The sequence below is a fragment of the Centruroides vittatus genome, unplaced genomic scaffold, assembly GCF_030686945.1.
Source record: "Centruroides vittatus isolate TY-2023 unplaced genomic scaffold, ASM3068694v2 contig_601, whole genome shotgun sequence".
In the NCBI taxonomy this organism is placed as follows: domain Eukaryota; kingdom Metazoa; phylum Arthropoda; class Arachnida; order Scorpiones; family Buthidae; genus Centruroides; species Centruroides vittatus.
The window spans coordinates 32,513-170,952 of record NW_027122367.1 but is presented as its reverse complement, the minus strand read 5'-3'; the positions used below and the strand labels follow the sequence as shown (position 1 = coordinate 170,952).

General features: G+C 31.7%; 5 protein-coding genes across 5 annotated transcripts; 3 read left to right on the top strand and 2 right to left on the bottom strand.

Annotated features, from left to right (window-relative positions):
• Positions 1-17,122: 17,122 nt before the first annotated feature.
• LOC136979274 (uncharacterized) lies at positions 17,123-31,697 on the top strand. The gene is made up of 2 exons (XM_067275217.1): positions 17,123-19,309; positions 31,548-31,697. The coding sequence occupies exons 1-2, from the start codon at positions 17,123-17,125 to the stop codon at positions 31,695-31,697; spliced, it is 2,337 nt and encodes a 778-aa protein (XP_067131318.1).
• Positions 31,698-37,311: 5,614 nt separating this feature from the next.
• LOC136979277 (uncharacterized) lies at positions 37,312-40,912 on the top strand. The gene is made up of 5 exons (XM_067275220.1): positions 37,312-37,637; positions 37,706-37,773; positions 40,457-40,564; positions 40,653-40,682; positions 40,761-40,912. Exons 1-5 carry the CDS (start codon positions 37,550-37,552, stop codon positions 40,860-40,862), a joined length of 396 nt encoding a protein of 131 aa, XP_067131321.1. The 5' UTR covers positions 37,312-37,549; the 3' UTR covers positions 40,863-40,912.
• Positions 40,913-43,371: 2,459 nt separating this feature from the next.
• Positions 43,372-110,707, bottom strand: LOC136979279 (uncharacterized). Its single transcript, XM_067275223.1, is given in 24 exon segments — positions 43,372-43,611; positions 46,105-46,186; positions 46,189-46,220; positions 48,787-48,911; positions 50,220-50,462; positions 50,542-50,728; positions 58,603-58,644; positions 60,424-60,470; positions 60,764-60,959; positions 63,293-63,439; positions 65,196-65,254; positions 66,152-66,202; positions 67,128-67,202; positions 72,490-72,594; positions 75,037-75,221; positions 78,771-78,930; positions 81,323-81,465; positions 82,900-82,991; positions 91,038-91,173; positions 92,665-92,795; positions 95,263-95,417; positions 96,277-96,365; positions 110,380-110,492; positions 110,602-110,707. Coding segments are annotated over 23 exon segments (2,763 nt in total). The 5' UTR covers positions 110,471-110,492; positions 110,602-110,707; the 3' UTR covers positions 43,372-43,421.
• Positions 110,708-111,840: 1,133 nt separating this feature from the next.
• Nup205 (nuclear pore complex protein Nup205) lies at positions 111,841-117,952 on the top strand. The gene is given in 2 exon segments (XM_067275221.1): positions 111,841-112,190; positions 112,192-117,952. Coding segments are annotated over 2 exon segments (5,958 nt in total). The 5' UTR covers positions 111,841-111,881; the 3' UTR covers positions 117,841-117,952.
• An 818-nt stretch (positions 117,953-118,770) lies between these two features.
• Positions 118,771-123,887, bottom strand: LOC136979276 (protein CEBPZOS). Its single transcript, XM_067275219.1, has 3 exons — positions 123,748-123,887; positions 122,108-122,152; positions 118,771-118,949 (listed from the first exon to the last, which is right to left on the bottom strand). Exons 1-3 carry the CDS (start codon positions 123,869-123,871, stop codon positions 118,852-118,854), a joined length of 267 nt encoding a protein of 88 aa, XP_067131320.1. The 5' UTR covers positions 123,872-123,887; the 3' UTR covers positions 118,771-118,851.
• Between the last annotated feature and the right edge of the window lie 14,553 nt (positions 123,888-138,440).

Here is a 138,440-nt window from a genome sequence, read left to right as displayed (position 1 = left end):
AAACAGGCTTATTTAGAAAAATTCAATCGCGAATAACTGACTTTAAATATACAGAGGATACAGTATGCTTGTTATGTGATAGTATCTGCGTTTACAAATTAACAGAATTTTCCATTTTTTTTTTTTACACATTATAATCTAGGAAACTATGTTTAATAATAAGACATACTACAAAAAGGGTAAGAAAAGAACGTCAGTCATTGTATCTAATGTATTATTGAAAGTTTCATTCATATAGATAATTAATTTTATCAAGATACATTTCTCCAAAAGAAAATTATCGATATTTATCGTAAATATAAGTAAATTTTATTATAATTTAGATAAAAACTCATTTTTTCCCCACGCATGGCTTCTTTCCCCTCCCTCTTACTCCTATACTTGGAACATTCCATTTCATAATTTGATGTAATAATAACGTTTAAAATGATTCTAAATAAAATATTGACACTTAAAGTAGGTTAATATAGGCCTATATTGTCACGAGTCTCAGGTGTATTCATAAAAATATAATAATCTATACAATAATACTTTCTCACATGCTCCATGTGTTAAAGTTTGCAGCTGTAATTGAAGTAATATATAAAGAAACAAAATGTTTATATTATCAATAGTTATAAAAGATATCTTATTTTCACGTAGAAAAACAAAATAAGACAGAAGAAACAGACAATCACACGATATCTCTATCCAGGACATTCTATAATTGATTTTAAATTTCTAATGTCGACATACATAAATATTTTTGTGTGTGTGAATATTATATTTCGATACTTTTATGTTTCTTCACTAAGAACATCTTAAAACATTAACTTTTTACCAACATAAAACAGTCGAAGTAGGAACAGGCTGAAATTGACAACAAATTATAAGCTCTGTTCTGGGGATGTAAGCTTGTTTGTCCCCATCTTTGATATAATTTGTTTTTTTCTGTATTTTCACTCAATTTACGTAAAAATTATTCTATTGTCCTGTTTATAATTAATAGCTTGTCTTTGTTTCTGTTTACTAAATGGAATTTCACAGTAAAATATTCGGAAACTAAATTATAAAAGCCAAACAAATTAAATAGCTTAATTTTTACAATATCCACTTAAAATGGATAAAAGCATTATTGTATATTTATTATTTATTCGTGCATATCGACGTCTTTCGAAGAAATAATCATTTATTGTAGAGTTTTTATGAGCTGAAAATTATTCTGTTGTCTTTGATGAAATTTGTTACAATTTACTAATTTTTACAGAAACATTAAATTTTAAACGATGACATTAGTTAAAATGTATTAATTTGTACACAAACATTAAATTTAAGGCGTATTTCTTGGTGATCACGTGACCGAAAGCTATTTTTATCTTGGCGGAAATTTTCCCACAGTGATCTTTGTCATATCTAATTTGCATATTAATGATAGTACATTACTAATCTTTATTAAACAGATCTAGACATTTTATATTATTTAAATTTGGCTGGATTAGTAAAATAATTATATAAAAATTTTCACTATTTTGCAGGAAACTTCAATCCAGATGACGTAAGAGTCATCCATGGTTCGCGGGAGAATTTGCGCGATGATCTTTTTTATATCTAATTTGCATAATTATAATGGAAAATTATTAATCTTTATTAAACAGATTTAGTTATTGTGTATTAATTAAATTCATCGGATTTTATGAAAGAATTTTTAAAAACTTTTAGCTTTTATTCAAAAACTTTTCGTCATGTGATGAAATTATTCACAGGTGCATTAAAATATGAATCAGTTCGTGGCAAAATTTTGTACAGTGCAGTCTGGTGTATCTGTGTTTCTGGTTTTTTCGAAGTTCACTGCGATAATTTTTTATTACGTGGATCCATACATTTTGCGTTGTTTTTAACGGATAAAAGGTGGAAATTTTACGCTGAATATAGAACTTGTTTTTCAGAATATGCTACTTTACAAAAAGAAAAGTTGAAAATAATTTATTTTTCGACAATTTGGGAGAACTGACTTTTGGATATAACATATGGATATAAATGAAAGTATGTATTATTGAGCTACTAATTTATTTGTGTTTATGTGTATTGTTGTACTGCAACTTACTTTGTTTTACTACGTTAGAGAAAGTAGGTCACACATTGGATCGCTGACATTTATACAGAAAAATTTATACTTGAAGAATTTTGTTTTGATAATTATTGCCTAGGGTTTATGTCGAAAATATTTTTCATTTATATTTGTAATTACAGTTAATTCGAATAGTAATGGCGCTTAAATATTTATAGGATTAATTGAAGTTTTCGAATTTTGTTTGAGGAAACTGAGGAAGGCAAGAGTATCGACAGTTGTATAATGAACTGAATTTAAGTAAATTAGGTGACTTTGTATGTTTCGATGTAGTTTTTTATAATATTACGATATACGAACTTTCGATTTTGTAAATTGTATTATACTAAAAAATAAAGTTTTTCGTTATTCTCCTACTTAATGATGTATTTATAATGTTTCTGAATTAAATAATACTTATTAAATTGAAATCCAAGCTTTACAAAGTACTATGAATATTAGAGAAGACCGTTTTACTATAAACTACTACGTTTTACTACAGCTTACTCTAATGTTGATTCTACGAAAAGTAGGTCAGACAAGGACCGTTAGACTAATGACGTAGGCTGTTTACTTTTTCCGGTTGCATCGGTGCTCTCCCGATAGCGTCATTTACAGAAGTCACACCTACTTTTTTCTGACGCGAGCCAATTAGGAATATTAATTTTTTTAACCAATCAGATGACGGCGGGAAATTTAAATTCGATTTATGTCGATAGATGGCCGTCTAAAATTTCATATTTATTTTAATTTTCTCTCTTTTATTGTAATTTCTCGAGAACTAAAGGATATTCCAAAACAAAGTTGGAGAACCCAACTACTCGTGAAAATTCTACGACTTCACGAAATGGTCCAGGTATTTTATAAGAATTTTTTAACGACTATAGTCGTCCTTCACCACTGCCACTCGATCGTCTTGGACGACTATTCTCGTCCTTCACTGTTAAGAGGTTAATGAGGATTCTGTTTGTGATATATGCTGATTTTGAATGTCTAACTAAGAAAATGGAAACATGTCAACCAGATCCCTCGAAGTCTTATACAATAAAATATCAACATCATAAACCAATGAGCTTTTCTTATTATATAAAGTATGAACATGAAGATTATAAGGAACCAGTTGTATATAGAGGGCCTGATGCAGTAAAAAAGTTTGTAGAGATGTTAAAAAAACGATGTTGAGGAAATCGAAAAGATATATGAATACAAAAAAAAACGGTTATAACTGAAGAAGAAGAAGAACACTTTTAAAATACAAATATCTGTCATATATGTGGTTGGAAGGTATTTAATGATGAAGAACAAAAAGAAAGACAAAAAGTTAGAGATCATGATCATTTGACTAAAAGGTATAGAAGTCCAGCTCATAGAGAATGTAATTTAAGATATCAAAACCCTAAGTTTATACCAGTATTCATTCATAATCTAACTGGATATGACGCTCATTTATTTGTTAAAGAACTTGGATATGATAAAAAGGAAATTGATTTGATACCAAACAATGAGGAGAGATATATATCATTTAGTAAGAAAATTGGAGAAATGAAACTTAGGTTTATAGATTCATTTAGATTTATGCCAAGTAGTATTGATAAACTCTCTAGTAATTTGAAAAAAGAACAGTTTAGAGAAACATCTAAGTTTTTTCCTAATCATCTATTGGATTTAGTTATAAGAAAAGTTGTTTATCCTTATGACTATGTGGATTCGTGGGAGAAATGTGAAATGAATAAACTTCCTCCAAAAGAAGAGTTATATAATATATTAAATGAATGTGGTATAACGGATAAAGATTATGAACATGCTCAAAACGTTTGGAAAACATTTAAGATTAGGAATATGGGTGAATATTCTGATTTATATGTGAAAACAGACGTTTTAATATTGTCTGATATATTTGAGAATTTTAGACGATGTTTGCATGAAAACTTATAAATTAGATCCAGCATGGTATTACACAGCACCAGGATTATCATGGGATGCGATGTTAAAAATAACAAAAGTTGAATTAAAAATATTATTTGATTATGATATGATTTCGATGATAGAAAAAGGAATAAGAGGTGGAATCTCCCAATGCTGTAACAGATATGGAAAGGCAAATAACAAGTATATGAAAGATTATGTTAAAAACAAAGAATCTAATTATTTGATGTATTTAGATGCTAATAACTTATATGGATGGGCTATGAGTCAATATTTGCCATATGATGGATTTAAATGGTCTGATACAAATATAGATGTAACACAAATACCTGATAACTCAAAGACTGGTTACATTTTAGAAGTTGATCTGGAATATCCTAAAGAATTACATGATTTTCATTCTGATCTACCTTTAGCTTCAGAGAACAGAATACCAGATGGATCAAAACAATCTAAATTATTAACCACATTATATGATAAAAAGAAGTATGTGCTTCATTATAGAAATCTTAAACAATATTTAAAAATGGGGATGAAACTCGAAAAAATACATAGAGTATTAAAATTCAGACCAATCAGATTGGTTAAAGAAATACATTGATCTGAATACTGAAATGAGAACTAAAGCAACTGATGATTTTGAAAAGGACTTTTTTAAGCTAATGAACAACTCTGTGTTTGGAAAGACAATGGAAAATATAAGAAATCGTGTTAACATAAAATTATGTTGTGAGGCTAAAAAAGTAGAAAAATTAATTGCTAAGCCAAACTTTAAACATCGAACCATTTTTGCTGAAAACCTATGTGCTATTCACATGTATAAGAAAAAAATATGTTTTGATAAACCCATCTATGTGGGAATGAGTATATTAGATCTTTCAAAACATTTGATGTATGATTTTCATTATATCTAATGAAACCAAAATATGGTGATAATATAAAACTGTTATATCAAGACACTGATTCTTACATTTATGATATAAAAACTGATGATTTCTATCAGGATATGAAAGGAATGATTAATCACTTTGATACATCCGATTATCCTGAGAATAATCAATATGGTATACCAAGAGTTAATAAGTAGGTGTTAGGAAAAATGAAGGATGAAAATAATGGAAAAATAATGAGAGAATTTGTTGGTTTAAGAGCAAAAATGTATGCATTAAAAGTAGAAGATCAGGTTTTGAAGAAATCAAAAGGAGTAAAAAAATGTGTTGTTAAAAATAGGATATCATTTGATGATTATAAAGACTGTTTGTTTAATAAAAGAGAGCATTCCCGAACAATGAATCTAATTAGAAGCAAGAAACATGAACTTTATTCAATAAAAGTAAATAAGAAGGCGTTATCACCACATGATGATAAGAGATATATATTGGAGGATGGAATTAACACATTAGCATTAGGACATAAATTTTTTCTTATATAAATGGACTTAAGAATAAAGAGGGCCATTGATTGGGATAATTTTTCAAAACGAGAAGAATTTAACAGAAGATTTAATAAGAGATTTTAAAGATGAAATAAATGAAGAAACTAAACAATATTCCAACAAAGAAATTAAATTATGATGATCTTAAGTTGGTAATAACTTCAAATGGTAAGTCATTTTATATTTATAAGAATAGATATATAATGGATTATGTTGATACACCTCATAAAATATTTTTATGTACACCTCATAAAATATTTTTATGTACACCTCATAATAGATTTTTACATATTGATAGATGAGTGTTTTTAAATTGATTATTCTTTTTCCTGTGTAAATGGAGATGTTAAAAAAACTAAACAATATTGGAAAACTTCAAAATATTCCAACAAAGAAATTATATGAGCTGGAAATTGATTACGAATATCAAATTGATTATATTAAAACAATACTCACTCGATTTGGTGAAAAAAATTTAGTAGTTCTTAGGAATAAAGAATTGAATAAATTTCAAGTTTTTCTTCCTGATCGTTTTAATAAAAAATTAGAGAATAAAGATTTTTAAAAAAATGAATAATTTTAAATTTGTATATGGGAGTATGAGAGATTGTGGGAATAAGTATAAAGCTCATATTATTGAGTTTGTTTGACTTTTTTTATATTTTCTTTTGAAATAAACAAATTAATGAGATTTCATTGGATTTAATTTTGTTTTACATTCATTGATTTTGATTAAATTCATTAAATTTTAAAGATTTTAAATTCAATGAATTTGATTAATTTTAGATTTAATTAAGATTTGAGATTCATTTAATTTTAAGATTTAAATTATTTGACTTTTTTATATTTTCTTTTTATAAAAAATAAATCAATGAGATTATATCAGTTTTAATTTTTGTTTAAATTCAGTGAATTATACTATTGATTTTAATTAAATTCATTTAATTTAAAAGACTAAATTTTTGGGGCAGAACCTACATTTTTTTACTACTTATGATTATTCTTGAAATAGGTTTTACGTTATACTTTAGTTATAATTTTTGTCGTCGAGTTAACTGTTTGTGAAATTACTTATATTTCAATACGTTGTTTACAAAAACATTACTTCAGAATAATAAAAATAATATCATCCAAATACATGCATGCACGGTTATATAATTATTTCCGATTTATACCTTCGGTAAATTATGCCTACCGCGAAAATAGCGCCTTCCATATCTCTGATAACGTCTTCTTCCGACATTAAACCTTGTTTGACATGAAGATCCAACAGTGAATCGATAATACGTTGTTTTGTTTTCGTCTTTGGTTCCTCTTCATATCGTGTTTCTTTGTTTAAGGAATCTTGCTCTCGCATTTCTTTTACAAAATTCTCCTTTCTTCTCTCGAACACCTACGCATTGAATTAAATCATTAATTACTTAAATCAAAAAACACAAAATTCCATTGTCAAGTTGAGTTTACCTTTTTGTCAAAACGATGAATTATTTCAATGTCTTTGTTGTAATTTTTCCCATTTTACTCATGAAGGAAATTGGGGAAAGCCAGTACATTGGATTTGCTATCCACTCAGTATAATATTTCATAATTCTAAATTTTAATATAAATTATTAGTATATCAAAAAATAATTTATGCAAATTTAAAGCTTGGATAAGAAATAAAGTACCGTCAACTATTAAATCTACATAAATTTTAACACAGTATGTTTCGTGTATAATAATTGAAATGTATTAAATTGAAATACTTTAAAATATATAAAATTTACTTTAAGTCATAAATTTGTGTAAGTTATTTTCTTATTTTCGTGTTCAAAAAGTGCAAGGAAACTTTGCAGTTATTTCGTATTGTAATTAATTTATTTTTGAGGATTATTAGAAATAAGATGCTCGATTGTATATTTTCATATTTTGATTGGATATTTCAACGTTAAGTGTTTGCTGTCATAAAGACTTCTCCTATAGTATTGAGGCAACAGGAGAAAAACAAAGAGATTGGATAAATACTAGTTATAGTTATTATTACAACGGTATGCATTTCAAAAAGTTGATTTGTCACACTTTAGTCGTTCATGTTACAAATTGTCTCCCGTGTGAACGAAATATGGAAAGTTTACTTTTAAATCATTATAGCTGTAATTAAGTTGATTTTAAAATCTTTAATACATATTTGTTTAACACGTTTTATTTGTTAGAAACGTAATTTCCTTTATGCTTCTTTCTACACATTGTTCTAACATCTCATTATTATAATCAGAACGTATCGCAATAACACTTCGTTTATAAGTTACATACTTTTAATATTCGGTTAGATTGATCAACAATCAAAATTTAGAATTGTGAAGATCTAGAAAAGTTAGAGTTAATTAGCTTGTTAACTTAATTATAATGTTGAAGTAAGAACAACCCACACATCCTTTTTCTCTCGATATTCCGATAGATAAAACCGATCAAATATCCCTTCGAGTCAACGATTATTACGATGTTTGGACTTCTGTTACAACCTTAGTCAAAACATTCGATTATTAATTATGAAAAACTGTCAAACTCACGGAATTATGCGGTAAGACAAGCCACGATAACGGATAGAAAATATCCACAATTCGTCGGTCGTTCGGTTCTTGACAGCTCATATCGGCAAAACCAGTCAAACTTAGAACACATTAAATTAAAGTCAACGGAGTCAATTCTTACGCGCAACGCGTATAAAAAGGGCTCGCACCCGATCGCCGAAGAAGAAAGACTCCCTGCTAGACCTCACACTTGTCTCCACGGAACGTCAACCGATTGTCCCGAAGGCATCGCTATCCGACAAACACCTAACGGGATATTCTGTTTGCTAATATTATGTAAACTCTCCCACTCTCTCTCTCTCAACTTAGATTTTAAGTTAGACATAGATGTAAGGCTTAAATGTCTATCTGATACTGTTGTATAGACTGAATACAAATAATACCGAAACATCATGTCACTGATAAAAGGTAGACTAACTCGTAGTGTATTAGATTACTGTATCGTATGTATTATGTTAGTTTATTAAATCTTTGTTTAATTAATATAAAAAATATATATACGACTTTACAAAGATAAATCTTTGAATTTTGTCCTTTTTGTTCGCCGTTCACTTTACCTGTTTTACATGTTTTTGTGGAGACAGTAGCCTCAAAAGAAAGGTTGCCTCCGAGACATTGTGAATGTTTTAAGGACTGCTGATGGTGTGAACGGCGAACAGGAATAACAAAATGCAAAAGTTTATCTTTGTAAAGTTGGATATTTATATTTTTTATATTTATTAAATGTGAATAACGCCAGCCATGTACTTGTATTAGTTTTTTATTTAAATATTTGTTCTTTGTTAACCTGTCGACCTGTCTTATTTCGGAGAACAAACCCTATTGGATTATCCGCTATCTCGTCGCTGGGTCCAGCCATTCAAAGACGCTGAGCGAGGACCTACGCTCCTCGATGCCGGACGAAGGGATTAGGACATTTACCCCCCGAGCCCTCGGCTTCTCACAAGAATGTTTCATATACTTTCTACTGAAGTTCCATTGTACATTTTAAAAATTTCATCAGATAAAAAGTAACATTATATTATTTAAAATAGATATTACATTTGTAAATATTATTTGAAAAATAAAAAAATATATCTGGAACTGAATTTCCTTACCTGTGCATTGCAGACACATATTCTTGATCGTTCTTAGTCTGAGAATGCAGGGAAACTCCAATTGCTATGTCTACATAGAAATAAATTGGTATTTATACTTTTTAAGTAAATAAATATACGTCGTTTGAAAATGATACTCAGTTTCGGGAAAACACCGCAAGGGAGAGTAATTCAACATGAAAGAAAAACAGTACTGTTTCCTTTTAGGCTATAATCAGCTTTAGTTCTAACTACTGTCGCCAGACAGGGACAGTTAATAAAAATGGCGGCTACACCAGAAGAAAAGTCGTCCTGTGTGTCAGAATATCACGCGACTAAGTCCGTATTTATCGTGCAACGTGTATGTGTTAAAAAACTGTTTGAATTCTTGACTTCCGTCTGTTGTTGGTTTCGTTCAGGGAAGTTCAGTAGCTTACTTTTCTAGCAGTGACATATATATATATGTATATATAATTTTTTTAAATTCATTTCATACTTGTTCTACGTGATGAGCAACAAGTGAACAAAATAAATATTTTATTTAATATTTACGTATGAACAAATTGATATTTATGATTCTTAATTAAATATTTTACATTAGACAATAATACCTGCAATTATATCGAGAGTGCAAGATTTCATCCATTCCAGGACATCGAATATTTCATTTTCCTGCAATTGTTTCAGTTTTTCCACTAAGACGTTTGAATGCTCCATAAATACATTTTGATCATCTTTCACATTCCGAAGCTGAAAATGTGGAGCTAAATATCTCCTTCTTCTTCTCCAATTATCGCCAGGACTTAATTAAATTCAGAAAACTGTAAACAACGATATTTAAACTCAATACCAAATAACGCATTACCTGTACAGAAGACTGTTGTCTCCAAGAAGTGGCTTTAAATAGTCATAAAAAAAATCCTTATTGATTAAACTGTTGCTTCTTAACACTTCCTACAAAACGTAATACTGTATATTTCCATTTGTAATGAATATATTACATAACTAGGCATGTTTTATTACCTTTGCAGATTCTGGATGTAAGAAAAAAATTACTTTATGTACAATAATGTTTAAGCAGGCAACTTTCTCGTTTGGAAATAGCATAGAGAGTCCAGCTATTAAATTTAAAAAACTGTAAAGATACGAAAAATATTTAGATATTTATAAACAGTCAAATTACCCAATAAAATATTGATGACATACATATGCCCATGTCAGAATTGTGGTATTGTTTGTTACGTTGACAGAGTAAAATGTTCCACAAAATTGGTAAAAAGGACATAGAGGGAAGATTCATTTTCAGCTCCTGACCATTGTCTTCACATTCTGCAAGAATAATATTTGTTATAAAAATTTTTTAAAATTATAACTAGCAATTATTTATTGTGACGTAATCAGAATGCCGGTCTGCAATTTTTAATCATATTTTTAATTTATGTAATTTGAAATATACGCTACACGACACAAATAAGTAGTGGGTTTCCCTCGTACATCATACTTTTCATTGAACATTAGAGTCGGACCGGTTATCAACTTAACACCTTTTCGAGAAAAAATATTTGAATTGAAGTAACACGACTTTTGATTTTGAACGAATATTTGTATATAGTTATTCAGGGTCGCCCGACGGTTTCCATTTCTGGTATCCTCTTTCAAGTATTTCACCCTCTTCTCGAAATCAAGGATGACAGACAGAAAATGAGAAGACAATGGGAATTTATAGCTTTCTGTTTTTTAAAATTTCAGCTCAATATCTACGTATCGTATTTCATAAATTTTGTTTTCTTATTGTTATGTTCGATTTATTCAAATAAGTTTCATTCACCATGTTAGAATATGCATAATAAATATTTTCGAATAATTACTGGATATTTTATAAGTTCACTGCTAAATTGTGTTTGCTTGTATTGTAGACACTTCAGTAAACTAGAAGCACTTTGTTTTTGATTGAAGCGAAGCAACGGCTCGCGAACTCGTTTTACATTATAACGGATGGGAAAAGTTTAAGCGACTTGTCACTCTGCATGAGTAGCATTTTTTACCTTTCTTCCGAAACCGCTTTAAATTACATAATAAATGTTGTGCTGGAGATAATACGTTAAGCTGTTATAGGTTAATTAATATATACATGATTATCTTTTCGAAAAAATGAAAAAAAAATTTGTGTTCAAAAAAATTTGCACGAGTTTCACCGTTTTCCGAACACGGGTCAACGCCTGATATTTCTTTTGCGTTATTACGAAGCGAAATTTTCTCTTTCACTTAACTGGGGAATGGCATTCAACTTCTTATATGTACCGGTCGACGTCGAATTTGAAACTTCGGCCTCCGTCACAACCCGTCACTTTATTATTTCTATTAATATGAAAAATTTCGTTAAAATCGGCAGAATCGTCACTTATCACAACGTGTTACTTTGAGTGGCTGCCACAAGAATGATTGTCCGTTTCATTCTCGTACGAATATGATATCCCATATAAATAATATATTACTGTGGAGCTGGGCAACTTGTTAAGACTAATAGTAAACATATTGTTATAAAAACACTGTAATGTAAATACAACAAAAAGATTAAGAATAATAAAAGTTTTAAAAAATTGGCAGATTGCGCTAGAATTTCGTAGTAATTTAAATGCTCGGATTGTACGAGTTAAAATCTCTATAATTTATTACTATTTGATTTACGTCGAATGAGCATGATAGTAACATTAGAAAATAAAGAAATAAAAACCAGTTAACTGACAAGTCAGTTACACGATTTATTAAAGTGCATCCACGTGTTCGGTATTCGGCAAATTATTTGGCTAAGTGCTTATTACTTGTCCAGCATTCACGCGGCATACGAGTATCTGCCAATCATTTGCTTATGGTGAGATGATTTATAAAATGAACAATTCTCGAACAATAATTTGTGCTGCTGCTTTCCCACTTTTTCATACGTGTTAACAAAAAAAAACGAGTTTGTTGGAAGAGAATAATGGCAGATAACATTAAACAATGCTGAAAATTAGCTGGAAACGAACGTCTAAATACAGTATCACAAAAATAACTAATTCCGGAAAATACTACATAAAGAAACTCGACTACATAGTTAAATCATTAATCTAATATAAAAAAATTAACTAGATTGAAAAATAACATACGGCTTGTAGTTGTCGGAACGAAGTGACGACTAATACTTAACTTCGTGCATTCTTTGTCAACAAAATAACTCTATAAGGAGTTGTCCAATTTTGATGAAATTTTCTTGGACAACTCGCCATCACTCAGTGATAAACTGATTAAAATTTCAACTCTCAAAAATAATCCATTTTTGTAGAACTGGAGAGAGAGGTCAAAACGAAGATCGCGTTTTTCGTCAGTATGGATCATCTTTGACAGTTGAAATTTTACTCAGTTCATCATTGAGTGATGCGCGTGCGGACAAAATCGAAGGGAACCGCCGGATAATCGACGAAATTTTGTCGACTAACGAGGACCGACCCGGATCACGAGGTATGACCCAAATTTATGTAAACTCTCCCTCTGCGAATCCAGAAAGAGGCGACCGTCACGCGCCCCTTTTGTAATTATCCTGCTAGCTTGAATAAATTCTAGTTGTTATTATCCGTTGTAATGTCCTTTATTCGAATGTCGTCACCGCCGCTCTACCGTCAAACCGATTAACTTCCTCCACTCGCGTAAACGCGTAACTCCTCCGAACCGCCATCTTGACGTGGGCAGGTCTCACAGACCTGTTAGCCGACAAAAAGGAGGAACGAGACTTTGGCCGCCTCCCGGCACCCACAAATTAGTTTTTCAGGAATGGGGTTCGACTCCTTCGAAATATCGATAGAGCAAAAAGGATCATATTCGAATAAAAAAGACCATTCCAGTCGAAGTAGGGACCTAGATTATAGGAAGAAAGATTAGGAGTAGTATCGGAGGTAATTCTAGGCTAATTAGACCTATTGCGAAAAATAAAGGGCAATCCGCAACCCGCGGTAGGACCAGCTCCCGCGAATCCGAATCCAAACCCCCTCACCTTAGGAGGGTTGGGCGGAATCATTCCACTCCTGCTCGTATTTTCCGGAGAAACGGGAGGTCTCCGAGTTACGGATTTTTTTGACTCATTAGCGGACGTAACGAAAGTCGCGACATGGTCAAAGGCCCAAATGCTGGCCGTAGCCAAGCTCAAACTCACCGGGATAGCTCGAGAATTCGTACGGAAGGATCGAAGAATCAAAGAGGTCGACGAATTTGACGAGTTCAAGCGCTTAATGATCGCGCGGTTCGAACGGGAACCTTATTCGTTTAGGCTTAGTAAATTCTATACCTGCGTCCAAAAACGGGACGAGGACGTACAAACGTACGCCGCCCGACTTCAAGCGCTCGCGATGGAAATCGAGATCACACCAGAGCCAGGAGCAGATGCCGCAGAAGCCGCTATTATTCAGCGCATTCAAAGAAAGGAGTTAGATGAACGGTTAAAGGCGCAATTTCTTAACGGAATAGATATAAGGATCCGTAGAAGAGTAATGATTCGCTAGGCTGAGACCTTCGATGAGGCGCTCAAAGCCGCAATCAGTGAGGAGACGATCGAACAGCTTACCTCCCATCCGCGGGGAATATTACGAACAGTCCAGGACAGCAAGCAGGTGATAGACTCCCTCTCACAGGATCAGATAGCTCAATTAATGTCGGCTATGCAAGAACTGCAAGCCAGAGTGGAAGGGTTAACCCTCCGCGACCGGTAATGCTAGAATCCCTCCAGAGAGGCGAAATAATTGAGGAGATAATCGAGGAAATCAGAATAATCCGCCTTCCCGACGAGGAGGCTACTGCGCCAGTAACCCTAGCCGTATGCCCAATCGACCGAATAATCAACCCTATCGGAACCGGAATCCCTCCGATCGCCGAAAGAACAACTCTAGCGATGCTCCTACGCGTACGCGAAGCGACGTCAAGCATTCGAAAGCCCCAAGAAGGCGCGAGAGCGGCGAGAGCTATAGGGGTCGTGCTAGAGAGGAGAAACCCAAGAGATGGAGAGGGAAGGTACGAAGCGTCCAGGGCCAGCGATCCCCGTATAGTAAGCGGTGACGACCCTCGCGTGCCGAGATACACTCCCGTAAAGGCCAAAAAGCCAAAACCACACACCGGGAGACCACAGGCTCAATCGGTAACTGCTATTACTTATCCCAATATTCGAAGCAAAGCTACCTTTGAATGTTATATAGGAGGAAGCCCGGCCATTGTGCAGATAGACACTGGAGCTAAGGTATCCCTCTTGTCTAAAGCTTTTGCCAAAACAATGAAGGAAAAAATACACATCGACCACCATAAAGAGACCGATTTACGAAGCGCTACCGGTCATATCATTCAAACTTACGGTATTGCGAACCCTACCTTCGAAATCGGCGACCTGCAGTTCCCCTTCGCGTGTTGTCTAGTAGATATCGACGTTACATATCCTTGCGACAGCATTATTGGGAGAGATATGATCACTGATAAGGGCTTTCTTATCAACTTAAAAAAAGGAAAATTGATTATACCTCCTGTTACGGTAGTAACGTTATTAAACTCCACGATGTTCAAGAGACGAGTCGGGGACGGAACTACCCGACGAAACGACAACGCGTAACCGACAGGTCCAGGGAAGTTGGAATAAATCGAGGGAAAAGGCCCAGGTAACTGCGGCTATAAGATCTAAAAAGGGATCACACGGACAGGTAAACGGAGAAGAAGGAAAGGAGGTAGTTTTAATAGAACCGTGCCGACTTCCCCCCATGACAGATAATATCGTAAGCGCGACCATCCGAGGACGTCGCCTTCCAAGTAATAAAATGGGAGTAATTGAGACACTTCTCCTTGCCCAGGAAGGAATATTCGGAGCCGATGTATTGGTCACCCCCAACAAAAAGGGACAAGTACCCATCCGTCTCCGTAATTCGACCCACCAAACGATAACTTTAAAGAAAGGAGAAAAAATAGGCATGTATTTCGAGGCGGTCCAGGAAACAGACCCGGTCGGGTCTATCCGAGAAAGAGAAACAGCACAATTATCAGAGGCCGAATTTAACCAATTATTTGATTGGACCGATATCCCGGAAGATGAACACCAAGAGCTTTTAGCCCGCGCATACACTAAAGTGTCTACACACAAATAACAAACCGGAATGTTTATGCATTTCTCTATGTTTCAATGTGCTGCGAGTCGAAAAATGTAAAAGCTTTATGGGATCACTTTTTAGCATTTTATAGATTCCCTCTGTTAAATATAATACTGCCGGGAAAGTGAAAGTAAATTTTGATTATACGCAAAAGATGTGTATAACTAAAATTCGTCCTTATCTTTTTAATATTGTCGATTGTTAACGAAAATAATAACGAAAACTTTCAAACATTTACTTACTTCCAGACACAGATGAAGACTTTCCATACGATATTAAACTCGAATCGTTTTCCCGTTGTTTCCCGCTTCTCCATTTCTTCACTAGTGTAGAAATCAACACAAGAGAAATAACAACTAAACTTAAAAGAATTTGAAAAGTTGACAGAAACATGATTAATACTCGTTTTGCCCAGCACTTTTCAAAGTGGTACGTAATAATGCTCTATCTGTGTGTATATTACTATTAAAAGAATAGGCACGGAGAAATTCCAATAAGCATCAGAGTTACACAACACGTGATCTATAGTCTGCCAATCTTACGAGATAAACATCACACTACTGCAGGCCTGCACTACAGCAACCGGGAACTGCTGCTATTATTTTCCTCGATTTTGCAAGATTTATTCGAGAATTATAAGTACTTACAGTAAATTAATGTAATTTATATTTGAATTCTGTTTGCAAGAAATAAATATTCATAAAAATCCTTACGAATTAAAATGTTTTAATAAAAGAAGAAATTATTTTCAATAAACGACGTGTTTATGAGCTAAACGAATATTTAAAATAGGAAATTTATAGGATATAAAAAGTTTTACATTTTAAAAACTAATCACTTTTTTGAGTAAACATTCTTTTCATCTTAAATAGTTATCAGTATAACATTAAATAAAACTTGCTCAGCAAAAATTATATAAACAAAATCTAACACCTTATCTTCGCTGAGAAAAGTTTAATTTTAAACAAACGTTTTCGGCCTATTCTATAGGCCATCATCAGGCTAAAAAATCGAATAGTATCGTTCCATAAGAACGAATACAAATATTTAAACTTTAAATTAACAACGGATTAATACAAATATTTAAATTTAAAAATTAACAACGGATTAAAAGATGATACATAATAAACTAATATCGTATAGAATTAAAAAACAAAATAAAAATCAAAAATAAACTCAGAAAAACTTCTAAACACAAGCATAGAACCATAAAATAAACATGTAAATTAAGAGTTCCTTGCAGAGTTCTTAACCATATACTTCCAGGCCGATGGAAGGCCCTCAGCGTCCCTCGCATTTATACACGCCCCTACCAGCTTGCTCTTGTAAATCTCTATTTTCTCAGCGGTCCTCGCCAACGTTGGGGAGCTCACGGATTTTATAATGTCCGCTTCATCCCATTTAACTATGGAGCTTTCGGTCTGAGCCATTTGGGATAGTACCGTGGCGTTGGAGCTTTTTCTGATGTTATACTTGTGCTTCCTTGAGTCTTACACTCAAACTCCTTGTCGTAACATTAATTTACATGTTTATTTTATGGTTCTATGCTTGTGTTTAGAAGTTTTTCTGAGTTTATTTTTGATTTTTATTTTGTTTTTTATTTTGTTTTTAATTCTATACGATATTAGTTTATTATGTATCATCTTTTAATCCGTTGTTAATTTTTAAATTTAAATATTTGTATTAATCCGTTGTTAATTTAAAGTTTAAATATTTGTATTCGTTCTTATGGAACGATACTATTCGATTTTTTAGCCTGATGATGGCCTATAGAATAGGCCGAAAACGTTTGTTTAAAATTAAACTTTCTCAGCGAAGATAAGGTGTTAGATTTTGTTTATATAATTTTTGCTGGGCACGTTTTATTTAATGTTATTATGGCGGCACCGGTGCAACATTACAGAAGATACAGGAAGTTAACGATTAAGCTGATCAAAGCTAACTGTAAATTGGAGTTTTTAAGGGAATGTTTGAAAAACAATGTTTTTCCCATGTCAATTTTTAGAATCAGCGTCCCAAAAGAATGCCTTTCACTGAAGGTGAGGTTTTGTCTAGCATGCCTTCGAAAGTCTATCAGGGTAGCAAAAAACAGGAAATATGGACTTTTGCGTGAGATTATCGACTTTGAAAATAGTTTATATAATGATGATCCGGAAGAGTTAATAGAAATTAACAAAGGAGTTGTTGGACTAACGGACAAGATTCATAAGAATTTGACGAGGAAATATATTAAGAAAATGAAATGGATTATCGCTAAGCAAGCAGTAAGAAAGAATAAGAAAAATCTTGCAACTTTTGTTGTGTGGGACCAGGTGGAGGTACCAGACAAGATTAGGGAAGTTCTAGAAAAAGGCCCGAACTTCGTCCCTGAGAATCCAAGAAATTGGGAAACATCGATTCAAGAGATTGAAAGAGGAATCGTTGGGCTAGATTCGATAGAAAAAGATTATTTTAGGTGGAAAACGGTCATTAAAAACCAAGAACGTTGGAAACTAGGAGGGCTTAAGAATAACGATATTCGGGTTACTAAGCGTTGGCTGGATGTAAACGATTTACTGGTAACAAGAGCGGACAAAACTAAACATTTGGTGATCATGAAAAGAGAAACTTACAAAAAGGCGATAGAAGATTACATCGAAAAAACGGAATGTGAAAAGGTTAACGTTAATATTATTGAGAGCATTGATAGACGGGTCAAGAAGCTAGAAGGGACAAAGCTTTCTACTGTTTTACCTTTTATTAAGAAGTGCCGGAACCCAAGGCCTGCTATTCCAAGGTTGTTTGCATTCGCTAAAACCCACAAGGAGGGTAAACAAATTAGGCCGATAGTAGAAAAGTGCAGAGGACCGACTTTTGTCTTAGAAAAAAGATTACACAAGTTTATCTCCTCCCAGCTTGAAAGCAACGCACTAGTGGCAGAGGATCCTGGAACTGTGGTTAAGGAAATTCAACACATATCGTTAATGGAAAATGAAGTAGGAACGGTATTAGATTATGAAAGCTTATATCCGTCCATAAGAATTCTATCATGCAAGGAAGCACTACTCGAATTATTGTTCAGCAGAATCCCTGAATTGTTACATTACAACAACGAAGTAGTAGAACTGGCTAACCTGATATGCTACGAATCTATCTTCAGCTATGATGGACAAGCATATAGACAGAAAAGAGGGGTTCCAATGGGAAGTCCGATCTCAGGAATTCTATGTGAGTTGGTTGTGAGAAAGCTGGAGAAAAGAGTTTTGTTTGACTTCCGTAAGGATATAGTATATTTTAAAAGATATGTAGACGACATCTTTATATTATGGAAGAATAACCGTAAGATTAATGAGTTCATTGAAGGCATCAATCGTAATAACGACGGCCTAAAACTGAAATTAGAACAGAAAAGTTCCGTAACAATTCATTTTTTAGACATCAACATCCAGTTCAAGAACGGGCATTTATCTACCAGTGTTTACGTTAAACCAACGCACAGTCCGCTTTATATCCCTTCGCAATCAAATGATCCGTATCATTATAAGATGGCGGCATTCCGGGCTCTAATCCGAAGGGCCTTTCTATATTGTGATAACGTTATGGACAGAGCAAAGGAAATTAACAGAATTCTACTGGTAGCCGAAACCTTAGGATACAGGAAAAGCGCAATAACAGGAATGGTTAAAAGGTACGAGAAGAACGTAGCAAGAGGCTCTAAACAACGTCCCGCTAAGATCACTAAATTCACTTATAACAGATATGCCAAAAGCATTATGAAAGAAATTGCGAACCGCAATGAGACATCAATAATTCTGAAAAGAGCCCCGAACCTTTATAAGATTTTAAGGAATGACAAGGATAGCATTAGGAAGGAAGAAAAAGCGGGTGTGTATAGGATACCATACGAGAACGCACAGCTGGGAATTAAGAAAGATTATATCGGCGTTACGACAAGGAGTTTGAGTGTAAGACTCAAGGAGCACAAGTATAACATCAGAAAAAGCTCCAACGCCACGGTACTATCCCAAATGGCTCAGACCGAAAGCTCGATAGTTAAATGGGATGAAGCGGACATTATAAAACCCGTGAGCTCCCCAACGTTGGCGAGGACCGCTGAGAAAATAGAGATTTACAAGAGCAAGCTGGAAGGGGCGTGTATAAATGCGAGGGACGCTGAGGGCCTTCCATCGGCCTGGAAGTATATGGTTAAGAACTCTGCAAGGAACTCTTAATTTACATGTTTATTTTATGGTTCTATGCTTGTGTTTAGAAGTTTTTCTGAGTTTATTTTTGATTTTTATTTTGTTTTTTATTTTGTTTTTAATTCTATACGATATTAGTTTATTATGTATCATCTTTTAATCCGTTGTTAATTTTTAAATTTAAATATTTGTATTAATCCGTTGTTAATTTAAAGTTTAAATATTTGTATTCGTTCTTATGGAACGATACTATTCGATTTTTTAGCCTGATGATGGCCTATAGAATAGGCCGAAAACGTTTGTTTAAAATTAAACTTTCTCAGCGAAGATAAGGTGTTAGATTTTGTTTATCAGTATAACAGTAATTGAAGGTAATATTTAATGAATATTAAGCTGTATGAAAACACTGGCTTAACGTGACGATTTATAACGCACCCTTAAATATGCTAGAAAATAAGAAAATTTGTAAATATATAAAGTAAAACATTGAGAATGATAATTATAACTCAGTGGAATTTTCCTTTATTACTGATTGTTCTTTGTCTTCAGTAAAGTACAATTTTAAATGTAAAAAGCGTGAATAAATTCGTGGAAATGATAATAAATCAAAGAAAGATAAAAAACCGATAAGGAATCAATTATTTTCAGTTTTCATATCTTTCTTTAATCGTATTTATATATTGTTATTTCATAAACAACTACGTATTAAAATGAAAAACCTTGATGTTAGCTTTGCTTCTAGGAAAACAAAACTTAGATACTGAAATTTTTATCACGATAAGTTCGAATTTTACTTTTAAACAATAGAGCAATTTCGATAAATATTCCAACTCAATCGGATACAAACAGAATTTTTAAAAACTTAGATTAGAAAAAAATCCAAATATAAACAATTATTCGGTTTGAACATTCGAATAATAAAATCTTTAAACCTCAGAACATTCTTCGTTTATTTGTATTTCAGTAATAAACAGCTTTCTTTAATTAGTTTAACCAATCGACTTATTCTGAAAACTCTTTATAGAAGAATTTCTTTCCAAAAATTGCCGACGAATGTACACATTAAATACGATTAAATATATTTTCACCAAATTTGGCATGAATAATTTTTAACATCCTAATACAATATTACAGGATACCCATTTTAATAATCTCTTAACTTCAGCTAGAGCATTGTTCTCTGTGTTGTGGTTTCATTATTGTAAATACTCAGGCCAACTCGTGACATTCACTGGTATGTTTTACGACAGTTTTATATAGTTGACAGGGATAAAAAAAATGTATGAAAATATTTCATATTTTCGTTAATTTTAATGTTATGTAAATCAAGTTGCTCTGTGGATATCAAGCGCCTTCGTTCAAAGTTCTTAGCACCACCGCAAAGTGAAATTTGCAAACTAGAATGAAATTAATTTAAAGATATTTTTTATTTAGTACATAAATACAATACATGTGTGTATATGAAAATTAATTTAGATTTGAATATTTATATTAATAATGTCCGTGCGCATTTTTTTAAGATATAAATTTCCTTTGGGTTTCATTCACAGTTAAAACGATATTGTAAGTATCGCCTTAGGATTAATGGTACGGAATAAAGGCCCATTCACGATGAGTTACGTAACTGTAACTTTAAACTTAATCCTATGACGCTAACATAAATAATAATTAGTTTTTTTATGCATAAACTGCACAAAATTTTACATTTATGAAAGTCAAGCTGAAATGAACGTATTCGATTCAATAGACCATTTGTTCGCGAATTAGTAATTTGTCATAAAGCAAAAATGGAAAGGTGAAAGATATGGGAATTTTATGCAATGCCGTCTGTAAGGTTTCCGGTTTACTCTAGGGTATCTCGAAAAAAAAGGTGCCCACTAATCAAGATTTTCTTGGTTCCTAAATCCGTCGAGCACCTGGATGCCATTTATGAGCAGAACAGCCGGGTTTCCGAGTTATATTCCAATTACGCATTTTTGCAGAAGATTTGGGTGCTCTTTCCAATTGAACAGCGTAGTACTATTCTCGTTTCTTGAGTCGCAGAGCAGTGGCGTAGCGTGGGTGTCAGCCGCCCGGAGCAGAGGAAAATTTCGCCGCCCCCTTATTTAGGTATTTTTACAAGATATTAGTAATTATAGTGAAATTTTCCCGTCCCCTATAAGTGCCGGCCCCCACTACGCTACGCCACTGTCGCAGAGGTCTCTCCCGACCTCGGGTGTTTTCTCCTCAAAGAGGTGAAGGTGAACTTACAGTGGACTTGGTGTAGAATCTTAGACTTCCTTCCATCGAATCAATGTTTCAAATGCCTAAAATTTAAGCATTTCGCCCAGAATTGCGGTGCAGAATATCATACATGCCATCAAACATTGAGAGAAGAAAACAGAAAATCCAAAATGTATGAACTTTATTAGAGAGAATAATAAGAAAATAGATCATCCTGCTGGTTTACAGAAAGGAGAGATGCTTTAGTTTAATAAGATTTTGTCTTTCCTTCAAGTTATAAAATATTGCTATGAGCCTAAATTAATTATATAATTTTATTTAAATTTTAGAATATTCTTAGTTCTCACAGTAGTTATATATATATCGCAGGGATTGATAAAGTGGGGATTTGATCAATTCACTGAACGTGTTAAAATGACAATTCTATAGTGTCATTTCCCTAAAAAATAAGTGATTTGATCAAATCTCTAAACTGGTTTCGTGAAATGACAAAAAACGAATCAACAAAGTAAGAAGTACTTATAAGAAAAGATAGAGATTTATTTACGCCAAGTATATTTATTTTTATTGAAACACGTTGTAGATTTGTGGCACCTGGAGTTACAGAGGACGACATTTTTTTTACAGGCACATCTATTTGTTTTGCACTCAGTGATAAACAAATAGATGTGCCTGTAAAAAAATAACGTCCTCTGTAACTCCAGGTGCCACAAATCTACAACGCGTTTCAATAAAAATAAATATTAATTATTTGAAGACAAAGTCCTTCCCAAAATAAGGAACCACCATTTATTGTGTTCTGGACATTACATTTTTGGCGACTGACCTTTCTTTTGAGGCTACTGGCCGCCAAACATTCCTTTAAAAACACAGATATAAAGTAATTAAAAATATAAACATTTTTAAAAAACAGTTACTGGTGATATACGGACGTCTTCTATTCTTCCATCATACCTTCTTGGGGTCGTTTCGGCTTTTATCTACAACGAAATAGGCGCTGGTAAAATGTAGATGAGAAAAGCTACCCCCTGGTGACGATACTTTAGAAATATTTTTGTAAATCTTCGTCCGATGGCGAAGATTTACAAAAATAAATATACTTGGCGTAAATAAATCTCTATATTTTCTTATAAGTACTTCTTACTTTGTTGATTCGTTTTTTGTCATTTCACGAAACCAGTTTAGAGATTTGATCAAATCACTTATTTTTTAGGAAAATGACTATAGAATTGTCATTTTAACATCTTTACTGAATTGATTAAATCCCCACTTTTATCATATCCATGCGACATATATATATATTACAGTCGGCATATTCTGCATATCTGGATCCGGATAGTTTTCCTCTTTCCGCATGCTTGTTATTAATCGTTTTGATAAATTTTTAATCGCCGAACGAACCCCACTAAATTCAAAACCTTCATTTTAGTTTTTCTAAAAGTAAAGCTGAAGTTAGATTCGTAACTTTCCTCATTTTACTCACAAACAATACAGAAATTTCTATAAATGTCCCATCCCAATCATATACAAAGCAAATTCAAATAAGTTTAGTAGATAATCGAGACATAATCAGTTAGTTAGGTTGAACATATTTGATTTTAAAAATTATTTCACTGTTATTAAATTTGTTCAACTTTGTACAATTTCTTTAATTTTATTTACTGAATTCTTTAAATATGAAAAATAACATTTATAGTAATCATAGTAAGACTCTATGAAGGTATTTGGGCAAGACTCGTGCAGAAATAGGAGTTTCTGTAACAATCGAAAACAATTCATATGTAATAATTCATACATTTTATACAAAAATTCAAAGAAATAATACGTAACAACACCTGGAAAAATGATATGTTGTTTCGTGATAATGCGCATCCACACATCGACAACACTGTCGATACGCCATAAAAACTCCCTTTTGAATTGTCTGGAGTTCCCCTACGCTCCCGTTCTCGTCCAATCCGACTATCACGTGTTTGTTCTTTTCAATAAAGCTCTACGAGGAAAGAGATTCACGTCTGACGAACAGATGAAGACGGTGGTTCATTCTTGGCTCGCAGCTCGACCGAAAACATTTGTAATGAGAGAGGAGGGAAGTTTGTTGAGTAGGGATGTTCGAAGTGTATCGAACAGCTGAGCGATTTTGTCAAACAATGGTATATTCTGACTTCTCCGAAAGTTGAATAAAATTAATTTCAGAGTGTGAACACATACAATTTCGGACTAAGCATCCTTGAATTTCTGAATACTCGCAGTTTTGTCTGTGTATTCTGAATCAGTTAAAATGTTTAACTTTTAGCATTTATAGCAAAATTCCTCCGAAACTACCAAACTGAAAATATGTGATAAAGTTCACTATTCGAAATTTATATATATAGGCCTATATATTTATTTGAACATTTTAACCAGTAATTAAAAAAATACAGATAATTGTGAAATTTCCTTTGCAGTGAATGCAAATTATCGAGTTGGAGTTAATGGTTGATTGTTCGGTTTTAACAAAGCAGAATTAAATGCCAACAAGAAGGATTAAATTCCAGTCATTTCCTTACCGTCCAAGTCCAAGTCATTAATTTCCTGTCATTTTCTTATTTTGTTTCGAGATTGTACTGATAAGTTTTGTCACGGTGGAAGTCACGGTTGTGATTTCAGCTTTACTTTAAAAAAACACTTTGTTTTCATAACTTTCCTTACAATTGTTCTGAAATTTATTTATGACAGCTAATTTTCAAAACAAAAATTCGACATTTGACAAAAACATGACAATCGAAGGGAGAAACTTTAAAACGAAATCGAATTATAATTGGTTTAATTACTTTAAGCACATTTTATTTTAAATCTTAATGTACTCGAATTAATGAAAAACTTCGCTCAATTATCAATCAATCAATGCTTTATTGTACTAAGGAAAAAGTCCTTGTTACAGAAGGGTTACTTTATGCACGAAAAAATCTGTAATAGCTTGTTATACATCTTATGTTATTTTAATATAACGTGTAATTTTAACAAAGATAGAAAGAATAACAAAAAAGTTATTGTTGAATATCATTAACTGAATATTAATTAATAACATTATTATTAAATATATTGGTAATCTGGGTGAAAAAGCTATTTAGTTTATACACATCATTTTTTGATAAATCTCCAATTTTTAACATATAATTTAAAAGAAATACTTGGTTCATGAACCAAGTATTTCTGTTATTTGGTCTTTCTGACGATATTTTTTAATAGCTGTACAGTCTTTCAACTGATGAAATATGGAAAAATTTTCTGATTTACACCAATAGCACTTTCGATTGGAATCATTTATATACGTATTATTAACCGATAAGGAATATTTATTGAGACGAAGTTATAAGAGTAACCGTTTAATATTCGTATTTATATCAGTTAAAATGAATCTGGAATCAGAAGGAATTTTTAAAATCTGAGAATACCAGGAATGACAAGCCGATCTCAATATTGAGTTTTGATCCCGAGTTATCGACTGCGATATGGCCGATTCCATCAGTAGTGTGTAAGCGTTGTTCCAATTTATGTCAGATTTATCTAATAGAGCACTCGATATTCCGTACGTTCGAAGTATATTGTTTAATTCATATTGCCAAGTATCTTTGATGGGATTTAGAACGTTGGTTTGATACATATTTTGATGTAAAAATTTTATATTCTCATCATCTGTATTTATAAGTCGGTAATATAATCTTATTAATCTTTTTAAAAACCACGGAAATAGTCGAATTGTATTCATTTCTGCTCTAATAGAATAACCCGGTACAGTTCTCTCGAGCTTGAATAATTAACGTAGATAATTAATATGAAATTTTTCAAATTTGTAAAGAAGATCGAGAGCCCATACCGGGCTGGCGTAGAAAAAAGAAGGAAGAATTATAGCATTAAAAATTTTACTACGAAGTTTCGACTCAGATATTTTTAACGTTGAGCATAAATATATAGTATTATCCATGAGCGAGTTAATTTTTGCAGTAAGAACTTTAAAGTGCTGTTGAAAAGATCCATCCCAGCTAAAGATAATTCCCAGATATTTTATGTTACCGATCATTTCTAGAGGTTTGCCGTCCAAATAAAAGATTTTTTCTTAATTAGTTAATTTAATATTTTTTCTGAAGATAATTATTTTTGTTTTTGAGGCGTTAATCGATGAATATAACGATGATAAGTATTTATTTACTCTATCGATTTTATGTTGTAATGTTATGCGAGTAGGTGCTGATAATACAAAGTCGTCTGCGTATAAAATATAGTGGAAAATACGACCATTAATATATATTCTTTCCTTGTCCTTATCAAATAAATTATGTATATCATTGATGTATTGAAAAGGTACGGAGACAGAGTTTCACCTCGAAGTATTCCACGTTTTGTGATTATTTCCGGACTAAGTAAATTGCTGTTTACAATATGTAGTTTATAAGAAGAAAAAAAGATGCATAATCGTATTTGAAAAACTGTTACCTGCACCATATTGTTTTAATTTATTAACCGAAGAAGATAATAAAAAATAGCAAATTCTGTACCCCTGGATTTGGTGAAAGCGTATTGGAATTCAGAGTTATGATTTATTTCTCGGGTCCATCGTCGAAAACGGTTTACTAAATGGATGCGAAACATTTCCTTGATACCGGGAGAAGAGCAATCGGTCTATAATTTTCGGGTTCTCAATGGTGTCCTGTTTTGTACGTCATGACTAATTTAGCTGTATTCCAAATTTCTGGGTATTTAGACGTTTTACAAAAGAAATTGAATGAATCAAGAAAAATCTGTTTGCCCGATGGAGGCAAAGATTTGATAAAGATTCGGAAGTTATTAGATCAATACCAGGGGCAGACTTTAGTTTCGTTCTTCGGATTGAACCCTCGAGTCGTCAAAGGTAAACGGTAAATCAAATAAATCATCATTCGGATTAAAGGATGTTAGAGTTAGTGGATTATCGATATTTGGAAATCTGTTTAAAAATTCATTCCAAGTTGATGTTTCTATATTTATCCGATGATCTAGTTTTTTCCTCCTCTGTTTCTGTATTGTAGTCCAGAAGAAATCCGTGTTCTTTGTAGAAATCGACTGATGTTGCAAATTTTTAAAGTAACTGATCTTTTTTGCTTTTAATAAATTAAAAGAAATTGTTTTTAATTTTTTATAATTCATAAATGTTTCAATTGAATAATTTTGTCTAAATTGGTGCCAGGCTTTATTCTTCTTTCTTTTCGCTGTGTACCAATGGAAGTCATACCAGGGTTTCTTGAATGTAGAATTTTCTTGTCGTTTTAAAGTTCGAATTTTTATAAATTGATTAATTATATTTACCAGTTGTAAATATTTTTCATTTTCATTATATAATTCGTTATTTAATGTAGTTTTGATACAATAGCTAATTTGTGAAAACAATCTTGATAATTATAATGAACTGTTTGATAAAGTCTAATTTTTTCCTCGCAGGCAGTTTTAGTTGAGATCTCAAAAGAGGTACAAATCGGAAAATAATCAGACATATCACAATTCAAAACCTGAACAGATACACGCAGATCCGACACGAGTTCTGCACAGATAGTTAAATCTATTACCGAACATCCATTGTAATTTATACATGTAAATTCGGAAGGATAATCAAATCTTAGCCTTCCATTCATAATATATAATTGTAATTGATGAGTATATTTAAGCAATTGCATTCAGAGTTTATTATATTTTTTATCTTTGGATTCACGGGTATTGTAGATTAATGAGTTCGGTCCGAAATATAATGTATCCATTTGTTCTAGCATTCGTATCGCCTATGATTATAATACCTGTATAAGGAGAAATACGTTTCCATTCTTCACATTGATCGTTCTTTGTAAGTACACAGTTTAGTCAAATCTAATTCAATTTTTTTGTATTTTTCATTCACCAGTTGTAGTTGTTTTTTGTATTCTATAATTTCGGTGTGAATATTATTAATTTCATCGCGAATAAGCGTAAATTGATTATCTAACTTTTGGTTACTAGCAGTAATAAGTTCAACTATCTTTAACCATAACTCTGCAGTTGAGATGTCAAATGTCTCTGGATTAGTTGACTCGGTTAGACTGTTAGATTTAGAGTTCTCACCTGATGTATTTGGAGAGGCTGTTCTTCGTGTTTCTTTATAGTCGGTTATAGGATTTGTTTCCGATCTAGATGATTTTGCATAGTTAGACAGTTGATTTTGGACGATTAGTAGATGGTCTTCCTCTTTTTGTAGGTGTTTTTTGCTGAGGTCCAGGGTTAGATTCTACGCCAGAAATTACCAATGGTAGCGAAATTAGTTTATAACTAATCATTATGGCAAACAAAAAGTATATTTGAGGTAATTATCAAGAAAAGAATGCCTTTGGTAAAGCAGAGAGAAAAAATCGCTAACAGACTTGGCGATCCGAGCACCCACCCTCCCACTTCGCTCAATTATTTCTTCTTTTTATTTTTATTTATAAAAAAAAACACTGTGGCCATTAGGTCTTTTTCAAGTATCTACAGACAAACCAAAAAAAAAAAAAAATGTGGACTAACAAAGCCACCACGAGACAAAATTGTTGACATTATTTTTTAAAATGTACTATTAAAAAATTACATTCAATTAAAACATTTAAATTATTTAATTATAAATGGTATGTCGAACACACACAAAAAATATGTACAGGTACAGTCGAGTCCGCATAAGTCGACATAAATATAACTGGACACCATCGGTTAAGTAGTCACTTTTCTGTGGTCCCGGTCGACTTACTTAGGCATTAATGTTAAAAATCCGGTTTGCTCGACACCGTTTACGGGGTGTTTCACACTATGACCTACTGGACCGATCGGTCCGACTCCGAGTCGTGTTGTCATGGCAACAGCAGTCGGCCGACCCACTCGTCGTTCCAGTCGGACAGATTTAAAAAGTTAAATATTTGAAGTCGGGTCGGAGCAGTCGGTGAGCTACAGCCAATGAGAGCTTCGAAACTACAACCAATCAGACTTTGGATATACGAAAACTATCGAATCAATCAAACACGACTTCACATTATATATATTTCTGATTTATATGGGAGCACATATGACTTTAATATATATATTAAAAAACATTATCGACGTAATGATAAAACATGTTATTATTTAGACTTTTCGTAAGAATTTATAAACGAAGTAAGATCATATCCGCAAAGTTTAATCAGATGGATTACAAAAATATTTTTAAAAAACTAGAAAAAACGATTTCTAACACCCGTTCCGATTGGTCTTTACGACTCGGCCACCGACGTATAATCGTAGTCGGTGCGAATGCTTCTACTACTAATCGGTCCGATTATAGGATCGGTCGGGTCGGACCAGTCGGTTCATTCGGTCATAGTGTGAAACAGCCCTTACGCGGACTCGACTGTTTATATATATACCGGGCAGGAACCGAACTCTGGCCATTCAATGCTGGGATGTAGTCACGTCAGGCGCCAATTCCCACACTTAAGATTTTCCGTCCCCTAACCTACACCGTACCACACTTTAAAACCTAGCAATTTAGTTTTTTTTAACCAAGAGGCCAACCCATTGCTCTATTTCCTACTGTAAATTCTTGCTGTTTTGGTTCAAATTACAGGCTGATTTAGAGACCTTCTACATTATTTTTAACATTAATTTGTTTAAACGCTTACAACATACATTTAGACAAAAATATTGAATTAAGAATTACTTTTATTTTCGAACTAAACTATATTAATTTCTTAAAATCTGTTCTATAAAACCATGTATTAGTAAAATAACCGTCTGTATTTTACAACAATAAACACGGGCTTCCGAAATTTAAATGTCTTTGGAAGTTCTGTAATTTCGATAGCCGGGTGGACACTAGCCATTGTATAATCCATACCTAGCTAGCATCGAGAGGAAAAGATTTCCTATTAAGAATACAAATGAAATGAGAGATTAGTAAATTGCAATTGTCGAAACACAGTCTAAAAACGTGAGGGATAGAAGAATAATCACGACAATCAATCTATAAGTCATATTATAATAAAAAATATATATAACACTAGCAGACAAGCCCTGCGTTGCTCGGCCAAAAAATAACAACAAACTTTAATTACCAACACCAATTGTCACGCATTTTAAAAATTCTTTAAATTTTGTATAATAGAGGAATAAAGAATTTTAAAAATGTTAGGCAAGTATTTATCATACCAAGTGAACAATATAAGATAGCCTTTGTAGTTACACAAATCAAATACTATAGAATAATAAAAATTAAAACGAAAACCATATAAAGAGTTTAATTATTTAATCCTACCATTGTCTCATTTATCGCGATACTCAAACAGCACTAAATGACACAATATTTATAATACCAGTTGAAAATGCGGTATCATAAATATTTTCAGATATCAAATTTTCCTCTATTTCTAACAATGTTATCTCTAAGAAATCTGTTCCATTCACAGCCGAATATCAAACGGTAATCTGACAACGATTCAAATTTCCCGAAAAAGGTCCTAATATTTAAACTCGGCACCCTCGAAAACCCCTTACGTCATATTTTGTGCAGGCCGGTAGCCTGGTATTTTGGATTTTCCAATTCCAATGCCACCGTACTCCTGGTCCGATGGAAATTCGGGATAGTGACGGAAAACAGTTGGAGTAATTCGAGCAGAAGTGGTCGTTGACCTCTTCCCGGAAGACAGGATGATCGACCACTACTAATTAATACTGATCTACTATTAATTAATACTTGAAAAGACAGGTTGCGATGGCTCTGCCTGTGATCGAGTTGCTAACCATAACGTCCGAAAGACTTCGTATGACTTGTTTAAATGAAAATATCTTGTAAAACTGCGAGAATAATTGCTTTTATGTTATATTTTATCTCACTGAGAGTTATTTATTAACCGTTACGGTTAATAAACTCAACTTTTAACCAACGAACTTTTAACCAACCAATGAACGTTCTCAACTTTTAACCAACGTTGTTTATCAATTTTAAATTGCATATATTATATATAATATATATATTAACTGCAATTTACTCTTTGTATTCAAATAGCTCAGCATTCCAAAGAATTTTGTATTTTGAACTGTGTTTTTAACAATTGTTCCGTTAGAACAATTGGTTTAACTGACCCTCCGACTTTATGAAATTTCGCCACACGAGCAGTTATTTCTTCCCTTTCGTGTTTGTTTGCAAAGGACATTTCAAAACAATAGAATCAAATTGATTAACGTTTATTGTGATATCGTATGAAAAATTTTACCATATACAGTTATAAGTAAAAAAATAAATGAGTCTCTAACAATGTTGCAAATGATATAGGCTATTTGTCTCAAAATAAGAGGAGCATCTCTGCTTCACCTGTTATATTCTAAATAATATGCAAAATAAAACACAGCATTGTGTAAATTAGAAAACAATTGTAGATTAGGGGTGAATTTGAGAGAATATAGTTCCGAAATACATAATAAATTTAAAATTTTATCAAGGGAAGAGCAAAATCACTTTTTCAGTTCGTACAAAGTCAAATAACTAAACTGCACAAATTAAAATTTTCAATTAGAGGAATTTCTAGAAGAATGAGTCGTTTTCGATATGCTCAGGCAAAATACGTCAATTCTAGAGGAAAATAACGAACAAAAAACATCCGGAATACCTGACTGGAATTGCAGTGCAGGAAACTCATTAACGAATTGCTAACTTTCTTGAAATTAGTAATCCGCAAGAAATTTATCAATTTTACAAAAATACTGCTTTTCATCTTGCCATATATGTGTCAAAATCAGATTTATTAAATCATCTACAAAACAAGGAAATTAAATAAAAATAAATCAAATTTTGAATAAAAACCACAAATAGAAGTCTTTGGCATAAGCTAAATATCATATGTTTTGAATTAATAAGTGGCAACAAGTTATGTGGAGCAATAAGAAGAATTCAGCAGGGATGGACCAGATGGCTGTAGTAGCTATTGAAACCATATTAAGAAAAAATAGACCACAGCATGATGGAAATGTAATGAAGTGTGGTGTGCATTTCGATTGGGTGGTATGAGAAATGTCGCTTTTATCTGTGTTCGTCTTATTGCTGTTGAGTTATTACAAGTACTAAATATCCAAGTACCTATTTCCATTTGCAGAGAAAATTGAGGAACGTTTTCCCAATTTCAATAAAATAATGCGCCCACTCGTAATGAAAAATTATCTTGAAAGTGATTTCTTGAAAAACGTGTTTGTTATTGACTAGTTCTCGTGTTTTCCTTATGTTAATCCTACAGAAAACAGTTGTATTTCTTAGCAAAGAAATCATATATTAATGGAGAGTGATTACTGTACATCAGTGGAATCGTGAAAAAGGTAAAAACTGATGCTTGTCACGAAAGCACAAATCACAAGAGAAAAATTTTATTAAAACCATACCAGATAGAATTTTCAAAGTAAATAATAAAAAAGAGTGGCCGTATTGTTTATTAATAACGAATAAAATTACTTCTTATTATTTATGTTGAACTGACTGTCCTTCTTGGGATAAGTATATCTTGCGCAACGTTCTTATATTTCATTCAAATCCTTGTTTTGTTACTTTTTTCGATAACATTATTATTATATGATATCACAATAAACCAATAAGTCACAATTGTGTGTGGCGCCGTGTGTTCGCTGTTTTATTAAAATGATTTTCATATTATTAATTATTATAAAATGGCAAAAACCTTAATTGTAAGAGTGAAGACAAGCTTTAGAATAAATTGCAGATGCTGATGACCAGCAAACTCTTCACGAAACCCGACTCCCCTCGAGATATTGATAGTAACACCCTTTATCTCCCTATTTCCTCGACCTTTAACCCCCAAAATATAACAGCACCAATAAACATAAAATTTGTTTTTTTTACATTTAAAATCCGGCCATCTTAGTTTCGTCTACAGGAACAGGCCGTTATAAAGTATATAATTTTCGACAACTTCAATAAAACAATTTTTATCAAAGTCTCGCTACGAATAACGGCAAATCTGTAGTTTTAAAGACAAAATAATATTTTAATCTTATTATCGCCGTATTTATTTTTATAGGTGATTTTCGTAGTATTTGAATTTACTTTAAGTATATAAAACTAGAGTGTCTAAAACTATTGGAATTTATATAAAAGTGTAATTTTTATATAAGAATAAAATACGGCTTTAAACAAATTTCAACTCTTAAAAGGAGATTTTAGCTTTGCATTGTAGAATGGAGAAGTTTCCATCTTTTGTCTTTAAAGATTATATTTTACTTATGATCTGATGCTTACTCTCATCGGTTTTGAAGATTCTCTTTAACGATATTTTACTCTTTTGACACATTTCTCCAAAAGAAGAACGAAAAGAGTTTTTATAAAAGAGATATAATTTTTTATTAAAAAGTAAAATTTTCTTTTCTTTGTGTACAAAATTTTATATCTGAACTTAATAAAAAAAAAAAAAAAATAAATTTCTTATTAAGTCCGAACCTACTGGAGATATACACGACCCCTTTTATCTCCCCACTCCCTCGACCTTTAACCTCCAAAATTTTATAGCATCAGTCGCTGTAATATACAAACCTCCGTGCAAAGTTTCAAGAATTTTCGACAAAACACACAGGAGTTATTGAGCTTTAAACAGGGTAAACAAAATCCTGCCTCCCACACACACTAACATCCATACAAACAGAAATTACTTCCGAATCTTTTGCATTTCCCACGCTTTAAGGTGTTCTTACTTCAAAAATGCAAAATTACAGTTTATTAGTTCTTTTATCGTCAACAAGAAACTACTTGAATCATTTACTAGTACAGAGATTTGTTCGTTGAATTTAGAGAAATTCTCTAATTCAAAGCAATCAATTCGTTTTTCCAAATAAGATGCAACGTTGCTGAAACACTTGACATACTTCATTTGTTTTCGTCTATAATAATTGCTACCATTATTTTTATTCTTCGGGAGATATTTAAAAGGCGGGGCCATATCTTCCGAACCAACGGTGCGATTTTCCAGAAAATTTCTAATAAAATTTCGCTCTAACACTCGCAAACTTTCTGAAGTTTTCGATAAAAGGTACAGCAGTTATTACGATTCAAAATGGGTTTAAAAAATCATGCCCAAATACACACAAACATCTATTAATACGGAAAACACTCCCTAACGTTTTGTAGTTTTTGACGTTTCAACTCTTCCTGACTCTCCGAAATTGCAAAAATGTTGGTAGATGATTTTTCGACTAATGGCCATACATTCCCTCTGTCATATAACAGCCGGGAAAGTAAAAAAAATGAAGAAATCAGTATAATTGCTTGCAACGTGATAAAGAGTTTAATAATTAAAAGACCAAGAAATATTTTACTAGTTAATGTTACCTATGGTTCCAAAATGGCGGCTCGTCTTTGATTCCAGTAAATAGAAGAAAGGAAATAGTGGGGGAGCACGTTCTAACCTAACCTAACGTATTCTAATAATTTTGTTAGTAATCGCGCCGAGTATTGGAATTGCCAGATGAATTAATATTATTTTTCCAGGATAAACAAACGCCATTCTCATTGTTTTTACAGAATAATGAGTGCATGTTGTTGTTGGCTCATTTAGCTGTTGTATTTTCGCATTTAAACGACTCGAATGTGCATTTACAAGGACGTGATAAAGACATTTTATTAATGACATACAAACTTCATGCGTTCGTTAAGATGCTTCGTATCTTGATTATTCGCCTTTAAAGCAAAAATATTTGGATATGTTCCCACTCACTTCGAATTATTTTCAGAAAAATTTGATTGAACGAGACACTATTATTCACCACAGTTTGGATTGCACGAAGATGCATTTGCGTGTGCTAAAAACTCAGTTGAAGGAGTATTTCCCGGAAGATAAAAACGATTTCTCCAAGAGACGGGTACGGGTACCGGATGGCCGGATGGCCGAGCGGTAAAGGTGGCAGCCTACCGCTCTGGGGGACCCGGGATCGAATCCGAACGGGTCGAATAATCCCCAGGAATTTTTCGGGGGGTGGTCCGTTCGGATATGTCGGGCCCCGTCCCTCACCACCCGGTCGCACCATTGTGGGCCTGGCCGAACCCATAATGGGCCTACTAAAAGAGGCCCTCTTAGTGCCCACAGGGCGGAAAGAGTTAAAAAAAAAAAAAGAGAGACGGGTACCGGATCCGTTTAGTGAAAATGTTGCCGCTGCCGAGTTACCAGTTGAGATTCACGACCAGCTCATCGAAAAGCTACAACTGCAATTTACATCTGAAGATTTAAATACGTTTTTGGCTCGCTCGTCGACACGAATATGGAAATTTAGTCACGGAAGCATCGAAAATATTAATCCCTTTCGCCACGTCTTATCACTGTGAAAAGGGTTTATCGTCTACGGTTGCGCTAAAAACTAAATACAGCAATCGTCTTTTATCACTCGAAAACCATTTGCTTTTGTGTGTTTCCAACGTAGATCCACGTATGAAGAAAATTTTACATGAAAAGCAAATGCAACCATCGCATTAATTTCTTTTTTTTTACGTGTGTACTTGTTGTAAGTAAAAGGTTTATAAGCTTATAATAAATGATTTCTTCTCATAAAATGATTTTATTATCGTTTCGCGACCCCCAGGTTGAGGAACGCTGCTCTAGACAAAACAGTAAATGTTCAAAACGTATAAGTATAAATATTACCTGTTTGAGGTTTTCAAGCGTATGTCGATCAGCAATTAGAGAATAGATATTCAGCGCCATGTATATCTTTTGATGCTCTTTATAATTTTTAATTTAACTTGCGCTACTTTTCTGGATTGAAATACAACTCTTGAATTTCGCCACGAAGTTTGCAGGCGACAATTAAAGTATCGATATTTTTTTAGTTAAATATCATTTATAACAGCAACAGGTCTCAAGATTACTCTTTTAATATTACTTCGACAGTTTTAGGGTTATTACATTTATTTGAAAATATGTATTTCACACGCTGTTAGGCCATATTTTTGCTTTTCCTTAGGATTTATAATTAATCAGTTCATTAAAATTTCGTAAATATAAACGTATTAATAATATAAAATAAAGAATTTACAAATTTTTTATGTAAAATATTGATATTTACGTACGTATATGCGCAATATTACAGATATACAAAGAATTATAAGTACGTTACATGAGATATTACACGAAATTTGGTTTCTGTAATTTATGTAATGTTTATTAAAATCTATTTATTGTTAAAACGTTATTTAAGTTTAGAAAATTTATATAAAAATTAAATAGTGTAAACTGTGAAAAATCGATCGATGCCAATTAAACGTATAACCCCTTTCGTATAGACGGCCGGATGGCTGAGCGGTAAAGGTGGCAGCCTACCGCTCTGGGGGACCCGGGATCGAATCCGAACGGGTCGAATAATCTCCAGGAATTTTTCGGGGGTGGTCCGTTCGGATATGTCGGGCCCCGTCCCTCACCACCCGGTCGCCCCATTGTGGGCCTGGCCGAACCCATAATGGGCCTACTAAAAGAGGCCCTCTTAGTGCCCACAGGGCGGAAAGAGTTAAAAAAAAAAAAAAAAACCCCTTTCGTATTATAATTTTAAATCTTACAAATCTAAGTGTAAAAGCTCATTTTACAATTTTAATTGATTTGGATAATATACGTTTCACTCAATTGGTTGCATTTGAAACATCCTCGATATACCGCCATATTGGATTACCAGCCAAATCCATGGCGATGCGACATAATAGAATGCGCCCTCTGTAGTGTTTAGTTACTTTATGTTAAAAATCTCGGACAGTACTAAAATCCCTTAAAATTCTTGCCTTGGGAAACTTGTAATTTCTTACCGCCATCTGGTGAAGAAGTTTCGCATTAAAAATTTCTTAGCTCCTCTTTAAGATCTGTATTGTACTCATTGACAAAAAAAGTTACACGTTCGAAGAGAATTGTTCGATTATTGCAAAAAATGGTCTAAAGTTTTGACTCATACAGGTGTGTAAATGATTATAGCTGTGATCTTAATACACACGTGGTAATTCCTTACAATCGCTTTCGGAGTATAAAACGGCTCGCTATGTTCAGAATCTTCAGTATGCCTGTTATTTGGAGGTCTTCGAAGGCCAGGTATGCCTATACGAAGCGGTCAAAGACTACACGCACGGCTGAGAAAGGCCGCATCAGCAGTCCGAGGAAAACAAAATGGCCGCCGTCTGGGCCGTTCTGTTACAACTGAAAGGTGACGCTTTTCTCCACCATTCAGAGACAAGCGGAAGTCTCGCTACAAAATAGTTTAACAGAGGCAAATTTGTATACACGACAAATCCTATGCGTTCTGCCATTAGTACCCCACAATATTGAGAATTACTCCAAAAAGTACTTTTATTGTACAAGTAGCCACAAAATTAGTTAACAGAGGATATCAAAGAGCTGGCTGTACAAGAATTTGGTCAGCAATACAGTTGTAAGCAATATGCATACACATGTATTGTACATGTACAATGGTTTAGAATTACAATAAATTGTTTAATAACCTTTGTAAACTTTGTCAAGCAAAGACAACTTACACAGTCAGTCTAAAATAGTTGATTTTTGAGCCACCCCACGTACCTATTAAGAATAATTTTCCGCTCTTGAAAATGTTTTAGATAGTTCTTAAACAGCAATTTTAAAACCAAATTACAGAAAAATATAAATTCAAATTTAAAAAAATTTTAAAGCTAATTAATATAAATTGTGAAAAACATTATCAGAAATTCTAATAAGTTGAAACCAATCCACAAACAGGAATTAATTAACTTTACTTCCTGTAATGATAAACTTGCAACAAGGGAAATCAATTGCAGTTCTTAAAATCTTAACTTGATTTATAGAATTCAACTGGCAATTTATGTTTACTGGGAATTAATTCTAATCTAGAAAAAGAAAGATGAAGGCCTTTTCTTCAATTGTTCTCACACTTACTTTGTGTGTTATTGTTTACGCTGCCACTCCAGAAGAAATTAAAATATTGTGCTGTAAGAATATTAATTAGTAAAATTATCTGATAAAATTTTATTAAATTTAATATTTCGTTACATTTCAGCATATCCAAAGGATACTATTTATCAGATTTTGAATTTTCTTGTTCAAAGCGATAAAGATGCAGAAAAGGTTGGTTTTCTTTCATCTTTTAATCTCTATCATTTATTAAATAATTGTTTAATACTAATAATTTTTTGGAATTAACTAAACTATAATTATTTACTTTAACTTTTTTAAGTTTAATACTTTATTATAGTATTTAACTTTTGCAAAATTATTATTTAATTTCAATTCTTAAATAAAATAACCAAATAAATTCACATTAGTAATACTAGATATATTTCTACACCTTATCTTTTGCTCAAACCTCCTAATTTGGACCTGGACACTCCTATCAGAACACTCGTGATAAACATCCATGCCTGAACCTTCTCTTTATCTTTCATCTACTCTCTCTTTAACCATTCCAATCTCCTTTTTCTCTATGTACATGAAATTATTTCTCTATCTTCTGATCTTCCTGTTCTCCTGCTCTTGAATTCTACTTTGTTTTCTTGCTTTTCTACTTTTAAAAATACACTGTTTTGGTTTTAATGTTTATCAGTACTCTCCTGATAAATATACAGATTCAAGCCATCTTTTTATCATCCCTCATACCACAGTTGACTATTAAACTTCTTTTTTTTCTGTTCTCCTTGATGTTATTTCTCTGTCTCTTTTCTTGAATTTTCTTCTTATTCTCCTATTCATATACATTTTCTTGGTGTGATAATTACACAATAGTAAGTGTGAATCATTGCTTTTAGTACTAAGATTAAGGAATTGGTATCACTTTTAAGATCGTTTAGCAAGCTGCGAAAGTTACGAAAGCATCCTCGTATCGCACGATAAATTTAATGCTGTTATTTAAAACCGAAATACGGAATGTACTTGAGCCAGATGCAAATGACACTACAATTACTACAGATTTAAAAACAGTAATACAAGAAAAATTTAAAGATTTCCAATTGATGACGATACAGTTTGTTCTCACCTTCTGAACCCTAGTTTTGAAAATTTAAGAGATAAAAATCTACATGCTAACCTGCCTAAAGAAACTAACAAAATTTCTTTGGTACAGAATGTTGCTGCACAATATTTGAAGTTTATAAAACCGATTGCTTCTAGTGGAAATATTTATTATAACCTTGTTATGCTGTATTATTGTATCGTGACGATACAATAATACAGCAGACAAGAAAAGAGATTTTTGGCAGTTTGAGTTAGAGTTTATCCATAAACCAAGTGTTCCGGTTTAGCCATTTGGTAGAGGGAATATAAGAAAAGGCCACAGAAGATCACTTAGAGGGGTAAACACTGTAAAATAATCATATGGTAATTATTTCAATAGCATAAATGATTTTAATAAAGTTCTAAAAATTATATATTGTATTTTTACAGTTAACCAATTAAATTAACCCATTTTCTTTAAACATCGGTGCACAAAAGCACTATTTGCCATATTTTTAATCCTCTTTGTTCGGCATGTGAACTGTACACAAACACACTGTTTTAAAAAAACAGGAGATGAAACATCAATTCTGACATCTATGTATTAAAAATAAAACAATTTTTTATTTTTAAGATTGAAAACATGTACTTTAAAGGAATCTGACTGTGGAAAATAACATCACACTTTAAAAAGAAATTTTTATCATACAATTAATTATTTATAAGGTCATAAAAACTTTATAAATTGGGAGGAAGAGGAGGAAGGAGGAGGAGAATTGAGTCTTCCAGAAGATTTGAAGAAAATCAGCTATAGTTTGAATTGAAGACACATCAGAGCCAATATGGAAAAAAGTTTAAGCTATGGGCATGAAGAATATATTTCAAGTGTATCCTGTGTTAATTTCATTTTCTCCCACTGTATTTTTGTTTCAATGGCATAATGTAACTTTTTCAAAAAGAGGGTCTTGAAATTTCAAACCTCAGGTCAGCAACCTCAAAAATATTTTGGGATTAGAAACCACATCTAATCATGTGTCCTGGTGAGAGAGGAGTTGAAATTTTAGCTAAAAGAGAACACATGGTTTATGGACAAATCTTTTGCAAAAAAACATACTGAAGAGAGACAGGAAAATGCTGCATCTTTGAAACAAGTATTCAGTATGGATACTTGTTTCAAAACAGGAAACATCGATGCTTATAGAATACCATGCCAATAAAAACCAACCATCTGTAATTTTTAATTGGCACACATTTGGAGTGGATCACTAAGATTAATCATCTTTAAATAATTGAAAATATCATCATTTACGATGATATTTTCAATTATTAGTTTTATTAATATTTTAATATTAATAAAACTAATCAAAAGCAGGATGATAATACATTTAAAATTTTAATTAAAAAAATTAATAATAATAATTCTAAAAAGGGGCAAACATCATTAACATCTAAACACCATTGCATACCACCTACCTTACCAATCAATACACTCAAGGTTAAATATGTTTGGTGGGAAAAGGTGTGCCAAGTTGCGCTAATTCACGCCAGTAGCAAGAGCAGTCTGAAAATTTAGGCCGCATTTCTTTATGCGGCGCTCGAGAAGCACTTTACAGTGAACACACCGAAACTGGTTTCTAATTGGCCAACACTGCTCGTGACGTCATTTCCATTTCGCTACACTCTCGCTGCATAAAGAAACTCGGCCTTACAAATGCCTATATTTGTTTCAACTTCATTGCCTTTACGTAATTACAATTAAATAAGAATAATCATAAATTTGTAATCGTGATTATTATTAATTGGTTTTTATATTTTCAATTAGTTTGCCAATATTCTGCACGAATGTTTAAGCCCGCACTTCCAAACTTCTGGTCGCTTGGATTCCTATAAAAAATTTCTCTGTCATCCAGAAATTAAGCAAAATGCACTTGTAAGGATTACATTTCTTTTACATGTAGATTTGAGTCATAGTATTAATTTCTTTCAAAATTTCTAAAGATATTGTTCATTTCTCACAGGTTTATCTTTGTCTGTATGATCACCGTGAGGTCAGTTAAATATTTTAAAATATATTACTTATAATTTTTTCTTTAGTATCAATTGAAAATATAAATATGTATTTTTAGGAATTAAGAGGTATTGTGAGGTTTCGATTAAAAAGTGGTAACGACGAACACCAAGCAAGTGATGACAATATAAAAAATATCTGGAATAACATTACCTTCTGACAAAATGTGCCGTGAATGCAGAATAATAAATATTTTGTTTAAAAAAAATTTACTTTTTTATTATTGAAAAATGTTTAATTTTTTCATCTTGCATACATTAGAAAGGCCTTGATTAGAAAGGTCCTTTAAGTACCCTTGGGCCAGAAAAATTCAGGTCCAAAGTCACGGATGGATTAATTCATAAGCCTTTGTGTCCTTGTTATAGTATTTATTATATAAATGTTTACTAGGACATATCATATTAGTAGGACTTATTATACTGGTGTCGGAGTTCAACAAATTGAGGAAACGTATTCAGAAAAATCTTTATTGTTCACCTGTAAAACAGGTGAAATACAAAGATAGTTTTTTTCTGAATACGTTTCCTCAATTTGCTGAACCCTGACACCTGTGTAATAAGTCCTATTCACGGGTGGATTGTTTGACCAAATTTCTGAAGGCTCTAAATATGTCTTCTCAAGTAAAAAATTGAAATGATAAAATAGTGAATGAATCCTTAATTGTCAAAAGAATCTTAATAGATGCCAACTTAAATAGAAAACTGTCGCCAAGTGAATAAAACAACTAAACACTGGTGGTTACGGAGTGACCGTAGTCGTGGATTCGTGCCTCGACTAGGTGGAGTTTTAGGTTTTATTCAAGTTTGTAACACATAAATGGAAAACATTTCCAGTATTAAGTCCTTCCAGGAGGTGTCACCCCTCGGCAGATTGTCCAAGTGTTGCCTGTTATACAAACAAAAATAGAAAACTGTCTGTAATCATAGGAAATAAAAATCACACGACTTTTGGTACACATTAAAAGTTCATATATAGTTAAACTGTATCTCCAATCCTAAGCTTTCCATATCTGGTCTCAATTTTCATCTAACTCTGTTCTCAAGACCAATGGATAACAGTAGGAATATATAGGTCTGCAATTTGAAAATTGTACACAAATCAGATCTACATCAGCTATTCATCTTAAATTTTGCAAAGCAAATTTTTAAGTGTCGACAAAATATATTAATTTACATTATTCCATTGATAAGAATTTGACAAACTGATAAACAAATATAAATTAAAATTAAATCAGACATCTGATGAGGATAGACATAGATATTTGAACCACTGTCGTCAGATAACTTAAACATTATCACTGCTCTCTCCTATCACAATATAACCTTCTAACGACATTAAATCAAAACATCCTTTTTTACAAACAATGGACTCTTAAGATCCAATAGCAATAATACCTTTAATTTAATCTACAGAAAACATGCATCGTGTTCTAATTTTAACTTAAAATATTAACTGAATAGATTAATGCAATATTGTAGTATTTTGCAAATCATTTTGTACTCGAATCAAAATTATAGCCTTTTATTTTTAATTTTTTAACTCACCACTAAGAGGGCCTTTCTAATCATACCCATTATGATTAGGCCCACAATGGGGATGGCTGGGTAAACAATGGAGCTTAGATCATCTAAGCTCAGTGGCGTAGCGTGGGTGTCAGCCGCCCGGGTCAGAGAAAAATTCGCCGCCCCCTTATTTAGGTATCTCAATTTAAAAGACTAAAATATACAGTAATTCTAAAGAACTTTTCGGCAAGAACAATCATCATTATTGTGTATAGGTGTCAGCGCCGGATTAAGCCTCTAGCGGGCCCTAGACAAAATTTAAATTGGAGCCCCATTTAAATAAGTTGCATCTAAACAAATCTTATATAAAGTGACATTAGCGTAGCTAGTATGGGTGACACCCGGTGCGGATATCGTGGTGTCACCCATAACTTTTTAACTCTTTTATAAAACACTATTGAATTGTAATATCTTCGCACTCGAGCAACTTGAACGCTATATCAAATATGTGATGTCGCGACGTATAGGTGTAGATTTAGAAAATAAATCATAACCATCCATACATCAGTACTACCACGAGACGCGGCCGTAGGAATATTTGTAGATGGCGCGAGAGATCCCATGGCGTACATTGCTTCTGACGCACGGGTGGCTATTGACCTTTTTTTTTTTATTTTATTTTTTTTGTTTTTGTTTTAGGTAATAATGGCTAGTCAAGCGGAGCTTAGTAAGAATTGTTAAATACAGCCTTTCTGTCCTATCAAATTTCGAATTCAAAACAGAGCAGTCTTCTGCACTGAAGCCGGGCCCCTCCGGATTACAGGCCCTAGACATTTGCCTACTTTGCCTATTCGATAATCCGGCCCTGATAGGTGTATTGTATTATTATTTATTGTGAAATTTTGCCGCCCCCTAAAAGTGCCACGGGCGGGCCGCCCCTGCCGCCCCCACTACGCTACGCCACTGTCTAAGCTTAAGACTAAGATTTGAAAATCCAATCTATGCTTGAACCTGAGTTCTTAGAACAGCAAGCTGATTCCTTAGCCCACATCTGACATCAAGACAATGTGTATACAGTAACAATCTAGTTAATTGAATAATAATAATATTAATGAACCTCAATGTTCTGTACAGGAAATTTTGTTGACTTATGTTGAATTACAGGAATTATTTTTTATAATGAAAATAATTTATTAATCAGAAAAAAAGTTCATTTACTACACAGATCCGTTGTAGTGCAACACATCGGCAGAGTCTACGGAAAAGTGATTCTCTCGCGAATTTTCCACATCTTCTGGAATTAATTTGTTTAAGATGTTGTTAAACAACAAAAGGGAAGCATGAAGACCCACTGGTAGATTTCTGCTCAGCCACACTGCTCGATATTGCTCAATCAAAGCCAATAATCTAGAAAACAAAAACTGCAATGTTAAATTCTATGATATCTTTTGTCTTATTTGCATAAAAATAGCAATGAACATATACTGCAGTACATATTCTGTGTTATCATTCAGAAGAATGATGCAAGTTAGTGCATTGCCCAGGAAAATGGCTTTAATACAGCTGGATAAGCAAGCCAATGACAATCTGTTTGAAATGAAGCAAGTAATGTCATTGATTATTGCTTAGCCAGCTGTATTAAAGTTGCTTTACCAGGTGATGATAAATATTAAAAATGCATGAAAACCTAGTAAAGAATTTAATTGTCTTCAGGATATTTAAATAAAAAATTTGAATTGTTAAATTGGTTATATTATTAATAAGGGTAACATCTCCTCAATGTCTAAAAACGAACAGATATTTCCAAACAAACCATAGAATTCATCCATTTAAAAGTGGTTATAACAAAAAGATAGGTATCTTAATATCATATCATCAACTAATTATCACATGCACTATGTATCCTACCAGAGTGATAATCAAGATAGCTAAGACAACAGCATCTGAGCAACCCAAGTTTGAGTTTAGGTCAGAAATTTTCAAAGGTGTCTGGTCTGGATATGTTGCGCTCCATACATCAATGCCTGTCTGAATCTGTAATAGGCCTGTTAGAAAAATTCTCCTGGTATTCGCAGGAAAGAAAACATTCAAAAATTGTGGGCAAAAGACAAATCTATTTAATTTAAACATATTCCCTTTTGATATGGAGAGTTGTAACAGGGACAGCAAGAGCAGAAGTAGGACTTGCATCTGGGTGTAGTGGGTTCAGGATGAGAGATGATTCAGTTAATATAGGAACATCTCTACACACACAAAATCGCTAAAAGTCTAGTGTGTGGGCTATTATTTTGGAATAGTAAGTCTACACCTATGCTTCAATTGAATGACAGAAGAAAATTCCATCCAGGCAAGACTAGTCTTGAACAATGTACAAAGCAACTCCAAAGTAAAGAGAATGAGAAAGTTGCAATCAATTTGCAAGAAAAGATAGACAAGTAGAGATTTCACCACTGCTGATAAACACACAAACACAAAGCAAACAAATACACACACTTAACCTTCTTCTGGCCTGGACAGGCAAAACTTGGACTAACATTTGAACAAAACTGACAGACAACTTAAAAGAGCAGCCACTCAGATGAACAAACAGATAAGGCATCAAGTTTCAAAAGGTTAGGTTTCCCAATATGACATCACAATTGATTTCAAACCTTCTCTCATGCAATCTGATTAATCCCTCACCTATCTCCAAGTAAACCGACACATCTTTCAAACTGTAAAAAAGATCAACGTTGCCAATAATTCAACACCCACTTCTACCTGATATATAATTAACATCAACCTGATCTTCGGATCCTCATTGTTTAAATCAGATTGTATGTGATATATCACTCAACAACTGTTGTTTCTCTTAAAGACAGTGTCATCTATACACTTTCTGTCAGGAATGTCAGTCTAACAGAAATAATTTTAAAAAAGTCCCTTTTCATCATGACAATAATGATCAAGAAATGAAATCTTTTACAAAAGTATAGGAGTAAGGCCATAAAGGCAAGCAAGTGCCTGAATATTTTGAAGTACCAAAGCCTCGCAAATAAATGAGAGCATTAAGTACAATCTACATAAGTAGCAAGATAAAGTTTTATATGTTTAGATCACTCAGACTTTAAATTACAAACATTTAAATATCCAAATTTCATATCAAAATCAACAGAATTCAATATTAATGAAATTTAATTATCAACATTTCAAGAGAAACTAAAAATTCAACATATAACAGTAGTGATATTTTAGAAGAAACTTTTTATAATAAAATATTTTATTTAATCGGCATATATTTCTTGTAGCCATTTTAAAATAAATAAAATTGATTAAGTAAACCATATAATATTTTTTAAACATTTCTAACGTCTCTAGAAACCATATTTCAATATCAAAAATTGTCATTAAATGTCTTATTTGATAATTTTAATGACAATTTCTCTTTGCGTATTTAGTCAGAGAGATAAATTAAGTTATTTTTTCTTCAGAGAAAATTATAAATATTTAAGATTTTCACTTAAAGAGTAAACTTGAAAAAAATCAATATATTTCTCATAAAAATAACCATCTTTCATGATAATACAATTAATCTGAGTAAGATTTTCCTTAGGAAATTGATCATTAAAATTATTTTAAAAAATTTATCAAACAGATGGCTTTTATTGAAGATTAGATAATAAAAACAGTTAATTAAACAGCCTTAAAGTTAACTTTCAATAAACACCAATCTAAGGAATTTTCTCTCTTTGAAACATGATATAAAAGCATCAACTAAACTGTCTCTTAGAGTGTAACAATAATAATAAATCAGAGTTAATCTAATAATAAGTTAATTCTCCTCTCTTTAGAAGAAAAAATTAACAATTTTATAAATTATCATTTAAAAATTAAAAACGGATAAGATAAATGATCACTTACTTGTTAGCTAAGTCTGTTCTGGAGGTGGGAGGAAGATTAACCAATCCAACATTGATAACAGCCAAACCCATTGTTTCGTTTGATTGCGTCCAATAGAAATTAGAAGTTTTCCAATTCTGAAAAATAAAATTTAGTATTTCTAAAGACTAAATAAATTAAAAGTTAATGAAAATGGGTTAAATTTTGAAGAAAATCAAAAGCACTTAGCACTTAATTTTCTTCTTATCTTTCACACATTCTATTGGGTTGTTCGGAAAGTAATTTCGTTTTTTTATTACTAGAGGAATTAGATGTATTTTTACCAGCTAATTTTATTTTAAACCACATTTTCATTATATACTTCGACAGCTGACATCTTAAGGCTTATTTGTAAAAAATTTTGTTTGATTCCGTACAATTGTTTTTTTTTCGGTGACCCATCAAATATGGAAAATCGAAAGCATCATTTCTGGCATATTTTGCTTTTTTATAACTAAAAAATCAAAATACTGTTCAAACAAGAAAAAAATTGTGATACATGTTTGGAGAAGATGTGTTGAGAGAAAGACAGTGCCAAAACTGGTTTAGAAAATTGCATTCTGGCAATTTTAATATCGAAGATACACCACATCCTGGATGGCCATTTGAAGCCAATGAAAACAAAATAAAGGTACGGATTGAAGCAATCTGCCGTATAACAACACGTGAAATCACTAAGAGATTAAATCTGTTAAATTGAACCGTTTATTATTACTTAAAACAAACTGGTTTCGTTTCAAAGCTCGATATTTGGATTTCACGTGTTATTAAAGAGAGATGCTCTCTATGCAGCGCCGTAACTAGCCTTCTATGCACCTGGTGCCAGCTTCTGTAACTATGCCCCAAAACTATGACCCAAAACTTGGTCCAGCTCATTTCTGCATCCCCCAGTATCTGTGCCCTGTGCCTGGGCACCGCTGGCACCGCCCTAGTTACGGTACTGTCTCTATGGTGGGATTTTAAAGAAATTTGTTTTTGAGCTTTTACCAGACAATTTAACAGTTGATTCGAAAGTGTACTGCCATCGAGTAAACAAACTGAGTAATATCATCAAACAGAAAAGGCCAGAATTGATTAACAAACAAAGTGTAGTGTTTTACCACGATAATGCCAAATTTCATGCAAGTTTGGTAACTGGTCAGAAACTGTTATAGCATAGATGGGATGTGTTATCACACCAACCATATTTGCCAGATTGGGCACACTCAAATTATTACTTGTTCTGGTCTATACAATTATTTTTTTAACTGTAAAATATTTACTTGAAATGACAATGTCAAAAATCACTTGAATCAGTTTTTTGTAAACAACGATCAAAATTTTTATGAATGTGAAATCATGCTACTACCAGAAACAATGGCAACAGGTATTTGACCAAAATGGTCAATATATAATTCAATAAAATATTTATTTATTATAAGAATATTGCGCTTATTTTTCTATGAAAAAAACTAAATTACTTTCCAAACAACCCAATATATATCCCGAAAACAGCACAAATCCCATTTTTTATCAGCCAGACCATATTTAAATCTGATCCGGCTGGTGAAACAGCTAAAAAGAAAAATTATTACATAAGCTTACATGTTTGAGAGAATGATATAAATGCTTCTGTATCAGACTGTGCAAATCCTAATAACTATTTATTATCAGAATTGTAATATTTCACATTTAATAAACCACTATTTTACCATCTTAAGAATTTTAGGATGATCATCATCAGTCATTATTAATTTTTTGAGCAAACGTTTCATAAATTAATTCAATCATCATTAATACTAGCTTACTGAAAAATGCTATCAAACATAATAAGAGAATATGTTTTCATGAAAAATAGCTAAAAATATACAATTTTGGTGCTATTTAGTTTCCAATCAAAAACAGTGCTTAGGAATTGATGAAAAGATAAGGACTAGAAACTTACAAACATGTGCCCAATGGTTTACATTCTTCTAAGCTTCAAGTCTAGCTCAATGTCATGAAACTCGGCTATGAAGAAATGTACAGTACATCCAAATGGACACCTGATCTGAGCTGGACTGTTCAGAAAAATGTTCTGTGCCCCATTTTTCAGAAATACAGTAAATCAGAGGTGGGTGTTAACCATTTTAGTTGTGTTACTCTCTACTGTGGGCTTACTTATATATCTTGCAAGTGCAGTCCACTCACTTTTCTGGATGAAGCGAGTGGATCCAATAATGTCTTCCTGATCTAATTCTATCCAATTAGCGTGTATGTTTTCCTGTATCATTTTTTTTCTATGTGGGTATATTGAGTTTTTAATATTGGCTCCACAGTGGGTTGCAGAATATGTCAGTTGCCTATTCAGATTAGGAGTAAATTTTCAAGATGGTTACAATGATGTATATCCAATTATCAAACATTTGTTGCTAGAATACAAGCCTTAATGCATATCTGAAAAGAATATGTCACAAGACATTTTGCCAGTTCAAACATATTAAGGTGCAGTGCTATCACACTGCCTTTGATAATGATATCGGTCATTATATCAAAAAATGTTTATAATAGGTTTTATCAAAAGAATTTAATAGAACAGAATTTGTCAAAACAAAATGTTCCTGGCATGATTGCATGTAAAAGTTTTGAGCATTTAGCATTTATAATATAATTAAGATTTTTAAATGAATAACCTTTATAACATACCTGCAAGCAAAAAGCATTAATTCAGTTGCTAATTGAATTTCTGAAATAATTTCACCATTCTGATGACATTTTGCTTTCGATTTCTGTAGTTCTCTCTGACAATATTTAACATGTCGAATTACTTTCTGAAAAAGTTTAACAAGGATTAAAATGTTTTCAACAATACAAAATTTTAAAATATAAACTATTATCAAATTTTTGTTTCTAATATGATAGTATCCAAGAAAATCTTTCGGTGCAAATACTTTAAAATTATTTTGATATAGAATAAAAATCTGTTTAATGTAATCACTTTGTAATGCCTCACCTATACTGATGATGATAACTGACCGACAACATTAAGCAGTTTAAGTTTGTACAATAATAAGACTACATTTAGTAGAACTTCCGATCTTATTGATTCCAACATTAAAGTAACATGTTAAAAATCTGTTTAAATCTACCATATTTTACGGCATAAAAGACAACTTTTGTCACGAGAAAAAAGACCCAAAAATCACCCTACATCTTATATTTGAAGTTGTAATCTCCTATAGGTTAATGGATTCTCCAAACAGCCATCAGTGAGCTATAGGTAATGAGAATTTTTAGCCCAACTTTTGAATGAAAATGTTATTGTTTAATTAACACATTTTTTGATATGGATAAGCAGTTTTTGTATGTATTCATGTTGAATAATTGTAAATAATTTCTTTTAAACTCTTTTTTCCTGATAAATAAAAGTGTGCATTCTATTTTTAATTTTTTAAACTAGAACACTTTCAGGCAAGGGTCAAAATAATTAAATACATTAAATACACAAAATATTTTTTCCCTAAATATTCTGTGCAGAAATGGGATACCATTCTATATGATATAATTGAAAAATTTCTCATTGTCAATTAATAATAATTCATCCAGCATCTAATTGAAGTGAGAAATGTTAGAAATTTAAACTACTATACTTCTGTCAATTTGCTGTTATGTAAATTTAGATTTATGTAATGGCAGACTGATGCTATGTAAATTAAAGTCTGGATCAGCTTAGAAGTGATTGGGTCACCCAGATATGCCGGGTTTTGAATCTTATGAGCAGACCATCCTCATTGTGAATTTGAATGAATCTTTAGTACATAAGAAAAAGGGTCTCTTAATGTCCACAAAATGAAAAGAATTAAATAGACAATAAATCTAATGTTCATTTCTTCACATATACAAAGAGATACTGAAGATGTTTGCATCAATGTAATTCAATGAACTGATTTTGAAAAATCTGTTATGTCAATACAAACATCTAAATAGCAATACCTGTAATCCAAACAAGCAGATGCTGAAGAATTGTAGAGTATAAAAATCAATTTAAAATATATTACAAATGTAATTTTCAACAAATTTTATTACTACTATCTATAATAAAATAATGATCATTTTCATCTATACTTTTTCCTTCTTACCTGAAAGCTATCAACTGATAAATTTTCTAAATTGACATTATCTGTGTCATCTAAAAGTTGATGCAGAATAGATCCTTGAACTTCCGGCAAGTTGGTCATGTCGTGATCATCCTGTTTGCGACTCGCTCTCAGTAAATAGGTTTCAATTCTTCCTAGCTCCAATATCAGTTGCGCGAGAACATTTTCGGCATCCAGTATTATATGAGTGTTGATCAATTCTGTTAAACGACTGTTTATGTAATCCTAAAAGACAGTAATGTATCAAAAGTAGAATAATTACTTTCCTCTCTCATTGAAATCCGAAAGAAAATGATTAATTTACCCAATGCACTGAAGGATTCCAGGCCAATCCCACTCCTACAACAACTCCGGGAAGACTGAAACTTAACGAAGTGTGATGTGGACTACCTCCCCAGTCAGCTACAATCAAACCCATTAAGTTCTGATAGGAGTTTGCTTGAATGGCATGATATATGTTGTTAATAGCTGCTTCTGGACATCCTGCAAGACTAATTTTTCGTAAATTTTAACATCTTCTTCAATTAAACAAAAATAGAGTTTTAAAAAATGTGTAATAATATACCGTGGAGTATGCTAGAACAAACATAATTGATTTTAAAACTTTGTATATGTTGTAGCATCTGTTCATTCTAGCATACATTAAAATATATGTATTTAGGTGTAATACATTCCAAGTCCATAGCCTAAAGCAAAATTACCATTTAACATTATCAAAAATGTAACTAAAAATAACATAAAATTAAATTTATTTAACTTTTATAGGCTATACACATATATCTGTTCAATGATATTACAAAGTAGACCACATAATATAAAGACTCCCTTTGCAACCTGTGTACTTTTTATTGCTTCCTTATTGTTTAAAATTGAACTGATCATTGATTTGGACATATTATAATCAGTACTCAAATTCACACTTTTTCCACTTTCTCACTTGGAAATTATTTCTTTCTTAACCTCTTAACAGTAAAACAGTCGGACGCCGCGCTACCAGTTAGTTGTGGAGGTAAACCGTGGGAAAATTTTTAAGAATTTTCCCACGCGTTTTTCTCGTTTCCGTTTAGGAAAAAAAATTTTTAAACAGTTACGTCTTGTAAAGAAAAAATCGTTCTTTATTGTCACATAATTTTTTTATATTTGAATTTTTTTCGCGGTAATTTTTTGCTAAATTTTTTTTTCTAATTTATATTAACCAGTTGTTTGCGGAGTACTGCTATTGGAGTAACCGGTTTTCGTTAAACTGTTGCGGAGTACTCCAGTTGGAGTAACTGTCAATTTTCTTTCGTAATTAACTAGTTGGTGGCGATTTAAGCACTGATTGGCTTTTATCTACATACACTAAATCTGTTTCAACGAATAAGATATTTGTTACCACCCCGTATTTTTAAATTTAGGCACAAAACTCCTCCATTCCATGTTAAGTCTATGGGAGACCTTTCTTTTGTTCATTTGACAATAAAATCCTAGTTAGCATGCCCGTTAAGTTCTAATTGGTATATTATAGCTAAATGACTATCCTTGGACCAATAAGCATTGACTTGGGTTTGTGGGGTGGGAACTTTCTTGGAAAAAGTTATACCAACTTCAAGCTACATTGTCAGCTACAAACGTAAACAAACAATTATAAATCGTTATTCTTATCTATTTTTAGCATCAATTTAATAAATAGGATAAATATACATAAAAATTTAACAAATAAGCTTGTTTTTTAAGCCATTCAGTCATAAATCTTTCAAAAAACAAAGTACTTCCGGTTATGGTGGTACTTCCGTAATACATAAGATATACATGTATAGTCGTTAATATAATAAAGTAATAATCGCTTATTATAGTCTACTATTAGTACAATAAATTAAATAACGTATAAATAGAATCAAATACACATCATCAGTAATAAAAGTGTATTGACCTAGATTTAGAAAGGCCACCACCCCCCACGCCAATCGGCGTTATAATCTATAGGCCATATTATTTCTCTACGTTGATTTAGAAAGCTGCAGTTTTTTTTATTTGACAGAAAATATACATGTCTAAGTAACGTATGTAACAAATTAATGGAAAATTTATAAAAAAACGATTTTTTTAATATTTTAAAATCTTAAATTTTATTAATTTTTTTAAACGTACATAATATTTTGAAGTTAACAATCGTAAAGTGTAATATGTACGTGATAAAAAACTGAAAACAGATTATATCTACTACAATTTTTAAGCGAGATATCGCAAATTGAAAAACCACTTTAAAAACCACAAAACCTGTACGCAACAGCGGTGTTGTTTCGGATTATCGAGTGCGCAGCTGACAGGTTAAATTCTTTTTTGATTTTCTATCCAATACAATTTTTTCAAAAGTTTTTAATTTATTTTCAATTTTCTATAATTTTTTAAAGTTTTAGGCATTTAAGTCATGACGATTTTTTTCAACCTTCGAATCAAATTCAAGAAAATGTAATTGACAGTTAACGAATTTCATCCACAACAATAGATGACGTAAAAGTTGTTACGTTTACAACTACGACGCCTGGCGGCCTTTCCCCCCAGACTGAAATGTGGGTGAAGGTCGTCTCGTGTTCTACTTTCTGTAGAAGTGACGTAATCATTGTAAATAAAAGAAAATTTCAGTATATCGTTTATTTAAAATTTTAAAATTCGTTGTTCAAATTTACACCGAAATATTAAAGCGGATTAAAATATTAGCATTTTGTAAATAAACTTACTTGACATATAATAAATTTAAATAAATTAATCTTTAAGAAACAACAAAACAATAAAAAAATGTAGAAATATTTTTATATTCATCTTCACATTTATAACATATGTTATCGTCATTGACCGATATTTAATTTTAAAAACAATTTTCATCATTGGCATGCATCAGAAAAAAAAATGCACAACTTCCCTAAAACACACTTCATTGAGAAGGTCCGCTTCACTCTGAAAAAGCCGACAGTTTTATGTCAGAAATCCAATGTGTGACCTACTTTCTCTAACATAGTAAAACAAAGTAAGTTACAGTACAACAATACACATAAACATAAATAAATTAGTAGCCCAATAATACATACTTTCATGTAAATCCATATGTTATATCCAAAAGTCAGTTCTCCCAAATTGTTGAAAAATAAATTATTTTCAACTTTTCTTTTTGTAAAGTAGCATATTCTGAAAAACAAGTTCTATATTCAGCGTAAAATTTCCACCTTTTATCCGTTAAAAACAACGCAAAATGTACGAATCCACGTAATAAAAAATTATCGCAGTGAACTTCGAAAAAACCAGAAACACAGATACACCAGACTGCACTGTACAAAATTTTGCCACGAACTGATTCATATTTTAATGCACCTGTGAATAATTTCATCACATGACGAAAAGTTTTTGAATAAAAGCTAAAAGTTTTTAAAAATTCTTTCATAAAATCCGATGAATTTAATTAATACACAATAACTAAATCTGTTTAATAAAGATTAATAATTTTCCATTATAATTATGCAAATTAGATATAAAAAAGATCATCGCGCAAATTCTCCCGCGAACCATGGATGACTCTTACGTCATCTGGATTGAAGTTTCCTGCAAAATACTGAAAATTTTTATATAATTATTTTACTAATCCAGCCAAATTTAAATAATATAAAATGTCTAGATCTGTTTAATAAAGATTAGTAATGTACTATCATTAATATGCAAATTAGATATGACAAAGATCACTGTGGAAAAATTCCCGCCAAGATAAAAATAGCTTTCGGTCACGTGATCACCAAGAAATACGAAGAAATATGCCTTAAATTTAATGTTTGTGTACAAATTAATACATTTTAACTAATGTCATCGTTTAAAATTTAATGTTTCTGTAAAAATTAGTAAATTGTAACAAATTTCATCAAAGACAACAGAATAATTTTCAGCTTATAAAAACTCTACAATAAATGATTATTTCTTCGAAAGACGTCGATATGCACGAATAAATAATAAATATACAATAATGCTTTTATCCATTTTAAGTGGATATTGTAAAAATTAAGCTATTTAATTTGTTTGGCTTTTATAATTTAGTTTCCGAATATTTTACTGTGAAATTCCATTTAGTAAACAGAAACAAAGACAAGCTATTAGTTATAAACAGGACAATAGAATAATTTTTACGTAAATTGAGTGAAAATACAGAAAAAAACGAATTATATCAAAGATGGGGACAAACAAGCTTACATCCCAGAACAGAGCTTATAATTTGTTGTCAATTCCAGCCTGTTCCTACTTTGACTGTTTTATGTTGGTAAAAACTTATTTTTTTAAAATAAAAGTACTTTGTTGTTAGTGAAGAAAGATAAAAGTATCGAAATATAATATTCAGAATTAAAAATATTGATGTATGTCCATATTAGAAATGTATATTTTTTTCCGATATTAGAAATAATATCACGAAAAAAACATTATATAAATGAAATACGGCCATAAACAATTTCTTTCTGTCAAATAAATTACGGATTAAACAGGCTTATCTAGAAAAATTCAATCGCGAATAACTGACTTTAAATATACAGAGGATACAGTATGCTTGTTATGTGATAGTATCTGCGTTTACAAATTAACAGAATTTTCCTTTTTTTTACACATTATTATGCTATAATCTAGGAAACTATGTTTAATAATAAGACATACTACAGAAAGGGTAAGAAAGGAACGTCAGTCATTGTAACTAATGTATTATTGAAAGTTTCATTCATATAGATAATTAATTTTATCAAGATACATTTCTCCAAAAGAAAATTATCGATATTTATCGTAAATATAAGTAAATTTTATTATAATTTAGATAAAAACTCATTTTTTCCCCACGCATGGCTTCTTTCCCCTCCCTCTTACTCCTATACTTGGAACATTCCATTTCATAATTTGATGTAATAATAACGTTTAAAATGATTCTAAATAAAATATTGACACTTAAAGTAGGTTAATATAGGCCTATATTGTCACGAGTCTCAGGTGTATTCATAAAAATGTAATAATCTATACAATAATACTTTCTCACATGCTCCATGTGTTAAAGTTTGCAGCTGTAATTGAAGGTAATATATAAAGAAACAAAATGTTTATATTATCAATAGTTATAAAAGATATCTTATTTTCACGTAGAAAAACAAAATAAGACAGAAGAAACAGACAATCACACGATATCTCTATCCAGGACATTCTATAATTGATTTCAAATTTCTAATGTCGACATACATGAATATTTTTGTGTGTGTGAATATTATATTTCGATACTTTTATGTTTCTTCACTAAGAACATCTTAAAACATTAACTTTTTACCAACAAAAAACAGTCGAAGTAGAAACAGGCTGAAAATAACAACGAATTATAAGCTCTGTTCTGGGGATGTAAGCTTGTTTCTCCCATCTTTGATATAATTCGATTTTTTTCTGTATTTACACTCAACTTACGTATAAATTATTGTATTGTGCTGTTTATACTTAATAACCTAACTTTGTTTCTGTTTACTAAATTGAATTTCACAGTAAAATACTCGGAAACTCTAAATTATAAAAGCCACACAGATTAAATGGCTTAATTTTTACAATATCAATTTAAAATGGATAAAAGCATTATTAAATAATTATTATTTATTCGTGTATATCGACTTCTTTCGAAGAAATACTCATTTATTGTACGGTTTATGTAAGCTGAAAAATTAAATTTTAAACATATTTCTTGGTGAACACGTGACCGAAAGCTATTTTTATCTTGGCGGGAGATTTCCTAGTGACCTATCTCATATCTAATTTGCATATTTGTAATAATATTTGTGATAATCTTTATTAAACAGATCTAGACATTTTATATTATTTAAATTTGACTGGATTAATTAAATAATTATATAAAATTGTCAGTGTTTAGTGGGAAAGCTTCAATCGCATTGACATCGTAAGTTTTTCCATGACGTATAGTTGGCGGGAGAATTTGCGCAGCGATCTTTTTTATATCTAATTTGCATAATTATAGTAGTAAATTATTAACCTTTATTAAACAGATTTAGTTATTGTGTATTAATTAAATTCATCGAATTTCATGAAATAATTTTTTAAAACTTTTAGCATTTATTCTAAAACTTTTCGTCATGTGATAAAATTTTTACAGGAGCATCACTATATTAATCAATTGGCGGGAAAATTTAATAGCGTGCGGTTTGGTGTTTCTGTGTTTCTCGTTTTTTCGAAGTTCACTGCGATAAATTTTTATTACGTGGATTCATAGATTTTGCGTTGTTTTTAACGGATAAAAGGTGGAAATTTTACTCTGAATATAGAACTTGTTTTTCAGAATATGCTACTTTACAGAAAGAAAAGTTGAAAATAATTTATTTTTTGACAATTTGCGAGAACTGATCTTTGTTTGGATGTAAATGAAGGCATGTATTATAGGTTTACTAATTTATTTGTGCATATAATTATGTAGTTCTAGTTTCGAGACATTTATGGTTTTTAGTGTTTATAAGCGTGTTATTTAGACATGTCTACCAATTTAGTGCTAAAACGTAGAACTACGTCAAAGAAGAATACAAACTTTAATTAGCAAGTAGTCCCTTTATTAGCAAACTAATTTGTTGGTAGATTTTTTTACATTTAAAGTGTAATTACATGAAACTAAATGGATGTGAACATAGAAAGTAGAATATGGCAAGACTAATAGATAAAACTATTATTACATATTACTCGATCAGAAAAATTTATACTTGAAGAATTTTGTTTTGATAATTATTGCCTAGGGTTTATGTCGAAAATATTTTTCAGTTATATTTGTAATTACAGTTAATTCGAATAGTAATGGCGCTTAAATATTTATAGGATTAATTGAAGTTTTCGAATTTTGTTTGAGGAAACTGAGGAAGGCAAGAGTATCTACAGTTGTATAATGAACTGAATTTAAGTAAATTAGGTGACTTTGTATGTTTCGATGTAGTTTTTTATAATATTACGATATACGAACTTTCGATTTTGTAAATTGTATTATACTAAAAAATAAAGTTTTTCGTTATTCTCCTACTTAATGATGTATTTATAATGTTTCTGAACTAAATAATACTTATTAAATTGAAATCCGAGCTTTACAAAGTACTATGAATATTAGAGAAGACCGTTTTACTATAAACTACTACGTTTTACTACAGCTTACTCCAATGTTGATTCTACGAAAATTAGGTCAGACAAGGACCGTTAGACTAATGACGTAGGCTGTTTACTTTTTCCGGTCGCATCGGTGCACTCCCGATAGCGTCATTTACAGAAGTCACACCTACTTTTTTCTGACGCGAGCCAATTAGGAATATTAATTTTTTTAACCAATCAGATGACGGCGGGAGATTTAAATTCGATTTATGTCGATAGATGGCCGTCTAAAATTTCATATTTATTTTAATTTTCTTTCTTTTATTGTAATTTCTCGAGAACTAAAAAATATTCCAAAACAAAGTTGGAGAACCCAACTACTCGTGAAAATTCTACGACTTCACGAAATGGTCCAGGTATTTTATAAGAATTTTTTAACGACTATAGTCGTCCTTCACCACTGCCACTCGATCGCCTTGGACGACTATTCTCGTCCTTCACTGTTAAGAGGTTAATGTTTAAATTAATTAGATCTCTCTGTATTTTTCTAGCTAAAATTATACAGCAGAATAATTTTAAAAATGAACCTTACTAACTATAATAATGACAATGACTAATGCTGTAACCAAAATGGGAAAACCTCAACGTGTTATGTCAGTTGTGTTTGCTGTAGCATCTATGCTCATTGTAACATTTTTATTTTGTATATAAAAACTGCTTATTGTAGCATTTATTCAATTCATTCGTTCTAGCATACCACACTGCATATATATATATCTTCTAAAATTAAATAAAAATTCACAAAGTGATCATTTTTGAACATTTTGATTTTTAAATATGTCATAAGATGTACGATTAAAAACTTATAAACAATCAAAGAAAAATTAACAAAAATCAATTTAATATTCAAAATTTACCTTCTTATTATAATGCTCTATATTAACTTACACAATATTTTTAATAACTTTATTTTATTGTTAATTAATTTTTTCATTTTTACTATTGTTATTTTATCAAATTCTTCTTGAAAAATGTCAGTGAGATTCACAACACAATAAAAATTTAAAACAATTTTCTAGCATTGCCTGAATGACTGAAGTACTAAAATGATCAGTCTTCTGCTCTGAAGAGCCCACATTTTAATGTAAATTAAATTCTCAAAAATTTTTATGGATAGATTCACTCAGATGTGTTGGACCTCATTTCTTATCGTACACGAAGTCATATATATAGAAATATATATTAAACAGCATACCTGTTCCAAGCTGATGTTCCAGTACACACACAACAGCTAATCCTACAAGAAAAAAATTATGCAAAATTCTTAAAAATATAAACAAAATATATATTTTTAATTTTAAATTCTACACCTATAAATCAGAAAAGTCTAAGTGTTTATAAATAATATTTATAAATAAAAAACATGTCTAACATTTAATGCATAAATCGTTTCGTAAAATGGAATACAAGAATTTTTTATGAGAGTCAAATACAAGGTCGTCTCACTGAGTGAAGCAATAAGGTAACTATCAAATGGCAACAATATGCATAATTTTAAAATACAAAGTGTAACACATGACAAATTGTAACATATTGCTTGTTTAACATAGGTTTCCTTATTTCACATATATTTTAGAAAGTAAATTTGCAGTTTTACAACTATTGAAAATGAAACTGAAACTGCTTCATTTCCCTTCCTCTTATTTTTTTTGTAACTGTTTAAATCATATAATCATACCAAATATGTAAATTTATAATTTACACTTTACAACAGAATAAATTTTGTGATTAATTTTCAACAACTTTCTCCCAATTTTTGACGATTACTCGATTAATCGACTCTTAGAAATAAAATAAAAATGATTTCTGAGACAATCAATTTAACTGTATATACAATGTTAATTATTAAAGTATTCTTTGAATTCAATAACTTATACACAGACAGATTAAATTCAAAGAATACTGTAATCATACATGAATGTAAATCAAGACTCAAATATAGAACAATAGTGGTTTTTTGAACGTTCAAAACTGGGAGAAAACATTGACTAATATACAGGCCAATATGATATATATGTGAACTGAAATGGATCTTTTACTGCAAAGTACAGTAGAGCATCGATTATCCGACCCCCGATTAACCGACTTATCGGTTAACCGACCGCGTTCTAGTCGGCAAATTCAAAAATCCGCTAGTGATGTGGCGCTACAATATTTGGTTATGTCTTGGCTACTTTAATATTATTTTTGTTAAATTTTTGCATGTTTTAGCTGACAGCACTGGCTCGACCATGAAAGGGAGACTAGTATTTAAACCAGGCCTAATACACTATACTAATAATGTATTTTTTCATACTTTTTGGTTATCCGACTTTTCAGTTATCTGACCAACCCCAGTCCCCAATTAAGTCGGATAATCGATGCTCTATTGTAATAACAACTGTAAACATGCAACTAGCTCAGTCTTGCCTGTAACAGAGAGCACCAATGGAACAGTAACACTAATTGTTATTGAATTAAATTCAAACTGATTTAAATCCAATCCATTGCTACCAGTTGAATGATTTATTTCATAGCTATCCAATTAATGAAAACAATGGTAAATATCAGTAAATTATTCATAAGTAAACACTTAATTTTGTCACATAAAGTCTAATCTTTCCCTTTTTTAAAATACTAATTATTAAATAATTTTCCAATTTAAATTTTCTTGGAATTTCTTATCTATATACATTCATCTACCCCCTTTAATATTAACTCTGATGTTTGCATTTTTTCGTGATATACCTTGTTAAGATATACAAAAATCTTTATGCTCTACATTAATGATATGGAGTTATGGATGTCTCAGCTTCAGAGCTTCAATTATGGGATCTAAAGTTGAGGTGATGTCTCAAAAAGTGTTATCTGTACATATTTTTTGACTCTACAATCTTTCAAGTGCTTTTACTAAGTCTTAAATTTTAAATTAACTTAAAACGTTACAAAATTAATCATAACAACAACATATAGTCGAAATATAATTAAAAAACTAAAAAAATTTTCTAAACAGTACATAATTTTTAATATAACTTACCCCATTTGTGATATCATCTTACATGGCATTTGATAATCATGTTCGGCCTGTCAAAAAATAGAAATGCATTTAATAACTATTTTTTAAACGAAAGTTTAAAATAAATCATTAATTTTTCACTCCTTTAATTTATAACTATCAAAACTTGTTTGAAATTTATCGCAACATCCATTAATTTTTAAAATGGATATCCTCGTGATTTCTTTTTTAATATTCCTGTAACATTTACTTCGTATCAGTGTTCTCTCACTGATACCAGTTTAAAACAGGATATTTAAGAGTATATTATGTAAAAGCCTTTAATTTAAATGTGCCACAAAAGAAATTTTCAGATAGAAACCTGATGTCCATATTCAAGAAGGATAATATTTAGTGGAATAGATTTCAGAAGTTCCATATTATTCAAAAATCCATTTGCACACATCAATAGGGTGATTCTTGAAGGAACTGATAAAATTTTCCACGGACTCTTACTGACATCTTCCTTGTACAATTCCATTATCATGTTAGCCAATATAGGACCCACGTGTAGTTTCCTGTGAAAAAAACAATAATAAATTACCTTTTAAATAAATTGCACTGCAAATTAATACTTTTAAGATCAATGTGTAAAATCAAACCAATGTGGAAGTAAAATGCAAATGTGGTAAAAATGATGTCGACGACTTTAACATTTTATTTTAAATTAACTATGTTAGTCTCTGCAACTAAAAATGTTATCGAATAAAAGCATAATTCATCAAAGTTATATTTGATATCACAAAGTTGATATTGGAATGGATATGCTTTTCATAACAACAAACCTTCACATGACTAAGCCAGTAAGATCAATAGACCCAATGCCCTTACATTTTTCTATAAAGTTTTGTGAAAAATTTGATGTATGTACTTCTTCAATTTAATACTCTGTGAAAGTTGCAAGCATGCATCATACAAAATATTGGTCACATTTACAAGAATATGCTGGCAAAAGTATAACACAATAATTTGAGAAAAATCAGTTTGGTTGTCAATCCTATGCATTTCAGGACTGAATTATTAGTGTGGCATGAGTATACACCTGAATACTCTAATAAAGTGACTTTAAAATCATATTATTCATGGACTTCTGTCAATGAATATTACCATCTTAAGTTAGGAGTAGAGATAATTTGTAAGATCTACCCATGTTTTTTAAACAAATAAATAAGTTTAACAAACAGATTATTTGCATAAAGGATGGCTGATGTACAGAATTGATATTCAAATTTGATGTATAGAATAGAGAATGACAACAAAGATTGTGCCTTACATATATCAAAAGCTACAATCATCTTTGTTAAATTTGCTAGTGTGATATCCTCCTTAGATCATATTAAACTCACTTTTTAATATATATGACAACAATATTAGAAGGTAAGTCTTAAGTATCAAAGCACTATCACTGTATGCTTGTACACCTGCAGTTGGTGCAGATGTACAAACATAGTGATTACTAGGGATTAAATTGGGAGGGACTTATGATACATTCCAAAACTCAAATTATGTCATAAACAGCTAACTAAATCCAAAAATCCAACTGTTCAATGCTTAGACTCATACTCAACAGAGAAGTTAAATAGTAGGTTTAATGTTGTTTTAAAAAAAGAACAAACTGATCAAATTCATTTTTCATTTCATTCCATGTTATAAGAACATTATCAACATAATGCAAATATATGAGAGAAAAATTGATAGTATAGGTTATCTTGAAAATTGCGTTCCAAACTGAAACTGATCCCACAGATTATAAAGTACTGTTAATAACTTGATATTTATGCTTCCATTAGACAATACTTTTTGTTACAAAAACTACATAATTTAATATAAAATGCCAAGTTATCATCATTTTGACTAACCCTGTATATCAAAGATTTTAATCAGGATTAAATTAAAACAAAGATTAATAGATAAAACTATTTGGGGTCATATACATCTTAATAATCAGAATATTTTACTTGTTAGAATATTTATATAAACAATTGGAAAACTGTATACACTAAGATGCAAAAATTAATTGGAGCCTGAAAGATTCTGCAAATATATCTGTCAAATTTATGGGGATTGCAAAAGAAAGTATATTTTCTAGTTGTTCCTAAAATTAATGATAATATTAATTATTTCTTGTCCTTTAACTCAATTAATATTACAATATTTTTGCTATCACACGTAATCATTCTGTAGGAACTTGTCACACTGACAATTCCTCATAGAAATTGTCAGTATTGTAATTATTATAATAATTAAACTTCTCATAGAAATTGTCAATTAACAATTAATTTTAATAATTAAAATATTTATGAGATAGTAATCCTGCCTATCTCTAGTCCAAATTACAAAATAAATTCGTTAATTTTAGTCTCAAAATACATTAAAAAAAACCTAGCATTATTTGTTTGTTTGGTTTAAAAGTATTGATTTATTGAATTTATATACACTTTCTTAAATTATTAGAACATTTCTAAACATAGTAATTACTATATATCCTTTACTTTAATTTTTAATTAAAGTTCTTAAAATAACTATTTTATTCATTTATAGGTTGTACAGAATATTGGTCAGGCTCCATATAGAGAGGGCTCACAAATGCACCTTCATACATTTTAAGAAACTCTTTTACCTTTTATCTATTGACAACCATCTTTAAAAGATAAAATGTTCCGAAACCTAATGTTGATTATGTAGCTAAGTAATGTAAAATGTTAGATTAATATTAAAACTTTAAATTAATTTAAGCTGTAAATTGTTTCTGTCATTATATCTAAGTTTTAAGTTTCTAGTGCAGTGATTATAATCATGCTTAATTTAATAACGCTGTCCTTCGTAAATTTCAATTATTTGTCTTACTTACTCTAGATTATCGAAACATGCCAGAAAATTTTGAATGCATAATGAAATATCTGGTAATTCATTAACGGTTACGTTGTCGTCGAGATCAATTGCAGGAATAAGTCTCATAAAATTCTCTCTGCAGATGCTTCCCAATTCTAAAAGTTGACTGAAATTAATAAAATAATAAAATTATTCTTTATTACTTAACGTACAATTTTCAATTTAAAAAATAACATTTAATTATAAAATATACCATAAATCGATACATACTATATATAGATTATCATTATATTAATGTCTAGATTAAGCTACTGTTAATCTTTACTGATAATGTGTTAGTCTTTAGCCTGTGATACAGCTTTTTAGTTTCTAAAACTACAGTAGAGCGTCGAAAATTGGCGTCAATTGGGGACTGGGGTCGTTCCAATTAGTCATTTGTTCCAATTTCCGACTTTGTACGAAAAAATATATTAACCTGTCCGATGTTCAAATTTTTCTCTGTTGCGTGTCGCTTCGTGTTGAATTTTCGTCGATTTTAAGCCTAACGAAAATTTTTATAATAATCATCGAGGCTATCGTATCGTTAAAAATTATTTCTGCATTTTGTACAAACAAAATAAATATATTAAAGAATATAAAAAACATGAAAATTATACTTTAGAAGTAAATCTAGTATCAAAAACGTTCGATTCAGCACGACACAGTCCGACTGAAAATCGTTCCAATTTCCGGACATTTCAATTACCGACGTTCCAATTAACGACGCTCTACTGTATTAGTTTCTACAACTCATTGTCCCTTCTATAAAATGAGTTACTTCACATTGCATAAAACATATTGTTGTAAATTTATGCAACTACAATGGTAAAAAAAAAACAGACAACAAGCATCTGTCACCCATCAACATAAATGGGGATGTGTACACAAAATTTATTTTACGTTGCCATCTGTAAAAAGTTATTTGCTGAGAGTAATTTCATCTCCCAACATAGCGGCTAGCTGGTCTAGCGGCTCCACATACCGTAAAGATAGCAACTGAGTGGTTTCCAAAAGAATAACATAGAGGTATGGATAGTCCAACCAATTTCCAATTTGAACACTATTGAAAATTTTTGGGATTTTTTAAAGAAAAAAATTACATGAAAAACCTTTAAATCTTACTGATCTAAAGCAAAAGCTTAAAAACATTTGGTCTCAAATAAGTCCAGATAAATGTGCAAAACTTGTGGGCTCACTCCCTCAATAAACAGTTATAAATGGCAAAAGAGAGTCAACTGATTATTATAATGTAACAAAAGTGGTGTATTCTATTCCTTTGTTGCAGAGAGATAAGCATTTTAATTTTTTGTCACCTACATATTATTATATATAAGATAAATCTTCTTCCTCTTCGACTTTAATCCTGCTTAATGATGTTTTTGTTCTCTTAAAAGGTCTTCATTCAGAGGTTTATGAAGTATTTTTGAATAAATACAATAAAAAGAATTTCTTCTTCTTTTTATTGTATTCATACTAAAATGCTTCTTAAATATCTGAGCTGATGAAAATCTTTTAAGAAAACAAAAACATTTCTGAATAAAATTTCTCTTGGCTCCTGAATTTAGAAACTTTTCTAATAAATTTGAATGCCAATTCTTACGTACGTATCATTTCTAATCTCCACATATATATTTTAAAAACATACTTTTAATAATAAATAATGATTCTGAGTGGTATCACAAAGATCCCGATAATCAATTATTTTTTGTTTTCTTTTTGTGTAATTATATCTTCATTCACGTTTACAGATTTCACATTTTAAAATGTCAACTTATAACCATACACACAAAATTTTGGATTAAATAAGACGTTAAATATCAAATAATAATTTAACACTTTCTTATTAATAAAATGTAATTCAAACAGCAAATAATGATAATTACCTTTTATTATAAGGCACCTGCCATCCATCTTTAGGTGTAAATTTAACATAAAAATGCAGCTAGAAAGGAACAGTTTGACATCAGTTCTTTATATATATGATATTGATATATATATATATCTGATATTGGAGATAGATAATGATACAGATACAAAAATTATTATATTTCAATAACTTGTATTCAATAATTAAATTAATAAAAAGTACAGAAAAGAAATAGTTCAGAACAAAATTCAAATCTTTAATTCTTGCATGTTATTTGCATATTTTAATAATTTTATGTTGTACAATACAGTAGTGCGTCATTTAGCCAAATCAATTGGGGGCTGGGGTTGTTCGGATAACTGATTTTTTCGGATGATGTACGAAAAAATATATTAACCTATCCGATGTTGAAATTGTTCTCCGCTGCGTGTCGCTTCGTGCTGAATTTTTCTCCGTCGCGTGTCACTTCGTGTTAAATTTTCGTCAATTTTAAGCCTAACGAAAATTTTTATAATAATAATTGAGGCTATTGTATTGTTAAAAATTATTTCTTTATTTTGTACAAACAAAATAAATATATTGAAAAATATAAAAACAAAACAATTATACTTTAGAAGTTAATCTAGTATCAAAAACGTTCGATTCAGCGTGACACAGTCCGACTGGAAAGCTTTCGGATAACCGACGTTTCGGTTAACCGGCTTTCGGATAAACGACGCTCTACTGTACAACAAAATCACCAAGTTTTTATGAAAGTATTTACTATTTAACCATTAAAGTTTATTGTTAATGTAGTACTGAATCCCTTAGTCATTAATAAATCATTATGCAGTGCATTAGATTTAGCATAAGCAATAATTTATCTGGTCCGTCCAGATAATTTATATATTAATTTTTTTTTACTATAAAATGTTTAAAATTTCTTTTCTTAAAAAAATTTTTGTTAATTTAGTTTATATTGGTTAAACTTACCTCATTTATTTTGAGATGGGAAAGAGAAGAAACGTATCTTTCTAAAGTATCCTGCAGATAATTAGGAGAAAATCTATATAAATTATTCTACGATTAAAAACTTAATCTTACACATCAATGCAATTGTTATTAGAAATATGAGTTTTAATACAGTAATTTTTCAAAGTTTTAAATGCAATAATTAATGTTTTAATATGTCTTAGATAAATGTTTTCCCATAATTTTATTATCGTTAACTTCAACCATAAATTGGTTTATTTTAATTTTTATATTTTTTAATTTAATATATCATTGCCGTTTCTTACAAATGTATTTAATGTAAAATAAATATTACAGTAAAAACATTTGTATATAATTATAAATGTGATTGAATATTTAATAACTCTGTAAGTCTGCATGAAACATAGTTTAGTCTGTCCCACATTTAGAATGAAGCCAACATAATGTAGTCTACATACACTGGAGCATAAACAGTTTAGTTCTTATTAAACATGAAAAATAATATTCAAAGCATTTGCTATATAATGTAGTAATTTATTTCAGAACAAAATATATGCAAAAATCAGTCTTTGTAATGCCAAAAATTACTAATCCAAGTCTTCAAATATTCTCAGTGGTGACTCTCAATCCAGTATTCAAAATAATTATGAAAGTAGCTTGCTAAAGACTTTTTATCAATAATTATCAGGTTTTGGACTTGTTTTAGACAGTTTTAGAAGAAAATGCATCATAAAATTAAGTAAATTTTATATATGAATTACTTATTAAATTTGAATATATTTGTGTAAGTTATAATCAAGTTTATAAGGTTTTATCAAAAACACAATGCAGATGAATGAGAAAAAAATAAGGATTAAGATTCTTATCAGAATTTTACTTTCTCTTCAGAAGATCTAAAATTGTTTTTATTCAATTGCAAATAACTATTTTTCAATGAAACAAATATATTAAATTTAATAATTTATTTAATACTTACTAAAGTTGGGATTCTAGCTTCGATGCTCATGTCAACTAACACTGCTCGAATTGACATCGACGGCCAGTCGTCAATCTTTCAAAAATGAAGTATACGAATGTTATAAACTAATATAAACAAATTTAACAAATATGAATCCATCAATAATTCAATTTAACTATTGTTAACAATATCAATAACAAATTTCTTAATTTTTTTTTTTAAATTAAAAGAATGAGGTTTATTATTCTGAAGTTATAGATATACATTTCATTATAAGAGCATTTGGCATACAATGGAGGAACATTTCTTAAGCAGTGTAGACTGAAGACAAGTATTACCACAAGCTTGTACAGGATTTCGTTGCCAAAGAATTGAAATAGAATAAAAAAGTACCGGTAAATATGCTACAGGTGTTTGATTACGATCATTTCTTTAAAAAGAAGACAATTATTCCGAGCCAGAAATAGATTGTTACTGACCTGTTGTGGTCAGTAACAATCTTAGATTACATGCCATTCACCAAATTGAATTCTTGGAAGCCATGGAAAGAATAAAGAAGGGCATTATAATAAGTTTGCAAAAGAAATTTAGAATAAGCTTTATCAAGAACCTCAAGTGGATTTTTACAACCAATTACACCAAAAGCAAGAAAGAACATAGTAGAAAGACCTAAATACTTGCAAAAACCAGATATTACCTTTCCAAAATACATGGAGGAAGTATTTGAATTTGGCCACAAATTTGTTCCTGATGATCTTCCTCCTATAGAATCATAAATAGCACAGGTAGAAGTATTCTATAAATTATCTATCAGCAGAAACTAGGGTTAAAATCAAAAACAGACTCTCTACAAAATTGCAATATATATATACACATAAAAGATTTCAATCTGATAAAATGATAGCAGCCTATAAAACCAAATGTTAGTGCTAACTGAACAACATAGTCTGTGTTTATGGTAATGAAGATGGTATACCAGTGTTCAAAAAACTTGACTCCTACAGAGAAATTGTGATGACGAAGGGTCAACACCTCTTCAATGCCACATCAAGATGACACCACTGTGTCCCATTAAACAGAGAAGCTGTAACAGCGAATGGTTTTTATTAGAAACTAGATCACGTGAGCAGTCGCATGCATAAGCAATAAAATTCTGGATGGAAGACTGTGAGATAGCCCAACAGAAGTAATGCACTCAGAGACAACTTATACAAACACATATACACATTTATTTGTTCTTAAAAGTTTACACATAAGATCAGTAAAATAAGACTATTGAGCCAATTAGGAAATTCTAGGCATGTAGACATGATAACTCAGTTGTGCATAAGAGAGAGAGTTCACAATAGAGTACGCGGGAATAAATACCTTGTAGAGAAGTAGGGATCTGTGTTGGCTGGCTGGGTCGATAAGATAAAAGTTCTCGAAGATAGTTTGTATTCCATAAATCCACCATAGAAGATGTCGTTGCAGACAAGAGTGAAGAAGTATTTGTAGCGGAGGTTGCAGAAATATCCGTTACTGATGCAAAGCCGATGCATCCAACGATAGAATAAAATCAATGTCTCTGAAAGAAGTAACTGAGGCACACACAAACAATTGACCCACTTGAGAAACTGGCGACAACTGACCACTAGTTGTCATATTAAATCAGGACAGCACGTCAGATCACAGGAAAGAGTCTCTTTCAATGCTGAGAACATGTAGAAAGAAATGCTCTCGGGTGTGAAAGTTGACAGATATCACTGCTGACAAAGTTATACTGTTATTTAGTTACATTGTTTAAATTCCAGATTCTCACAAAATCATCAATGAGCTGGTGTTGTTGAGATATTCTCTCAAGAATATTAGCTCATTGGTGATTAGCAAAGACCCTACCAATTTTCTTCTACAAAAAGTGAAACTGCTAGCTAAAGATAAGAGGCTTCCAACATTTTTGAAGTTCCTGCCCCCACAAAGAGCAGTTGCACCTAGATTATTTGGTAGAATCAAGACACACAAGCAAAATTGGCCACTAAGACCAGTATTAGAAAAAACATATGAACAAACAGTAACAACAGAAAAATTGTTACATCAACTACTTAACTTAAATTGTATATAAATCTTTATATACAATTAGTAAAACTGAAGACATCATTGTTGCACTGAAGAACATACAAAATGAAGAAAGAGATGTATTGACAGTAATGGGCAGAGAAAGGTTAATGTAACCTTTTTCTGTCTATCAAAATACAGGTGGCTAGTGCCTTAAACAGAAATCTAATTTGCCAAAAGTAGATGTTAATAGAAACTGTTACAAGAAAATTACTGATTTTCTAAACTTAATAATGACAAACTTGTATTTTGTTTGAGATAATACATTCTACAAACAAGAATAAATGGGCTCACCCATATCTAGTAATCTTGCAGAAATCATGGTAACTTGAGTGAAAAAGTCAATAGTTAAAGAATACAGCAGTAGTATAAAACTTATTTGCGGATACATGGACGACATCTTTATAATATAGAATGATAGAAAAAAGTGCAAAACTTTATAGGGAAAATTAATAACAACTCTGTAGGAATACAACTTAATTTGGAACAAATTAGCAAAGGTATACATCTACAGGTTGGGAAATGACTTTGCACCAAAATTATATAAAAACCCTCTAAATTATGGCTCATACATACATTGGAGATCGAACGACATAATGACCCATAAACTGGGAACTTTTAGAACTTTAATAAAAAGAACTATAACACATTCTTCTTTAATGACACACAGAAAGCAAGAGATCAACTTTATTATGCAAATGACAATTGTACACGGTTTTCCTAAAAATGTAATTAAAGGTCTCATCGAAGCAGCAGTAGAAAAGTACAAATTTAGTCTTAATAAAGACAATAAGAAAGAAGATCAAACTACTAATAAGATATGTGTAATTACAGGAGTAAGGATGGCCTGTTTAATTAATAGTTACACTAAAAAGCATGATATTTCTTTAGCTATCAGACATCTCCCTTCTATTATGCAATTACTTTGTACAGATAAGGAAAAGATAAAGCAAATATAAAGGGCAGGAGTATACATAGTCAACCTTAAAAAAATGAACAAGGACTTCTACTGTACAAGATCAATATGCAGAACACTATGGCAATGCGTAAAAGAGTGTATTTAATGATAAAAAATGTGCTACAGCATTAACAAAATGGGCACTTGATAATGAAGTACAAGTTTCCTGGAAAAACCTATTATAGTAGGAAGCTAGACAGATAAACATATGTTAAGGATTATGCAACAATGTTTATATACTGTATATATTTTTATTTATTTACATTCATGCAAAATTAAAGTAATTAATGCAAATGACTCCATGATTTTAGATTGTAGATGGGTTGATGTTTTAAACTCTCAAAATTACAACTCTCTTGTGCAGGAAATAATATCATGATTTACCTAGAAAAGTAATTAATGATAAGATGAGGGGAACTTGTTCAAGGTCAAAAAGTGGGGGTACCAGACAGATTACATCTTTGTGTGTACTATTAAATTTAATTTACTATTTATGTTATAGGATTTTATAGATTTTTTAAAATTTATTTATTTACTTTTTTGTAATTTATTTAATTTAATGTTCGAATGTAACAGTATTCTGTAAATGTATTTATTCCATTGCAATTTGAAAAAAGAGTTTCTGCTGAAGATGATCTTATAAAAGAATGAAAACACTTCTGATTAAAAACAATTTGTTTGGTTCCTGAAACTAGCATTTATTTATTTAATTTCTCCATACAAATTTCTTTCCTATTTTCTCTTTTTCAGACAGCTGTTCTTTGAAAGTTTGTTTTAACTGGAAAGCCTGAATAATAAAGATATTCAAAAAAGTTCATCCACTCTAAACATTCCATAAATCCCAAAATAGACTAAATTGAATTATAAGAAAACTTCATTGCATTGAAAACTAATTGCATCCATTCCAATATTTAAAAAAGTTACCTTTTGGTATAAGTTATTATAGAATAAGTAGTATAACAATTTACATTTATTTTAAAAATCATCTGGTTAATATTATAAAATTTACATATGTACAGTAAGATCTCTTTTTACACATTAATCCACATTAAAAAATTCACATAAAAAATGAAATTTTCCCATTTAAATATACAGAAATTAGGGAGATATTTTCCACAAATTCCAAAAATAATAAGATAAATTAATAATAAACACCGTAAAGTCAAAAATTATGCATGTATGTAACACTGTCCAAATATAGGAAGTAATTGTCGGAGCACAACGATTGGAGGATGTGGAAAGATTTACCTACTTGGGTAGTGTTATTTCTCAAAACGGTGACGCGGAAATGGACGTGAGGTGCCACCCACATCAGAAAAGCAGCGACAGTCTTCTGGAAGATAAACAAGATCTGGTCCTCACCATCTCACTGAGAATCAAATTCTGCCTGTTCACCTCCATCATGATTCTGATAGCTTTTTATGCTAGTCAGTCCTGGAAGACATCAGGAAACATCAATAGAAGGCTCAATGTCTTCCAACAGAGATGCCTACGACATATCCTAAAGATCCAATATTTAGATCATATTACCAATGAAGAGGTTCTCCGAAGCAGTGGGATATGCAAACTTCATAACATTGTCGCCCATTAGAAGAGTTTGACTGGCCGGCCACATTTTTCATACGGAGAACAATAGAATTCTTAAGACAGTCATGAAATAGGTTCCCCCTTGTGCCAAATGACCATGAGGATGCCCCAGGAATACTTGGCATAGAACTTTTCTTCAAGATTTAAAGACGCTCAATATGACTTGGGAAGAAGCTGAAACCCTCGCCCATGATTGAAATTGAAGGAAGATAATTGCTGCCTGTATGCTACCTAGCATTGAAGGAACTACTACTACTACTTCTACAAAGTTTCTATATTTGATAATCATCTCCAAAGATCTTATGGCACAATATACTATAATGGAATACTTTAATCATTTATATATAAATTGACACCCTGACAAAAGTTGATCATTAATGGAAATTGATGCAGCTTCTTCATCTGATTACTGCAAATATACTTTATTACTCATCTCAAAAGTCAATTAATTTCTTTTCTATCATCTTCATCCAGGCCATTTGTTGAGACCAATACTATTCTAAATAGCTGTGAAAATTGTGTTATCAACAATGGAGTCTCTATATTTATTACAAAACTAAGGATATAGAAGGAGTCCAAATGTCCTCATAAAAGATTAAATGATGGATTATATAACTTCGAATTCTTTGTGTAAATAAAATATATATGTCAGAGTATAGGGTTGCATAACTTCAAACTCGTGTAATAAAAAGAACTCACTGTGACAAAAATAAGTTATTTATAAAATACGAAAAAACTTACACACATTGTTGGTATACCATTTTCTTTTTTGTATAATCTTAACAGCTGCACAAATGTACAGATTGAATTGTGAAGTCCTCGAATATCACAAGCAAGAAGTCTTATCTGAAATAATACAGGTATTGATTTAAATCGATTTTATTAACAACAATCAACATTAAATTAATAAATAAATAAGTACGCCAATTTATTTTGAAAACTCGTTAATTTTATAATTTTTCTACTCTATTATGTCACGGATTATTGAAGTGAGTAAAATATTTTCTAATGTGAATGGATGAATAGAAGTAATATGCCAAATGACTACCAGATTAAATCGGGATACTTCTCTGCATTTATTTAAGTCATTTGGCATATTACTAATAGGGTATTGAGATGTTTGTGTACGTAGGCGAATAGAAGACACTATTAAAAAAACTCTGCCGTTTTTTGTGTTGTTTAGTTTTTAAACTTTGTAATATTTTAATATATATCATCCTGGATTTTTAAATAATATTTTTAAAATATTATCTACTAGATATAATTTAAATCATTCTGAATAGTGCAAACACATTGCTTCTATTTGTGTTACCTGAGATTTCCATATAAACTACAAAAATGTCATAATTCTATAACTATTACAAATATCAGTGTGACTTTACAAATATAAACAAATGATTGCCTAAATAACTCTGCTAATTTAATAATTAATACTAAGTAATTTGCTACTAGAGGAAGATGTTAGGTGACATCTCTTACCTAAATTAATAGTTATAATTCTGATAATTTATTAAATAATTTAGAACCATCTGGAAGAAAAAAACTGACCCAAGCGAAGCTTGAACCCATCACAACTTCTGCTTGCTGTGTGGTGCTCTTGCCAGTTGCACCACCCCCACCCCGAGCAAGAGTTTGCTTCCAGATGAACCCATATCGGGTTTTGCAATGTTTGAGAGACTTTACAAATGTAAAGTTTTATTTCTTTCATGTATAATCTAACTAAGAATTCAAACTTATAATTGTCTTTCGTTGTTAATATAATCAAATCAATTTAATGCACACAAAGATAAAATAAAAATAAAAGTACTTGCAATAAAAATATAAATTCATCTACTTCGGGCAAAGAATAATTGAAAAAACCAAACAGTTTCTTTTTTATTTATAAAAAATTAGAAAATCAATCACAAATACGAGGATTTTTTTTCAACCTCCACTGACCCAGAATAAAAACACAAGAATGACAAACTAAACCACTTTATTTGTGGAGAGTAGTTACAGTCTTCACCTATTTATCCACATAATTGCCTTGTAGATTCAGGCAGACATCACAAGCTTTTATATACCCATGTTAAAGAACATTGCCACCGGGCTATTCAGCCAACGTTTAACCTGTCCTGTATTGTTCCTGAATATTTTTGTGTTGACCCCAAATACATTCATTTCTGCATCAGAACGTTTTTGATACTAGATGTCACTATGTATCATAATTTTTATATTAAAACGAACTTTGGAAATATATTAATAAATATAAAAACAAAAAAATTATATCTATTTTGTTTGTGAAAAATAAAAAAATTGTTTTAACGTTACAGTAGCCGCAATTATTATTTTTTTAAAAAATTTTTGTTACGCTTAACATTGACAAAAATTCAACATGGCAGCCACATGCAATGGAGAAAAATTTCAATATGATATAGGTTAACACTGTCAGTCAGCAGTATACAGTGTGGACCTTGAAATTTGAGGAAACTCCTCACTGAGCTCAGGATGCAATGCCTTTCTCACACCAACTGATCCACTTTGTCCACCAAATCGGTCATCACACACTTCCTTCGTTGACTGCCCTCATCATGAACATTGTCACATCCTTGTTTGAATTTCCTGTACCATTCATGCACACGTCTGTAGCTCATGAAGTTCTCACCATACACATTACATCCTTCAATGAATTTCACCTCTATTCAGCCCTTTGGCCTGTATAAATCAAATTACTGCTTGTACTTCACAGTTGGTGGGAGACTGGATTGGTGGCGTCATGTTTACATGTTTACTGCGGAGTAGCAAATGTCTAAAATATCTTGCTACAATGTTAAAAGGTGAGGGAATATATTACTCACTAGGTGTGCACCCTGTCTCTGTTTCACATGCTTCCAATTTTTCTTCATGCATTAGTGAAGGTAAAAAAAAATAACCCTCGTATTTGTAAATACAGTATTTTATTTCGGTTTATTTCAAATTCAAATGTATGAATACCTAAAGACACCTGTATAATAAAGCCACAATGAAATATTGGCAAGTAGTAATGTCTAAATAAACATAAATCACCAAATAATCAAAATTTCTGAGTAAAAGAAACATTTAAACTTTCTAACAAAAAATAAAACAATCATTCAATAATATTATGATTCAACGTAACATATTCATTTAATAATAGTACCTGAAATAATTTTTGAAATTGTAATATGTTTATGTTAGAAGACTTCTGTAAGATATGCAAAAGTTTCTTCAAACCAGGATATTAAATTAATTTCTACTCAATAGTCATAAAAAACTATTAGCGATACTAACCTGCTCGGATGAAATAACAATTCTGTAACTTTCGGGTCTAGTAAATATAGAAGAATTAATGTGACAGATGACTTTTTCTGCCAAACAGTCTGTTGGAAGAAAACCTTCAACATTTAATTTGTAACCAATTTCTTCTACATCCACTACAAAAGTCTTCCATAGATCTAAAACTTCTTTTATTGATGCTATAATGTAAAATATTTTTAATGAATGAATTTTTTTTTAAAGTAAGATGCTATATTTAATGACTTTTTCAATCAACTTGTCAACTTTTTAAAATTCTCATTATTTATTATTCAAATTAAATATAATTAAATAATAAAGTTAATACAAATTAATCCAAAATACAATTATTTTAAATAAGTTTGGTCAATGACTTTATAAAAGATTACAAAATAATAGTAATATTTATAAAATTACTTTATATTTTGTAATATTACAATCAAAATTCAAAGTTTGCCAAAATATTTCAGAAGTCTCATTACATCAAAATTGATTATATACAGAAATCTGACCTTATAAAGATAGTCCTCAACTTTTGGACATAGCATGTTCCTAAAAATATGTAAAAATATCAAAAATCCAAAACTCGAGCAATAGCAATTTATGAGAAGGATTTGATTTCCAGAAAACCACAAAAAAATAACCCTATAAAATCTCCAATTGATATAAAAAAATTTTAGTTTCTTACAAAGAATAGCAAAGTAGAAAGCATTACAGTGGTGCTTCGTACTTCAAAGGACTAACTTTGTATTCATCAGTTCAAATACTAAATACCAGCAAAAAATTCACCTTGGAGTTCAAACAATGCTTTAAAGCAGCAATTCTCAACCTTCTTAGCTCCGCAACCCCCCAAATAGTAAATATAAATAAAATTAATATTGATTGTATGCTACTACACCGGATTGAACTAAAAAACTTACTATAAGCCTGTTACCGGTGTGCCTCACTTAAAAAACCGTTACGAACGTTTTCGAACTATTAAGTTCTTCTTCAGGTAACTGACGACAGTTAATTGAATGCAATTCGAATAAAATCCTACTGGAATACAATTCCGAATTCTATCGCTTGGATCGGTGACGTCATCCAGGCATGCGCTCCTTTACCGGCTGTGTGCTATCTTAAGTTCTTGTTTAAGAGTGCTTGCCATGCCGTTGACAGGGCTATTTTGTCTTTGTTGTTGATGCAGTTATCTTCTCTGAGAGTAGCCATATATATGCAAAGAGCTTCTAGCCATCTAAGATGGTGTACGCATTTAGTTGTGCGAATTAGTTTGGCTTGATTGAGTAAAGGTTCTACTTCCGGATCTGAGGCATAGATAGCTAGAGCGGTGGTGGACCTCGCGTGTAAAATAGCACACAGCCGGTAAAGGAGCGCATGCCTGGATGACGTCACCGATCCAAGCGATAGAATTCGGAATCGTATTCCAGTAGGATTTTATTCGAATTGCATTTGATTAACTGTCGTCAGTTACCTGAAGAAGAACTTAATAGTTCGAAAACGTTCGTAACGGTTTTTTAAGTGAGGCACACCGGTAACAGGCTTATAGTAAGTTTTTTAAAATTAATATTTCGCAACACCAAAGGAATATATAACAGTAAGCCTTACTATTACTAATTGAATTTTGACTGTAATTATAAATGTAAATTTTAATCCATTCGGTGAAAATGTTGTTGCCGCTGCTAAGTTACCAGTTGAGATTCACGACCAGCTTATCGAAATGGCTGCCGACAAAACGCAACTGCAATTTACATCTGAAGATTTAAATACGTTTTGGCTCGCTCGTCGACACGAATGTGAAAATTTAGTCACAGAAGCATTGACAATATTAATCCCTTTCACCACGTCTTATCTCTGTGAAAAGGGTTTCTCGTCTATGGTTGCGCTAAAAACTAAATACAGGAATCGTCTTTTATCACTCGAAAACAATTTGCTTTTGTGTGTTTCTAACGTAGATCCACGTATGGAGAAAATTTTAAATAAAAAACAAATGCAACCATCGCATTAATTTCTTTTCTTTACGTGTGTACTTATTGTAAGTAAAATGTTTATAAGTTTATAATAAATGAGTTTTTCTCATAAATAATTTCATTATCGTTTCGTGAACCCCTTTTAATATCACCGCAACCCCCAAGGAGGTCGCGACCCCAAGGTTGAGAAACGCTGCTTTAAAATTTAAACTGTGCATGCAGTGAAAAAATGCATTCAAAGCATAAATTCAATCTTCAAGTCAGCTCTCACTTTCACATTACACTCATATGTTTTCAGTGCTTTTTTTCACTTTATTTTTGGCATGTTTTCTTATATATACACGGCATGTTATTTGTCAATTTTTAATAATTTCTTCCTGCAATTTTTCTTTGCCAATTGGTTGTGTTTTGAATCCTTTAAAAAGTTCTGTTCAGGAAATTTGAACTAAATCACATTTGACATGTTTGGAGTTTAGGAACATCTTTATACACATTATGCAGTGTTATATCCTTTCCATAATTCATGAAGTATGATATGCTAATATACTTTTTATTTAAAGATGTTTCAACTTGATTTTATGCAAACAAAATGTGAAGTAAAAGTTGAAAATAAGCTTCTAAACAAAGAATACAATCGCACATTAGCAATAATGTGTTAAATTTGAAAACCATTATAATTAAATTACACATCTACTTTAAGTAACTACAGCTGTTAAAAATATGCAAAACCTTTCAGTTCAACCCAACATATTTACATATGTTATTTATTGTTTTCATGTTTTAATTTATTATTAGAGCATTTAATTGTATTATGTATATATTTTAATTGTATTCATTTCAATAAACTTAAGTTTATTGAAATTAATATTGTTTAGGGTCTGGGAATGGATTAATTCACTTTCCATATATCTAATGGAAAAAATCAAGACAGAGTTTAAACAACCTCCTGCAATGAATGAAATACAAAAATACATACTAGGTACCACTATACAATATACAAATTAAACAAAAACACAGACAAATTATCTTTCTTTTTTCTATAATTCTTACAAGTTTGAGAATTTCAATACAGCACTTCTAACATCCAAAGGTTTTCAATGATCATGATGTTACAATTTTATTCATTTAATTTATTGTTACAAATGCATTTCAGAACAATGTAACCCAACTGCAGTGCTAATCCTAAACAAAAATCAGTATTTTACATATCATCATCACCGTTCTGATTTCTACACAACAATTGCATCATTACTTAGTTTTAAAAAATTCTGACAATATATCAACATCACATACCTCAAAAAATTGTTAACAAACCTCTCCCATATCACTACTTTACACTATTAAATATTACACCAATATTTTATTATTACACAATTAAAATAACACTTAATTATCTTACTCCATAATGATACTTCTTTTTACTTACTATTTTTATTTGGTCAGAAGTGCTGTATTAAAATTCTCAAATTTGTACAGATTACAGAGAAAAGGTAGATATAATTACAGAATCCCTTATCCATATAATATACAAATTAATATTTTCAACTATTTCTGATGTTACTGAAACCAAACCTAACAGAAAACATCACTCCTTGATAGTTCAAACATTTTATTTGTTGGATAAAAGTATACAAAAGTGCAAATTTGGCATGCAAAAAGCAAGCCGAAGTTATCATAATATAGTGTATGAAAGAGAAAATTGTCTCAAGGACAAATGTCTGAAAATCGAGGATGACCCACAATAAAAATCGAAGATCAACTTACCATTATCTGGGCTGTGAATAACATTGACAGTTATGTCGTCCGATAACATAAAATTGTCGTCTTTTGTTTGAATAATTTTTTGAGGTAAAGGCCATAAAAGATGTAACTGTCCATCTGTGATAATTGGCAATGGCATAGTCGCATTAGATAATTTAGAAACCTGAAATAAATTTATATAATAAAGTTATTTTTTTTTTATTATATTTATTATTTCTTTAAACTTATTTTATAAAAATATTAAAATATTCAAATCAAAATTATTATGAAATATTTAAACTAAACATAAACTTTTATGGTTATTTTAATATTAAATATTACTTTATTATGTAATTTGAAAGTGTACGATTCCACTTATCTATAGTCCAGATTATATAATGAACTAATTTCTGTTTCTTAATAACTCCACTACACCATAATGTGGACTTTTTACAGACTTGTTATACCAAAGAAAGAAATTAATTACCAGTAATTTTCATTCATTTATTTAATAATTTTTTCACCAAAATCTCTTCGGTTGAAGTACACTTTTTATTACAAGTTTTATGTGTAATATAAAATATATTCCAACTGAAGAGGGGCCCTAAGGGCACAAAATGCATTTTGGAGAAAAAATAGTTTAATAAATGGATGAAAATTACTGGTAATTAAGTTCTATCTTTGTTAAAATAAATCTGTAAAAAAAATCCACACTATGGTACAGTGGAATTATTAAGAAACAAAACGAATATATTATTGGGTTGTTCGGAAAGTAATTTCGTTTTTTTATTAACTAGAGGAATTAGATGTATTTTTACCAGCTAATTTTATTTTAAACCACATTTTCATTATATACTTCGACAGCTGACATCTTAAGGCTTATTTGTAAAAAATTTTGTTTGATTCCGTACAATTGTTTTTTTTCGGTGATCCATCAAATATGGAAAATCGAAAGCATCATTTTCGGCATATTTTGCTTTTTTACGACTAAAAAATCAAAATGCCGTTCAAACAAGAAAAAAAATTGTGGTACAAGTTTGGAGAAAATGTGTTGAGAGAAAGACAGTGCCAAAACTGGTTTAGAAAATTGCTTTCTGGCAATTTTAATATCGAAGATACACCACATCCTGGATGGCCATTTGAAGCCAATGAAAACAAAATAAAGGTATTGATTGAAGCAATCTGCCGTATAAAAACACGTGAAATCACTAAGAGATTAAAGCTGTTAAATTGAACCGTTTATTATTACATAAAACGAATTGGTTTCGTTTCAAAGCTCGATATATGGATTCCACGTGTTATTAAAGAGAGATGCTCTCTATGCAGCGCTGTAACTAGCCTTTTATGCACCTGGTGCCAGCTTCTGTAACTATGCCCCAAAACTATGACCCAAAACTTGGTCCAGGTTGTTTCTGCATCCCCCAGTATCTGTGCCCTGTGCCTGGGCACCGCTGGCACCGCCCTAGTTACGGTACTGTCTCTATGGTGGGATTTTAAAGAAATTTGTTTTTGAGCTTTTACCAGACAATTTAACAGTTGATTCGAAAGTGTACTGCCATCGAGTAAACAAACTGAGTAATATCATCAAACAGAAAAGGCCAGAATTAATCAACAAACAAAGTGTAGTGTTTTACCACGATAATGCCAAATTTCACACAAGTTTGGTAACTCGTCAGAAACTGTTATAGCTTAGATGGAATGTGTTATCGCATCAACCATATTTGTCAGATCGGGCACACTCAAATTACTTGTTCCGGTCTATACAAATTTTTTTTAACTGTAAGACATTTACTTGAAATGACAATGTCAAAAATCATTTGGATCAGTTTTTTGTAAACAATGATCAAAATTTTTATGAATGTGAAATCATGCTACTACCAGAAACAATGACAACAGGTATTTGACCAAAATGGTCAATATATAATTCAATAAAATATTTATTTATTATAAGAATATTGCATTTATTTTTCTATGGAAAAAAACGAAATTACTTTCCAAACGACCCAATAGACGAGATGCAGCTTTAAAGAAGTCATTTCTATCTTAAATAACCTAAAAAAAATTCAGTAACACTATTATTTGTTTGAAAATCTTTTAAAATATACAACCTATTTTAAGTATAACGTCGTGGTTCAAAATGGGTTGCAATTTAAATTTAGTTGTTTTCTTTAATAGCATTTTCTACGATGTTTCTACAAATACACTAAAGCCTCGGATGACAGAACGAGCAGAGTTCTTACACCACACAATACAAAAATAGCAAATCTCCAAACAATTTTTTCTAGAAAATCAAGTAAATTTATGTTTATTCTGCCACAATCTAAATAAATAGATCAATTGCTTTTAAAGTGTTGATTCGACATATTGATCTTTCTGAAAAATTCCATTTATTATATTCACTCGAATATGCAAAAAGTTATTTAGGATGTAAATTGTTTCCTTTGTCTAAGCATTAATGACTGCAAGACTTAAAATAATTAAAATATATTAAATTCAAATAAAACTCTCTTACTACAAAGTTCTAAACAATAAATTTAAATTTTAAATTTAATAAGCAATAGTTAAATTTTCCTTACATAAGAATAGGGAGGTTCTCCTAATTCTTGTTTTAATGGTGAATCGGATGAAAGAATTGACAGACGGCTGACTGAGGGAGAAAGAATGTCATTGCTGCTTGAGAGAGAATCCATTGAATTGCTCCTCTGTTGCAAATTATTTCCTTCAAAATAAATTTAATGTACATATATATTTATTAACTTGTAATACAAAGTAAATTTAAAAAATAAACAATTATTATTATTTTATTTTACTAAAACAAAACAAACTAATGAAAGCATTGATTTACAAGAGACAAAGAATTATGAAATTTTCTGATACAATGAACATTTTCTTCTACATTGTTTGGATTAGATTGAAATTTTCTATAAAGTAGCAGTACAAGAGACAGCCTATTCATTTTATCTACACTAAGGTAACCTGACCCACTATTCACTATATCCATTCTTTACTCATATATGCATGAGTAACAAATGGAAAATCATATTCCACTTCAAATTTCCCATTAAAAACTCAAAGATTTAAGCTTAGATCTTTTATAATAATAACAGTATCTCATTATACAGTTAGCCACTAAAAACCAAGGATGTAAAATTGAATTTGTGTCAGTTATGAAACTTTTTAATAATTTACTAACAAATAACTATATAAATTAAACTTATAACATATTTAATTTGCTGCAGATGCTTTATTATATATAGTAACCAAACAAAATGTTTAATTGCAAAGAGTAGATTAGTCACAACTCTTCTGAAGCTGGAACCATCACAAGATTACACAATACCCTTTCTCATTCTTCCAGCAAGAAGATTTCTTTATTAAAACAAACATTTTCAGCCTCTTTCAGGGGCCTGCTTCATATTTTAACCATTACAAATCAAATGTTTATTGAGATTCTCAGCAGATGTTCAGTTTTTAACAGTTAAAACCTGAAGAAGAACCCTGAAACAGGCCAAAAGCATTCATTTTAATAAAGAAATTTTCATGCTGGAAGAGTTGTGTAATTCTGAATAGATTTAGTGACACTGGCAAGAAGATTTAAATATCATCATTCTGCATTAAACTCTTATCTCGTAAAATCAACATATATTGATTATCAGATGAAAGTTTACGCATGAAGAATAGACTTGGCGACACTGAGTCAGCCAAACTTGTTACTGCCTTGCTTTGTATTATGAGAAACACACAAATTTTAAATATTTATTTACTATTGATTGAGGAATTAATAATATCAATACTAATCAATCAATATATTTCAGTTTTAAGAGATGACTGTAGAGTTTAATGCAGATAATACATATATATAATGTTAGAGTAAATGAAAAATTAATCTATCTAGATTATATTATTATTAAACTAACAGAAACAAGCCTGTCTTTTCTGAATATCAATTAATCAATTGAAGAAAATTTTTTAAAAATTAAAAATCCTTTGTTTAATCATTAAAATCATCACATGATGAATCTACTAATTCCAATGCCATAATTATCTGTAATTAATTTCTAATCACTCTTAAGGAATTTAAAGTTTAAGATTAATGTTTTATATTATTTGAAAGCTCTATTTATAAAATAATATAGTTAAAATTTCATATTACCTTGTTCGCCAATATATAAATAAGATTTTAATAAAACCATCATCTTAGAATTATCAGCAGCAAGATCAAAAGCAGTTTTACCAGCAAATTTCCTAGGATAAAATTTTATAAGTTACAAGTCTAATAAATGATAAACTAATAAAATATAAAATACTTAGTAAGAACATCATTTATATTCACAGTCATCGATTGCAGACGTTAAATAATACAGTTAAGTACATAGTGGTAATAGGTAATCCTCCATTAACCGACACTTCCAAACAGTGGACACCTCTGCTTAATGGACATTTTTACAATCCCCAAACTCTTCAAATAGGACATCTATTATATTTACTTCTAAATAGAGACACTCTAAATAACAGACACCATAATACATAACCAACCTTACAAAAACGTAATGTCCCGTCTTCAATATTCCAAAATAATTAATTATATAGAAAATACTTTAAAACTAAAACAAAGAATCAGTTCAAATACTGTAGGCATCGAATAAAGACTGGCTTATAATAGGAATGGGAAGATCAGACTGTAAAAAGCCAAACAATACTCTATCTTTAATAATATAAAAAATATAATACGACATCACAAAGTTAAAACTTTGTTTCTTGTCCTTTCTTTTCGCCATTTTTACACCATCAGCAGTCCTCAAGTCCTCACAGTCCCTCGGAGACAACCTTTCTTTTGAGGCTACTGCCTCCGTGAGAAAATGCAGAGTAGGTAAAAGCGTCCTCTGGTGTTGTCACCACAGTAAAAATATTACATTTTAAGTAAAAATTAATTACAAAAAACATGGCTGGCGTTATTACATTTAATAATATAAAAAATATAATACGACATCACAAAGTTAAAACTTTGTTTCTTGTCCTTTCTTTTCGCCGTTTTACATCATCAGCAGTCCTCGAGTCCGGGTCCGAGGGACCGTTTTACACCATCAGCAGTCCGAAAGGTCGTCTCCGAGGGACTGTGAGGACTTGAGGACTGCTGATGGTGTAAAACGGCAAAAAGAAAGGACAAGAAACAAAGTTTTAACTTTGTGATGTCGTATTATATTTTTTATATTATTAAATGTAATAACGCCGGCCATGTTTTTTGTAATTAATTTTTACTTAAAATACTCTATCTGTTAGAAAACACTAATCTGGTTAAGTTGTTAATCACCATTTCTCATCATATATATTAATGTTACTAAACTTTTGTCTTATTGTTAAAATAATTAAGTTTACGGTACAAATGTAAGGAACTGAGTCCAAGCTGTATTTTTATTTTCTATTTTTTGTTTTCATTATGTATATTTTATTTTGGGGCTTATGTTTAGTTAAAGCGAAAGTTTCCCACTCACCCTCTGTAACAAACAAGACAAAAAGAAAGAAGAAAAAAAAAAAGAACCAACTCACCGAACCGACGAAGCGCCATAGGAAAAAACTAACACGCTATTGCACGCCCATACTCAGAAGTTCAAACGGAAGTTCCGACACGAAAGGGGTGGAGGACCCTACACACACACTAAACTCAGAGCTCACTAAATGACTTAAAAGTGACATCTCAAATATGTAACATTTAACTGAGAAAAAGTAATGTAAAAGTCGTTAGTAGATTTTGTCAAATTAATGTTGATCAGACAAAGATGTTATCACTGTTAGTGTCTAAGTATGTAAATGAGGGGGTGGTTTCAGACAACGTTTGTAACATAACCTCACGACGTATAAAAAAAACAAGATCCGAGACGACGATCGAGAGCGAGGTGTGCTGCCAAGGAAGTCAAAAGCGAGGTTCGAGCAGGTGATTTCCAGATTTGGAAAAAGGATAGAAAAGTTTTGCGATTCAAAGGAATTGGATAGAAGATTCTTGTAATTGAGGTGACGAATAGTCATAGATTCTAATGTTGAATTGTACATAGTTATAAATTGAAATTTTGATTTTGTCGGAAGTCTCGAGGGATTAGTTCTAGATCGTAGTTGATAAGTTATCTTGTTTTGTCGGGTCGAAATAAGTGTCCTTTGTGAAATAAATTGTTTTAGAATTTACTAATTTGTACGTAGTCTTATTAGTTCACATTAAAACTTGATTTGTTCTTTATTATTGGTTGACTATTTATAGTTATAATTTCTGGAGCATGTGAAAGTCCAGGCCTGGCACAATTTTTTTCTCGCGAACCTGTGTAAAGTACCCGTTGGGTTGACGGTCGGTAAGTTAGCGATCGTCTTGCAATAGTTCTTTAGTCGTTCTGGTTCGATAAGTACTTTATACAAAGAGACCATAAACTTTTCTGCACAGCAGGCTTAAAGCCTGCTGTGCAGAAAATCTTAACCTTAAAGGTTAAGATGACAGTGTTTATTATGGTGGAAGTTCAAAGATTGTGCTACAAAGGTGATTTGCCGACCACTCTGTTTTCTCTGTTGCTTGTGACGCCACGTTGAATTTTCATCAATGTTAAGCCTAACGAAAATTACACATTTTTGAAAGGAATAATTGTGGCTATTGTATCGTCCAAAATTATTTTTTTTATTTTTCACAAACAAAATAGATATATTAATAAATGTAATAACTAAAAAAATTATATTTCGAAATATTTTAGTTTTAATATAAAAATTATAACAATTAGCGACATCTAGTTTCAAAAATGTCCCGATGCCGAAATGAGATATCTTGGGTCAACTGGTCGAGGTCAGAGGTCACGACCCCGAGATATGTTGGGTTAAAATGTAGGAAGATATTTGGTTTTCTCACATTTATGATGTAATTTATGATCTCAATAGCTTTGTGGTGGGGCTAAAGTAATTTTTAATAAATCATTTATTGAAAAAAGCAAAAATATTTAAAAAATTACACCTACTTGATTAGGTGTACTACAAAGCAGACAAATCACTATATTGATTTTATTAGCTACTAAGATCATAAATGATGTTATAAATGAAAGAATACCGAATACATTTCTTACCCCCGAAAGTGGCCAGCAAATCACCACCATAACTCGACATTCAAACTCTCGTCGCCTAAACAGACCTTTGTCTACCCTTCTCTTTGTAATAACAGTTTCATTTTTCTTTTTCGTTACTTCTGTTCGAATTGTTTATATTTTGTCATAATTTTTATGCTCCATTTAATTAAAGTATCCTACACAATCTGTGTGATATTTAGAACTGAAAAAATAAATAATATACTGTGTATATATTTTAATTATATATGCTATGTATACTTTTCTGTATTTTCACATGCCTAATGCAAATCTGATATTTTTGTAATCCATCATATTCTTCACTTTATAATGACTGGGTTAAAATAAAATATGGTCACCAGCATGTACAGTCAAGATCAATTCAAAGTTGACATAGTCTGTTTTTTGAACTTTTGAGTTTATCATCTTTTCAATATGTAAAAATTACTTAATTTTACTTTTAAGACTTAATTTTTCATTAAATCCATCAAAAACTTTTGAAGAAAATGTTATGTATGTTTTACAAATTGTAAATTTGTGTTGTATGGCAAAACCATTTCAAAGTTGACACAAAATGAAACATTCAGAAAGAGTCTGTAAGGAACCGAGTCCAAGCGTTATTTTTATTTTATTATTATTTTTCGTTTTATTATATTTTGTTTGGGGCTTATGTTTATTTAGGACGAAGGTTCCCCACCACTCTCTTATTAGAAACGAAAAAAGAAGATAAACCAACTCACAAAAAAACAAGTGCCGTAGGAAAAATCTCACGCACTTGCGCTGCCCAGCGTAAGTAAATGGTCTGCAGAAAAAAAAATGGAGGGGGAATCCCCACACTCACTAGCAAAGAAATACTTACTAAACCATCATAACATCCCAGAAAATTGTGCTAAATACTTTGTAAACGGTTTATAAGCTTTTGTCGGAAAATTAAAGCTGCCAGAAAGAAACTTAATGTTAGAAAACTAAGTATGTAAATAAGGGGAGTAACCCAGCTGAGTTGTGACGTCACCTCACAGCATAAAACCAGCAAGTCAACCGAAGAAAGCGAGGTGAATTCCAGAGCGAGGTGATTCCTGGTCGAATTGCAGATTGAGAATTAGGCGATCCAAGGTGTTAAAGAGGAATTCGATTGACGATAGCGAAAAGATTGAGAAAACAGGTTCCTATAGTGAGGTGATGGATAGACGTTTAGTTCGTAAGAGATTCTGTTCATAGTTCCTAAGTATTTGATTTGTCGAATTTTCAAAGGGGAATTAATATTAAGTTAAGCTAAGTAGCTGAGTTTTATTGTCGGGTTGACTTGTTGATTTTCGTTAATAAAGTTTTTGTTTTGGATTATAGACAACTGTACATAGTAAATTCTATTTACTAATTAAATATATTTGAAACTTTTTTTGCTTTGACTTGATATTTGTCGTTATTCTTACTAATATTTTCGGTGCATGCATAAAAGCCCAGGCCTGGCAAACTAATCTTGAATCCGCGTAAAGTAACCGTTAGGATAACGGAAATTTTACCGGCCGCAGTTAGTGTCGGTTTCCTAAGGTACTAAAATTAGTACTTTACAAGTCAAATCAAAACTTTTTTGGACCACCTTTGGCCTGAATTACATGAAGAAGTCAACTTTGCATACTGTTAATTTATGAATGATATCCTGTCCAGTTTCTGACCAAACCTTAAATAATTCTTCTTTGTACAATGATAAAGATTTTCTATGGCTAAGAGGAATACAGCAGTCTAATTTGACCCACAGATGTTCTATTAAATTTAAGTCTGGTGACTGCAGTGGTCATCCAAGAACTTTGATATCATTTTCATTGAAATATTTTCTGAGAAGCTATGCTATATGTTTGGGATCATTGTCTTGTTGAAAAACAAATTTATTTTCAATCCCCATTCTCCTTGCTGATGCCATTAAATTGTCTTTAAGTATCTGTTTGTAATCTACTGCTTTCCTGCGATCGTGAATTTGAACAATATTGCCTATTTCGAACCCCAAAAAACACCACCAAACCATTATGTAAGGCAAGTTTTTTATTGTTCCCACAGTTTTATTTTTATTGAATGCTTGATTTTTCTTTCTCCAAATAAATTTCCTTCTTTTAGCATGCTGTAACTCTTGTTTCAACTCATCACTCCAAATAACACGCTTCCAAAACTCTAGGGGCTTGTCCACAAGCTTTTTGGCAAAAGCTACTCTTTTCTTCTGATTCACTGCTGAAATCATTGGTTTTCTACAAGTCACTCTTCCATGGAAACTTTTTTATTTATTCTTCTCTTAATAGCTGAAACACTGGCTTCAAGCTTAAGCTCTTCTTTTTATTTCTTTATTTCTTTAGCTGTTATAAAAGAGTTTTCGGTGGTCTCACAGAAAATCATGGCACTTTCTCTTGATGTTGTGGCCTTAGGGCAGTGTCCCCGTGGTAAATTTCTCACTGTATTTTATTTAAATATTTGACCACTATTTTTCTGACTCCTTCTCGTGATATCTGATGCTTTTTTGCAATAATAGAAGGAGAATCGCCATTTTTTTCTGCTCATGTACAATTTTCACTCTTTCTTCATTAACATACTTTCTTATTGATACTAAAAAGCTATTTAATTGACAACTCTAGAATTAAATTTTGTGTTATAACCAATTTGAAATTAATTTCTTACTGTATTTACAATGTTTTCTTTGTTGTCAACTTTTAATTGATATAACAATATTTTATATTTATTAAATGTGAATAACGCCTGCCATGTTCTGTATTTAATTTTTTTACTTAAAATATTTTACTTGTTGCTCTTCAATTCTTTATTGGTGAAACCAACCAATCAGTTATCTATTGTTTTATGCCAATTAACAAGGCTATTACAATACGCATAGTAGTTAACAGATCAGAAAGGCATTTTTTTTCCTTAAAATTTAAAAAAAAACCAATTTTTTTCAGTTGTCAACTTTGAAATGATCTTGACTGTACCTCCGAATAGCAGACAAACTTCTCAGTCCCAACAGTTAACACTATTCGGACATTATACCGTATATAATAATAAACTGTAACCCAACACATGCATTGATTAACCAAACACCCACAAATTATAAGATATTTTTATTAGGATACTTATTTTTATAGGATACTTTAAGCGAATTAAATTTTTAAATATAGTGGGTGATCGGTTAACGAACATAATCCGTTCCAAGATTTTGTTCACTATCCAAATTGTTCGTTAACCGATTATTGATTTACCATAGGTTTTTATGGAAATTTGATTAATTCATTCTGGAGACCCCCAAAAATAAAAAATATATATTTTCTTACTACGTTTATTTATATGTAATAATAAATATATATATATATATATATATATATACACACAGTCTTGCGTTTTTATTAGTCATGTTTTTTTCCATTTGTGGGGATTAAAGAATCTGTCTAATGTTGCTTGCTTTTCTCCCTTCTTCAGAATTTTTCAGAAGTAATTAATAGCATTGTAATTGTAGAGATCCCTAAACCTATTAACCTCAACCTGGTTTGTATGCCATTCTGTAACCACCATTCTGACGTCCTCCCACTCCTTCAAAAAAATATTTAATAGCAGATATCGACATTAATTCTCTTTCACAGAAAAAAACATATCTCATGAAGTTTCTTGCAGTTCTTCATTCAAGAGTTCTTGGCATTCTTCTGTCATCAAATCAGTTTCAGGTTCCATTATGAGCTCTTCAATGTTCTTTATTTCTTACGTGTTATTTTTGTAACTCCTTAAGCTGCTTGAGTCTTCTTGATAATACAGTATCTTTCTTAGATAAGATTGAACTGCAGCCTACTGTAGACCCATTTAAGCCATACTGCTCAGCAACATCAGACAACTTCTATCCACTCTCTACATTTGCTATTATACTCTCACCTTTCAAAAATAAAAACCAACGCAAAACTTAACGAGTGCCCACCCGACAGTCTCGCAAATACTATAAATAAAACAGTTTCTGTCAGAAAAATAAAAGGCTGGAATTACAAGGGAGAGTTTCAAAGTTCAGAGTAGTACTATCTGACAGGGTTGAGCACCAATGTCAACATCTCCCGCACTCCAAAAAGTTTTGAATTGTTGCCTGAAGACAAGGGAGACCAATCGGTACTCATTATTTTATGTTGTTTCTTCTTGTGTTTGTTCTGTGAGGTGTTGGTTATCCAATCATGTGTTTGTTGTCCAAGCATAAAAATCTTTTTCAAAAGTGTTTGTTATCTGATTTCTTTGTTAACCAAACTGTTCGTTAACTGATTACCCACTGTAATTTTGTATTAGGAGTAGACAGAACTATTATAGTGAAACATTTTAACAATTAGAATTAATTTAATAACTCTGATCATTTACAAATGTGTTGTAAAACAGCGAGATAATCTGTCTACAGGGGTATTCAAAAAGTTACTTTGCAGTGGAAAATATTTAAGTAAAATTTTAATAAAAGTGAAGTTTTATATACAATATTGCAGTTTCTCCTATAGCAATTGCTGCAAATGTCTCCCAGAGGCCTGTAAAACTAGGGGGAGTGAAGCCCGGAGACCTAGCAGGCCAGATTCTACGAAAGATTATGCAATCAGCAAAGAAGTCTTCCAAAAACTGTAGTTCACAAACCAAAATATCTGTGTGCAAGTACCAGAAAGTGGAAACATAGGATGTACTGTACAAGTTACAGGCTTGTATGAATTCCGTACATATAACTTTAATGTCATTACAAATTTCTCAGTGCACAGTAACTTTTTGGACACCTGCAGATGAAAACTGAGACCAGATACGGAAAACTTAGGGGCCAAAGACCCTTTCCATATCTGGTCTCAATTTCCATCTAACTCCATTCTTGAAACTAACGAAGAACAGGCAGACAGACAAGAATTATTTTTAAACTCAAAATACTAGTTACAAAGAGGCATCCTTTGAGCAGTTAAAACTTTATATTCAAATAAATATTTTTGACCATGTAAACAATCATCCTCGGGTTCCAAAAATCAAACTAATACGAAATACACAACATTGCATTTACAAAAATACATATATAATTAGATAACACGAGAAAATTAAAATAATTAAAAAACTTCCAGACTAGGTAACGTGATTGGCAATTATAAAATTTTAACTGCTCAAAGGTTACTTCTTTGTAATTTATTAATGAAGCAATTGTTTATTGCTTTAAGTTTAAAAATACTACTTTTAATCTTACCCTTTTGTTGCTTTGACAAATAAATTTCCTCCACTTTTTATTAATTTTTCTACAATCTGTAATTCTCCTCTTTCCACAGCATCATGTAATGGAGTAGTTCCAGCTGAATTAACTATGTTGACATCTGCTCCATGATCTTTACAAAAAAATTAAAAAGAAAAATTATCATCTACAAAAGTATTAATAATGTAAAAAATTAAGCTAAATATATTTTCTATAATTTTAATATTTTTTTATGAAAAACAGTTATTCAATATAATTGAAAATGCATTTTTTTAATACAATTTTCTGTATAGGAACATCCGAACTTGATGTCATCAAATTGCTACTAACTGCTACCTTCAGTCCAAATTATTTTGCATTCGTTACATTAATTAGCATATTATAACCCAAAAGTTAATTTGGAGGTTAGCAATTTGATAATTACAAGTTTTGCTATGATCAGACAGTAATTTCAGTTTATATATTCTATTTATTGATTGAAGATATACAAAAATATAGACAAGCAGCTAAAGCCTAATTTTCTAATAGTCAAATAGCTACATGCTAGACTTTAAGGCTATAATAATGTATTAGATACTTCAAAAACACTGTGCAATGCAAAAGATTTAAGCTGCAATTGCTGTATTTGTGTTACATTATCCACATTTTACTATAAATAGCACATCACATGAAACAAGGTGCATTTCAGAAATATTAAGCTTTGTGTCATCATGACTAGTTACATACAAATGATGCCACGAGAAAAAAAATGTTGCTGTTGCATTGTATTCATAGAGTTAACATAAAGATACCAAAAATTCTTCAAAAACTATTTCTTGGCATCTTTATGTTAAAAATTAAGAATTAAAAAATTTTATTAACTTGTTGACTCCCATTTAATTGATTAAGTATAGACTATTCACCCCACTGCGACTCAGACTTACCCACGACTCTCTCCACTCATCAATATAAAAGCACTCCTAACTAAACCGATATCAAAAACGTGTCATATGGCATGAACCTCAACCCTATCTGGTGTCGGGAATTCTGACTGTAGATCGGGATTTTGCGATCTTTGATCTCAACACGAATTATAGCCATCCTTATAAACCGTAAACAAACCCCACTATTCACCGACAAGAAGGCACTACCCCTTCAACCATGATCTCACATATATAAATTATGAAAAACTGATCATATTTTCCAAGTTTGTGAAAAAAATGTATTATGTGTTATAAAAATGAGTTTAATTTTAAAATAGATAATTGTTTAAAAATATAATAATCTTAGTGTTGAATTAAGACTTAATGTGAGTCCTGCAGCTGATAAGGAGAGACAAGATTTTGTATATTCGGCTGGAAATTTGTTAAACATAACTGAAGATGTCTTGTTCTCAATATCTTATCCATTTTGAGCTTTTGATATCACACCAGTGACTCTACTTAAATCCAATTCAACCAAATAGGAACTTCAAAAACCTATAATCACGGTAATTTCTGTGGTTCCCCAATCGTTCACATTTTCTCTTTGAAAGACTGGGAAACCTGAAATGTTTCATGCCCCCTATCGAGAACCAAACTATGTTGGCTTGCTTAGTTGCTTGCCCATAATTTTATTCTAAATATTTCAAAAATTCAGTACTTACTGATAAGTAATTCAATTGTTTCTTTATTACCAAAACAAGCTGCCCAATGTAATGGTGTATTTCCACTATTTGGAGAATCTTTAACATTCACACTCAATCCTGCATTAATCAGTTGAGATATTCGATTCAAACTATAAGAATTTCATAAAAGTTAATTTATAACTAGATTAATTTTGAATTTCTTATACAAATACAGAGACTTCATATTAATTTAACATGTACAATCTTCATTAATTTCAATAAAATACAGAAAAAGTAAAATATAAGTTATAATCTCAGAAATTTAAAATCTAAAAATAAAATATAATGTACCATTATAAAAAAGTAAATATTTCCTCCATACATTATCACTGCAAAGCATTTGAGAGAAAAAGATCAGTAACCATTAGTAAAAAAATATTACGGAAGATGAAGCAAAGAAATACACTTTAGCTGTCATCCATCTCCTAGAATCATTCTAGGTGTTAAAGATGACAGTATACAAAACTGGAAGACTTATCAAATATCCATTATAGGTTTGACCGAGCAATGAGGGCACTAAGTAGTAAGGGACAGAGCCAAACATATCTGAGATAGACTATCCATAAAAATCCCTGGAGTTCTCATCTTAATTGAATTCCAGCTCCCAAGAACTGTAGGCTGATACCCTAGCCACGTCAGCCATCAAAAATAATGTTCTTAAACTATGCATTTCTGAAATTTCTCAAATACACTGGACGACAAAAAAAATAACGCACCATGAAGGACTTGTTGGATTTGAATAAAAATTGGTATGTGACATCATCATAGCTAGACAGGTATATGATTGCAACCATAAAGCAAAAACATACTTTATTGTGCAGTAATGTTCAATACAGTGCAGGCACTAATATCCCGTTGGGCCGCCTCTAGCGCGGATACAAGCTGTGATATGCCTTGGCATGGAGGCATAAAGGTTGTGTATAATGTTCTGTGGCATATCTGTCCACGCGTGATGCAACCGAGACTCAAGATGCGTCAGATCCTGCGGCTGTCGCAGCTGGCGTCCCAGGTAGTCCCATACATGTTTGATTAACGATAAATCTGGAGACCGTGCAGGCCAAGGAAGTGTGCAATGTTATGTAGGCATGCTTGGGAGACCACTGCGGTGTGTAGCCGGGCATTATCCTGCTGGAATATGCCTGTTGGAAGCCCTGCCATGAGGGACAACACATGTGGCCAGAGGATGTATTGCACATATCGTTGGACTGTGAGGGTAGTACGCATGACAACTAGAGATGTCCTACTGTCATATGTTGCAACTCCCCACACAATAACACTGGGGGTTGGGCCCGTGTGCCGCTCCACAGTATAGGCTGGGTTGGCACCTTCGACCAGCGGGTCACCATACCCTCACATGGCCATCGTGAGCCCCCAAACAAAAGCGGGATTCGTCGCTGAAGACAATACGCTGCCGGTCGGTAGCTGTCCATGATTGTCATGCAAGACACCACTGCAAACGGAGGTGTTGGTAGGTGGCTGTTAATGGTAGAACACATACTGGGCATTGGGAGACCAATCTGCCTTCTACTAAGTGCCTGGAAATGGTGCAGCTAAATACACGGTTCCGTAACGCAGGTGCTACTGCTGCAGGAATGGTAGATGACAAAGCTGTAGGCGCTGTCCGTGCTTGACGTACAATGAGACAATCCTCCCGCCTGGTGGTCTGTCGATAGCGTCCGGAGCCTGTTTGCCATTCATGCGTACCCCTACATACCCACTGCTCATAACACATCCTAACAGTTCCATCAGAACGGTTCAGATGGCGGCCAATCTGGCAGTATGACAATCCTCCTCCTCTCAATCCAACGATGTGACCTCTCTCAAACTCACTTAACTGAGTGTAAGGCCGTCGAATGTGTCGTAGAGGCATGTCTATCACTCAACGAAGTCACAACCATCAACACAAGCGCAGGACATATGCACAAGTCATCACAGCGTGCACCTTTATACCAGACAGAGGAAGCACTTTTCTACCCTCTGGTGGTGATACAACACAAGAACCTGATCCCAAAAGCTAATCATTTACATATCTAGCTATGATGATGCAACATACTAACTTTTATTCAAATCCAACAAATCCTTCATGGTGCATTATTTTTTTTGTCGTCCAGTGTATATGTTCGATAAAGTCCTGGTGCACAGGAAAAATTTTCACATAGTTTCACATTTTACTTAATTAATTAAATGCTAAGTAATTACTTACCATTTAATTAATAACAGTAGCAGTGATATAGCCTGATTATTTGGCTTTAATGTAGTTATCAAGCTTAAAGATGTTTATATTTGTATATTTTTAATGTTATTTGATAGTCTAGACAGTGATATCATTTAGCCATGTCTTTACACTGTTTAAGCATGAAATATAAATACTAATTTTTTATAATTTAAACACTAAATTTCATTGAAGTAAGAGAAGAATAAAAACACACATTGTATGTGATTAATATGAAAAATCCACATTAAATGAATTATTATAATGATAATTTTGTTTTATTACCAAAAAAATATTGGGTGATTTATTAATTTATAACAATACAGAGAGAAAATAAAAATATTATAAAATAATAATATACTTACTCTGATTGAGCAGTAGCTTTAAGCAATTCCTCTGAATAAACATTTGTCATTCTTTCTGTAGCAATTAGATCTATAGGTGTTTCACCCATATTATTCTGGATTCCAGGATTAGCTCCAGCAGATAATAAAGTTCTCACAATATCTATATGATCTAACTGAAATTAAATGCAATTTAAATCTCACGTTATTAAAATCTACTGTTTTATAATTATATTTTTTAAATACCTAATCTTTACAAATATGATTTTAACAGTACTCAATTAAATAATTAACCATAAGCATCAATAGGTTACTTCCCATATAAAACTAATATTCTCTATAACATTCTTCATTTTGATTCTTGCTTTTTTAATCAGCAGATCCGTAACAAAGATAAAAATCATTATAAATCTAGAAACTTGTAAAACAGTTTTAAGTTCCACAATCTTCTGTTTTGCATATGTACTCTATTAAAACACATAATCAGATAACAGAAATTTCTAATTCATTACATGAGGAATAATAAAATTTGACTTCATTTCATGGCAAGTCCAGAAGAAAAGCATGAGTTAGCATCTGGAGCTCTCTCTCCACTCACATCTACACTAATACTACATGATACATAGCAGATCCTACTCTGGAGTGAGACAAATGCTACAAAGAAGAATGGGTGCTATATATGACACAAAATTATCAAGGGCATGTCTACCATTTATATCATTAACTCAATTCTTTAAACTAAAACATGTGATCTTGGAAGATTTGTTAATGTACTTGCCATTTCTAAAAATTTGTGTTACTGTATATCTGTACAGATTGTCCATACAATAGACGTTTCTATTTTGTCCACTTATATTAATGAATATTAGGCAATTCAATTGTATGTTATCCTAATTGAATGAAATATATTTCGGATGGAATTTGTAAATAATAAAATTTTCGACTGTTTAGAATTTTTATCTTGACTTTAGAACAGCACGACGACGAATGCTTAAATGTAAAATCTACAGAAATATAATTCTCAATTATGCTTACTTTTGTGGCAAGATGTAAGAGAGTCCCACATAAAGTTGTTGGATTATTTATTAATTCTTCAACTGTAATATTATCAGATAATTCGCCATCTACAAAAATTCATATTTAACATATATATCTAAAATTCAGAATAATTAAACATTCACATATTAAATTCACTATTTAATTAAAATATAAAATAATAATAATAATAAAGTTTCTCTCTCGGTAACTGTCTTGACCTCAGTCCATTATAGTTCTAGGCATAAATATCAACCGAGTAGGAGACAACTCACTAAAAAGTAAAAATATAATCAAGCTATCGGAAATCCAAAATTAGCAACTGTCATAAATTTCAGAGGCACAACTTTAGAGCAGTTAATCTTACATTAAGCTTTGTAATCTTAAGCTTGAGCTGGCACCACCATAATGAGCTTAGATTCATATTAAAGTAAAGCTTTGTAATTTATTACTTTAACAGTTGTCATACGAAAGATATAAGCAGTTGATGGCTTTAAAATCTTTTATGATTTGATTGTATTATTTATATAAGGTTAATAGACACCTTTTCCTTATTTCAACTACTAAAATTTGTTCAAATATACTGGCAGTAGACATACATACATACATACAAGAAAGACATTGGCCGTACACGAAGTGTTTAGCCGGCAGAAAAGAGGGTAAGGGAAAGGGGGAGAAGGAGGGAGAGGAGATAGACAATAGAGAAAGGTAGGATCCCTCTGAACGGCATACATATGGCTACAGTACCCTCTATGTTTGATGTTGGCGAGCAGTTTTTATGCTGCAAGGCCATAGTCCCCCAAAAGGTCTAAAAGAAAACCTGAGTGTAGCGAACACCAATAATTGAGTGCCACCGCGAATAGCTAAGTGTAGAAATTAGTGCCAAGTGCCTGTTAGTTCAAAGACTTAATATGAATAAAACCAAACATGACTGCAAATCTTAATACTATTTAACAGCTAGACAGCAGCGCTAAAAGGAAATGAACACAATGACAAACTAGACGAGATGAATGGACCGACAGAGACAAACAGGCAAGACCCCAATTTTTTTATTTATTTTTTTATTATTTTATTTTATTTTTAAACATTAACTTACTCACTAACTAAACTAACCTACCATAACCTAGGACAAACCAAACCAGAGGTCTAAAGCTAACAAACTGTAATCTAATTTAACCTAACCAATCATATCCTAATTGGAAACCAAGCTAAGAGTCCCTAATCTAACTTACAATTAGGACTAACTGAATTTAGACTGAAAAAGAAGACAGAAAAAAGAATTAAAATACAAAGTTGAAAGACAGCTAAATGCTGACAGTTGAAACAAAGCAAGGAGAAGCTAATTGCCATCCGTGCCCGTGGAGTGAGTGCTCTCAAGAGCCCCACTAAGGGATATAAATGTGAGTAGTTGATGGAACATTGTACGTGTGTGAATGAGTTGGTGCGGATTGCAAGGCCAGTTGTACCCTTCAAGAATAGCAGCTCTCATTAAATTATCCCTAATGTGATTGTACCTATTGCAGCGAAAAACTAAGTGGTGTTTGGTCCTCCTGAATACCACAATCGCATTGTGGATTGTTCCCAAGGTTAAATCTATGCAAGTATTGTTTAAAGTTGCAGTGTACCGTAAGTAGCTGAGTGAGTGTAACTAGGGTAAAAGTGGCAAAGATTCGCAGTAGTGTCAATTAGTGTCAATTAGTGTCAATTAGTTAAGCTCATATAAATAGCTAAAGTTTCCACCTGTGCTATTGAGCAGTGTCAACCTAGATGGACGCATGCATTGTGAAGCTTGCAGCCTATGGCAGTAGACATAGAAAATAGAGAACGATATACAGAGTAAAATAATAGATTTGAATTCAGCCATTTACACTAAGCAAATAAGAAAATATGAGAATAGGGAGTGAAACACAAATTAATTTCTATTTTCAAGCATACTGAAATGTATTTCTACAATAGATGAAAAATTATAGTCCTTTCTTACTGTATTAAAATTTTAAACACTATCTTTGAAAAAAAAAAATTATTGGGCTGCAATTTGAAAAAATTGTAGACGTATAAATTTCCATTGTAGTCTGTCTCCATCTCTATCCTTCCTTAATCACGAGAATGGAGTTAGATAGATGATAGTCAAGACCAAACATCGAAATTGTAAGAGAAAGAGGACCAGATTCACTATATATGAACTTCCGATTTGTAGGCCAAGCCACATTATTTCAATACAAAAATTTTCCCCTGAATGGAGTTAGATACATAACCACCATGACTCTATCACTAACAAGAAAAGTATGATGTACAGGAGCTTGCTAACAGGAAAAGTATGATGTACAGGGGCAAGACACTACTAATTTGATATGAAAAGCATATATTACGGCTTGACATTGCGACAGTGTCACAATAAATAATTGCTCATTATATTTGTAATTTATTATTATTTCAAGAATAACAGTTCAGGTGAATCTTTAGTTGCTGCTTCTTCCAAGATTTTAGCAACCAAGTGCTAATCATCAAATCATTCCCAAGTCTGATCATTCTTTATCCTATTTTGCTTGTGGTTAAAGTGGTATAACCATACTACAACTTTTCAATATCTTTCTTAGTTGGTATATTTGGAAACACAATCCACACAGCAAAGGCAAAGATGGAGTATAGAAGTCCATGGAACTATCTCCATCAATGAGTGGAGTATCAGAGAGAGATGGCACTTATCTCTTCTCATATCTACTCTCCCATCTTTGAATTATTAATAGCATAAAATCAATATGTTGTTGAAGCCTTTGAGCAAGTTGAAATTTCAAAATTTAAATACAGTTTCTTTATAAATTGTTCTTGTTATTCATTTATCTTAACTGATATCTTAGGTGAAAATACTTTAGTTTGTGCCTTTATTAAAAGAAATTTCATTATGTTAATGTTGTAAGTCACATTTTCTTTTCTAAATCTAATGTTCTTAACCTAAACAGACGATCAATATAACTGATAAGTTTAATTTTAAAAATTTCACAACAGAAAATTGTGTCAGGATTTTAGTTTTCTTCCAATATAATTGTCTATATTAAATTATTTATTGCATTAACTAAATCAATAATTGTATTTCTAGCATTTCTAGAGCAATATATTGGTTACACATATACAATAAACTAAATGACATCTGTCCAGAAACAGAAAACAGCTGTAGCCTGCTTGACAGATAAAATGTTATCACCTATGTAATTTAACTAAAGAAACTTTAAGCAACCTTCATATATAATAGTATAAATTTATATTCAATACAATTTATATTCTTAAAATATTACTATCAAATATATAAGAATATTATACTAATAACATAAAGTCTTCAGTCAACCTATATTCTAACTTCTTTGAACAGAAGTATAGTTTTTTGCAATACACAAACATGTATGTACTACTGCAATCAAGTATCAGGAATGGTTCATTTAAACTGCATGCATGCAAGAGGGCACCGTCATCATTTGGTACACTTTCATCAACATCTAGCATAAATCTGCATGTCATCATCCCTTTTCATTTGCAAATAAGTGCTTGTTTTGTGTGTAAAAAATTTCTGCTTTAGCAATTTTTCAAAATGTCAAGTGTAATTCAGCAAAGAATGTGCTTTAAATTTTGTTTTCACAACAAAATTACTGCTTCAAAACATTGGAAATGTTACAAAAAGCTTTTGGAGACATTAGTCTATCAAAAGCAAGAGTTTTTAAGTGGCGCAAGATGTTCAAGGAAGACAGAGAATGCATTGAAGATGAACCATGCTATGATAGACCATCCACTTTGATGAACAACATGTCACTTAAGTCAGAGATTCAGTACTCAATGATCATCATTTAACAATTAGGAATGTTATTGAACATGTTGCAGTATCACTTGGATCTTGTCGTGCAATTTTAAAAGATCATTTCGGCTTGCAGCACGTTGCTTCAAGTTGTCCCAAAAATGTTGAGTTTTTTCCAAAAACAACATGTTCAAGTAGCTGAGGAAATGCTTTCTCGAGGTGAATTGTTCTTAAAATGCATCATTACAGGCAATGAAACATGGAACTATGCTTTTGACAGCTCAATAAGTAAGTGAATGGCATTCAAAAGATAAAGCAAAACCAAAAAGAGCATATCAGTCAGTCAAAAATCAAGGTCATGTTGTTGACTGTTTTATCTGATTGTCGTAGTGTTGGTCATCACAGATTCCTTCTGATTGGCCAAATTGTCAACAAAGAATATTATTTGAGCATTTTGCCTTATTTGCATGAAGCAATTCATAGAAAACAACCTGATTTATGGCAAGAAAACTCACGAATTTTGCACCACAAGAATGCACCAACTTAGAATGCTCGTTGTTCATGAATTTTTGGTCAAAAATTCAACAAATACAGCTCTGTATTCATTTTATATGGCACCATGTGGCTTTTTTCTGTTTCCTCAACTAAAACTTTTGCTTCCTGGTCACCATTTTGAAATAACTGATGCCATAAAACAAAATTTGCAGCGAGTCCTGAAAGGTTTTCACAAAAACTGACTTTAAAGCACATTTTGAGGATTGTTAAAGATGTTGGCATAAGTGCATTGCATTGGAATGGAATTACTTTGAAGGGGACAAAGCAAATTCTGATGAATAAATCTTGTGTTTTATTGAACCATTCCTGGCACTTTTTTATTACAGGGGTAGTTCAGAGGGGGAAAAAACTGCATAAAAAATTAATACCATTAGAATGTGATTTAATTATTAATTACAATTTAGAACTGCTGTAACACATCAAAAAAATATTACTTGGGTCAAATTCATGATTCTTCTCCTGTAAGAAGCCTTCAAACTTTACAACAGTTTGGATTAATGTGAAATGAGTTCAGCTAGAAATAAATTGTAAGAGGGTTCAGGTGTTTCTCAGAAGAACTGGAATATGATTTTGCTGAATTTTTAAGTCACAAAATAAAATTTAAATTGTTAAAGTTCATAACACCTTGACTACCTTACGAAGAGAAGAATTCAAGGTCGTAGCAATGCCACTTTATAACATTATGAGTAGCTGACAAACATCCACAATGTCATGATTCAGTTTTGGAACAATTTTAATACACCTCCATGACTGACTTAAGATCATTTTTAAAAAATTGTATGCAATTGCATGCATAAGGCATCAGTTTTCCACAACGATTTTTCCAGGGCCCATGATAAGTGTAAAAGCTGTTTTAGACTGAAATTTTTACATAGTTAGATTGAAAGCATGTAGCATAAGGATATCATAAATTAATTTGGTAAAAAATGCCCATGAAAAAATAGGAGGTGCAGAAAATTGCCATTATTGCATGTGATCACATTTTAAAATGTAAACATATTGAAAATATAACCAATGTATATGTTAAACCAACACACAGACCACTCTATACACATCTAATTTGAATACCCTTATCAATACAAAGTAGCAGTATTCCAGGCATTCATTAGAAGAGCATATTTGTATTGCAGTAATATATATGATAGACTTTCAATTAGTTTGAAATACAGCTACTTCAAAATTTGAAGTGAAAATTCTGTCCAAACTCTGATATGTGTATGTTAACTTGTTCGTTTAGATTAAAGTGCCTCCATACTATGAGAGAACAACAGACCAACAACAACTCTGATCAATATGACTTTGCTTTTACAGTAACACATTTTAGGTGTCAACTTACACATGGACTACCCTTTTTTTCCTCTTATCTCATAAAATAAAGTTGATTTTTGGGATTGCAAGATTGGGATATTTGCAGGGGTCTAAGCTACTATATTTGAGTGATTTAATACATTTTGGGCCACTTTAAAAATAATTTGAACTACATTAAAGGAATTCTTCTTTACTTTTTATAAAACCTATCTGGCAACCTGTGAGGTTCTCACTGGACACATGCTGTTTACCTTCACATTTATATTATTATAATTATTAATTAATAAAAATAGCATTCTGTGTATATGTAACCATATTCTATTTGCTTAATAAATTACATCAGTTACAGTATCATTTAGCATATTGTACAGAAATATGTAAATATCAGATAATTTAAAACTCGACACTTCAAAGTCAGAATTATTTCATCCCTTCAATTTTGAATTGAAGGGGATTTCCTGTATATTTATATTCAAATATTTAAAAGTGGATGTTCTAATATTCTGTATTTAGTGTATTCTATTTTAGAACAGTTTGTAATTGACGTCCCAAAAACGTCACCTGAAAATGGCTTAAAACAATGTATAAGTAAATAAATGTCTCTCAACAGCCAAAGATATTCAGTGATTATTTTTATTTCTGCTAACGTAGTTTTGACTAATACATATATACCGTACACCCTACAGTATTCCAAAAACAAGATACCTTTTTACATTATTGTAATCATGTTAATCATTATCTGAAAATGTTGTAATGTGGATTAAAACATTAAAAAACTGTCTGGGTTTTGCATTAACCCATTACAATTTCTCAAAGTGTGCACCTTATGTCACAAGGCACACATTTGACTAATACTCCAATTCTTCCTACATTCACTACAGCATATCAGTTGTCACTCCTTCCAAAGCGGCTACAATTCTGCAGTTCCTGCAGATTATTACATACATTGCACAAGGATGAGTAATTCCAACTTTGCAAACTGAAGAACACAAAATGCTTTCTCTATTGTAAAGTTACCACCATCTTCATTTCTAGTGCTTCCTAAAGGTAGAAGACAACAAGACATTTGAATGCAGTTGGAAGTTTTCACCTCCCATCAGAGTTACACTATCAATTGGCGTACATTGCATATTTCTCAGATATTAAAATAAGTACAAGGTAATTTAAAATGATAAGCATGTCTGTGAATTTATATATATACATATATTCACACACAGACATATACAATAGTAGCCAAAAGTAGAGCTAGCCTTGACATATGTTTAAAAATGAGAACTAACTCTATTTTGTTTACCACCTACTACATAATTAATATGCAAAAAAAAGAGTCAAAATACTCAATTGAATCAAACAGATTTTATTTTAAATCTGATTTACAAAAGAAAAAACAAAGTACAACTCCAAAACAAACCTGTTACCGGTGTTCTTTGCGAAAATCGTCTCACGACCGTCTCACTAACGTTTTCGAACTTTAACAGTTCTTCTTCAGGTGAAGATGGAAGATTTGAAAAAATAGAATAGAAGGTTTCAAATCGAACCGCTTCGTCTAATTCCGTCGTGGCTGACATGCGCTGTAGTGTCCGGGTGTTGGTTATCGTCTATGCGCGTCTAAAAGGACTTGCCAGGCCGATGAAATGTTGATCTCTTCTTTTTGGTTGATGCAGATATTATTAAAGCTCATTTTATATATAGCGATAGCTTCTAACCACTTTATATGTTCCGGGTGGGGCGTCGTTACAATGATTTCAGCCTTATCTAGTTCTGCCTTGATATCTTGATTGGAAGCGTATATACTTAGCGCCGTGTTAAGTTTCCGGTGCTGTAGGTCAGCTTGGTGTTCTTTTAATCTGGTCTTTAACGAGCACTTGGTGGAACCGATGTAAACGAAATCTCTTTGCCATCTGTTGTCTATTAGAGGGATAGAGTACACTCCGTACATTCTGTTGGGATCCGGAGGGTCTTTGCAATTTTTTAGGATTCCGGCTATTGTGGGGCCTCTTCGATATGCTATCTGCATCTGCTGTATTTTGGCTATTTCTCCATATACTCCTCTAACGTATGGGTTGTATGTGATAGGAAGCCTTGCTACGTCTTTTTTGTTAGCGCTACCTTTTGCTTGTCCAGTGGATGCGTTTCCTTGGTGATATTGCCTGGTTATACGCTGTATTAGGGAAGGGTATCCGTGGTCTGTTGCGACCTTTTTAAAATAATCTAGTTCTTTGTCCAGAGCTTTCTTAGTGGAGGAGTAAGATGTTGCTCTTCTTACTAAGGTTTTGAAAGCAGCCGCTTTATATGAGAACGGGTCGCGGGATCCCTTAGGTATGTATATTGGTGTTGCCGTTGGTTTTCGGTAGACGGACGTTTGGATCGTAGACGCTTCTATGTTGATGGCGATGTCCAGAAAGTGGGCTTTCCGTGCTGCTTATCTGCTCTACATCTATGACCAAGCCATATGGGTTGTTGTTGACAGTTTGTACAAAGGTCGCTATATCAGGCTCCGTCTTCCATAAAATGAGTACGTCATCAACGTATCTCCTATAGAGCAAAAGATCCGGAAGATACCGTGGGATGACTTTACTTTCCAACTGCCTCACCACCATCTCACACAGGTCCCCTGATACCGGGCTACCCATGGGGATGCCTTTTGTCTGTTTGTAAATTATCACAGTCCTTGATTTTAAATCACTATACCCATCGGTGAAGCTACCTGCAGTTCTTTGCTCCCTCAGAGATTTCTTAATAACATATGTTCAAAATCAAGCATTCCACCAACATATATTAGAAATGGCCCATCTGGTCTGTTACAACTCGATCTTCGCTTTCGAAGGTACAATTTACAAACAGACAAAAGGCATCCCCATGGGTAGCCCGGTATCAGGGGACCTGTGTGAGATGGTGGTGAGGCAGTTGGAAAGTAAAGTCATCCCACGGTATCTTCCGGATCTTTTGCTCTATAGGAGATACGTTGATGACGTACTCATTTTATGGAAGACGGAGCCTGATATAGCGACCTTTGTACAAACTGTCAACAACAACCCATATGGCTTGGTCATAGATGTAGAGCAGATAAGCAGCACGGAAACCCACTTTCTGGACATCGCCATCAACATAGAAGCGTCTACGATCCAAACGTCCGTCTACCGAAAACCAACGGCAACACCAATATACATACCTAAGGGATCCCGCGACCCGTTCTCATATAAAGCGGCTGCTTTCAAAACCTTAGTAAGAAGAGCAACATCTTACTCCTCCACTAAGAAAGCTCTGGACAAAGAACTAGATTATTTTAAAAAGGTCGCAACAGACCACGGATACCCTTCCCTAATACAGCGTATAACCAGGCAATATCACCAAGGAAACGCATCCACTGGACAAGCAAAAGGTAGCGCTAACAAAAAAGACGTAGCAAGGCTTCCTATCACATACAACCCATACGTTAGAGGAGTATATGGAGAAATAGCCAAAATACAGCAGATGCAGATAGCATATCGAAGAGGCCCCACAATAGCCGGAATCCTAAAAAATTGCAAAGACCCTCCGGATCCCAACAGAATGTACGGAGTGTACTCTATCCCTCTAATAGACAACAGATGGCAAAGAGATTTCGTTTACATCGGTTCCACCAAGTGCTCGTTAAAGACCAGATTAAAAGAACACCAAGCTGACCTACAGCACCGGAAACTTAACACGGCGCTAAGTATATACGCTTCCAATCAAGATATCAAGGCAGAACTAGATAAGGCTGAAATCATTGTAACGACGCCCCACCCGGAACATATAAAGTGGTTAGAAGCTATCGCTATATATAAAATGAGCTTTAATAATATCTGCATCAACCAAAAAGAAGAGATCAACATTTCATCGGCCTGGCAAGTCCTTTTAGACGCGCATAGACGATAACCAACACCCGGACACTACAGCGCATGTCAGCCACGACGGAATTAGACGAAGCGGTTCGATTTGAAACCTTCTATTCTATTTTTTCAAATCTTCCATCTTCACCTGAAGAAGAACTGTTAAAGTTCGAAAACGTTAGTGAGACGGTCGTGAGACGATTTTCGCAAAGAACACCGGTAACAGGTTTGTTTTGGAGTTGTAGTTGTAATTCCCAGTGTCAGTAAAGAGTAGAGCAGAAAAAACAAAGTTTTTATATTTTATACTGTGACAAAAGTAGAGCTACCAAAGGAAGTATGCAGATTTGTCCAGTATTTTTAGGAAGAAATATTACTATTTTGTGGCATAACCACAGCTTCTGATCACTGCATCACATCTACATTCCATTGAATCAACTAAGTTGTCAAGCAGTGATTTGGGTGTCTCATACCATGCTTTTTGAATGGTAGACCACAATTCATCCGGATTTGAATATGTATGCTGGCATATACGGCACTCAACTTCATCCCAAAGATTCTCTATGGGGTTTAGGTCTGGGGATTAGGGACATGTCATAAGATTCACCCTTTTCTGTTAAAACCATTGCTTTACCAAATTTTCTGTGTGTTTTGGGTCATCGTCCTGTTGTAAGATCCATTTCCTTGGCATTGAATGGCATACATGAGAAAGCATTTGATTCTGCAATATGTGCTGATAAACGGTTTGATCGATTATTCCATTAATTCTATAAATTGAACCAATTCCCTTTGCAAAGAAACACCCCCATACCATTATGCAGCCATCACCTTGCTTTATTATAGGAACTATATCTCATGTTCACTGGTCGTCTGACATATCGTATGCCATCACTAGAGACGAAATTGAATTTAGATTCATCACTCCATAACACCTTGGACCATTTTTGTTCGGTCCAAGTGATGTGTTCATGTGCAAACTCTAATCTCAACTTTTTATTTTTTGCAGAGATGAATGGTTTCTTTGCTGTTCATCTTCCATGTAATCCAAAACTAGCCAAATGTCTTCCTACAGTCCTTAAGCTTATATCTGGGTTACACACTTCACGTTTAATATGTGAAGCAGTCAAACAAGGGTTGGCTGCACTCGTACACCTGATCAAATGATCCAACTGTGTTGCTGTTTTTCGTGGTCTCTCTCATTTTTTGGCAGAAACAATGGTCCCATATATTTGAAAAGACTTCATCACTTTCACAAGTTTTATGCACATTAAAGACCTTACCATATAATGAACTACATCCATTTGTACGAGTTGTTTATTTGTATATATATCAGATTTTAATAAAAGAACTCAGTTATTATTTTTATTGATCATGTTTGCAATCTGCAGCATTTATTTTTTACCTTGTAGAATCTGTTTTACTGTTTATAAAGAAAATTCAACTACAATAATTTGTAAATAACTGCAAATGCATTTGTATCTTTCTTCACCATTATAACAAAATGATGTTCAGTGAGTACATATATATTTTGGGAGGGAAGACAATTTTCTAGTACAAAGACATTGTTGGATATGTCTCTTCTGTCTCTTAGAGGCCAACCATTAACCCTTTGCCCCCGAAGGTACCGATCGATTGTTACCCTTGCTCGTTTAGCAAAACTTCAAGGGTACCGATTCATCGTTACTTTGGTAATTATTTATTTTTGTAAAATTTATCAACAATAGATGTCAGCACTTCACGGCATCATCTTATCTATCGTCTATTTTATATATTTTTGTCCGGGTGGCGTTTTGTTGACTTAAAAAATTTTAATTAATGCTTTTTTTTCTTAATTAATTGTTTTCCAGTAATTTCATTTTTAGCAAATTCATGCAATAATATTACTACACACTCACTTCGTTTAACCTTAATATCCGGTACTTCTTGATCGTCCCAACGAACGTTTTCGTCCTCTCCGAGGACTGCCTCAGGTTATTCGAACAAAAAAATAAATTAGAGCAGGATTCCAATTTTTTGAATTAATTTCTCGAGGAACTTTCAAACTATTCGAATATAATTTGACTATACGCGTGTGCTATGACGCGTTGCCTTTTTCGTATTCGTCACACACGTAACGCCACGCGTGCGACAGAGTGTTGCCGTCTTTGGTGTTTATGCATTTTCCAGTGCGTCCGGCCCTGTATATTTCTAGGGCCTCTAGGGCCCTGATGTCATCTGTTTGCAATGCTGAGTTTATCAATCTGGCGTTGTTCAGGTCAGCGTGTATTTCTGGATCTGTGGCATAGGTTGATAAGGCGGTGGTACACCGTTGATGGCTTATATCATACCTATGTTCTATAGAAGTACCGAATATTAAGGTTAAACGAAGTGAGTGTGTATTAAGTTAACCGGTATTTAAGTCAAGTAGATGTGGTAATATTACTATCATAAGTTCATTTATGCTATAATAAGTTAACGTGTTATAAATATTCAAGTTGTGGTCTTCAGTTTTGATATTTTACATCTTTTTTTATTTTTTATTTTTATTTTAATCGAAAATATCTGCAAATGTTACATGTATTGCTACTGGTAATCATATGTTTATTACAAAAATATATAATTTCGTTCGATATGAAGTGAATAAAGTATATTAGTTCATTATATTAGTTGATAGCAGAATAAAATAAAATGTCAAATGCACATAAATGTACACATTGTCCCACAAAAATTACTGGCATTTTAAACTTTAAAGGAAAAACTCTTGTAAAATTGACATAATTTGTTCACGTAAAGCTGGACAATGGGAAACCTTTTTTCCCAATTCTTAACAGTTGAATCCACTCTCTGCGATTACACTAATGAGTTTCTCCAAATTGTGATTTCCGAATAATCATCTGTTTTCATATGGGAATGAATTAAAACTTATATCAAGCTCCCGTGTGATTTTGGAATTTCAATCTTAAATTCAATTCAAAACCTTTGCTTTTCCTATTGCTATTCATCTTTACTCCTGACAATACACAACAATGATTGAAATGACCCAGTTAAAATACTTTTGTTTTTAAACAACAGAGGATGAGCATCCAGTAAAAAATGCAAACACGCGGTTCACAAAAATTATTGTAAAAATGCAAAGAATCTTTCACTCACACATATAGGATGCCCTAGGTTTTTGAAGCAGTGAAAAATAAATAAAAACCTCGTCTTATAAGCGAGTAAATACAGTATACAGTAAAACTTCTCTAAGTCAAAATATCTGTAACTCAAATATTTCTTTAACTCAAAGAAAACAAAGCATTGGTAGGTCCTCAATGGAACAGCATAGGGATTCAATGTCTCCAACTTGAATTTCCTTAACTCAAATTTTCTCCAAGTCAAAGGTTTTCATGGTCCCAACACTGATTTACGTTACTTTCAACTTCACCAACTCAAATTATAATATTTATTCTATCCAAAGTGATGCTAATTATCAGATTTCACAAAGTTTTCAGACAGTTAGTTGTATCTACTATCCAATGCTCATTTTCAGACAATATTCCAGTCCAAAGGGAAAGGACTTCTCCCTTTATCTTAACAAGATGTGCCTACAAAACTGTTAGATTCCATTAGTTACATTGAACATTTTGCTGGAAAGTGTTACACAAGCTGTTTAAAACAACAACAAAAACATATCAAAGATTCTTTATACGATGCAAGAGAGATAAAAATAGAAATCTATTCAGAATCGGCATTTTTCACTCTATTCTTCTCTAACTTGAATCGTCTGTAAGTCAAGGTTTTTTCACACTCCTCAGAGCTTCAAGTTAAATAAGTTTTACCATAATTATACACAATGAGGGATCTAGGCATTATCCCTAAGACTTTTTTAGTAATGCTAGTGGCATATGAATTCGTTCTTATAATCCTATTGGTCACATGAATAAACTATCAGAAAACATTTTCAAAACTTTTTAAGTAATTTCTTTAAGTCACAAGGTCCATACATAATTAATGGATGGTCCCTTGTGGATTGATACCCACAAGCTTTTGTTTCAAGTAAATCCTTACTATAACATTTTAAGTACTGTACAATTCCCAAATACATCAGTCAAACAATTTCCTATTTACACATTCAACGTATTCTTACATAAACATCTTCCTAAACCCAATTCATCAGTATAAAGCCACACCTGCTGTATAATATCAGGCTATAATTTTAATTACTGTAATTACAGTAATTAAAATTATATTTGCCAAAAAATAGCCCAATATTACATGGCAGCCTATTATATTAATGTTACCCTAGGTATCGAGATAGCAGCTCGTCTCCGATTCCAGAAAAACAAAAGCAAGGAAACAGTGGGGTCGCATGTTCTAACCTAATCTAACCTATTCTAATAAATTACCATAATTATTAGAATAGGTTAGGTTAAAATGTGCATCCCCAGTTTTCTTTCTTCTGATTGCTGGGATTGGAGACGAGCCGCCATCTCAATACCTAGGGTAACATTAACCGGCAGCAGTGTGACTTTATACAATGCATTCTTCAAAATCTGCATATAAAGTTATGGAACTTATCACATTTATATTCAATCAATAAATATATAATTAATATAACATGTAATAGTTAATTTAAATTATACTTACTTTTTTCACATGCAGAAGTTATTGATCTGACAATATCTGTTCTTCCATTAGCTACAGCTGTCGATAAAGAATCCAAAAGTTGTTTATTCATAATACAGAAAATTTCCCTCTACCTAGAAAAATCAATCTGTCAAAATATGAAAGAATAGACTTTAATTATACTTTGAATAACAGAAATAATTTTAGCACGTAAAAACATGTCTGGAGATTGTTTATCGTTACCTTTTCGTTATTAAATAAACGAAGAAGTCATTCCAACGTGACAATGATGTTTACATCTATAAAAACTAAAATTCAACAAACGTCATGCCTCCAGCTACATACACGAAAAGAAAAAGTAAGTGCTTCAGTGCCACCTAACGTTCAAAAAATTTCGTTTATAATTTAATTAAAATTTTAAAAAATTTGCCAATAAAAAACAAATTTATAGTTTTAATTATAGATTTTTTAATTTTGAATTTTATAAAAATAAATAATAAAACATGAAAATAATTTGCTATAAAAATTTTAATTTTAATATAACGTAAATCAACGTGGCAACCTACCGCTCTGGGGGACCGGGATCGAATCCGGACGGGGTCGAAAAATCCCCAGGAATTTTTCGACCCGTCCCAGAACCCCAGAACGTAGGCTCGGTTAACCGGCCATCCATAATGCGCTTGCTAAAAGAGGCCCTCTTAGTGCCCAAAGGACGGAAAGAGTTAAAAATAATTAATAATAACTTCTAAGGGCTCAATAACATAGGGAATATTACTAGCTACTTGATCGCTGGCAAGTAACTAGTAAACTTCGCGAGTTTACACAAACAGCGATTACTAATTAGACAGAGAGTAAACTTGCGATGGAGTAGCGACAAAAGTAGCCCTGTCCTCAACTTTACTCGCTCGGATAAATCGTCAAACGAATTTGTTAGCAAAATAATTACGTTGAGCAAATTTAATAGCAGCGAGTGGCTGTTAAACTTGCCCACAGTAATGATACTGTAAAATTTTTATAACATTACACTGAAGACCTAATACATTTAAATGATTGACGCGAAACACAGCGCATTAGTAATAATAAACAAGAATGTTTTAACATTAATGATCGACAAAGCAGCAGAGGCGCCTGCCTGACGCTTTGCAAAGTATTATAATTAATCCAATTCGGCTCAGAAATTTCATGAATAGTTTGACTCGAATAGTTTACAATATTGTGGGTCTAATATACACGGAAAAGCTCTTTTTATCGTCATGAGCAGAAAGAGTTTATAAAAAAAACTAATTTAAAAAAAGTAATTATATTAAAACATATTTTTAAAAAATTGATATTAATTTATTAAAATTAATAAATATTTTCACATTTTTAATTAAATATTTTAACAAAATTTTAAAATAATTTTTAACAGTTGGCAACGTGTTTAATATTATTAGTCACGTGTATACGGTAGCCAATCGGAATGTTACTTCGGTTTCGTCCGGCGTAGCGAACGAATTTTCGTGTTTAGGCGGCGAATTTCCAACATGGAGGCGAACGAGTCAGTTGTTAATTTCGGTAACTGTGACTTATGGTCACCTTTTAAAGATCTTTATGCTGTAATAGATGCGGCTTTGAACAAGAAAGATTTAGAAGCGTTGCCAGACTTGGAAGCCGCTTTACGAAAGCACAAACCTAACTTTATTTCTTTATTTAAGAATCCTTCCAAAAATGCAGTTTCTAGAGAAGCTGTTAAGAAGTCTTCCACCGAAGGAATACGCGTCTTGGGACAGACTGGACTTCAGATTTTACATCAGAGTTTGGTAGATGAAAGTCTGATCATCAGTGATATTGTTTGACTTAAATGAACTCAATGCATTGGAATTATTGGTTGCAGGTCAGCTACAACAACCCCACTTTCCGGGAATGACTCGAGGACTGGTTGCCGTTCTGCTCTACTACGATGGGAGGAGAACCCTCGTCAGTTCCCTTCGCGCGTTGATTAACGCTCGGAGGGGGCGCACTTGGACTTATGGACTGAATAGCGAACTTACTGCCATGATTACGAGATACACCGATCAGTTGAAGGAAGAGAACGTGGTGACAAAGGTGATCGATTTGATTAAGCAAATAGATTTACCTAACGAGTTGCATCTGTTGCAGAAAAATAGAGCGTTGGGAGGACCGCGATATAGAAAACAAGTCGTGGATTTAATCCAGGAAATTAGGCAGACTTTGGCAGATATCGTTTTCGGTTGGTCGTGTCAGGGTCAGCTGTCTAATAACGAAACCTTGTATCTGTTGGATTATATCTCGAAACAGTCTTGCAGTGCGGACGGCTCTCTAGATAACGTTACGTTGACACTTTTGATATCTTTACTTAATGTGATCGACGTAAGCGTTCTGCAGACCTGTGAAGATGGCGATGAAGTCGTGCAGTTGTTGCACGTCGTAGCCGATCGTGAAATTATACCTTCTTTGCATAAAGAACTGTTTGCGTCGGAAAGGAATTGGCAGACTCCGAAATTGAAAACGATTGTACAGTTTGCTTGGGCTGTTATGTTACGTACTTTGTTGCAGTTTCCTCTTCCGTCTCTCATGGAAGAATTTAATCAATTTATGGAACAAGATGAGAAAACAATAGATATTGCCATTGAAGATAATGCATTTGAATCATTACTCCATTTAGTAGTAGCTAGCAGTATGTTTCATCACGAAGAATTTTTTGTAAAACGTATTCATACATTAATTACAGATTTTATAGTTTTAATGCCACTTAAAGTAAAAGAATTGAGAAATAGAGGTGATGATGCAGCACGGATTATATTAGCTCATATGCAGGAAGGCATTTTACCACCGCCCAATCTTTCTCATCATCTAGAACATTTGATGCAACTAATCACTCATTTATACAAAGATGATCCTTTGAATTTGGAATTAGCTTTAGATTATTGGTGTCCTACTGAAGTTCCAACTGATCAGTCGTATTCATACAGACCACCCCAAAGACAAGTCTCTCTTTACAAGTTTATCAGACAGTCGGGAGATATGTTGCCTGCACCTTTATTCGTACCTTATGTTGATATGCTTGCAGGTCTTTCTGGATCAAAATTGTGTGCCCATCACTGTTACATGCTGTTAAAATTAAATGGAAAAAATTCAACTGGACAGTGTAGTATTGTTTCGTGGGACCATATATTTGCATCACTTAATCGTTACTATACAAGTTTAAGAGTAGAGTTGCCGCCTGCTTCTAACCAGTATACTTATCGTCAGCATTCTGCAATGAGAGGAATTACTCCAGAAGAGGTAGAAGGATTAATTTCAGCATTACGATTAATTGAAACTGTCGTATCAAATGATGAAATGGCACGAATTTCTTTGTGTGATGTTCCACAATATATGCCATTAACAGTTCTTTTAGGAGTAGTTGGATGTAGTGTGCCCCCTGAATTAAAAGCAGCTTTATTAAAAACATTGTCAGCATTTGCTCTATCTGCAAACATTGCATCAAATCTATGGCAATCTTTAGAATCATTTCAAATTATTCCAACTATAAAAACTACTTCAGTTTATCAACCAAGTGGAATTCATATAGAATTAGAAGAAGTAGAAGCAAGAAATGAAGAATTTCCAATTACAAGAGCAATGCTTAAGTTGTTAAATGTGCTTTTTGATCATCCTTTGCCATCTGCTTTAGGTTCAGGTCAACGTACTCCGGGTTTTGCTCCTTACCTTGAATATATTATTGATCTCGTATTTCTTCGTTTTAGCACCAGAGCATATAGAAGAGAAGAAGAAAAGTGGGAAATTGCAAAACTGTGCTTGCAAATATTTGTAAAATTACTTCAAGATAATGATATCAAATCAGATATTCGAAATAGCATGCTAAATGATATGTCAAGTTCAGGAATGATGCCTTCTGTGCCACTAGATTACATTCTTATGACCCAGTTATTAAGAGAGAGTGGTCTGTTAAGAACTATAATGTATATTCTGGATGAAGGATCTTGTATTTTGAGTTCATACATGACAACTCAAGGCCAAAAGCAACTAGAAATGTGCACTTTGTTATGTTTGATACTTCTTCAGAAAGCTCTCATTCACCAACCATTATTTCTTCAACAAGTGAGAGAAGGAAATAATTCTATTATTGTTTCTAATCTGGATCAGTTATTAATGGGTATTAATCCGAGACATGGGTGTGCAGATTATTTAGTAATTGTAGCAAAATTTGTTGGATATAATGCTTTTTTGCCTAAACATGCTCTTGCTGCAGTTCGTATTTTAAGACACATATGCTCTAATAATGGAGTGGCACAACATCTCGCCACAGCTTTTGCTACTGATGAAAATGAAAGTAAAACATTGTTACATGGATTTGTTGAATGCTTAGACACAAATGTCTTAGAAGAAATTGATGAAAATAAAGAAGAAAAAGACTGGTCTTCAGCTAATTTTTACAATGCTATTTGTCAAGAGCTTCTTAATTTACTTCTAACATGTTTAAAACACCCAACTCCTAACATAGCTCATTTTCTGCTTGGTTTTCAACCAAAACATGCGATGTCAGAAATAACTCTACAGGATCCTGGTGTTTTGGGGTCACCTCGTACTTGCCTACATGCTGTGTTATCAATGTTGGATAGAGGCATTGATTTATATAATTATCCAACTTGCGTTAATGAATTTCCTCATGTAGCAGAGCTAGCTTTCCAATTAATTTATGTTCTTAGCAGAAATAAAGATACATCAGGTCCAACCTTAAGATATTTACGAACAACATATGATTTTCTTTATCATCATCTCCAATTCCTACCATACAAAATTAAGAAAAATAATATAAAAACTTTGGCTTGCCAGTCCTGGTTACTTAAAACAGTTGCAACAGAGTTGAGAGTTACAGCAGCTCACAATCAAAGGTCACACGTACAGCGACTTTTAAATATTTTGCTTAATGATTCTTTTAGATCAACTAATGGTGTTGATATTGCAGAAGCTTCTGCAACTCCTAGTTCTATGTTTGTGTCTGTTGTAACTTCTATTTCTGAACCAATACGTAGAAAATTAATGCAAATATTAGATAAGTTAGAATTCATACAAAACTGGCCGCCGCCACCCGAATGGGAGTATTTTGACATGATTGAAATTGAACGTTTATTCAAAGCAAATGAATTGGATAAAAAAGATGGTTTCTCCCAAATTAATGTCAAAAATATTCAAAAACAGCTTTCAGAAGAGTTGATTAGTCTACAAGGTATATCTGCAGTTGGTCAACGATCTGTGATTTCTCAAGAGGTTCAAAGCATTATTCATTATGCTAAATTAATAAATAATGTTAAAGAGAAAAAATATATTAAAAGTCAAGCTTTTGAAGCATGGCATTTAGTAACAGAAATTGTTTTAACAGTTTGTCCATTAGATATGCTGGAATTAGAACAAAAGCATCAAGTTATCTTAGAAATTGCACAAGAATTATTACAAAGAATATTAATTGATGACACTTTGCCTGAAATCACTGCTTCAGCATCAGGTGTAATGTTAATGCTGATGACAACACTTCATCATAATTTGAATCCAAATATTGTTGCAGCTGAAACGAGTTCTGTTCAAGTTTCCCAAATGGATATAAGTAACATTAGTCTTCCTACTCCAGCTCAGTATACTGCACTCGTCATAATATTAAAACGTATCACCGAATGTTTGTTGCGAACAGGTGGAGGGAATCAGAGGGTGAGAATTAATTATTACGGTGCATTACTTAATCTTCTTGGAACCGTAAATCATTCTTCTAATACTAATTTGATGAGAACTCAAGGAGAAGTAGAGGTTCTGGGACAGGAATCCGAGTCTGAAAAAATGAGCCGAGAATATACGGAAGCCATTTTAGAGTTTGGTGAAACCATAATGGAAATTGTTTGTAGGGATGCTTGTAGTGGTCATGACATTACAAAAATGCTTGCTTTATCTTTATTAGACATGGCTATATTTTTGGATCACCAGCATCGATGGTTAAATTTCTTGATATCCAGAGGATACTTGCGTCATTTCATTGATAGCTTACTGAAAGATGATAAAGAATTACAAAATATTTTGACTAAAGGTTCAAATTCACTAAGAAGTGTGTATGTTTTTGAATCAAAGCTATCCTTGTTTACAAGAATTGGCAATTCTCCCATTGGTGCTCAAGCACTTTTGAGAAACGGCATTATGGAGAGGTTAACAGAATGCGGTTGCTTAGATTTAAGACCAGAAATATACAGAGATTTTCACTTAAAAGAAAATATTGAGAAAAATACTTGGTTACTACCAAATTTATTTCAGTGCTACCAACAAATAATAATCCCAGCTTTGAGAGTTATATTAAGTATGATGACATCAACAAGTCCAAAACATCTGCAAGGTGAACAACAGTTGCTGAATTTTATATTAGCTCATAGCGGAATATTTTCAGATATTCTCAGAGATCGTTCGGCACTAAAAAGACTCGATTCGTTAGCCGAACTTTCTTTAGTTACTGCAGTTTTATCAAGAGCAACACTAAATGAATCTAGTGAAGTTCCTGACGTTACTCATATTGAAACTAGAGGTCAAATTGCATTGTTGAGACATCAGTTACTTGCCTTATTACCTGTTTTAATTTCACATAATTGGGATTCGTATCAATTTGTAGTGCTTTTAGATGATTCAGTTGATAATGTTATGCTGAAAGTTAAAATACTTGAGCTGGTTTCTAATGTGTTAAGTAGCTGTAGAATGGTGGTAGCATCTTCTGGTCATGGAATTATGTCTAGAATTCTCTTTACGCCCAATCTTTCAGAATCATTAAATTCAGAAAAAAGTCACACTTCTGATACACACATGCAAAGTGTGCCTACTAGTCGTCATCCACCTGGAATTGGTATGTTAATTCTATTGTTGCGGCAGTGTACTTTGCAACTCCAAGTAGCAGTAAATGCACAAAAGAATTTTCAGCAAAGAATAGAAGGCTTGCCGAATTTGGGTTTCGAGAAAATGTCGGAAAATTTACCATCAGGAATCAAAACAAATCCTTTCGTTCCACATAGAAAAGAAATGGTTTATCAGACGTTAAATAAACTCATTTTTCTGTATAGCCAAATGGCAAATATATTACGTTACATTATTGAAGTATCAGTGTATTTGTTATGGCACCACCTGCACTTTTTTCTCCAGACTTACATGGGAGAGGATTTAATTTACAGTAAACAGATTACACAACCTAAGGCTATTCGTAAATTACAAGCTGTCCAAGAATCAACTAAAGAAATACCAAGTTACATTCATCCCAAGTCACAAGTAACAGAAGATTGGTTAACCCAATCTGACGTTAAACATTTAAAAGCCGACATTTCAAATGTAATGAATGATTATTTCTTTAACGAATTACAGTCCATCGAACAATATTTTCAAGAAGACTCTAAACGTATTGGATTTTTTGAAGCACTTGTGTGTCGTTTGAAACGTCTAGTTCAGCAATGTACGTAATTTTTTGTATTTTTATCATTTTAATTACGTTGTTCAGTTTTTTCAATTAAAACAACATGTACTTTGTTAGAATTTGTATGTTATCATCAAATAAATGAAAAATGGTTCTTTATTTTATTGTAATACATTGATCGAATACAGTAAGTTTATTATAATAAACAACTTAGACCTGCCATAAAATTTAGCAATGCTAATTGAAAATATCTTCTTTTAGGTCACCACAATTAACCAAAAACATATAATTTCAATCTATAAAGATGAAATTATTGGCTTTTTTTTTATCCTGAAGGCTTTAAAAATGTTTTTATTTCTATTATGGATTTGATTAGGCCCACATTGAGAATGAGGGACAGGAACAACATTCAGATCAAATTACTCAGAAATAATTTTACTATATTTTAAAAGATGCTCTTATTGGTCATGTTTTTTGAGATTGGTGTAGCCCTTGCTATATGCATCACTACAGTGCATTTACACACAAATTATGATGAATGCAACCAAATGTAGAATTTAATCAGATTTTGGATGGGGCTAGCTCCTAAAACAACATTAAAATGCACTGGAAAATAGATTTAAGTCAAGAAATCACACCTGTACAATCACGAACCTATCAAAAACTCATGACCTTCATTTTCTCATATTCTTTGCGAATACAGACGATTAAGATAAACAAACGCTATGGCTCCACACCATTATGATCTCGTGGACATCCTTTTAGTGATAAAGTATGTTATTGTTCTCAAATGAGACGGTAACCTCAGACTTTAGTAGTGCCTTGCTGAAAATGGTCACCAGTTCAAACAAGTTATAATGAAATTCAAACCTATAATCTGCATTTCCTTCTCTAATCTAATAAACTAATAAGTAAAAATAAAAAAATTATTGTGTTGGACTTGGTTTATGTGTAATTAATTATTAAATGAAAACAAGTATACTTTAAACATTTTATTTACTGCATAAATCTGTACAGTTGCATTTAATAATTTTTCTGTTTTTCTAATTTATAAAAAATTAATTGGAGGAAGTCTTTTTGTCTTCTATTCCCCACATCTGAAGATCTAACTCTCTTGTTTTTGTATCACCAAAGAATTCTCCTAATTTGTAAAATCCTAAATAAAAAATTGAGGGGTGAAATGGCAAAATTCATAAATAAAATGTTAAAAAAATTAAATTTATGCATTGATAAATCATTTGTTTATAATATACTGTATTTCCTGTCTTTTAAGATACACGATTTTGTGCATTTTTACTTCTTTGAAACAGATACGTCTTAAAATTGAATGTCCAAAATAACAATCCAATTATTGTAAGTAGACCACATGCACCAATAATGGATATTTTCAGCAATCAGATTAGTTTAAGCAAGCTTTGCTAACAACTAGAGCTATGAAACTACTGACTTCAACTACATAATGTTTTATAAAACTAATATATATTAATGTTGATAAATGGTAGCTTAAGACATTTTATTGCCACCACGTGAATCATTATGCTATTTTTTAGACAATTTACATTTAAATGAAGATGATGTAGAGTCATATATACAATTTTTTACCAACTCTAACTATATCCAATGTTGCTTCTGACTCTGTTTAACCATGCTGGTAATAAGTATTTAATTTAAACTCCTTTTTAACATTTAAAATGCCTTCGAGGTAATGTGTTGCATGTTAAAAAAGTTATTGTATGTGCAGAAATATAAGAAAACAGTTGTCAAGCATTAGCTATTTAATGGCATTTGGCTGTTTTCTATTTTGTTAACAATACTTAATAAAATTGGTTATTTAAAAATTTCTCCATAAAAATCTTAAAATTCAGTTTCAAAATCTTGGTGTATAATACAGTACAGTATGACAATACACATACAAAACCTTTACATTCCAAATCTAATACAGCAGGGATGGGCAACCTTTTTCTACGTAAGAGCCGCATTTCAAAACTTTTGAACAGACGCGGGCCGCACACGAGAAAAGAGGGAGAAACTGTCGGTAAATCACAATTCTTTATTCATATATAATTATAAATTAGCATATGTATACTTAATATTGCTTCTGGCACCGATTTAAACGTAATATATCGGAAATATTTGGTTAAATATTAGTCACCGCTAGTTTTAAATTAGTTTCGATGTGTCTGTTAGCCGGTTTCTTGTTTTAATTTTTACTAAATTCATTGCAAAAAAACTTTTCACGAATATAAGTTGTAGAAAATAACGTTTGAATTTTTGTTGAATATATCATATTGGGAAAATGATATATTTGGGAAATTGGAATTCTTGGAAAATTGGGAAATTGATATATTTATTCATATTTTATGCCATGCGGGCCGCAAAAAATATTACTGCGAGCAACATGCGGCCCGAGGGCCATGGGTTGCCCATCCCTGTAATACAGTATTGCCATCTAATAAAAACGGTAAAAAATTGCTTGGAATTTTACATTGGTTAAAGCTATCTTAAAACATTTTAAATAACAAAAAACAGTAAAACCCAGACTTTTGAATAAGCTATTTTTAAACAGTTTCAAGGTATCTCTACTCTGCCTTTCAGAATACATTGTTTTTTATTGTGAAGATATAGCTAAATTGTTTCAAAAACATTAATTAATTAAAACTTTGACTTCTAAAAGGAACTAAATTTTATAAATTTAAACTACTATTGTTAATTATAGATATTTTGGATTAAACCCAATCAATTTATATTCTTGTATAATAGCTGCCAAATTATTTCACATATATTTTTTGTTTAAAATAATAACAATTTCAAACTAACCAATTGAATTCTTTTTTTATCTTGGCTTTATAATGCAGCAGCTTCTCCTCAGAGTTAATTTTCTTCTATCACAGCTCCTAAATTGATTTATTTTTTTTTTTAATTCAGGAGCTATAATAGAAGCTAATTGAATTCTGTGCACTAAAATGGCCTTTCGTTCCATAGTCATTACAAATTTGGCTGCATGGTGGAACAGCACATGATAAATTCAGATCAACCTAGCTATGAAAATTTTGAAATCAATCCAGACTCAAACCTTGAATCCAGGAGTGAAAAATTAGAGACTATCTCAACCATTCTGGCATCAAACCAACTTTAAGAAACCAAAGTTGCTGAAATTTAAAATGTTTCAGACTATTTTACTTTCAATCATCATAATGGAAAATATGGTTCTCAAACGGGACCTGTGATCAGTGGCGTAGCTAGCATGGGTGACACCTGGGGCGGATATCGTGGTGTCATCCTTCTTAACTCTTTTATAAAACACTATCAGATTATTGAATTGTAATATCTCCGCACTCAAGCAAACTTGAATGTTGTATCGAATAAGCGATGTCAACGCATAGGTTTATATTGAGTAGCATGAGTTCGTTGACCTTTTTTTTTTTTCTAGGCATTGGTTTTTGAGCCAATCGAACTTTCCATAACTTAATGTTAAAGCACGTCATCAGGGTTTATTTTGCAACTTACTTTTCCACATTCAGGTGTCACTCCTACACACACCAGGTGTCACCCCTGAACGGGCGATACCCGGGGCAGACCGCCCCCAACGCCCCCCTCAGTACGCCTCTGCCCGTGACCCATAGTTGTGTCCCACATTGCGGCACACATTAGTAATGAGTAAACACATATATAATACTTTATACTTGTGATTAATAGCCAAGACCTTTAAACATCATGGTAATGGAAATTGATATATGTGCAATAGAAACATAGGATTTTGGTGCAGCGAGCTCAAGTTAAAAAGTGGGGACAGTCACTAGTCTCAATTTCCTCCACAGTCTGACATTCTTTGGGTTCTCTCAAACAGTAGATAACAGGTGTGACAAATGTCTCCACTTTAGATTCAATATAACCAGCCTTTTTCCAGGTATCTGAATCATTGGTTTGAAATGTAATCAAAGGTACAGTACCATGTACCATCTATGTTTCTTGTTTCTTTATTTAATGGCCTGCAAAATTTGATTTTACATTTATGCTTATTTATTCGTGTTCTATGTGTACAAAATTTTATGAAAATTGGCCACTGGCAAAACTGGAGGTTTCCTTGTAAGAAAAGTAAGATTAGTGTAATTTTATGAAAATTTTGGAAAGGTGAAAAAATTTTCTATGAAAAAGCAGATAGCTTTTTAAATAGTTTGAAAAACCACTAATCAATACTATTAAAGAACTTATTAATGTATAAAATAAGTATTTTAAATCTAATTGTTAATACAAATTTCAATAAAATGTCATTGAAAGTACTGATAATTCAACTTTGAAATAGTTTTTACTTACCATCTAAAATTGTGTAATTTTGGTCATACATTTTACGCCTGAATTCTAAAATAATAAAAAATAGCATTTAGTACATCTAATTTTAATTGTTGATTTTTTTATATTTTAGACTATATTAACATAAAAATTACTTTAAGACAAAATTATTAAAAAGAATTACTGGTATCCAAACTGAGTTTAATTCTTCAGATACTCTACATTATTTTATAATTTTAGTTAAGCATAATACTTTCAGTAAAAGAATAAACCATGATTTAATAAACTTAAATACCAGGTGACTGTAATTAAAATACTCTATTCAACACTGTCTGATGAATATTCGGCAGTGTGATTGCATCCAAATTTAACAAATTATGATACAATTCTGTATAGAAATGTGTTAGGCATGTCCTAAAATGTCATCACAGTAAATCTACTATGATGAGATTTGGTTGCATCTGAATGGTTAAATATCTTTAAAAACAGCATTGAATACTGGTACCTTAATTATGATCCTCTGGTATATGATTGAAGTAAGATTCAGATCTGTAATCTTACAAGTTAGGAACAATTGTGTTAAAAACAATAGACAGTCTGACTTAAGATACAGACTGTCATCTTACAGTAGAAAATGTTAAGATAAAAATAATAATTCACTGACTGAATGTAGTTGATTTTCAATTTGATAGACTAATTTAATGGCTTTTGGAACCAACCAATCAAAAATTAGTGGAATCCCAAAACACATGATAAGATTTTCATAAGAGTTAGTTCTAGTGTTGCCACCTTTACAAAATCGCTAATTCGGACGGCAGGTTTGTCCGAACAGAAGTTCCTGACGCATGTGCAATGTCATTTTACAATGCAAAGAATAACATGCATGCCGGTTCTAAATCAGTTACAGTTAGGGACTAGGGACTTGCATAGGAGTAACCTAAATTAAGGAAGAAAGAACAGATAATTTAGCTCCATAGAAAACGTGTATGGACGTACAAGCAAAAAAGAAAAAAAAAGGTCAAGAGGCAGGTTGCGCGTCACACGTCTGCATAAACAGAGTAACATGGAGGAATGGCAGACAAGTTTCAGTGAGTGTGAGGTCTTTCGCTGTTCAAATGGTGTAAATTTATAAAAATATTTGCAAGAACTTTGTTTCATCATAATTTCACAATTTCTACGAAATTCCCAGACAAAATTAATAGTTCACCCGGACAGTGAGTCAATTCCCGGACTGTCCGGGTGAAAACCGGACGGGTGGTAACACTAGTTAGTTCTGTCTTGGTGTGAGCCCATCTTCCTATTCTTGCCTTCAATCTACTACTACTCTTGTAAAAATGTGATCAAGTGAACCTGAATAGCCACTTAATTATTCTAAGTTTCAATAAATCTTTACAGTAGTACATTCCAATCTCTCCACCATTCAAGATAAATATAGCATTTTAACATTTACTTTGAGCCATGCGTACGAGGTTTGAAATATAGAAATGAATGTAAAATAGTTGTGTGTACATAGATTTATTATTTAGATGTCCCATAGAAATTACAAACCATCCACAATTATGGACACTCTATCCCTCTATTAGTTTGTTGAGTAGAAAAATGATGTACACTAATTTAGAATAATGAAACAATTACAAATTATAAGTAATTTTATAAATACATACCACTAGAAGTGTTCATTTTATGATAATAATAAAATGACACAGCAAAAAATCCAACTTCAATAGCTACCAGACCTTTGAACAAGGTTCCAATATAACTATTTCTTTTGATAAATTTCTGAAGCATTATACAATCCTGTTAAAATATTTTAATTTTCATATAATTAATGCAACATTTTTAATATGAGATTCAATATAAACATGTAGAAAAATTATTTTTTAGAACTTAATTTCAGAAGAAAAAAATTTCAGATACTTTCATCACATTATAATTAATAACTTAATGAGAAAACAAGAACAAAACTGTGTAAATATTCTACTAATGAATATAGAAACAAAAATAAAAACTATGAATAAATTCTATTGTTGTTAATCTATATCAAAACTTATTTTGTAAAAATTATTGGATAAAAATATAAGAAGTATCATTAAAAACAGAACAAAAACAGTACACATCTGAACCTTAAAAGAGATATTTTTATGCAAACACGAATGTTTTTGATCTGCACAGAAGATCTTCAGGTTAAAATGTTTTCAAATGGAATGCAGAAATGGAACATTCTTAAGATCATTCGAAAAAACATATAAACAAGAATATTCTGGAATTTCTTCTAAGGTTCAGATGTGTACTGTTTTTATGTTAATATATTCCAGGCTTACAGTGTTGGAGCTATAGTTAAGCTATGCTGGCTAATTTATATAAAAACAGGATAAAATCAGATATAAAACAACACTGCCAATTGGCAGTTTTGTTTCATATCTAATTTTTGGACATCATTCAATAAGATAATTGCTCTGGCATTAAATGATCCAAGTTCAAATTTAATTCAGATTCTCCTGATTTTTTGGTAATAATTCTAATTGGATCATCATTCCTCTATCCTTCTATATGTTGGTTAACTCTATTAAATGGTTAGACTTATCTACGATAGGTAAATTGAGATAGATATGCAATAATTTGTATATTGTTGTCAGTGTTCTTCAGATAATGTAAATAATTTATCAGTCTACTGTTGTGAAGGTTCCAGATTCTAATTCAATCTGGACTTTATAATTTATTGCATAATAATTTGTGTTGGAGCATTATTTTCTATAACTTATGGTATACAGAATGCCACCAGAGTAATCCAGCTCACCATAATGGCAAACTCTATTGTAGTTCTGGTTTGCACAAAATGGGCAAAAATGAAGTCCATAGAGCTCAATTTATACAGGTTGGTTCAGTTAAAGATGCATATAAATCAAAACTATGTAAATTATGACTAATATTTATGTAGGAAATACAAAATATTGGAACCAATATCCCTATTTTCTATACAAATGCTAGACTTGGTTTACATATTTTCAATTTACATGAACCTTTCATAGAAAAAAGAATCTACTATATAAATTCAGGGTTAGCTATATATTTATTTTAATAATAAAATGACAGAAAAATGAATATTATTTTTATTAGATATGACTATGAGTTTTTTATTAATATAATTCACATGAGGATTTTCAGTATGTTTTTATTTATATTAAAAGAAATTCAATAGTTTTTTTTTTAGAAATCAAAATGTTTAATTACATCAAAATGTTTTTAAGTTCCTTATAACTTAGAATTTTTGAGGATGTTTAAGATAAATCATAACTAAACTTTACCTATCCAATGAAAAAAAATCATTATTTTCCACTTTATTGGAGATTAAGAGCATATTCCTTAATTTCAAAATACTTTTCTCCCTTTTGATTCATTGTCAAAGCTAGAATTACAGAAGAAACATGGTAAAAATCAAAGATAACTGCTAATTGATTTTTATAGCATCTTCTGTAACTCTAAGCTGAACAGCTAGAAAAGTGCTTGTGAATTAAAGAAAAATATTCATGAGGTCTCCAATAAAACAGGACAAAGTAATAACAATGTAAAACATGTAAACAGATAATAAAAATATCTTCTTTACTCGCCATGTCCAACCACCAGGTTATTATGTTTTTACGTTGTTATTACTGTATTTTCGCCAGCCCTATTTTACAAAGAAATCTTATATTTTTAATTGTGAAGGGATTGTCACCTGTGGACGTTTTAGACTGTTTTACATAATTTGGCAGAGGCGTAGCCTCTAAAGAAAGGTCATCTCTGCCGTGGAGAATAGTTTGTTCCTGGTGATTGGACATGGCGAGTAAAGATATTTTTATTATTTGTTTACGTGTTTTATGTTGTTATTACTGTATTTCCACCAGCCATATTTTACATAGGACAAAGTAATATTTGAGAAACTTTCTTAAAAACTGTGGTTATAATCAATTAAGGGAATTCCTCAATTATTAAGAGAAGCTCCTCAAATGTAAATCCAAGTTAAAATTGTTTTTGTTAGGTCTGCTCTGAGAAAATTGAAATAAGATCATACACCAGACTGACAGAGAGCTGGCATATAATAATTATTTAGAGAAATAATTAGAATAGTTTGTTCCTGGTGATTGGACATGGCGAGTAAAGATATTTTTATTATTTGTTTACATGTTTTATGTTGTTATTACTGTATTTCCACCAGCCATATTTTACATAGGACAAAGTAATATTTGAGAAACTTCCCTTAAAAACTGTGGTTATGTTGTTAAAAAGTTTTTGTAATATTTAGAGAAATAACAAAATGATCTGTCAGAGATTCATGAATGATTCTATGCTAATTATTCAAATTTACACATGTTAAATCTTTAATAAGACAGAATCCATATAATTTTGGATATGTAAACTCATGCTGTGGTTTATTGTATGTTTGTAATTTTTAGACTTGTTTCAATTATTATTTTCATATCAAAATTAATTAAAACACGTGGTTTTAAAGTTTTCTTTTAATTACAATTAACAGTAGCATACGCACTTATAACAATATTGCAAACAAATCTACCTGTCACCCTCTAGCGGCTGTAGTCTATAACTTCGAAGTTTTATTTTATATAATATATATAATTATATATATATATAAATAATATGTATATATAATATAATAATGTACCGGTACCTCTACCAAAAAGTAAATAAATATTGTGTGTAATTTTGTACAATTTATTTTAATTTGTTGCTTCAATAAACAAGTGAATTGAAGTACAGTAGAGCGTCGATAAGTGGAACCAATTGGGGACTGGGGTCCTTCCAGTTAATGATTTGTTCCAGTTTCCGACTTTGTACGAAAAAATACATTAACCTGTCCGATGTTCAAATTTTTCTCCGTTGCGTATCGCTTCCTGTTGAATTTTCTCCGTTGCGTGTCGCTTCGTGTTGAATTTTCGTCGATTTTAAGCCTAACGAAAATTTTTATAATAATCATCGAGGCTATCGTATCGTTTTTTTTTTTTTTTTAACTCTTTCCGCCCTGTGGGCACTAAGAGGGCCTCTTTTAGTAGGCTCATTATGGGTTCGGCCAGGCCCACAATAGGGCGACCGGGTGGTGAGGGACGGGGCCCGACATATCCGAACGGACCAATTCCCCCGAAAAATTCCTGGGGATTATTCGATCCCGGGTCCCCAGAGCGGTAGGCTGCCACCTTTACCGCTCGGCCATCCGGCCGTCTGCTATCGTATCGTTAAAAATTATTTCTGGATTTTGTACAAACAAAATAAATATATCAAAGAATATAAAAAACATGAAAATTATACTTTAGAAGTAAATTTAGTATCAAAAACATTCGATTCAGCACGACACAGTCCGACTGAAAATCGTTTCACTTTCCAGCCATTCCACTTACCGACGTTCCACTTATCGACGCTCTACTGTAATTTTCTTTTAATTATACTGTAATTATATTGACAGATTTTCAGACATAAAATCTTTAGAATTTTTATCACTTTTAGATGTTTTCCATAATATTAAAATTATTAACAATTTTTCCGAGAGTGTTTTAATTATTTAAGTTAAGTAAATTTTATGGGAAATTTTTTGATTTATGTAAATTACGTAGCGAATCGCAATATTAATATTCGTGTCCGGACTATATCGACGAGTAACTCTTAGACATAAAACGTATTATAATTAATGTCGATCCGAACAAAGACGTATTAAAAGAATTATATCATTTAATATTATTAATTTTTTCGGTACCATCTACCAGTGAGTCAGTTGAGCGCAGTTTTTCGACCACGGAGCGAATTCATACATTGGCCAGGAACACTCGGTCAGTGGACAAATTGTGGTCGCTAGCGTTGCTTTCGATATAAAAAGTGCTTTTAAATACGTCGATGAAGTCGACGACCGGCGACTTTTATGATAAAGTAATTAACGACTTTGCGGAAAAAATCGCCGAATAGAGTTAGTTCATAAAAAATTTTAAAAACTTTCTCTATCATTGTTTGTATCATATCAATTTGTATTATGTATGTATTATTTGTATTTTAGAACTAAAATACATAAATTGTTTATTTTTGTCATTTCCAGTATTTGTTTAAAGCTTATATGGAAATGCCATGTACCGGACAGGTCTGACCCGTCACGAAAGACACGAAAAAACGGTTAATTTAGAAAAAAAAATTATTAGTTTAAAAAAAACATAAGTAAAAGTCACTTTTAATCGGACACACATTGTTTATATCAAATTGCCAGGCAGAAACCATAAATCGCGGAAGGAAGTCGTCCTATGATCGGCGGAAGATCGAATTCGTCTTCGATTTTGACTTTTCTCACTCTCCGGGTAAGAGTCTCGTTACGTTTAGTAACGAGGGACCAACCACTCGGGAAGCGTGATTGAGAAAAACGACCTATTAAAATGGATGAAAGAAAGAACGGAGATTTATATAATCTCCGACAATCGAGGACACTTGGCACTCGGTTAACGTTCCGAATAACCAAAACGACGTGTGTCAACACGCAAAAACAAAAAAAAAAAAAACAATTTCTCGTCTATTGTGTCAACCCGTGCCACTTCGGACTTAGACCGTGTCCCCGACTCCAACGGACGAAGTCTTCCCGTGCCTTACAGACTCGTCAACGCCACTGTCCCGGGGCCACCAAAGATCCACCATCAAACGATCCACCATCATCGATCGACTATCAAAAAACCACATCGACGCTCAGGACGTCCGAACGGCCGATTGTCCTAAAGCAAACTATTTTGTACATAGTGTATGTTTATTTTATGTTAAAATAAACGGTTTTTGTCAGATACTTGTCGTCTTTGTCTTTACAGCCACCACCCATGTACGAATGGACCCTAGACCATTACTGACGCGCAATTAACTGATTGCACCTGGAAGTCGGCTTCTTACAGAAACACAGCTTCCCTATCGTCAAATGTCACGGCACGCCCCACTGTTGTCAATACCTCTTTTGTTCCATTACTAGTCATCAGCTAGTTACCAGTGTCTTATCTATGCACCCAGTCGTGAAGTAAACAATAAGGAAACGACGACACGGTTTCAGAATAAGTCAAGAAAATTCGAATCAATACAGGCAGAATATTCTTGTTAGAATCATAATGTCATATTACTTTTATAGATAACAGACAGCAGTAGATTTTACATTATTAGAAATAAATAACAGTTTGGTTAAAAAAAGAGAAAAAAAACATGAATAAGACATTAGAATAACATCCGATATTTGAAGAGAAATGAAATAAATAAAAATAATTAATTTTTTTCAAATTAAAAAAATTGATAACTTCTCTATTTTTATATTCTCACAAAAAGTTATTTCGTGTTTACTTAAAGTTGATCCAATAAAATAAATTTCATTTATAGTGACTTTTAAATTTTGTAAAACACTTTTATAAGCTATTTGGAGTCAGTCATTTCTGTAGCAATAGAAATTTTTTATCTTAACATTTAAATTTTTAAATAATGTAATTTGAAGTCAAAATATTTAACTCAAATACAATATATTAGTCTAGTGTTTTGCGACGTTAAAAATATAAAAGTACAGTCTAATATTATTAATACTGTACTTTAAATTTTTTCTCTCGATATATTTTTAATAGTTCGAATGTAAACCACGCATGCAACTTACAGAAAATTTGTTTCTAGAGCTTTGTTGTAGTTACAATCTTTACTACGAAAAGTTACAAATTCCGAGCAAATGTGTCAATGCAATTCGTTTTTATAGATGTATTTATTATTTCGGATCTCTTCTGGTGCATTTTTTTTAAAGATATTAAACACGTAGACTAATTGTTCTTGTCTGTTGCTAATCGACAAACTTTAACCACTTCTAAATCAATTAAACGAAGGAAGATAATCAAAACACCTTTTAAAAGTTTGGAAAATGTCGTTTTATAACTGCAAATTTTCAATTCAATAATAAATGAACCGTAATTTAAAACCCGAATACGATCATTAGTTTAACCAGAATTCTGTTCGTATTTAAATATTAACACGCAATAAACAAGATTCATTTTATAATACAGCAAAAAAAACATTTAATAATATACAGAAGCTTTATACGATTGCCAGATATTTTAACTTGGGACGTATTTATATCATCTCTAATAGTTGATTAGTGACGTGAATAAGTCTTTTCTTTATGTAAATAAAGTTACATAAAAAACACCAGAATTTACAAAAGTATATAGTTTTTGTATTTGTAAACAGAGTTCCTTAATAATATACATAATCAGTTTTGCAATCTTAATATATTTACGATTGAATGGTTGAATATATAGTTTATTATAAAGTAGGGAAAAAACATTTCATTGAAAATTATTAAAGTTTGCATTTTAAAACTGTTACTAACTTCCTCCTTTCAAAATGTCACGTTAATACACGTTCAATATTTGATTATATTTTAAATATGTGAGAATAAATATAACATTAAATACACAATAGGAACTCAAAACAGAATTTATTTTGAAAATCAAATATTTTTATTAACAATTCATCATTTGGTTTTCGATAATAATATATTATTATTAGTCTATGAATGTATACGTTACTATTTGTATAAATGTTACTGATATAGTGCATTAGGTCTTATTTGGATGGATGAAAACAGAGTAGAAATTTGCAAGAAATTTTTCAGTGATGAACTGGCAACTGATTGAGATATGGGGACAAACATGTTAAATCAAACTGGTTAACTCGGATTCGTCAAACTTTTAAAAACTCGGAGGGGTATTGATACAGTATTTTCATAAACTCGTCGGAATTATAATTTATATAAAATCATTGATGTTTGTCTATCGAATAAACTAATCAAAAATTTCCTGTAAAGCGTACCACTAACAATAAACGTGGTCATATGACGTCACGTGGGGAGTGGTTCTTCAGTGACCTAAAATTCGACAGATGTGAGTGCATTTGAACTGGCAGAAATTATTTCCTGTTTTATTCCATTCCGATGGATCTTTTCGGACTAGCTGACGATAAATAAATGGATTCTTGATAAATTAATTTAAGAAACAATTATACTACGTGTCTAAATAAAATTTTCAAACATACACCAATCTTACTGATATATTTATGATTAAAACAAATAAGAAACAGATCGATTCTAGGCGCGAAATATCGCAATTTGAAAAAATCTTTATTAAATTATGAAACTTATAATAAAATTAATAATTGATCAAGAAACTATTGTTTATTAAAATAATAAACTAAACATATTAACATAATTTTAAATATTATTTCAAAGATTGTAAATATGAAAATGATTGTAAATTTTTATTACGACTTTTTATTTGAAAAAATAAAGTATGTAATTTTTCTGGTTTTATTCTGTTTTTCCTTTCATTTCTTATCTGACCAGCTTTCGAAAATGCACTGCCCGTATTGAAAAGCAATTTCGAAAAATTAATACTAGGAATAAACGGTTTTGACGTCACAGGTCTATTGATTGTATCTTGCATTGAATTGTACTAGAAAATTCTAGACAAATCTTTAAATTTTTCGACCAGAAGCGATTAACTGCCGACAACGAGACAAACGGTATTTCGACTTTCTGATTTCGTCGATATTTTTCGAAAAATTAATAATAGGCGTAAATAATTTTGACGTCACAGGTCTATTGACTGTATCTTGCATTGAATTGTACTAGAAAATTCTAGACAAATCTTTAAAAAGTCAATAAACTAACGACAAGCATTTTAAATTATACGACGCTTTAAGTAATTTTTAATTTTCGAATTTGTTTCATTAATTAGAATAAATAAAATCATATATGAATTTTTGTTTTAATTGAATAAAAATTTATAAATTTTTAGTTTTTTGAAAATATTTTTCTTATTTATTACTTCAAAAATTTTTCTCTCTGTGGGAGTGTGCCAGAACCGACTGAATCAGTCGATCCTAACAAAAACAATTTAATTATTGTATTTACTCGCGTATATGACGAGGTTTCTATTTGTTTATTACTGCTTCAAAACCTACGTAAAAAAATACGCGCGAGCGAAAGATCCTTTGCGTTTTTGCAATAATTTTTGTGAACCGTGTATTCGCATTTTTCACCGGATGCTCGCCCTCTGGTGTTTAAAAACAAAACTATTCTATCTGGGTCGTTTGATTAATTCTTGTGTATTATCAGCAGTAAATATGAATAACAATAGAAAAAGCAAAGCTTTCTGTTGCGTTACAAATTGCAATTTCAAAGATTTACGGGAGCCTAATATAAGTTTTCGTCTATTCTCACACGAAAAAAAGATGATTATTCGGAAATCGGTCGGTTATATTTATGAGCTTCTCCGAATTGTGAAAGAGTGAATTAGACTTAAGAATTGGCAGTTTCCCGATTGTCCAACTTTACACGAACAAGTTATGCTGTCAATTTTAAAAGATATTTTCTTAAAGTTAAAATGCCAGTTATTTTGTGTGGGACACAGGGTCGGATTTAAGCATTTCGAAGCCCTAAGCTGAATGTAAGTCCCCTTACCAACCCTTCACAATTTTAGAAGTCAATTATAAAAAGAAAAAAATTAAATCAGACTATCTCTCTGATTCAATACGGTTATTGGAAGAAAAAGATGTGAGGTTTCACTAGTCTTCTGTTTTATAACTGAATTTAATTAAATTCTTATACCCATTCCTTTAAAAATCTTTTTTAAAATTGGTTTTATCATTTTTTTTAAAAAAAAAGACCTTACGCTAATTCTTAGAAAAAAAATTAACGAAATACTTTACTTTTTATTTTGTAAAGTATGTTTTGTTGGTTTGTAAAAAAATGTTTATTACAAAATTCGACTTTAATTTTTTGTTTTTCTTGTACAAATGTTTGAGGCTCCTTGAAAGTCGAAGCCTAAGCAAAAATTTACATAGCTTTTTACTTGTAAATCTAACCCTGATAGGCAATGTCAAAGCTGATGTTTTTAACACAAAGGGCACAAATATGCATAAAACAATCTCGCTCACTTACTTCGATACCACATAATGACGTATCCCGCTAGCAATAATTGTTCTGGTACTATAAAATTTCTCGATAAACAGCTACAAGCAGCATATATCATTATATCGGGCAGTAATATATGATTAATTTTACATTACTAGTTACAAGCGACCCAGATAAAGTAGCCATTTTGTAAAAATTCAGCGCCCTCTATAGTTCATGAAAAACGCGATATTCGCGTTTACGAGCAGGGTGCTATCTAGGTCAAGAGGATCGTCGCGTTCAAAGAGATTGCACGAAAATAGCTGGTCACTTAGCAATGATTATAAATGTAATGATTTCATATTTGTTAATTTGGTATTTTTATAAATATTTACACATTTTGAATCATTAAAAATAAACTTTTTCCAGTCATGCTCATTATAATTCTTTGGTTTATCACGTGCGTTGACAATTCGGAAGACTCTTTTGTTTGCATTTGACCTCAGGTCATACAGGTGTCAAGTTAACCCGGTTTTCTATTATATGAACAATGCTAAGCATTTCCTTGTTATAAAAATGCGGTGTACCGTATGTAATACACAGACGTATTTTACTCGTACAAAAATACGAAAATAACGTTTTTATAATTATTGGATGTTGTTTATGACATGAGAAAGTAAGTTAAAAAACATTACCAAAGTAACGAAATTTTAAACTAAAGACCTTCCCAAATTATTTATTTACTTATTAATACATTATAGTGTAAATTTTGTGTGTTAGCATTAAAAAAACTAATATATTTATACACTTATTTTTAAAGCATCTCTTTTCATTAAGCAAGCAAATTTGCTATGTATAAAGTTAATATTTATTAAAAAAATAAAAGAAATGTTACTTCTCGTTTGGTTCATAAAAATATTAACATTTAGAATTGTGTATTTTCACAAATTATGAATTATGTTGAATTACTTCAATTTTTTAATTAAAAAATAAAAATAAAAACGGAATTGACATATTATATACATTGGTGCTATCTGGAGATCAAAATAGTACCTATCTTTCACATATACAGTAGAGCGTCGGAAATCGGAATCAATTGGGGACTGGGGTTGTTCCGATTAGTCCTTTGTTCCGTACACCGACTTTGTACGAAAAAATATATTAACCTGTCCGATGTTCAAACTTTTCTCCGTTGCGTCGCTTCTGTTGAATTTTCTCCGTTGCGTGCGCTTCGTGTTGAATTTTCGTCGATTTTAAGCCTAACGAAAATTTTTATAATAATCGAGGCTATCGTATCGTTAAAAATTATTTCTTCATTTTGCACAAACAAAATAAATATATTGAAGAATATAAAAACATGAAAATTATACTTTAGAAGTAAATTTAGTATCAAAAACGTTCGATTCAGCACGACACAGTCCGAGTGAAAATCGTGCCGATTACCGGCCATTCCTATTACCGACGTTCCGATTAACGACGCTCTACTGTACAAATCATAAATTTTATATATCATAAAGAAAAAATTTAACTTATTAATATATTACAAAATAATATTTAGGATGTATTATCTATATTTTTTATTTTGATAACTTATTATTTTCATAATAATAAAACTCGTTTATTATTTTAATATATTTAAATTTAAATTATCATAAATATGTAAACGATAAAAAATAAATTTATTAACTGAAATAATGCTTTTCAATAATGGAAAGCATTTAATATTTTAAATTCTTTTAATTTCTTAGATAGCTTCTATGCCATAGGAATTTCACAGGAAATAGAATGACGTCACCTTACCTGTTGCAGGTGTCTGCGGTCACGTGACCTGTGACGTGACTTCAGAAACACGTGCTTTTGTTTACAGTATTATATTTTGTAAATTAATTAACAGAATTGAATAAAAATGTGTAAAATTACAGAAAGCGATGTATAACAAATATATAAGAGCATAAATTAGTACAAAAACTAAGAAAATAATTATAAAATTTAAAAAAGTGATTTCTATACATTGCATATACGATTAAAAAGAAACTTGAATCAGAAATCATTAAAACTATAACAGAAATATGTAATGAAGTAAATAAAATTGTGATATCACAAAAACTAGCAAAAAAAATTAAAGAAACAGAGAGAAAAACGATCATTTACTTCAGTACTATCATGACCTTGAATAGTCTAAGTGGTAAATTAATTTAAAAAATCAAAAATGACGAATTTATTTAAAAATAAATTCCAAAAAAAAATATTGCTATGTAAAATAAAATCAGAAGAATATAATCGCGAAAACTGCATACGTCTAAGATGCATAGTTCAAATAAAAATTGTTGTTCTTGCCTTCGTTGTCAGCCCGGCAGAAAAATCTGCCGGTTGAATGTACGAACTTGAGAATGACCCGGCAGAAAATTAAGCCGGGTATGGAGATACGGATCGTTTAAATGCGAAAATACATCAGCTAAGTAAGCCAACAACAACATACACTCATTATTCTGTAAAAACACTGAGAATGGCGTTTGTTTAACCTGGAAAGATATTATTAATTCATCTGGCAATTCCAATACTCGGGTTAACACTTTCTCTCGCGATTACTAACAAAATTATTAGAATACGTTCGGTCAGATTAGATGGTGCGCCCCCACTGTTTCCTTTCTTCTATTTACTGGAATCAAAGACGAGCCGCCATTTTGGAACCATAGGTAACATTAACTAGTAAAATATTTCTTGGTCTTTTAATTATCAAACTCTTTATCACGTTGCACGGAGTTATACAAATTTAATCTTTTTTTTTTTTTTTTTTTTTTTACTTTTCCGGCCGTTATATAACAGACGGAATGTACGGCCATTAGTCGAAAAATCATCTACCAACATTTTTGCAATTTCGGAGAGTCAGGAAGAGGCTGAAACGTCAAAAACTACAAAACGTTAGGGATTTTTTTCCGTATTAATAGATGTTTGTGTGTGTTTGGGCATGATTTTTAAAACCCATTTTGAATCGTAATAACTGCTGTACCTTTTATCGAAAACTTCAGAAAGTTTGCGAGTGTTAGAGCGAAATTTTATTAGAAATTTTCTGGAAAATCGCACCGTTGGTTCGGAAGATATGGCCCCACCTTTTAAATATCTCCCGAAGAATAAAAATAATGGTAGCAATTATTATAGACGAAAACAAATGAAGTATGTCAAGTGTTTCAGCAACGTTGCATCTTATTTGGAAAAACGAATTGATTGCTTTGAATTAGAGAATTTCTCTAAATTCAACGAACAAATCTCTGTACTAGTAAATGATTCAAGTAGTTTCTTGTTGACGATAAAAGAACTAATAAACTGTAATTTTGCATTTTTGAAGTAAGAACACCTTAAAGCGTGGGAAATGCAAAAGATTCGGAAGTAATTTCTGTTTGTATGGATGTTAGTGTGTGTGGGAGGCAGGATTTTGTTTACCCTGTTTAAAGCTCAATAACTCCTGTGTGTTTTGTCGAAAATTCTTGAAACTTTGCACGGAGGTTTGTATATTACAGCGACTGATGCTATAAAATTTCGGTGGTTCAAGGTCGAGAGAGTGGGGAGATAAAAGGGGTCGTGTATATCTCCAGTAGGTTCGGACTTAATAAGAAATTTATTTTTTTTTTTTTTTTATTAAGTTCAGATATAAAATTTTGTACACAAAGAAAAGAAAATTTTACTTTTTAATAAAAAATTATATCTCTTTTATAAAAACTCTTTTCGTTCTTCTTTTGGAGAAATGTGTCAAAAGAGTAAAATATCGTTAAAGAGAATCTTCAAAACCGATGAGAGTAAGCATCAGATCATAAGTAAAATATAATCTTTAAAGACAAAAGATGGAAACTTCTCCATTCTACAATGCAAAGCTAAAATCTCCTTTTAAGAGTTGAAATTTGTTTAAAGCCGTACTTTATTCTTATATAAAAATTACACTTTTATATAAATTCCAATAGTTTTAGACACTCTAGTTTTATATACTTAAAGTAAATTCAAATACTACGAAAATCACCTATAAAAATAAATACGGCGATAATAAGATTAAAATATTATTTTGTCTTTAAAACTACAGATTTGCCGTTATTCGTAGCGAGACTTTGATAAAAATTGTTTTATTGAAGTTGTCGAAAATTATATACTTTATAACGGCCTGTTCCTGTAGACGAAACTAAGATGGCCGGATTTTAAATGTAAAAAAAACAAATTTTATGTTTATTGGTGCTGTTATATTTTGGAGGTTAAAGGTCGAGGAAATAGGGAGATAAAGGGTGTTACTATCAATATCTCGAGGGGAGTCGGGTTTCGTGAAGAGTTTGCTGGTCATCAGCATCTGCAATTTATTCTAAAGCTTGTCTTCACTCTTACAATTAAGGTTTTTGCCATTTTATAATAATTAATAATATGAAAATCATTTTAATAAAACAGCGAACACACGGCGCCACACACAATTGTGACTTATTGGTTTATTGTGATATCATATAATAATAATGTTATCGAAAAAAGTAACAAAACAAGGATTTGAATGAAATATAAGAACGTTGCGCAAGATATACTTATCCCAAGAAGGACAGTCAGTTCAACATAAATAATAAGAAGTAATTTTATTCGTTATTAATAAACAATACGGCCACTCTTTTTTATTATTTACTTTGAAAATTCTATCTGGTATGGTTTTAATAAAATTTTTCTCTTGTGATTTGTGCTTTCGTGACAAGCATCAGTTTTTACCTTTTTCACGATTCCACTGATGTACAGTAATCACTCTCCATTAATATATGATTTCTTTGCTAAGAAATAAACATGTTTTCTGTAGGATTAACATAAGGAAAACACGAGAACTAGTCAATAACAAACACGTTTTTCAAGAAATCACTTTCAAGATAATTTTTCATTACGAGTGGGCGCATTATTTTATTGAAATTGGGAAAACGTTCCTCAATTTTCTCTGCAAATGGAAATAGGTACTTGGATATTTAGTACTTGTAATAACTCAACAGCAATAAGACGAACACAGATAAAAGCGACATTTCTCATACCACCCAATCGAAATGCACACCACACCATTACATTTCCATCATGCTGTGGTCTCATTTTTTCTTAATATGGTTTCAATAGCTACTACAGCCATCTGGTCCATCCCTGCTGAATTCTTCTTATTGCTCCACATAACTTGTTGCCACTTATTAATTCAAAACATATGATATTTAGCTTATGCCAAAGACTTCTATTTGTGGTTTTTATTCAAAATTTGATTTATTTTTATTTAATTTCCTTGTTTTGTAGATGATTTAATAAATCTGATTTTGACACATATATGGCAAGATGAAAAGCAGTATTATTGTAAAATTGATAAATTTCTTGAGGATTACTAATTTCAAGAAAGTTAGCAATTCGTTAATGAGTTTCCTGCATTGGAATTCCAGTGCAAGTCTT

Excerpts from the sequence above, each read along its gene's own strand:
- LOC136979276 (XM_067275219.1), bottom strand. The coding sequence starts at position 123,871 with ATGCTTCAGAAATTTATCAAAAGAAATAGTTATATTGGAACCTTGTTC. Across the intron at positions 122,153-123,747 it reads TAAAATGAACACTTCTAGTG|AATTCAGGCGTAAAATGTAT; the intron begins GTATGTATTTAT and ends TTATTATTTTAG. Across the intron at positions 118,950-122,107 it reads AAATTACACAATTTTAGATG|GATTTTACAAATTAGGAGAA; the intron begins GTAAGTAAAAAC and ends TTTTTTATTTAG.
- LOC136979277 (XM_067275220.1), top strand. The coding sequence starts at position 37,550 with ATGAAGGCCTTTTCTTCAATTGTTCTCACACTTACTTTGTGTGTTATT. Across the intron at positions 40,565-40,652 it reads AAATTAAGCAAAATGCACTT|GTTTATCTTTGTCTGTATGA; the intron begins GTAAGGATTACA and ends CATTTCTCACAG. Across the intron at positions 40,683-40,760 it reads GTCTGTATGATCACCGTGAG|GAATTAAGAGGTATTGTGAG; the intron begins GTCAGTTAAATA and ends ATGTATTTTTAG.
- LOC136979274 (XM_067275217.1), top strand. The coding sequence starts at position 17,123 with ATGGCGGCACCGGTGCAACATTACAGAAGATACAGGAAGTTAACGATT. Across the intron at positions 19,310-31,547 it reads AAGCGGACATTATAAAACCC|TGGCAACAAGTTATGTGGAG; the intron begins GTGAGCTCCCCA and ends TGAATTAATAAG.